Source organism: Brachionichthys hirsutus, chromosome 21 (assembly GCF_040956055.1).
Source record: "Brachionichthys hirsutus isolate HB-005 chromosome 21, CSIRO-AGI_Bhir_v1, whole genome shotgun sequence".
NCBI lineage: Eukaryota > Metazoa > Chordata > Actinopteri > Lophiiformes > Brachionichthyidae > Brachionichthys > Brachionichthys hirsutus.
Genome location: NC_090917.1, coordinates 4,317,358 through 4,461,536, shown reverse-complemented (window position 1 = coordinate 4,461,536; position 144,179 = coordinate 4,317,358). Strand labels below are relative to the sequence as shown.

The 144,179-nt window shown below is 39.9% G+C and overlaps 3 protein-coding genes across 3 annotated transcripts; all 3 read left to right on the top strand.

Annotated features, from left to right (window-relative positions):
- Positions 1-32,020: 32,020 nt before the first annotated feature.
- Positions 32,021-119,309, top strand: LOC137910506 (protocadherin-15-like). Its single transcript, XM_068754942.1, has 39 exons — positions 32,021-32,153; positions 39,567-39,581; positions 39,879-39,944; positions 43,596-43,756; positions 44,270-44,425; positions 47,055-47,174; positions 47,772-47,882; positions 49,495-49,665; positions 54,105-54,213; positions 55,387-55,499; positions 56,304-56,510; positions 58,676-58,810; positions 59,987-60,136; positions 60,233-60,321; positions 61,502-61,603; positions 65,447-65,579; positions 66,952-67,031; positions 69,249-69,342; positions 72,760-72,888; positions 77,716-77,835; positions 77,939-78,124; positions 78,378-78,614; positions 79,797-79,913; positions 80,781-80,921; positions 82,173-82,285; positions 90,718-90,827; positions 91,119-91,259; positions 92,698-92,825; positions 96,674-96,904; positions 97,188-97,276; positions 98,449-98,625; positions 98,822-99,040; positions 99,906-99,914; positions 100,933-101,043; positions 110,005-110,026; positions 110,669-110,707; positions 110,883-110,956; positions 114,766-114,895; positions 118,563-119,309. Exons 1-39 carry the CDS (start codon positions 32,021-32,023, stop codon positions 119,307-119,309), a joined length of 5,415 nt encoding a protein of 1,804 aa, XP_068611043.1.
- LOC137910341 (protein rtoA-like) lies at positions 115,372-116,829 on the top strand. Its single transcript, XM_068754778.1, has one exon. The coding sequence runs from the start codon at positions 115,372-115,374 to the stop codon at positions 116,827-116,829; it is 1,458 nt and encodes a 485-aa protein (XP_068610879.1).
- Positions 119,310-122,372: 3,063 nt separating the features above from the next.
- Positions 122,373-142,833, top strand: ccser2b (coiled-coil serine-rich protein 2b). Its single transcript, XM_068754526.1, has 13 exons — positions 122,373-122,478; positions 127,956-129,298; positions 129,883-130,032; positions 130,224-130,400; positions 130,471-130,544; positions 130,888-131,061; positions 132,581-132,671; positions 133,146-133,230; positions 134,176-134,290; positions 134,966-135,049; positions 135,177-135,263; positions 135,365-135,490; positions 141,374-142,833. The coding sequence occupies exons 2-13, from the start codon at positions 127,999-128,001 to the stop codon at positions 141,806-141,808; spliced, it is 2,898 nt and encodes a 965-aa protein (XP_068610627.1). The 5' UTR covers positions 122,373-122,478; positions 127,956-127,998; the 3' UTR covers positions 141,809-142,833.
- The last annotated feature ends 1,346 nt before the right edge of the window (positions 142,834-144,179 follow it).

The window sequence follows — 144,179 nt, the reverse complement described above, 5'->3', positions numbered from 1 at the left end:
AAATCAAAAAGGTGATGATTCTTGTGGCTAGTTCTGTTGTATTTTGTAACCCTAAAGCACATTACCAGACCCTTTTGAAATGCTGAAAAAGCTGTGAGGAGGGATTCAGAGTTCTGGATGCGAATTAGCAAATATAGGTTTAATAACAGTGTTCCAAGAGTCCCACAGTGATTAATCAGATAATTCTACCATGAAATGCAGAAAAAAAAACTGATTTTCTATCCTGGTTCCAAGAGAAAGGTAACATGAGGATTGATTTGGATAATTTGTATTCTACCCCGAAAATGATTCCATTAAATGTTGAATAAAATTTTCCTTTTTGTGTCTTTGAAGTCACGAAGACTGTGATTACAGCTGGGCCAGTGAGCTGTTATCGCTTCCATCACCTTCATGATCCAAACGTTTATTCAACACCTTTTCATTAAAAAAGCACAACAACCAACTGATAAATAGGTATTTTTTCCACTTTCTGAACAGCAGAATATTTGTTTTAGTCAGTTTTCACCTGATCATGAGGTTGTAAATTCACATGTGATGCTTAATGTCCCAAAGTGATGGAAATATAATTAGTAGGGTTTGCCAAAATTATTTTAATTTCAAAGCCAAAGAGTGTTGGACTGGGGGGTGGAATTTGTCCCCTGACTGATGTCAATGTGAAACATTAAATCCTTGTTGTCTCAATTAAAGCTCAATCAAAAAACAAAACTTAGAATGGACCAAATCCTCTGTGCACAATGCCAACGGGAAAATAACAGTTTCAAGTCAATAATTGTGTTGATTTTGCTGGTAGTACAAAAAAAGACTGAAAATATTAAAAAAAAACGAATGCAAGGGGAGGGGTAAACTCAATAAAGTCAGAGTGAATGTTTATGTTGACGTTTTTCAGAAATGGAGATAACTGGCTCTTTGTCATGTAAACAAACACCAACCTTCTGCTTCCTGCCGGACATGGAAAGAATAGAATACAATTAACTCACAAAATTAGTGTTATTTAATCAAAGATTTGTCACATTTTATTCTAACTTATAGGTATCTAAAACACACAGAAGATCACACAAGTGTGTTTGCATTCAAAGTTTTCCTATGGTAAACACAGTGAGTCCCAAATGCTGTGGTCAGACTCCTGATGAGATCTCAGAGGACACATCGTATTCCTACCATTTTAGCTCAACCTTTAAGCCACCTCTCCTGGTTTAGCGTTTACTTTAAAATGTCATTGATCACATTTAAGAAGCAGTTTGGACTGGCTCCCAGTGAAACATCCCCAGGCAGAACTGTTCTGGTCATTTCAAGTTTCGAGGCTGATGATTAATGTTGTTCTTCAAGTAGAAAAGATGGAACTTTAAAGCAAAATGAGAACGCACGACTTCTGTTTCGTGCCATGACAAACCCAGAGAATTCTGCGAGAGCTGTCTCTAAGGGTGAAAGAGTCCATACGTTTACAGTTCTAAAATAAATGCTTCGCCTCAGTTATTTGTATGCCTCTTAAATGATTCAGTTGCTGTTGGCGGTTTTAGAATATGTGAGCAAAGAAAAGAAAAGCCAAACAACATGAAAGCTGATGCTACCGACTGTTGGCGGAGATATCCAGCAAAACCTTCCGAACTTGTGTGTGTTGAGTAGGTCGGGAAGTATTTTGAGGTTGAATGCCAGCAGTTCGCATGCAATAAATCTGTATGTATATGGGGATTTCAGGAAAAACAGCGCAAACACAAAAGTCAGAAAAAACTTTGTCGATACAGCGTGGAGGGTTTAATTGCTGCGACTGACTGCATTTGCCATCGACACTGATTGCCCAGATAAAAAGTCAGAAGCAGAGTTGAGCATCATACTTAGAATGATTCAGCCTGTACCTTAGTGACTTCCTTGACTCTATCTGTTAAAATATTGCATACACAAACTCAAATTACTTTAGTAGTAGAGTCCCAAACTTTTCTCTACCCATGCCTAAATTTACCCAGTGGCTTCGTGACAGAATCCCAAGAAGGTTCTTGGTGTTCTCTGGAGTGATGAAACAAATCTGTAACTTTCTGTGACCTGTGGATTAAGCTATATGTCAGGAGGAGGAAGAACGGGGTGTGTGCTGAAAAGAAAAGTGCATACAGTGAAGCATGGCAACAGCTTGGTGATGCAATGGAGCGACTTTGTTTCCTCAGGCACTGGGAGCCTGCAGCATGTATAGAGGAAGATGGATTCCACTGAGCGTCAGGAAATCCTAGAAGAAAACATTTCACCAAGTATAGGGAGGGTCAAATTTAGGCATCACCGGGCATTCCAAAAGGACAATTATCGCCCGCAACCATTCCAGTCCACTACTTTTAATCTGTTGCAGGAAAGACGAGAACTGGCAAGAAACCAAACACATAATAATTTAGACTCCAACTAAATGCATATGTCTGCATAATATTATACGAGTGTTTTTATGCCAAAGTGGATCATTCCGATTATGTTGAGGAGTGACTCTGGCTTAAATGTGGGACTTGCACTGGTCTTATCCTGCTCTTGGGTCGGACTTGATTTGATCTTGACTCTTGATCTTACACCGGGTGTGATGCACTCTGGCCTCGTGGTCCTGACTAGAATTAGCTGGTCATCTTTATAGCGCTGCCACTCATTCATGCACTGTGTAGTGAGCGTTAAATTGTGTGCTTTCCTCTATTGGCTGTTGTGTGACAGCTAATTAAAACCCTTCAGTGGCATCCTCTGCTCCTGCACCAGAGACAGACATTAGTCACTCTTATCTTCATACAAATGCTAATTACACACACATGCACACAAAACAAACTGCACACCCAGTGTATGCTTTTCTGTGGTGTGAAACAGCTTCTGTCTGTGCTCAGAATGTATTCTAGCTAAGAATGAAAAGCACGCGCAGAGGCACACATTCATAATATTTTATGTAGACATACGGAGTCCCTCTGTCACTTATTATTCTCAATAACATGTCATTTGCGGTTTGTGTGTGGTAGATAAGCATTAATCATTGTGTTACTGCACATGCATGCATTTCTGCAGGGGTTAATACACATTTGGATGACAGCGTCTACATTCGTGTGCGTGTACGTATGAGAGAGAGAAAGAGAGATCTGCTGATGTCATCTGTTTATTTGATAGGCCATAAAGACAGATATCTTCTCATTACCCTCTTAATCGCTCGACCTTTGTAAAGTCAATCAAAATGTAAATGTATTTTTGGAGCCTTTGAGGTGTTGATAAAAGCTGGAACATTGTTTTGACACTATGTTCTTCAAATCTTTATTTTGTAAATGTAATCTCTTATTTTAATCTAAAATAGCAACAATATATTTTAGCTAAATTGCCTTTGTTTAGACTGTGTGAATATTTTTTTTTTATTTAGCAGTATAAAATGGCTTCATGTATTTTAAACGTTGAATGTCTAACACACAGTTTCCAAAAATGGACTGTCCACTCATTAAAAAAAAAGCAGAAAAAAACCAAATAATTATCCAGATTTTTATTCTTCTCTTTTGCATCTGTTCTCCTCTTAATAAGAATAATACAGTTATAGAGAGTTTGAGTTCTGTTTCTTAAGTAATATGTTTATCCTCATTTGTACGAGCACATCCCACAAAACGGTATTCCACTTATTCTCCTGGGAATGTTAATTTCTATTTAAGGGTCAGTTCTATAAGAACTGCTTTTGGAGAGGAACATTCATCCATGTCTCATTCAAACATAAGATGTTGCCGCTACAGAGCGTATGCTTTACTTTTTTTCTTGTAGGGATGTTCTTGTTTGAAGCTCATGTTTGACTGGCATATCATATTGCTTTCATCTTGAAGCATTCACATCAGTCAGTCTTGACACACTAAATTGCAGAAGGTCTCTTTACAGTGGCTTTAAATGTCAGCATAAGTGTGTTTGTGATCAGATAAATCCTCCGGATTTCTTGGATTCTTCTAAGAGAGTCTAATTCTACTGAATTTAGTGCAGCTTTGCAGAGTCAAACAAATATAATGAGCCATCCTGAACAATGCAGGTGATTTAAAACATCGGAGAAGGCATCAAAGAGGATCAGCATAATTTGTGTCTGTGCTTGGATTTCTTTTGGCAGTATATTTTAATCATAAATAAGTTTTTGCAACAACTCGGCTTAGTTTATTTGGCTCTTAAGTGCCAGAAATCCGTGGGTGAAGATGCTGCCATGTGAAGCATCCCTCTCCAACTATAAGCCACTAGCATTTGAGTAATGCTCACCTCGTCTCCAAAAGACCTCTTTGGTGGTGACCTTGACAAAGGCACTTAACCCCACCTGCTGCCGCTGAGCCGGGGCTGCGCAGAGCAGCTCTCCTGAGTCGCTTTGCACAACTGAATGAGGGCGAAATAGATGGCATTGGGGAAACGTTTACAACAGTGTTTGGTGATAATTTTAAAACGAGTACTCAGCCCAGGTGTCTGCTCATTTCCTTCTACAGTTTGAACACTGTAAGAGTGTGATGCAAAACTAAAATGTATCTGTTAACCACCAAAATACCCGTGTTTCGGTTTCACATGTGCTTTTGCAAAAGCGTGTTGCATGTATTTCTTTTTGTCCTAGTTTTGTATTGTATTGTTTTTAAATTGTGTTTGTTTTGGTGTTATTTCATTGCTATTTCTTGTCTGTACGTTCATGCATGTATGGATAAAAGCAGACATGTTTTTTTTATGTGCTTTTTTTTATTTTGTGTTTTGCAGTTTATGCTCACCTGGAGCACACAAGAACTGAGCAGGTGCGCATGAAAAAAGCTCCAAGAACAATCAGTGCTAATGGAAAAAGATGCTCGCGTAGGAGCATGTTTGCTGTGGGAGTGCTTGCTTGACCCTTCCGCTACGCTTTTGGGCTACACCACGTTCCATCAATACTTTTATTTGATTTGATTTGTTGAATCTGTGCTGATAACACTCTAGTCTCAGGTGGGTGAGCCTTGTTTTTTTTTTCTTTCCACCCGGCTTGGACATCTGGCAAAGAAAATCAATGCATGTATATAAATATTCATGATTTCCCATATTTCCTAGGATGAAAAATGAATATGCCACCTTATGTTGAGAGCATATCCTTATTAATTTGCAGTGCATGGTTAATAAACGTCTCAGGTAAATGCATTCTGTGAGTCAGGAAGAAAACATAAATGTTTGTGGATGTATAGTCTTGGCTTTGAAAGGAATGTTGCTTTGTTTTTTTCATGTAATGATGCGGCTATAATTGCCGTCTACCACCCAGTTTAGCTTTGGATCCTCTCACTTCAACTCAGGACATTCCTGTAGGATACTTTGTGCTTTATGCTCATTTTAATGAAACAGTTTACTTCTCTCCAGCATCCCTAAGAAACTTTAGTGCAAATAATTGGTGTCAGGGGAGACAATGGAGGTTTTCAGATACACACACACACACACACACACACAAAACACTCTATTGCGCTCCTGTACACATACAATATTACATTATTATAATAATGTTATGCAAATTACCTCATTTTGTGTGTATTTACATGACTATGTCATACCTGTTTTATAATTACAGTGTTAACAATGACAGCGTCAAATTTTGTTTGTGACATTTGAAATCCAATGTTTAAACACAATATAGCCACAACTCAAATTGCAATACCGCACAGCATTAGCTTTTACAAACATGTCCTAACTGTACGGGTCAACAAAATAGATGAGCAGCATCAACTGTTGAACTTCTACACTAATGGCCTGAAGCCCTGATTGACTCAGGACGTACACACCTGTATGTCATGCTGATTGACATGAAGGATGCTTCGTCTGATTGGATGAATGGTCGTCTGACAGTGCAGGTAACTGAATGATTAACTGGCTGGCACGCTGACTAAACAAGCAGAGTATGTGATGTCTGGCTGTGAGGGCAGCTGATATAGACTGCCAGCACACAAGGCAAGCAGCCATTTGTGTCCGAGGAGGCTGAGTGACCGGCAGGCCAACCTGTGCTGTACGGCGCTGAATTGAGAGTAGGCGGAGAGGAGACTGACCAGTAGTAACAGTAAAAAGGCTGCACATATACATGACAAAAGAGCGAGCGGGTTTTTGTGCAGACAGAAAATTAGTGAAAAGAAAATCGAGAATTGAGTTTTATCTTCTTTTGTTGACAAGATCCATTGTCGGGATGCAGGATGCTTTGGTAAGAACCTTCACACAACACACACAGACACTCTGCATCCGTTCTCTTCTTTAAGATAACTGCATCCCTGTTTGAATCATTCCCATATGCTATAAAATCGGCACATAAAATGGGAGCTTTATCCAAATTTCAGTCCAGCCAACGAGAACATTCTCATCATACACTGAATATACTGAAATCAAACTACTTCAAAGTCACAGCTGTACTTCACCACTTGACAGGAAGTTTTTTTATTTACTTTATTTATGACTGAAAGCTGCACACTGCACTTAGGATGAATTACACATGGCAGACTGAAGAAAGCAATTCCTTCCACTGCCGGCTACACCTGCGATATTGTTGTTTAGCAGGTGCTTAAAGTCAGCAAGACATCAGCTGACAGAGACCTTATCTTTAACAGCACCAGCTGTACGATCAGTGCGGATCATTGAAATGCCACGGCAATAGATTGCGTTGTTTAGTCACATATTACTTCTTGTCAGTATTCACACATCAGGTATGAAATGAAAGAAACAGCCAGAGATACAACAAAAACTCCGGTTAATCTTAAACAAATATTGGTGAGGGCTTTGGGGTTGAAATTAAATCAAATAGACTCCAAATGTACCACAATGCGATTTATTTTAGACTCTAAAATAAATGCATCTGCGCTTAATGAGTCTAATTTTCTTTAGCCCACAGTGTCTGTACTAACAATATTCCCATCATACTATATTTGTGTTATTTGACCACCCCCACAACAAGTTGGTTTTAATTGGTTTGTTCCTTATTAAACTGTATTAAACACCCCCCCCCCCCCCCCCCCCCCCACACACACACAGATGTCTTGATTTAGTGGAAAACTCTGGCTGACTATTTTAACTCGTCCTCTGTTTGTCCCCTCAGACTCATATTCTGTTGCCTTTTCTGCACTCTTATTGACTTTCAGCCTCAGCCTGCTTGTCCAATTCAGGTGCATTGAAGCCAATCCCAGTCCCCCCCCCCCCACCCTGCCCCAAAAAACGTTGATGGATGCCGGAGAAGTGCGCACGGGCATCAGGTTGTCAGCAGCTTTGAACAAGACGATATCGCTTACGATTCCCAATGAGCCATCACTTCACCACTCCAGTTGGGCTTATAACTCTTTATCTTTACATTTACTACGCATCATGCAACCAGTGTATATGCAGAGCAAAATGCCACACATGGAGATGAGGCAGCTTTTGTTTCAGAAAATCTAGAAACTCTGAAAAGGTCATTCAAATGACGCCGTGCATGTTCCTCGTTTCTGCGCTTCAGTACTCGCAGGTAACCAGATATTTATCTACGGTTGCTGTCACAGCAATGAAGATCTGGCTAAATCCAATATCATTCTAGTGGGGGAAAAGGCTCTGCCCTTGTGTTTCTTTAAATCACAATTTTATCAGGCATGTCCAGGATGCAACGATGACGCATCGGCAATGTAATATTAGGGAGAGCTGGTTCTCTCGTGAAATTTCACCTCCACATATAAAATACAGTTATATAACATGCCAGGTTAAGTTGTTGTACTATATATTTGACATATTTAAGATTGCTTTAAGATATGTAGCTATCAATGAGTTGCATAGCTATATACAATGTACTGTATACCTTTAAACAAGCCAATTTTGGTTTTCTCATCGTTCTTTGCTTTTTTTATTTATTTGTATCTGATTATTGTTGCTATTGTAGCTTTTATAGTACAGCAATTTTAATCTATAAAACAACAGCCCCAATGCCTTGGTCCTTCCAGGACTGTGTTTGCTCGGCCTTGCAGGTAATCGGATGGGTGGAGCTGAGATGACAGCAGGTAATTGGGAACACCTGATGCTACTTAACCCCGCCTACCCAGTCACCAGGTGTCTGCAATCAGAAATTATACTGACAGTTGTTGCAGATAATAATATCTCTCTCATTACCTCCACAAAGGAGGTTCTGTCTTTGCGCGCTTTATAAACTGTGTGTGTTTTGTCTTCATGCAAACACAAGCGGTTGGGAGAGGTGCTGTATCTGCACACCAGCACATGGAAATGTGCCACAGGAGTGGCTACAGGTGGCGACTTTCTTCTCTTGTCACACATTCTGATTTACTGGTAAACATTGAGCTATAAAGTTTTATAATCTACAGCCAGTGGTTCTCGGTCTTAAAATATACAGTATATGTTTTTGGATTTCAGCTGAACATAAAAAAATACAGTTTATGAATAAATAGAACAATCAGTAAGCTTTGTGTTTTAAAAACACAACTTGATCTACAGTAAAAGTAAGGTAAGATGGAATCACTGAAGTTAAGCATGAGTAGCCAAAACCATGTTTTTCACCCAAAGGTCAAGCTTCATTCATTAGATTTTGAGTGCATTTTTATTCTACTTCATTCTGTCATGCGCAAGAAATACCAGGGACGTTTAATTGTTTTTGACAGACAGAAGGATGTTTTCTTGAAGCAACTTTTAATGTCTATATGATTGGGCGTGTACAGAATGTCTATGAAGCTGCTGGATTTGAAGCAGATTTAGTGTCTGGTTTTGTGTGTGCAGGAATTTGTGATTTCTGCCCTGCCTTGGTGGAGGAAAGTGGATTTCATTGGTGCTGACATGAGAGGAGCGAGTCTGCACCACTGCACTGAGCCTGATGAAAACAATAGTCTCCGGCGACAGGAAGCAATTCCAGGAAGAGTATGGATCTTTTTTGGACTCCATGCTTTCGAGCAATCAACTCTGATTGGCTGACTACTTTTGGTGATAAATAATAACATTTTAGACAATTGATTAAACATAACATTTATTAAGTAACTAAAATAGTATTTGTATTTTTGGACCGGAAGTGTTTACCTTTGTATGTATATTTAATATGTTTGTGGTAGTCAGTGAATATATATTATGCTGAATAGGATGACTATGTGACATAAATAGAAGATGGATTTTGGCATCAGCGTAAGGCAATCAGAACCTAATTTCCAGACACTTGCATGCCTGCAAGCACAAGCTCACACTGGCAAGTAGCAGAAATATGATGGCAATACATTCAGATTACATTGTAAACAGCTTTGTGTCTGTGCTATTACCATCTGGTCTTGTTAGAGAAGAAATGCGGATCATAAATCAGCCCTGAGGCTGATTTAAATGGCTGTCCTCCTGGCGCTATTTGGGACAAAATTGTGTTTCATTGTTTAACCCAGCAAAATCTTGATTTGGAGATTAAAATTCCCCCCGAATCAGCATTTTGACACTGTGACAAAACAAAAAAAAAACTTCTGAAATCCTTTCAAATTTCAAATTAAGATATTATGGGACTAAACAATGAAATTGAGTCTCAGATGAAGTAATTATTTTATATCACTTGAACAAACTGCCAGATTAGTTTTTCCTATGTTTTGGCATCAAAGATATACCAATCAATTATTGCTATATACTGATCAGACTGTAAATAACGTTACCATAGGTCCATCACACTGCTGTTGTTAAAAGGATGATATTAAAATCCTGTACTTTTACAACCTGAGTCTATATTTTATATAGGATATTATAATGTTTAAATCACAATGACTTGGTAGGGCGGGGTGATTGATCAATAATTTATCCATAGTCCTTTCCCTTATCTCCAATGTCTCATTTAAAAATAAATAAATAGTGGAACCAATCACAGTCGTGGATGATGCACCAAGAAGGTCACAAGTTCAAATCTGACTTGGGGGCTTTCTGTGAGGAGTTTGCATGTTCTCCTCGTGTCTGCGTGGGTTCTCTCAAGGTTCTCCGGCTTCCTCCCAAAAGAAACATGCAAACATTTGGCGAATTGGTTACACTAAATCCGCTGGTGTGAGTGTGTGGCCCTGCGCTGAACTGGCGGCTTGTCCAGGGTGTACCCCGCCTCTCACCCGTAAGACTGCTGGGATAGCTGCCAGCACAACCCGTGACCCGGCAACGGAAAAAGCAGTTCAGAAGATGAATTAATTAATTAATGTAAGAAGAGAAAGGACAGATTAACTAAAATAAAACTGTATAACTCAAAGCAGCAGATGGAAGAATAATACACCACAAATATTCAGATGAGCGCAGATAACGTGTTCTAATTTGTCATAAATGGTGTTGCATGACAAATTCAGCAACAGAGACCAACTGATGAATATTTTGGGTCGGATATCAGGATGCACCTTCAATATTGAGGCTGGAAACACATTACTTGGAAGTGTGTGGCAGCTGACATAAGCCCCACCAAATCAAGTTACCTGGGTTTATGCTGTTCTCATGACAACACAGTGTGTGGCCTCACAGTGTGTGGCCTGGCAGTATGACAACTTTAAGGCAGAACCCTAAAAAGGACCTGTCATAAAAAAATATAGATTTTTTGCCGGTTGCAAAAATAGCAACATGCAAACTTCCATAAATTACATGAAACACGTGATCCAAGAAGATTCCCTTCCTAACTGTTGTAGGCTTGTGACCATACATGTGGTCAAAGAAAAATGGGCTGTTTCCACTCTTTCCTGGGGCAAATTTCAGAGTCAGAACTGTCCTCCAAGAAAGGACGGAGCAGAACTGAACCGAGCACCATGTAGCTCTGATGTGGTCTCAGCCGACAGGAGACATTCTCAATCCCGGTAATCCTTGACACTAAACCTGAACTGCACTGTGTGATCTTCGCTGACACCCCCCCTGCTGTGCTTCTTCTCCAGTATGTGCAGTTGTTTCCGCTTCTTTCAGGAGATATGACATCGCCACGGGAAACAGACAGTGTTTATTAGGGTATTCTGGTTGTTAAAACCAAAAGCTAAAGCTTCACTTTGTTCAGGTGTTGGAGGGCATCCGGATTGAGGCTCATAAAGGGCAGAGAGTGTTATTTTATGGGAACGGATGTGTTGAATAAATGATTTTTTTCTTTTTTTTCTGAGACCTAATTAAAGACACAGTGCCCTGTGAAGCTATTAACATCTGCTACCAAATGAATTAGGGAGTACTTCAGCACAGGGTGGATTCAAAGCAGACAGAAAACATAATTTTCTTGTTCAGGTCATTCTTGCTTTTTTTTTTCTTTCTCAGACTGTTTGTCCTTTCTACATTGGAAATATTCCTTTATACAGTCAGTGTTTCTGCAGCTTTTTCCTCACTTCGTTTCATTCACAAATGACTTTTTTTTTTACTTCCCCATTATCATACATAATACACATAACACCAATGCTGACACCTCTGCGCATTGCTCTTCTTCTTCTTCTTACATATTATTACAAGAAATATAACTACCAGAAAATATGACAGAACATACTGTCATGTCTTCAGATGATCTTCCAATATAATCAGTGATTTTGTGGCCTCCTGCTTTGAGCAGTGTTTAAATTTTAATTTCATGTTCACATAGGGAGATTCCTTTAACGTGTTGTGACAATCAACCAGCTGACAGTGAACACATCAGTGGATGGACACTCCTTGACTTTTTTATTTATGGTATCTGTTCTGTATCTTTACCTTGTTAAAGTATAATCTCCCTTTGACAAAACAATGTTGGTTTTCTTTTCTTCTGTGTGGTTCACTAAACCAATATGGGTTTATGGCTGCTCCGCCAGAAAGGGATACACTGGCACTGGGCAATGCTTTATAGTAAGTGTTGAATCCAACAGAGCGGTATTCTGCATGAGGAAGGACTTTAAAGACGTTTAAAGATTGGTTGGCTTTGCAAATCAGTGCTTGGTGAACTGCCTCAACCTCTGTTAAAATGCAGGTCACTGCCCTCTTTAGTCGGACCGTTTATCTCAAAACAAACTAAAGAGTATAATAAAGATGATTTGGTGTTACTTTCCCTCTTATCTGGTTTTAGTAAGAAAGCACATACAAACGTTAAATTGAAGATAACAAGCCAAGCAATTGAGAACCATCGATTGAGGTTGAATAAAAAAAGGCGATCATTGAAGTATTTGTGGATAAAAACTCTAAATTATTAAAAGGCAATTATGTTTTTTGTGTGAAACAATTTACCTTTCTCCTTGCCTTCTGTACCCGAATTCTGCATTGCAGTGGCTCCACTCCTTGTGAGGTCAAGCAAGGGAAGCTCATTTCACCTTCGCTGATCAATAATGTTAGAAAATCAACACTTCTCTCAGCCATGTGATGATATGTTGAGCAACCCCCATACTCGGTTTCTGCATCTCGCGCTATCATCTGCTAATTATACCGACTCAGATAAGCATTACTAATGTGTGAAAGATCATCATTCCTTTTGATGCACCGAGTGCTTTGTTGCAAAGACAAACCTCTTTTGTACCGGGTGGTTTGTCTTGATAAGTGAGGGCCGACTGATCTTGGCTGCATCTCCTGAGCTCAATAGGATTTGGTGTAATCCCATAGAGCAAAGCAGAGCAGATGAACCCACTAGTGAGATGACAGTGGTATAGGGATGCATTTGGTCTCACCATTTGCCTACGAATCTTTCATTGGTAGGAATTTCAATACTTTGATTGTGTAATTGGAAATGCCCGGATCAATCTCCTAACATTGTTTCATTTCAAATCCGTTTCCCCGACCCCACCGCGAAGGCTCTTACGGTTATTGCTGCATGGCTAGCGCACTCAGGAACAGTGTTGCCTGTAATCACAGAGCGGATGGACAGAAAGGAAAGTTCACTGACAAACAAGAGTGTGAACTGGTTCCATCTCGCACCATCATATCAGGTTTGCCATCAAATTAAGAAATAAAGAAAGTAATCACAAGATGCCTTGTAATATCCTTGAGCAGGTGGCTCATAGCTATCACTCCTATCAAATCATTTATTGGCAAAAGATAAAATCCAAAACTAGAACACTCATAGTTGGGTCACACTGTAATGACTACTGGGCCTGCTGCAGTGCACTCTGAGATCGTGTATTGAATGTTTGGGGGTGGGAATATTGCATGATAAAAATGAATATAATATATATATATGTTTAGCTGATTTGCAGCGTGACATCTTAATTAAAGAAGTCACATGACATCTGGATGCTGTTTTCTGCAGAGCGTAGTCAGCACCACTTACTGTCAATTTAAAATAGCTACCAGGCTCTCAAATGGAACCTCCGAACACCTAAATAAAGTGAGTCCAAACATTTTACCTACTGGTGATAAAACATTCTGATAACTACTATACATAGTACATTTTGCTACAGAATTATATAACAATTGGTTTAATCTTATGTAAATCATCTATAAGATTTAAAGTATAACTTAAAACTGTACCCTTCAAGGATTGGCCAATTAGAATAGTTTCGTTATTTTCTTTTACAGTAAATAACTAAAAACAAAAACCTCAGTCTCCTTGTAATATTTTCAAAAACTACAAGGTAGAAGCTTTCACAACATCGTTATTGGACCTGACACAGAAATTGAGGACACTTTGGTTTGGAGTTCTGAATACAAGATAAACTTCATCATCTGTGCCGCTTGAAATTGGACCATTATTGGTCAAACAAACAAAGCAAATACAGATTCCAATTTTACGTACAAAACTAAATTTACATTCCACTAAGAAAATGTGAGTCACAGAGCAAATGGTGAAGAGAACATCAACACCACCTGCTCAAGTATAAATATGCTAAAATGCTGCATGATGAGAAGGTGGAATTTGTAAACATAATACTAATATTGTTTTAATCTATTATCTTTCTTGATTAGTCAGAATATTTATTTCACCAATAATCCTATATATATTTAAATGTAACATCATCTATGGATGGAACACTTGCTTAGATCCCTGAAGTGTCGCAGTTGAATGGTCCAACCGGAATCAATCAATGAAAAGTCAAGAGACGGAGAGTGATTGGTGACTTCTCCATGCAGGAGCAGAGGATCCATAAACGATCTGATCTGCAGCTTCAAATGAGCATGAAATCCAAGTATCGGCTGCAGATCTCAAACATTTACGAATAATAAAAAACAAACACACTACAGGACTTTTTTTTTTAAAGTAATGTCCCACTTTAATACGATTTTTCTTTTTTTCATTCAACTTTATGAGAGTATACCGTCGAGTTAAAAATTGATGAGATAGCCGAACAGCGCTGCTGCGCCTCCCTCTCCGCCATGGGGCGGAAAACACTGGAGCAGAGCGGAGGGGAGCAGATCGGAGGGGAGTAGAGCGGAGGGGAGCAGATCGGAGGGGAGTAGATCGGAGGGGAGCAGAGCGGAGGGGAGTAGAGCGGAGGGGAGCAGAGCGGAGGGGAGCAGGACAACTCCCCGCTAATCCGTGCGCCGCTTCTTCTTTCTTTCTTCTTTCTACGTAATTAGATTACGGTGGCGCGGCGTCGATCGCTGCTGACGCTGCCTGCTGCTCCTGCAGTAAATGCGCGTCTACCTTTCAACAAAACCTCCCTTTCTTACTCCGCATCGTCGCTCTCTCTCTCTCTCTCTCTCTCTCCCTCTCAAGGGGGAATGCTAGCGGGGATATTCTGTTTCCCTGCCTCTCTCCTTCGGTGCGCGTAGTAAGAAGTCCCAGTCTGGAGACCAACTAAAAGAGGACGGGAGGAAAGGGGGACTATTTATTTTCCACTGCAAAAGGTCCACGCACACTTCTGTGTGACTTGAAAACTCTTTTTTACCCCATCTCTTTTCGTCTTGAAGGCGTGGACGGTACCATTTCTCCCCTTATACCCCCCCCCAAAAAAAAAAAAAAGTGTGGTCGGTCTTTTACCAAGCAGGCGGATTGGCATTTCTGGATTTAGTCTTCGAGATGTGTCCTTCCTCTGGCCAGAGACGGCAACAGTTTGCAGAAAAGTAGATTTGTCTGTTTGACATATGGCTTCAACGGAGATGTCACGGTGAGTCAACCTCACTGGATCCCTCTGGAGCATGCATTGTTGGATGAGACGTTTTCGATGATTTGGGTGACATAGACGCATATATTTAATTGAATTAATTTGCTATTCTCTCTGGTTACTTATATTCTATTCAGATCTCCTAATTCTTTTTTGAAGACACAAATAAGTTTTCTCGTAGAATGAAACTGTTCCGCATGAGACCGATTTTAAGGAGAGGCTACAGATGCTGACACAGAATCCTCAACAGTAGTTCCAACAGTTCTCCCTCACGCAGCTTAAATTGGAATGTCTCTGTCCTTGGTGCTGAAACTGGTGGATGCGGCTTTATTTTGTGGGTTTAGTAACTAGATGCAGCGCAGTCCAAGGAAACTCACATTTACATGCAGCACAATGCTTTAGCTGATCCAAGACCAACTTGTTGTAAATGATCGTCTGTGATAAAGGCTGATCAATCAAGAGTTTAAGCCCTCTTCCATCAGCACGGCTTTACTCCACGGTGTATCCTCCAGTAAAAAAAAGTTGCATTTTTCCATGGGATGAAATCCATTATTCATGTGGATATAAACAACTTGCCCCTCAAAGTCCAATGATCTAATCTGAAACACCAATATAGATTTCAACAAGTCACTGTTATGGTACGGAAGACAGTCTGTCTCAGGGTTGTCGACCTGTCAAAGGGAGGTTACCTCACGAGCAGCCTGTTTGTCTCGGATTATAAAGAGAGAGAGTCATCCGATTATCTCAAATTGCTGCAAGCTGTCACTGCTTCAACACAGAGCAGACAGAGAGGAGGGAAAGTCAAAGGTTACGACAGGCGGTGGTGGTGGCGCACGTGTGTGTGTGTGTGTGAATATTCCTGCTCCGTGAGTGTGTTTGTTAGGCTTAAGCACAGACTAATGATAATAATTTTTTTAATGTTTTTTTTTTATGTTTATTGCACTTTTGAGGCATAACAACAAAGCGTTTACCAGATTAAACAATTTACAGAACAAACAGTGCAATCAGAAGCTCATGTAACTCCTCTGTGATTTACAAAGTGTGGAATATGATCAAATTAGACGATTTGTAGAGTGTGTGTGTGGGAGAGGAGGATGGATGTCAGACTGACAAAATGTGCTTTGTGAACTTTGAACTATTCACTTCTGATCATGCCAAGTCATGTTTGTCACGCTGCATGAAAAAAGTAACAGGTCTTCCATTTAAATGGCTGCTCATTAGCCAACGCAGACACTCACCAAAAATCACAGTCATAGAAGGGTCCGATATAATTATCATGCAAAATGTCTTCTGGATATGATCCAGAAAACCCCATTTAAAGATTCAAAAATTATTTAAAAATACACATAAACTCTGATTCACCTTTATGTTTCATGGTTGGTGTATAAATATACCAAGAACAATTTTGAACATTTGTATGATGATCCGGATCACCATGGGGATGGTGTAAATGCAATTACGAGAGGACTGAGCTGCTTGGGGGAGGTCTACACTCTCTGAGTGCTTTTCTAGTTGTATGTGTTTTCAACAACTCTCTCACGGTTGCACTATTTAAAAGTGTATTTCGCACATAGTCGAGTTATTTTTTCTGTAAATTACATACTATATTGCACTATATAAATAAAATGTATTATTAATATTATTATTATGTCACTATGAATACGGCTAAACAAATGCATATTTTTTATTGTCTTATATCCGGGCAGCCTATTTCTTAATTAAATCCGCTGTGAGACTGGAGTGAAGTTGTTTCCTCACTGAGGCGAAACAGCAAGGAGAGGTTTACTAACTCCTCTGGTCTCCACAGAGCTCGGCATGACTGGCAGAGCCGCAATCATATTGCATTGCTATAACCTGGAGCTGTTCTGACAACAGTGGAATAACTGTGACGATTACCACAGACTCACTCAAAAAGTATGCTTTTCCACCTTTGGCAGTCTGAAGTTGGTTTAAAGTTAAGGCGAGCTCAAAATCACCCTGTTCCTACACATACAAATTATGGCCTAGAGTTTGACAGCTTGAACTGTCAAATTCAGATTGGAAAATATCTGGTCAGTGATGGTGACAAAGCTTTTTGGTGTGTCCAAATCATGACTTTCAGTGCAGGTGCAGGCGCAGGTAAATATAGATGTATTGCATGCATGCAATCGTCATATTTTCACTACCTGTGTCAGCAATCCATTGTGTAATTTTTTTTTAAATGCTCCATGGCTGATATGTTAGGTTATTCATTCATGTATTTTCTTACAAAAAATATATATTTAACTACCAAAACACCATTTAACACAAATCCATTTCATGGGACTTACTTAGGATTTGCTCTCATTATTTAATACATGGTCAAATGAGAAATGTAAATAACAAAAAAGAAAAGACAAAGATTTAAGTTCTATAAGGGCTTCACCACCGGTCGAAATGTTCATTATAGCATGAACACGTTAGAAAATAAGATAACTCTTTGCATTATGATTGTGGCCGCCACATCAATGAGTGACCCAGAAACCAGATGAAGGTTTCACATTCCAGTAATTGATTATTCTTTCACATTACGGCTGGAGATTGCTCTGCGATGGTTCTAATCTAGCAGCAGAAGCACATCACTGAAGGTGAAGAACAGAGGGCCTCTGCTTTCATTGTTCATTCTCCTGTTGCCAACAGATACTCACTAAGCCAAGTCATTAGAGATCAATTTACATTTGCTTCAGTTTTAATATCTGTACTCGCTCTTTTTGGTCCTGTCTACACTACCTACAGGAAGAAGTCATTAGAATTAACGACATTTATAAGAGCAAGGCTAACTATTCGCAAGAAATTAGATTATATTTTATTCTGCATGCATGGCTTCTATTTATCGATATTTAATCAAGGTGTTAATTTTTCTGTCGAAGAAAAATAAATGTATTTTCTCAGACAAATTTGAAATGCCTTTGACGGCGATGGCGTACCTGTTCTGACAGGTATATATTTGGCTTATTGCTCACAACAAGCTTACTTAGACACGTCTTATTGAGTTAGGCAGAGCTCTGTGAACAGTACGAGCTGCTTTGTAACTAAAAACACATTTTCTGGGTTTTTGCATTTAGTATAAGTGTTCCTGTCAGATGAGAGGACATGTGGTTTTTCAGGTCATACTTTACCCTAAATCCTGAATTGCTTTTAGCAACAACGTTATTTAAAAGGACTTTTGCTCTTTGACGTCTTATCTCTTTCTCTTTGAGATAATATATAAAAAAAAGAGTTGTTTTTTCCTTTGCTCTCCATTTAAAGCGATTTTCATGGAAACAGGGAATGCATTCTGCTAATATTTGTCTCCAGCATCATTAACATGTTGACATATTTGTGCTTTTTAAAGGCATTGAGGATTATAAAATCACCCATTCACATATTTGTGGTCCCCTCATAATGAAGTGTCATAGTTTTGATGATCCTCTAATTCTTCCTCTACGATCAAGTCAGATCTTCCTTTTGCCCTGTATTTTGAACCTTTACAGAACACCATATCAAACTAGAAGAGACACCTAGTTAAATACTAAATATGTATAACGGCTGTATATTTCATTTGATGGCTTGAAAGCAAAGTCCCCTGCGGCACCCTCCATAACTCACGTTAGCACATCATCAGCCCAGAAGAAAATAGAACTTTCCACGAAGGTCAAAACGAAGATAACTGCATCAACATCATCAATCATTAATTAGCTTAGATAAGTCGTTAAAGATAAATGGCCGCTTCTCATTTACTTAAATGGTGTTAGCTGAACTAAAACAGTATGTTGCTGGGTTCAGAACCTGAGTATGAAACTAACAGTATATAAATGACTGAATATTGAAATTGAATTCATCAGGTTGACACAAACAAGACTCCAGCTGAATAATAATGTTGCTCTTTGGTTAGCGGATCTGTGTACTGGTAATTTATTATTGCTACATTCAGGTGGTCGATAAAAACAGAAAAGAAATATTACTGCTGGTTTTAGTGTAAATATATTCGGCCCCCCAAAAAACCTCATTGCAATAATTTTTTAAGTGCTTTGTAAAACTATTAAGTCACACCTGCAAACTACTTATGATGATGAACACTAGTTTTCATTGGTACCCACTCTGTTATTTGACTTTACAGCAAAAACATTAAATTCATTACACCATCTGTGATGCTAAAAAGACAATTTCTAATTAATTTGCTTAATTCTCAGGTTTTCTATTCCTATTTACATGCTGGTGAAAGCTTTGGCTTATTTTGTTTTGATTGTTGCATTCCAACTTTTGTGCAGGAGTGTTGATCCTTATTGACATTTTGTCAGAGTTTGTTGATGGCGGCGCCAGCTGCTGTTTTGCATGGTTCAGTGCAAGGGATTGAGTTTAAATTCAACAATACAACTGAGTTAATTGTTCCTAACAAGATTATCTGCCTCCTGGCCAAAACACTGACTGGAATCTGCATATCTGGCAACCCAGGCAGGGGAAACAAAGAGTCAAATTTGCGAGAGCTGCCTAACTTATTTTCTTTGTGACCGTATTTTGATTCGGTTTATTGCCGTGGAAGAACATTGTTTGCAGGGAATAATCTCTTTATGTATGTCTCTATGGGAAAAAAAATACCTAATGATTTTGAAGACAGAAAAAAAGGTAAGAACATTTTAAAAACTAATTTAAGGTGAATAAAAAAAAACACGACTTGCAACTTTCCTGTTTTCCCTTACCATTGATTTGCTGTTCCTAAAAGTGGTCCAAAATAACTTTTTGTGTAATTGTGGTGGCCCCTTGTTTGAGTCAGACGGTTACACAAATGAACTACATTTTAATCCATGTGTGGTAAAAGTTCTGAGAACCCCCTTCCCCAGTTTAACAAACTAAGTAACTTACTATCTGCGCAGGGGCTCCTAAACCTCAGCCCTGGACCCAATTAAGAAATAATTATTCAATGAGCCATATTATATCATGGTGCTATATTCGCCGTGCAGACTCACAATCTCCACTGTGGATGCTGACTCACAATTTGACATATTGAGGTAATGATACATGGCCAACAACAGTTGGTGTGATGGCGGTCTCGTTAGTGTGGCTGGGGAAGTAAAAAAGTGGGACACAACCAGTGGGCAATGAGGTAATGAAGGAGCATGCTTTCAACCACATTCCGGCCACCTCCGTCTTCTTGTTTTGCGCCAAAACACTGTGGAAACTGTTGGCACAACGGCAGCGGTTGTTCAGGGTCAGGACTGTTATCTTACAAGTAATAACGTTGTGTTAAGCGGTTCACAAATTCATACTTTAATAGCTCAGCAGTAACTTAATGCAACAAAAACTATGTACGTGCAAAGTGTAAGATTGTGCCGGGAGCTACCAAGGATATAAGAATGAATTTATTGCTCCATTAAGTAGGAAAAACACAAACAAATATCTCATGTGCATGCTGTTGATGTGCACACAGGCTGAATCCTATCTGAGAAGAGTGAAATTAGGTTCTCACATGAAGTGAATTGGTGTTTGAATCTGCATCTCTGCCGCAAAACGTCTGCAGAACGGGTATCAGATAATACTTGATTATGTTAACTTCATCTTACTGTATTTGGTTGTGCTTTTCACTATTACTTAACATATCCAGACTTCTACAATCAGGCGGAATGGAATGGCTCAACTTTAAATAATTGTCTTTTAAGAAAGGCAGAGCACTTTCAATAACCCCTTTATGCAAAATAAGGACTTCCAATCACAGGTATAGTCTTAAAATCAACTCATCAATGCTAACTCAGCGAGGTATATCTCAGAGCGCTTTAGCAGTTCAGGGTCGTGCTGAGGTTGCGTAACTCAAAAAACCCAGTATGCATGGGTGCATTATCATAAACAAGGATTACTTGTGTCAAATCGTCCACCTTCAGATAAAGTATGTCACTGAGCGGTTAATGCATTTTGAGACTAAATGGATAATTGTACCAGCACGCCTTATACCTGGAGATTCACGGAGGCTGCAGTGGGATCAGTGTGTACCAGTGTGTGCAGTAGCAATTTTAATGCAACGCACACTCACGCCTAATTGTCAGCAGAGATTTCCATTATAAGAGTGTCAGTGATTTGGTGCACTTGTGTGTGAGAGGAATTATTGTTTTATCTCTCTGTGCAGAAGACAGAGGGATACATGCTATTTTCTGAGTATGTGTGTTATTGACCATATGTGAAGCCACAGAAGGTTGCCAGTGTTAAATCTCGCCTCTGGCTCAGTGTGTGTGTGTGTGTGTGTGTGTGTGTGGGGATGCACTATGTGTGAGAGAGGAGAAAGATTACGGTTACTTCTGCCAACTTCAAAGTGTCTACTGGTGCTCTGCTAGGTCAGCATGTTTACACAGGAGGATTGGTGTTGGGACACACACACTCACTCCTTGGACACGCGCTTGTGTAGACACACCTTATCTCCTGTTCTGGCTCCGGATCATACACAGACACACACACACGCACACACACACACACACACACACAAAACACACACTGCCCACAGCACATTGGTCTTATCAGTTAGGGGAGGCGTTTAATCAGGGTCAACGCACAGCTCTTGGCATCAGACTGATTCCACCATCTCTCTCCTTCTCTCCGAGCATCTCTTCCTGTCTTTCTTTTACTCACCCTCCCTTCTCACTGAGCGGCCTGGTTGGCTAAATATTTCCCAGGAACATAATTTGTTCCAGAAAAGTTAAAACTGGATCACTGGGGGCTTAAAATAGTTTCATACTCATGGAGTTACAAACTTTCTCAACTGCTTATGGGAGAGACTGTACGAGTCTAGCCAGCAAATGCAGGAATTCAACATGTTGGTATTTCCCTTTTGTGGCAGAACAAGCAGTTGTGTGTTTCAGGAAATACTTTCAGCACTTTGGAAAATACACTTGTTCTCTGTCTAGTGGGGATTTAGGACATGGGAAAGATCACAATCACCTCTGCCATAATATCTTGGAGCCAGCAGACGACTAACTTAGCTTTGCATTATTACAAATAAAATTGGACTTTTGGAACAGGTCCAACATCTGTAAAGCTACTTATTTAAGATGTTGTATCTCAACTATAAGGTTGTAACCTTATATTTAGCATGCAATATACTGGTTTAGCTCTTATGCCTACCAATGATGCCAGCAAGTTTACGCTCAAAAAAAAGGAAGAAACACATATTGACAACATGCAGAAAAGGAAAAGCAGTGCGATGGACCTAGATGTGGGTCTGGTTCACATTGGTACATCTATCATATTGCGTCATTATAAAAACTGTAAAAATACAGTTGAGCACAAGATGAAAATGTAGATGTGCATATGCCCAGAGTGGTGTTTTAACTCCTAGTAAACAAGCTAAACTCATTTATTATTAATTGCTCTTTGGTAAAACTTTTGAATTTATAACGCAAGGATACACATGAGGATAGAACTTCGTAGGTGCGGCTCTTTTTTCTTTTTAAAAGCCACATTCCATAATAAAATGGCTCATCAGAGGATCCCACGGTGGATATATTCCTAAAGTAGCAATGCACATTGGTCTGTTGTCCCTGATAGCGTGAAATATGATACATTAAGAGGACAAGAGAATGCAATCTTCTAAGTTCGTTACACCTTTCAAGGCTAAAATCTGATTTTATAACCTGTACTGTGTGTGCAGGTTGATCACGCCACTAGGAAAGCTATAGAGCTTTAGCCTTGCCATTTAATACCAGAGTTGGCGAGCATGTCTTACAGCCCAGATCAAACGTAAGCCTGCCTTTGTAGGATTTTAATTATAGTGTCTTTACAGTAGTTTCATTCAGAATCAGAACTTTCTGTTCTTCAAATAGACGTCAAGTTAAATCTCAATTTGAGCAGGGATTTTTTTTATTAGGCCATGAAGAACTTGTAAGAAAAACAAAATTTCAACGTGTTGGCCAAACGTGTGGCTCCAACATTAATTGGGCAGAGGCTTTAAAAGAAATAGAAAACAAGACCATCTATTTTGTTGTCACCTTTTTTAATCATACTTTCCACATCTTCTGCTGTTGTTCTGTGGTTTTTATTTTCCATCCATATAAAATAAAACCGATGGAAAGTCAACTTAATGACCAATTATTTTGACTCTGTCATCATTTATTCTCCCAGTATCTTCTCTGCCTTCCATTCTTCATTTTCCATGCTGTCATCAATATTTTACAGAGTTGTCAGTTTTGAAGTGTTTGAAGAGGGAAATCTTCTCTGTAGCTATTTTCAATCTCCGTGACCTTGATAAGGGAGGTCAAAATAAGACAGAATCCTGACTTTAAATATTTTTCCAGCTGTGTATTCTTTGTAGATTGCTTGTCTTTCAAGAAGGAAATGTAAAATTGTATATGATATTGTTGAGTTTGGCCTTTCTTTTATTTCTTGCATAATTTGAATCTTTTGTCTGAATCTGTTCTTACACACATTTCACAATAGACCAAACAGTAGCTGGCGTCAAATATGATAACAAAATCTTTCATTTGTGGATTCGTACAGCATACTTGCTTTTTTATACTGGTTTGCCAGATAATCTATTCTTAAAGAGAAGCTTTTTTTTTCATGCATGTGTCAATCACTGCCCTGCAGATCACTGGATCAGCTGATTTGCAGCCAAACTTAGGTGATGATATTTAAGTGGTGTTGGCAGCTGTTCCAGAGCAGTATGTCAGAGAAGGTAAAATGAAGTTCACTAGCATGTCAGTAGCAGGTTTTATAGGTATGTGATAATGTTCTGGGAATGGTCGTGTTGGCTTCCTGGTCAGGAGTCAGCAGTAATGTGTTAAAAACATGGCCTTTATTTAAATACTTACTAGCTAGAAAATGCCCTTGGTATGAATCACAGTTATAGTTTTTCCTGTTGATACCCAAATGAAATGAATACAGCGAAATGTGACGGTTGTCCAAACAGATGCTGGCAACTGTCATCTGTTTGATGTAGACATCAACTGTCGGGCAGTTTTTGTACCCAGAGGGAAATAATATTCAGAGTTTTTGCCACTCAACTTTATGAAACACTAAATGGCCACTGTTCCAGGCATGGTAATAAGGTGCAAAATTAGAAATTAATATTGTGGTACACACTGTGATGCAAGGAAAATTGGTATTTAATTAGAGACATTTTAATAGAGTCTGAAGTTAATTATTTTTCCTTGCTTCTAAATTCTAGTAATTTTCTCTTCCATTATTATGCTCTATCAAGGCTTACCGAATATTTATGTGGGACAGTTGCCTTGTTAAGTAGGTCTAAAAGAAATGAGTGACAGTTCCTTCCCATAGACATCGACATGAATACTTGTTCATCAGTTTGTGATTTTAAAGTCAATGCCAAAAATGTCACCCACGGATACTTCTGTGAAGGTTGCTTTACATTTTGTCTAAATGATTCAATAGTATGTATATGCATTCATTAATACTGATCTGAAGAGATTTATTTTCTCGCACCAGAAATACATCTCCTGAGATGTAATAGTAAGCTTCCAATAAAATTCCTTTTTAAAATTAATGAATTCACATACCAAGTCTTGAAATTTGCTTATTTTTGCATTTATTTCAAAACATTTTATGGTGTGTGAACAGCAACTCAATAAGTTTGAATATATGAATTTGGCTTTAAATGAAGTGCTTGGATTTTCAGACCCTGCAGATGTTGCTATTAAAATTTGGCCTGCTATTTATTTTACCTCAGGTAAAAAAATATATAATAACAAGAAAAAAACCTAAATATTAACTTAATGGTTGACCTTTACAAACGGCTGCATATGTTTCTTTTACAAACAGATCAAATATCTCACTTTGAAAAAAGTGTCCTTCAGCTGGCCATAACTCCCAAAAACCCCAACAGACATTCCAAGTCTGTATCCTGTTGCAATGCCTTTGAGTTTAAATGGTGACAGCTCCAAACTCATTCACTGTTAGCTGGAGATTTTCCAGAAAAGACACATTAAAATTGGAGCTGCCTCGACATTAGAGGTGAAATCATCCGCATGCGGTCCATGCAATTATGTGACTGTGAAATAATTGAGGAGAAAAGGGGTGAGGTCTATCTGACTGATCAACCATGGTCACCAGTGGCAGCGCCATCTGTCATAGTTAACACCTACTTACACCATGCTAACCAGAGAGCGGGGCTCATTATTCACCCCCTCAGATATGAACGCTAACATGTGAATGCACTCTAATTCATGTGCGTGAGGATATGCTCACACGCCAGCTCACAAACACACTTTCTCAGACACATTCGTGCATATAGGCCATGCTGCGTTGTCTGCTGCATTGAACATATTCCTAATGTAGTATTCCTTGCTGGCAGAAGTCAAAGGAGAACAGGAAATGACTCATGAGGGCTTAATAGAAGATGGGAAATAGTCATGGCTTAACTGAGCTCCTGGTCCATTAACTGTAAAGTGGTGAAATAGAATATGTGTTCATGTGCTGGTTTATAAAATGACCTCAGAAAGATCACAGAAAGCATTCCTTTATGACGGAGTATGTTTTTATTTATGCATTTGGCCCTCTGGTGTCAAAAAAAAATAAACATAAATGCAAACAGCACATTCAAGTTTCTGCGCTGCAGCGCGGCATTTGAACATGTTATCCACAAAGAAATTGATGAATTGGATCCTCTTTTGAAGAGTCACACAACGCCCTGATTCCTGTTGCCTGTCAGCATCCAGCCCACTCATCAAACAGCGTTTTCTCCACAACACCAAGATAACATTCAATAGCAATTCTTTTTTGTAGTTGTCTAATATCAATGTATAGCAGCTACCCTGAGGTAAATGGGTCATGTTAAGAACAAAGAAGGCAAAACCTCACCCTATTTTAAGGTAGATGAATTATGTGCATGAAGCGTTCCTTCTCCCATTTTTGATGACTACCTGCTGGGACCTGAAAAGCATTTTTCTGCTTTTTCATAAAATAAAATCAACAGCCAATGCTGGGGGATAAAAAACACAGGTATTCAGTGTCTGCTCTGCACTAAACCGGCATAGGACAAGACATACTGCCAATTGAAGCTGGAAAACGCATGTGATTTTCCATAATCATAAGAACACAAGAAAAGTAAAAAAAAGAAAGAAAAAACTCTGAATATCCAGTACATGTCAGTCAATATTATGTTGAGATACAATATAAAATATAATAAACACCTACTGGAGGGTTATTAGTATCTACGTTGTGGTTGTGTTGTGAAGACACCACTAGATAAAATACTGACTTACATTTGTATTCACAATAAGTTCAATTGTAATTAATATTGCTGCACACCTACTGTGAAATCATGTATCATATTTCGACCAGGAACTTAATTCAGCAAAATTAAAGTCATTTAATTAAATGACTGAAGGAGTACTTCCAGGATTTGTTGAAGCTCACACAGTAGATTGGTGTCAGTTCCAAGTGAAGCAAATGCAGTTAAATTCCTTCTTAACTGTCCTTCCGTTTCTCATTATTGATTTGAATTAATTTACTGGTGCGACTCCAAATACAAAATGACACATAAAAATTGTAAATTTGTAATAAGATAAATACTTTTCTGCAATTTACAATGCATAGTAATGTGCAATTAGTAAGTTATATGGTGCATATTTTCCCCATTTGCTCCTCCAGCTGCCCTACTTTTGTTTTCATTTGGTTCCAATTTTGTTCTTTTATCAGTCTGCTTTTCTTTTCCCAGTTTGCCTCAACTTTCTTCCTCTTTTAATTTTTCTTGGCTCCGTCCATGCTTTGTGGTTTTTGCCAATTTGTTGAGCATTTCCAAAACTTGTTCTGCATAACTCACATCCGTTTTGCTTCTGGGACGGCACAGCAGATCAATACCTATATTTCTACAGACCGATTTTGTTTTATCACGTTTAACTTTGCAATAACAGAGCAATTGCATTTAGGGACTAAACGTCCTTTGAGGCAGATGTGACCAAATGCCAGAGAATACTTTATTTGGTATCCGTGTTGTTGACTTTGAACTGTAGGATGCTGCAATGTTTGCCGTCTCACCTTAATGTTGCATTTATGGGTTTTTGAAAGCAAGTAATCAAATGTAATTCAAACTGCGTCCTCATGAATGACTTGTCAATCAAATAGAAAATGTATTAATAATAATCTTGGGAGTTTATCTGAACATGTTTTCTCCATGTAAACATTGGTTCCTCTGGGTTCTCCTGCTTCCACCTACAGTCCAACAACAAGCAATATTGGTGGATTGATAATACAGGGGGTCGTCGACTTACGACCACAATTAGTCTTCGAGGGTTTGGTCGTGAGTCGGCCCACGTTAAATTACCGTAAGTATATTATGCTGTGTCATGATACTCTAAATGAGGAGTAGAAAGATATTCCTCTTGGTAGACATGAGCATGTGAATATACTATTTGCTCTACCCTTTATGCTTCCTTGACTTCATTTCTACAAGTAACGCCAGGCTGGTCATCGCTTTAAAACACACATAACTGAACAGCTGTCTATGTGTACTCCCCGCGCTCACTCATGCTTTCTGTGTTTCTCAGCCAGCAAGTAAAAAAAAAAATCAAACCTGAAAGAAGCAGAAAATGAATGAAAGACGGTTGATAGAGGTTAAGGGTCACACATGTAAAGAGTGGCATCTATCTGTAGAACTGTAAAAGGACAAGTGAAAAATATGTTCAGAGAATCATTTGAAGTCTGATATTAAGTGAACACAACATGTGCTTTTAATATGGGGCTGCTTATAACATCACAGCCATGGACAGATTAACTGACAGATTGGCCCCTGGATGCAGGCATTTAAGATGCTCTTTAATGTGATGAAAACCTCCTCTCTGAAGTAGATACCAATTAATGACAACCGATATGGCTAAGTGGCTGTTTATGTTTCAGATGTTTTTATTTGTGTGTTCCCCCCCGTATCGCCCGCATTTGACTTTTGTTCAAGAAACTTAGTTTGATACAGGAAGTTCTACTCAAGGTGCCTTGGGCCCGCGCCCAGTTTCCCCAGTCTGATATCCTTCCATGATCCTGACAAGCCTCTGACTTGAGTAGCAAAAGGGGCGGCCCATCAGATTCCAGGGATGGCCTGTGGTCATGAAAATCCCTTTCTGTTCATGCTGTATTCCAGCTTGACGTTATTACAAAGAGTCCAGTACGAGTCCCAGTTTCCCTTTCTTTGTATCCTGACAAAACTCCCTGGAGCAAGACCTTACGCCACACATAGCAAGGCATTAAACATAAGGCTGTTAGCCATCTGTTTGAGATGGAAAAAAAGAAGAAGAAGAAGACGAGGCTTGAGCAGCAGATCAGCAGCGGAATATACCAGACTGATGCTGACAAACAGACTGACAGACAAACTGACACAAACTCAACGTAAACAGGCAGACAGACTGAGCGAAAGGAACTGACATATGTCAGCTGTGACAAGGGGGCATATCTTTATGTGTTGTCTTGTTCTGCACACATACTTACACACTCAGCTTGAGTTACCACAAAACGGTTTAATCTGTCACATGCAATGACAGGCAGCAGACCACAAACCAAGGAACTGAACTTAGAACTGCATATTTAACGTCTCTCACTCACAGAGTCACCATTTTGTATCAATCAAGCATCAATGTTTCTAGAATCTTAACATGTTTGACTTCAAGGTCTCCCTTTTTTATTTTGTTGTCAGAATTGTGTGTTTCTGAAGTTTCTCATTTTTCTCGAGTGTCCTTCTCTTTCATCTCTGTGTTTTCATCAGATTGCTTTTTCTGCCGTGCGTCTCCCATCAACACCCTAACTACAGCCTTATTTTCTTTTCACTCCCGTGGTTGCTAAACATCAAATGGAGCTTGTTGATTCAATGGCGCTGCCGTCTGTTAAAGTGCAGGGCACAATCTTCTGTTTCATTCTTTTCTTTCTTTGTCTGTCTGTCTGTCTGTCCGGCTTCTATAGTCTGGGACAAAGTCTCACTCAAAGTCCACTCTCTTCTTCCTTTCTAGCATGGTTAGAATGTCACACTATTTTTTTTACTTCGCGCACCACCTAAAACTATTCTCTACTCCCTTTCACTTTCCGCTGCATGCCTATGTTTCTCTGATTATCCCCCCTCGTTTCCTTTGTGCAAGCTTTTCTCTCTCTCCTCTCTCAGTTGGGTGAGAGAGAAACATTTCTTCTCTTCTCCGGAGGAATGAAAGTATTTGATGTTCTACCAGAGGAAAAGCGGCTTCAGCCCTAATACATTTTATCCTGGTTACTGGCAATTATAGCGTGTCCTGCTTTTGTGTGCCACTGTGCTTTGTGAACTTTACCAGGGAATCAAACATGAGCAAGCAACTCTGCCCATTGACATTAGGGCCAATTCAAAAAGAATGTGTGAATCGATTCAGATGTCTGACAGTTATATACGATACATGCATCCAAATGCATGAGGTAACATGGTCTGCATTGGTATTCAGGGTTTGCTTTTTTCCTAAAATTATTCAATTCTGCATGTGATTTTTATATGACTTGATAATCTATGATGTATTGCTATCTGAGGCAGCACGGTGGCATAGCGGTAGCACTGCTGCCTCGGAAGAAGGTTGTAGGTTCTAATCCATTCAGGCGTCTGCATGGGTTCTCTCCTGGTTCTCTGTCTTCCAAAAAACATGCAACTTAAGTGAATTGGTTACACTAAATTGTCCGTAGGTGTGAGCGCGTGTGTGGTGGCTTGTCCAGGCTATACCCTACTTCTTGCCAAAAGACTACTGGGATAGGCACGAGTTATGGATTATGCAGTTGAAAAAATGGAATGAATATTGTTATCTGGTTGTATTTTGATGGCAATGCAGATTTTTGTTGGGTCATAATGTTTTACTTCAATACAACTTTTGGTTTAGCAGTGGTTGACCTTGCAGATGAAAATATGCACACAGTAATACATAGCACGCTTCACCAATCCCTAAGAAGATAGCAATTCAGGAAAATAAGGATAGTTTTTAATCACTACACGTCTGACCAAGGAACCAGTTCAGCGCGGCTTACAGAAAGTGCAGTGTGATAGTACAGGATTTTACAGCCACCATAAATCTCATACGCAGGTTTGCCTTGTAACAAAAAAATAATTGACCTTTCTTTGGTTCCTTCATGAACACAGAATGTGATTTGTTCCATAATATCATGCAGTCCTCACCGTAATGCATATACTCCGGTTGGCGAATACCTCCAGCATGAGATCATCCTTAAAGAGGCAGTTCACACACAATTACAGCGAATAATAGATGCAATATCCTGTCATGGACGTGGCAGAGGAGGTCGAGTGGAATTATCAGCATTGTGCCTTTCTGCAGGCAAACAGGTTGATGGTATTCTGAGAACAGAAGTAGAAGTCCCGGCCCTGACTGTGAAAGTGTAACCAATTCAGTTTCTGCAAAATTTCTCACAGTATCTGAATGCTTGTAATTTATTTTTACAGCATTCATGATTGCACAATTCAGTTTGGGTTTTGTGACGCCATGCTGTAATCTTGCAAATATATGACTAATACGGTATGATACATATTTTGAAAACAAGTTCAAATTTGATTGAAAGCATCAGAAGTCCTCCATCCACTCTGTTGCATCTTGATCACAGTCTACCACACCTACACGCTGTTATGGATGGAATGACGCGCCAGAGTTAAATATGTTAAAGTCAATTAAGGGCAGTTGAAGGCAGCACCGTGGTAACGTGAGTCAAAGTGTATCCCTCAAATGAAGCTCTAAAACCCCTGTGACTATTGGATTTTACCTCTGGGGTTTGGTAAAATATCACAATTACATTTTTAATTGTCAGCTAACTCAATCTCCATTCAGGGGGTGAGGCAATAGTGATCTGACTCTGTCAAGGTAATCTCTGGCGTGGGAACTCCGTGAATCAGTTCTAATTAAATCTGCCAGCAGATATTTGCTACAGCGGAAGCAGTGCATGTTGTTCCATACTGAAAAGGAGCAGCTCAGTTAAATTCCAGGTTCATTTAATTTAGGAGAATGTAGATAAAATATAAAAAGGTGAGGAGAATCAGGATGATCACAGGAGAAGGGAGCCTGAAATTCACCAACTTTGTAACCAGACGTTTAGATCCAGACTGGCATGGAACGTTGATGGAGCTGCAGTGTGTGACTACACGCTTCATTCCATCCAACACTCCCATAAAGCCACATCTAGATGAGTGTTATCACTTCGGTGTCTGTGTTGAAGAGCGAGATGAGGCTTTTTGTCCAGGCCATCTAAACTCACTTTAGATGTGTGAGCAAGTAAGTGGACAATATTGAGACTATAGACAGATGTGGGCATCATTGCCGCAAAGCAATCACATTTGTATAGATTCCTACACTCGGGCTCAGACCTTACTCAAAAGCTTCTGAGAACTCCACGTTCTACTCAGCTCCGCATATAAAAATAAAGTCTCTGTCAATCTAAATGATATACAAACAAAGCTTTTCTCGCTTAGTCTCAGCTTAGTGTATTTAATTCTCTCATCAACATGGCAATCTTTCCAAATGTACAATTTTTCCTCAGGTCTGTCAGTTTTCAGTTAGAAAATCTGGGATGTTGTTGATCTGATATTATATTACTGCACAACATATTTCTTATCCCATTGTCAAACACAGGTTTACGTAATTTTGTGTGTTTTTTAGCTTCCATATTTTCCACCAGAGTAGCCATGCCTGTGAAATGATCATTCACTTTAATGCACAAGCACAACGTTTATCGATCAACGTTTTCACATCTGCAACATTGAGCCGTGAAATACAGCTGCAAATTGCAAATTAAATGCTACCTGACTTTTATATTGTCAGAGCATCCCACCTTAGGGAAGTAATTGAGCGTGCTATCAATATGAAAAGTATGTTTTCACTCAAAGCTTAGTTCTGTGGGAGCAGGACGGGGGCGTGCGTGCAGTTCTGCAACATCAAACTGACTCTATAACTTCTGCTTTGCTTCTCATTGGTAGATGCCACCTTGTGAGTATGCTAAACTGCACTACAGAATTTCCACTGAAGTCCAGGTACCACAGCCATCACGGGAAGAAGGCTACCTGAGAATGACTTCGGTGTTGTGCACGGTGCAGTTAAAAATGAGGTGTGTGCGATGGTGACTGACCTGTGTTTGTGTTTTGCTGTTCCTCCTGTCTGCAGTGGGATGCCTTGTGAAGCATGGTGGTGAAGATGGTTAAAACACACTCAATGGGGCCGCTGTCATGGGGCCGGATCAAACGGTCAAGCGTGATGGGAACAGGAGTCCTTTTTCTGCTGCTGCTTTCTATGTGTTTTGGCCAAGACACAGAAGGTAAAGGCTCTAGATGTGTTCCTTTTCTTATCTTTTTGTCTTTGTTTTTATTTTATAATTCAGAGTTCAATCACGTTTTCTCAGCTAGGATTTTAAATCAGACTATTTCACTTCAAGCATAGTGAGCATTTTAGTCTTTTTCTGTGTGAAAAGTACTTTTTTTTTTGTGACTTTAATGTCCATATGGTTCTGCTACAGTTCTCAGAATTCTGACTTGAGACATATATTTCTCATATTATTATCATAATACTTGCTTTATTCTCAGTAAAATGAATAAATAATGCAGAGATGATCAGCTTATTTCCATCACCAGCTTCACTAACGTCACCAAAACTAGCACATCACACCGTATATATATATATATATATATATATATATATATACTCTGAATTTCCATGAGGCAGGGGGTCATTTTGAGATGTGTTCCAACCCCCTTAGGCAGTTGAAGGAGGAAAATTGCGGTAAGAGTTGGCATCAAAATACAAGAGAGGCTTTGTGGACTCTACAATTAGGGGGTAGGAAATTGTTCAAAATGAGATGGAAAGTAGTGACATAGCAGAAACCTGCAAAAATCCAATATCACTGTCATCAATTATTGAATAGACTGCCATCAAATTTGGTACCTGTCATTAGTCATTGATTAGCTATGACTTGACCCCTTTGCATTGCAATGTGGACGGTACTTTTCTGTGCGTTCTTGGTAGTACATTGGTCAAAGGTGAAATCAAGTTAATCAATTCGAACAGGTGAAGTGAAAACTGCAATTGTCTATGCAGTGCAAGCCATGCCATCTTCAACAATTAACTTTTTACCTTGCGCCATCATTACAGTGATAAATGTGTTTGCCTTCTACAGTAGGATTCCATTTGGCAGGGTGTCTGAGACTCTTGCCCAAACCAATTTCTACTTACTAGCACTTCACTATATTGTCACTCTGAATGGACTCACAGCTATGTAGGTCTCTCTGTATTAAGAAGAAGGATATGAATAAACAGGTAACCTGCAAGGCACAATTTCCACCATCTACCATGAGCAGGAAGAATCTGCTACTAGAGAAACTCACCAGGTTTCCATTCCAATGTAAAATGTCAACACATAATTATGTGTTTTATTTACTTCTACCTTTATATGGAATAGTTACATAAAATGACCTTTTTCTCCTTATCTGGGGTCAGAAAATATGTCTAATCACTACATGGTGATAAAACATGATACAAGATCAATTATGTTAGAATATTAATAATAATAATAATAATAATTTGTTGCACATTCTGTGAATTTCTGTAGAAATAGAGTGTTTGAAATTAAAATTGTGAGAAAGAAACTCAAACTGCACAAACTTGAGAGTTGATTGCCACTTGCTGGTTAAAACATCTTGCAGTCAAAACAGCAACCTTTTAAATGTTTGCATTCGGGACAGGGTATTGTGTTATTGTGTACATCCCTTATGCTTCTGTGTTTGTGAGTGACAAATGTGCTACATTGTATATGTGAATTTTGCCCGTGAGATGTCATGGACTGCAGATTGTTCTGTGCCTATGTCAGCATGTGTCATGTGGCTCTGGGTGTAGTTGCAGTTTTCAAGGTGATGAAGTTTACTTTATCCCTCTTAATCCTGTTTTATTTTTGCTTCTGTCTGCCACATTTGATTGGTCCCCGTCATCCCACGCTTTACCGCCATCTCCGAGGCACACTAGTAGTTTATATTGCTATTTCTTTATATAACTTTGTTTCCAATCTCACATTTATTGTGACTTTTGGTCTGCCATCCTTGCTTCCTCTTGAAGCTCAGTGCCCCTCTTTGTGCTCATGATTTATACATTCCAAATGAAGGACCCCAACTTTTCTTTTCTTTTTTTATTGCACTAAGCCAATAAAATATACCAAAACCTTGAGAATACATGAATTTATACTGAAGAGCCTCTGTCATTATTTGTACCAAATGTATGCAGCCAGACTTCCAGTTTGTAAAGTTTTACAAACCTATATACGTATACAGTATATATATATATATATATTGCATTTTGCTTTCCTTGTCTAAACTTAAATGTTGCTGTGAATCTTGGCACATCGGGTATCACCACAATTCACACAAATTGCATGAAACCATCAGCATAAAGGCATCTGTGCATAAATCAGGGACCAATTCTATACACCAAAAACAGTGTTTCTGTATTACGATGACATTCTGATTTAAGTTGGCCGTTGTTCCAATACTAAATAACAAAAAACCAACAACAAATGTTCACAAAGTTTTATGCCAGGAGCTACTGAACTATATTGCCTACCCTGATAACAAAAATAAATAACTAAAAATAAATTCAGGCAACCACCTTATGGCTTACCACAAGTCATCATATTGTCTTTACACAAAATGGAAAGAAGAATTTTGTTTGTACAGTTGTGTGTGTGAATGGCTATAAAATTGTCTTATATTCCAGAGGGTGCCTTTAAACATAAGCGCGTGATCTCATCTCTTTCAAGAAAAAAAGCAAGAAAGCAAATTCATTCACCCAAAAAAGTCAGACTTTTCCTTTTAAATCTTTCCTTTGCTTTTCAAAATCCAAGCTATGCTAAGCAAAAAGAGCTGCAGCGAGTCCTAAATCTGTTACATGGCTGCCATCAGAGCATTTGGGGGTAAACAAAGAGGTGTTTATGTATTCCAAAATGTGTCCTCAGAACAGCTACCATCAGATTACCACTACCTCTGCCAGCTGTGTTCCACCCTGCAAATGGCTGGAACAGACATGACACCCTAGCCTAGACTGAGAAAGCGTCGGGATAATGGATACGCCAGTATAGAGACAAAGTGGTGATCCCTCCAGCTCTGAGCCTGAGTGTGTGTGCCTGTGTGGCTATACAGTCGGTTCTCTCCAGGGATACATCAATCTAAAACAAGGTCGCACAGTCTCTCCTCTCCAAACTCCTCTTTTTGCATCTCTCTGTTTTTTCTTCCACTCTAGCCACTGCCTGTCCTCCCCTTTTTTCTCATCCCTTGTCCCCCTGTGTAGTCTGCTCCACAATGTCCTCCATGGATGAATGGATCAGATGGGAGATGGATGGATAGATGAATGGATGACGGATGAACGACATACTGGTTGGGTAGGGGTGGACAGGCAGAGAGGAATTAGACCCGGGGGAAAGGTGTGGATTGGTGTACATGCTGATGGAAGCTTGAAATGGATGTTAAAAAAAAAATCTAAATCAATCTTTCTGTCTGCTTCTGAATTTCAACCATTTACTACCCTATCTCTGAATCCTCTCATTTGAAATATCCCTCAGATTATTTTTAGAAGTTTAGAATGTGCACCAGCCAGTCAGTCCAGTTGCAGACGTTTGTATTTTGAAGTCCGAATTGCACCCTGACCTGTGTTTTGAGACCAGACGGGAAGCAGCGTAATGTTAAAATTGATGAAAACAATTACTAGAATTAATATATGTTTTCACTCTTTTAATAATGTGATTTGAATTACTAAATTTTCTCAAAGAGGCTCTGCATACATGATATCAAAAAGACACAATTTGTAATTAACCCCTGCAGAATACCATGGAATATCATCATACTTTTTTTTAGACGCTACCATTGATAGTTTTATATGAAATTAATACAATACATATGGAACTTTACTGTTGCTGGATGGATAATTTTGCTACAAATAACCAGAGCCTGAAAAGCCTTTTTCGTCATGTTCTCAGTGTCGATGTTAAGCTAAACTAATTGGCTGCTGTGTCGTACAGTACAAACATGAGAGTGCCATCCATCTTTCCACCCAACTCTTAGCCATGCAGCAAAATACAACAAGTTCTCAAACAATTTATTTAAGCTTGTTTGTTTGACATGGCCAACATCATTTCACCCGTCTCGCCCCCAGGAGAATACAGAACATCCTAATCATAGCAGCAGGACTGCCTGCTAGGCCTGTCTGGAAATTCATCAGATGAAACGAGTCAATATTTTCAGTGGAAGCAGGCCAGTCTGATGGCTCCAATGCCTGTGGTATTCTTCACTGTCGTTTGAGAAGAAAACATCCTCAGCTTTCCAATGCTGGCTGCCAGTCCATGCCTTCTGATTCTCTGCCACGGATAAAACCTCTGCAGACACACTAGTAATTTCTCATTAGATTATGCATTTTGCAGTCATGATAAAAAAAATGTTTCCCGACGTATTTCCATTTCGTTACTTTCTCTCGAATTTTCTACACATTATTTCCCCACTATATCACATTGCTGTGATACTCTTCGAGACTCAAATGCATGTAAATCCTCAGATTTCTTGCAGAGAATATAACAAATTCAGATAAGCATATCTTAGGCTGGCATAAAAACTGAGAAACAACACGCCTTGGTTTGTCTGAACCGTAACTCTAAAGCTCACTGCTTAAAATCTTGTTTCTCTAATCGGTACAAGACTCCAAGTGTAAAAAAACAACAATTTGAACACAAACATGGGCCTGAGGAATCTCAAACTCTTCCCTTAACATTGTGACATTGAACGTTACATGAATAACATCATGTGCTTGTGTTTTTTGTCGGCAATGTGGTAGGATTTTTGTTCTGTGGTGTCACTTGTTCTGCGTATCCAGTGGTTACCAGCAAAAAAGAAACACACACAAAGGCCAGGTGCTCCACTGAGTCAGAGTGTCAGCATGCATATTTTATGGTAACCCTAGCGTGTCTCAATGTGCACCTGCAGTCTGGCGCACAGGTTTGACTGTGGAAAATGTGTAAAGTGGTGTGAAGGTGCATATGGAGCCGTGTCTTAGAGAAACGACTCCTAAGCAGTGTGTGTGTGTGTGTGTGTGTGTCATGGAGACCATTGGTAAGCTGCTTTTCCTGTATCTACTGAACAACAGTTCTTCAACCCTGTTTTGGGTCTCTGGTGAACGCTGCAGGCTTCAGCTGCAGAGACAGTCACTCCTGTCTGAGTCGACTTTGTTCTTCAAGGGGACATTTTTCTGTTGCCGGGCAACCCATACCTGTTTACTCTTCCGGCCATCTATTCGTGGAAAGGATTTAAATAGTAAATAATCAAAATATTGAACCAGATAGTGTACACTCAGATTTAAATGTGGTGACCCTGGGTGGATGGTAAAATGGATTAAGCTTTGCTCATTGATCACCTGTGATATTGTCTGAATGAAGGGGAGTTATATTGTGTTTTAGTTTTCTTTTTCTACACCTTCAATACTCATTCTGCTTATAAAGCTCTCCAGTGAACTTTTTATCACCGTGATAGAAATCCGGCATTAGAAGGATTTATTTACTTGCTCATGCACAAAGTCATTTTGGTGATTATTTCTTTCCAAAAAACTTAGGCTTGGAGTACGTGTGCATACTTAAAGACAAAAAAGTGAAGGTTCACAGGAAGACAAGTGCATACAGATGAGGGAAGAAATGCATTGGCAGTACAGTCTCAAACACCTGGATGAAAGAGAACACATAGTCCCTTTCATTGAATATATCCGACAAAAAAAGTGTACTTGACTGAAGAAATATGGCTGTGACCTGTTTGAAAGAAGAGCAGATAATTTGCATCTCTATGCAATTCAGTTGTCCTCCCTAGCGGGGTCTTCTTTTGCCTGAGTTGTACAGAGGAGGGAAATGATTTCATGCATGAAATTTAGGACTTAGAAATACCTGGCAAATTAATTAATTTGATCTCCGTGCTTCCATGCAAATACATTAAATTTGTTTAAATTAAACAAAACAATTGTATTTGCATACCTGCTTGAGGTGCGCAGATCCCCCCCCCCCCCCCAAAAAAAAAGTTCAGTTAATTTTGGTATATCATCGTGTTCATCCGTCATCACAGATTAAAATGGGGGGGGGGGGGGCGTGTTTACTGTTTCATCCCATTTATTTTTTATCAATTGAGTGGGAAGTTGGGCTGACGGGTGGCGAGAGGCAGGCAGATGAGAGGAGACCAAGGGGGAGAAACAGACAGAGATGCCCCACAGAGAACAAATGGCTGGTTAGTAATAGATGAGGGGCGTCAGCTTTCATTGAGGAATATGAAGGAAGTCATGCAGGGGATATACATCTGTCACATGCTGCTCACACACACACACACACACACAAACACAGTGGTGTGATGTAACTACCGGTAGTAACTATTGTTCCACAGTAAATGTGCATCTTTTTGCATTGCTGATCTGGGATCTGCCTGTATTAGAGAAAATTGCAGAAGGGTAAAAGGGTCACATACTTGCCGCCGTTGAGACATGGAGTGATGGCCGAAAGCAATCAGACTATGAATGTGACTGGGAAGCTAATGATAATCCAAATCCCACTCATTTGATTAACAACTCTTTTTTTGATTGGTAGCAGAACTTGCACAGAGACAGGAACTAAATGTACAATGTGCAACATAAATGGTACAGACATTAAGTTCGGGTTCTTTATTATCAATAATTGTATTTGCAAATTGTTTAGTGCCAACAGTGTTTTGCTTACAATATTTGGCATCGACAAGAATGCACATGATTACCATTTACTCTCTTGTCAGATAGTTCAGCTGAAACCACTCAGAGACAAGCACATCAAACATAACTACATATGAATCAACAGTCTGACACCTTTGGAAAACATGTAAATAAAGAACATGGGAATTCTCTCAAAGCCTTTTCTATTGATTCACAGTATTGCAGCATTGTCAGGTAGCTAGCATGTTAGCACAACCGCCGCAGTCCACAGCGAATGTGGAATTATAACTTGGAAGGGCAATGAAGCTGAAGTTGCAACAAGATTTCAAATTTCAAGAGTGTTTGTGTTGCCGAAATGTCAATTCACCCACTTGGGAAAGTTCAATAAAGTTGCCCATAGCCCATAGAAGTGAAATAAAATATCAATAAACCCTGAGATGGAGTATGATGCCACACCGTTGTAATGCTTAATTGTGGAGGCAGAGAGCGAGAGCGAGAGAGAGAGAGAGACTTCTTTTTTCCCCAACCATCCTCAAAGGCTTTACAATAATGCTGCTTTTTTTTTGGTGAATGGACAGAATGATAAAGGAAAATTCTTTCATTTCATTTATATTTTTTTCATCTGGATCGGTATATTTTTGGTCACGGTGAGTAGAGCTGGAAAATGGTGTAGCGATAAGCTCTATCAACGTTTGTATTCTGTGCACAACACACACAAACACACACCTCACAACACATTTCTTATTTACTCTGCTCACCCCTTTTTCAAAACTTCAAAACCATTTGCAGCACTTCATGTGTGCCTCCTCTCCACGCCCCTCCACCCCCCCTCTACATGTTATATCTTGCCTTGCATTGCTCTGAAGGTCAATTCTAATCTTTCATGAGTTTCCCTGTGCTTTTTTTCGTCTTCCTTCCTTCCTTCTTTCCTCCCTTCGGCTGCTACCTTCATCCTCTGTACCCCTTCCTGGTGGAGTGTCTCAAACCGCAGACTGGCAATATGAGGGTAAGAACCGTGTTCACTGTGCTAGTTTATGAACCGAGCTAATTGCTGCTCCTTTAGCTCACTTCTTTTTCTGCTACATCTAATGAAATTCTCTTTGCTTACTGGAGAACCAACCTTTCTGTTTCCTGACACTTCAGAGACTTTATCCACTCCACCTCACTTTTACGTACCTTTCAGTAACGCTAAATAACACCCACACACTGTACATTTGAATTCAGGTTTTTCTGAAGTTTTTAACAGTGAGAACCTTGAACACAAAGTTAACTCCACTTTTCTGTTTACTTTTCATCCTAATAGAATGTAAACTGTCTCGAACCGGTCCTCCTGCTACAATTGTTGCCATCGAGGAAGAAAGTCCCAATGGTAATGTGTTCAACTTGTTCATTCTCTCCTGGAATGTTGATCATAATTCAGCTCAATGTCCTTTAATGTGTCCTTTAATGCTCCTTTTTAGGAATGTTAAATGCTGTTAAAAGATCTGCACCCTTCAGCAGCTGTTGATTGGCGTGGCATTTAATCTCATTAATATTCTCATGTTGGAGTCTGATCGCTTTCCTACAAGATAAGACATAAGGTCATTCTATTCAAGCTAAATCAAAAATTATATGAGGATCTTGCATTTGACCATTTAGCTAGGTTATTCACATAGATTGGTGATATTGGTAGAAATAGGCAATTTGTTTAGCTGGAGTTATAGAAATCATGCACATATCCTAGAATGTCTTGAGTTATGAAGGTGAATGAATTCATTTTATGAAGTTTAATAAATTATCAATAATATGATGATACTACTGTCATCATATTTAGTCCTTAAGGGGACATGGTTGAACCATTTTCTTCTTTTTTTCCAGGCATGCCACTTGAAAACTAAATAACCTGCAGGAGTGTGAAGCATGCCATTCTAGTTTAATGTTGTATTTGAATATTGCTAAATAATGTTGTCCCTAAACTGGAAAACTGAGATGCTTATGGATTCAACAAGCCCAAATGCATTCAATATAAATCCTCAAAGCCAGTCAGCCATACTGTGACCTACTGTGACTTCTGGAATAATTGCAGCTTGTTTTTTCTCAAGTGGTCGAACATTATTATTTTCACCAGATCTGTGTCATCAAGTATGAGCAACCTATACTATTCTGCAACAAGTTATGACAAATGAGAGTTTGATGAAGAATACTTTTTACTGATGTCTGATGATCATATGATGAAATTTTATGGGAGAAGAAATGTGAAATTGGTGTGTGTGTGTGATTAATTAATTCTCCTGTCGCTAATCTACAGTCAATTTATCAGTGGCAGGAAAACCTGTCAGAAAAAAGCAAGCATAGCAGCACCTTGCAGAAAAGTACAACCACATCTTACATCTTCATAACTGGAATGAATAGCTGTTAATAGACGACTTAATGATTCCTATTAAGCCTTCCACTTCTTATTTCTCTTAGTTTTCACTTTTACTGTCTTCTTCAGATTAATATTTAATTTGGAATGGTTTACTGGATATGAACATCAGCCTGGAGCTGGTGAGCACATGTAGGACTCCTCTCATTCATATTCAGATTCAATTTCTTACATCATCCTTTCAAAAATAATGACACTCTTATTCGCTAATAAAATATTGAAATGTTGTTTGGTTGCTATATTAATTATACACCAACCCTACTTAGAATGACAGTTTTCTGGCAGATGCTTAACGATGCGTGAATATTGTATGTGCATCAGTAAGATGAAAAGTTCCTTCATGGAAATACCAAATAGTTCATGTCAGTTCTGGGCTATTTTTTTGAGGCGAATGCTGGTTGTAAATATTTAATTTAAATCCCGAGAGGTGTTTGGTGCAAGGCCATACCTCTATCTTGCGGCTACATTTTGGGCCATAGTCTTAAGCTATGTCAATTGCATGGTTGGTCTAGGATTGTGGCGATGCGTTCATTGTGTAGGCAACATTCTGTGTATGTGCCTGCCTGTTTGTGCAGTAACCATCCTAACAGGGCTGTTGAAAATTAATTTATTACTGGGATGTTTGTATGCATAATGTCATGTATTGCTCTTTGGCTGTGAAGTAGTGTTACAGATTTAATAGAGAGTCTTGCTTTAGGGTGATTATGTTTGTGTTGGCAGGGACTTGAGGAAAGGAAAAAAGAGTGAGGGAGGGGTGACAGAGGGTAACAAGATACACATGTTTGGGGTTGTTTCCTCAGGGAGATGTCATAAAAGAAGATATATTGGAATGAGGGAATATGATTGTAAGAATTCCAAGTTAAAAAGTGTTTAGAATGAGTGGATGGTTGTGGGAAGGACAAACACACATAATCATGTGCAAAATGGAACAACAACACTACCCTCCACTTCAGTGGGGGTTTTCACAATATTAGAATGCTCACAATAAGCATTACATGTCTTGCGTATCAGATAAAACATGCAATATAAGCAGATCAAATTGCGTGTTGTTATTAAGCATATTTTCCCTTAACACTATTAGAGTTAAAAATGTGCTCAGCTTCACTAGTATAGCTTAACTACCATATAATGTTTTACAGTGCACAAGGACAAACTAGGTCAAACTTTAACAAGCTTAAGTCGTTGTTGAGGTCACTGATGAAAGTGTCTGACCTCTTTCCCGCTCGTTGTCACACCTGCTCCTCATTCCCTTCGTCATCACGCCTTCTTATCCCTCCCCCTGTCTTCGGTCCTCTGCCAGTTTGTTGTACCTTAGTCACGTTCAAGCAATAGCCTTGTTGTCAAGCCTTTGTTTTTCGGAACTCGCCTTGTGCCTGCTGATTTGGATACCTTTGCTAGTTTGGACTGCCTTTCCGTGTACCGAGCCTTTTTCTGTTGCTCCGCTGTCAGTGTGTGCCTCTGCATCTTGACTCCATGCCATCTTCAGCGTTCTTGACAGTAATAGTGTATAATAGTGTTTAACAGCCCTAAACTCACATAGAGCATGTTTGTGACTGAAATATAACAGATCAGATTGTAAAAAAAAAAAAGCATTTTCATTTCCTCACTGGCATCGAAAACGACAGCAAGAAGTGATTTTAGACTTCTCAGTCTGTGATTCGTGCCTCACTGCCACCATTCATATAAAAATCAGTGTCACCAAATGCAGCTAAGCTAATGAGCTGTAAATATTATATTAATGCCCCATGACAATCCTCATTTTCTTTCCTCTTTATGTTGACACACCTCACCTCCGTCTGCTTCTCAGGCTTCTTTCTACATAATCGACTTCGTTTTTCTTTAACCTTTACCTTCCCTCTGATCTTTGTGCTGCTTCACTTGATCACAGCTTCCACTACTTCTGCCTGTGTGCTTTAACGCAAGGGTCAATTTAATCAGGGGCTGCTGATTGCAGTATTCAGTCACACATCTTATAAAGGAAGGTCACTGTGAAAAGAAGACATTTATATTATCTAGAGTATAAATTAGGCAGTTACACTGGGGTTTAATCTCTCTCCATTCATTCATTCATTTATCTTAGGGGACTTTGCATGGCAGGAGCATTAAACCAGATGAGAGATAGCCAAAAGTTGGTGAAGGATGAAGCTCTTCTGAGTCCCCTTTTCTATCCCGTTTTCCAAATGAAAAAGCCAATTTCATTATTTTACATCACCGAATCAAATAATAGGTTGTCATGGTTTCCGTGGTAGCACAGAAGGCCATGGCCCAATTTATTGCTGGCAGATCACACGTGAAACAATCGAGCATATGCGCATTCACATTGTTGTTTTGTGTTTTCCCCAGCATGTGGAGGGTACGGACGTCAGTAAGGAAACACAATCATGCTTGCCTCCTTCATTATTTAATCATCTGTCACTTATTATTAACATTATCGCTCTCTTTCTTTCTCATATTCTAAAATAAACTTCTTTAATTTACAGTACATGTTCTGTGTAATATAATATGCAGAATAGTTTATTTAATTTGCTTCTTCTATGACTTGTTTGAATAATTCTCCATTCTCCACGTCTCTCTTTAACCCATGGGTTAAGGTTTGTGCTTTTATTGTGTCCTCAGGAACGTTACTGGTGGAGAACATGCAGATAAATGGCGTGGCTGAGGGTCCAGATCGTACCATCGCTCTATCTTTAAGAGATAACTACAATCACTGGGTGATCCTTGACCCTTCTAAACAAGCACTTTACCTTAACAGCACCGGACGGGTTCTGGATAGAGACGTAAGGCAACCGTTTTAGTTTACTCTAGTATTTTTTTTTTATATCATAGTTTCTTCCTTCTCTCACACTCTATTTTGATGGTTATGAATTTTCATGGTTTGACTTCTTGACATACAGAGAGAAGAGTCTGGTCTGTCACCGAGCAGACATGCACCACTGATCTTTTCAGATTCATAGCACATTTAATGTGATGTTTTTTCAGCAGATGGAGATAGTAGCTTTTCAACATCTCGACTCGACTTCTAAGGATAAATGTGCAGAAACACATTTTCAGAGCTTTTTAATATTAGTTTTCAATGCCAGCTAAACTGAAATACCACCAGCCAGCTTTCAAGCAACTCAGCAGATGCTCTTGAAAGGCCGATTTGACATGAAAGTGCCAAACAAGATGCTGTAATTGACTGTGCAATAGCTTCATTTTGTTTTAATTTCTTGTTAATTGTTCATCACTGATGTACATTTGTAGCTTTTCTGTTTAACTCTATATCATATCTCTCTCTCTTCCCCCCACAGCCTCCCTCGTATATTCAGTCCATTGTGGTTCAGGTTCAATGTACCAATGAGCTAGTCGGCACTGTGATTTTACATGAAGTCCGCATCGTTGTTCGAGACCGGAATGACAACTCACCACATTTCCAACAGCCGAGATACTATGTTGCCATCAGTGAGGTAAACACATACACAAACACAAACACACACACATATATATAAATGTGCAAAACCTCACATACGACGGTGCAGGTGTCTTTCATGGTGGTAAACCCAGGATGCAGGAGAGGGCCACAGTCCAGTCCAGAATGAGCACAATAGATCAGTTGTTCTGTGCAGATCTTTTCCCATGCTGCTGTGAGGGTCATGCATGGGTCTGGCAATGCAGCGTTCCGGTCATCTGCATTGCAGTGACCTGAGAACCGTACCCCGATATAGGTGCATACTGCAATATTCTTTAAAATAAAATACAAATATCCACCACATAGGACTGTCAAAGATGTTTTGCTGTCAGACAAACGTTAATGGAAATTACTGCAGGCAGATGCAGGTAGATACACTTTTTGGGACGCCAAGAAGGGAACTAAAATCTGTTTTTTAGAGGCTTCCAAAATTGTCTTGAAGATACCTTTGTGTGTCCTCCAGAGTCTGGGGAAGCAGAATGGAAGTAAAAGAGGTTTAGATTTAAACTAAAGGATACAGGCAGCTTGCTGCCAGCACAGACCCAGGCATACCCTGTAGAATATCTCATTATGCAGTCTTCCACAGGCTGTCCAACTAAATCTGCCTTCTCAGCCTCTCTCTTCCTCTCTTGGCCCATCTCTCTCTTCTCTGTCTCTCTCTTCTCTGTGTTTGTAGCCCCTCCCCCATGCCTCCTCATCTCCACTAGCTCTTCATTATGTCACATTTTCTCAACCTCTCCACCTTTCCTGTGCCACACTCTATATATTTCTGGTTGTCTTTCCTTCTCCTCTGTACCCGCCACCTTTTACAGCTCTCCAGATTCTCATTACTCCTGCTGCAATAATTCCCTCCATTCAGCAACCACCACCGCATTTAGGGGATGCACAGGGAAGGAAAAAATAATACAACCGCAAAACATGATTCCTGGGCCAGGTTGAGGTAGATGTCGCTGAAGAAAAAGTTAATTCATCTATTATTATATTGGCAGTGATTACCATTTGAGTGAAAGTCTATCTACTCATTATGCAGAAAGCTACAGATTAATTCACTTCTATTGACCGCAAAACTCGAATCATGTAATAGAGGATTTAATTTTGCAAGCCTGACTCGCATGAGTATGGCGTCATTCGTCTTTATCTGCATTAAGGCCACTTTTAGTTGTCTATTACTAACAATTATTGAGCTCAAGAAACTGAGGCAGACAGATTAAGAGAAGCACAGTGATTATTTATAAGAAAGTCTGGAACGCAATTCATGAGTTCACTGTGCATGTTTGTGGAGACAAGGTGTTCCTTGTGACTCATTTCGCGAGTTGGCACTGGTGCCTGAGTCATGGCGAAGTTGTTTCATTAGGGCCGCATCCAAAAGTGGCCGAATGACAGCACGAGCTGTGCTGAAGCCCATTGTTGGGTAAGTGGGAGGCAGATAACCCTGTTGACAAGTATAATGCATGACAAATCATTGGTGCAGTAGCTAAATTAATCTTGATTTCAAATGATTTCTAGGCTGTCTCGATATTAGACTTCTGCTTTGACGCCGAGTCAAAGACAATACAGCACAGTGATTTATAGTTGGCAAAGTCCCACTTTTCATCTGCACTCATGAATTTTCAGCATACCTAACATATCTAACCGAATATATTTTGGAATAAGTGGCTTCTTTTAGAGAAGGGAATTGCTTAGCTTGTTGCATTTGTGCATGCAAAATGTTTTGTTAGATAAATGTAAATTTAAATCAATGCTTTTTTCACATTAATAACACCATTAATTTACAGTTTATGCAGTGCACATTCTGAGCTACCGGTGACTATACTATAAATCTTGTACATTCGGAATTATATACACATTCCAGACCCTTATAACTATTATCCAGATTCTAGAGGATCAGAATCAGAATCAGAATTAGAAGGTGTTTATTCCCATTGTCAATGAGGATTCACAGACTAGGATTTTTTATCGGTGAAGTCGTACTACATGTAACAGTAATGACTAAGATACAAAAAACATATAAGTACAGACACATCGCAAAACAGCAGCAGCAGGAGTGGATTCACAGATGTATATTATCAGCAGTAAAACTATCATGGATATCATGCTTGCTAAGATTTTTAAGTTTGTCCCCCCCCCACACACACACATCATAGAAACCATTGCCCTACTTTAATTGAACAATTTGTATTCAGTGGAGAAATGAGGTGTAGCGAATATTCACGATGGCGTCTGAGTGAGCGACTGAGGCACAGACCGTAGATGAACTGCAAGATTGACAAACCGCGCTGCTTGTGTTTTCACTTCCAGAGCAAACAAAAGCATTCAAACTGCTAATTATTATGATCTTCTTTCTCTCGCTCCATCTGAGCACCATAAACATAAAACTTGTTTGTTTTGTGGAGACAGCAGGGAATTAGGATCGTTTATAGCCCACATGTGAATTTTTTTTTTTTTTTCATGTGTCCTTCACTAATCTCTGCCACACATGGACAGTAGTAATCTGTGCTATGCTATCAGAAAGATAAAACCCAATAACACAGGTTATGAGCTGCATTACAAGAGTGGTAGAATATGAAAGTGTGTGCAGATTTGACATTGACAGATTCTGGAATTCTTTGTCACTGTTGGGTTTTCAGCTGACACCGGTAGGAACCACCATCTTCTCTGGTTTCTGGGGGAACAACGGGGCAACAGACATTGATGATGGTCCCAATGGACAGATCGAGTACACAATCCAATACAACCCAAAAGACCCGGTAGGTCATCCATCTGTTATGGTATGCAATGTTCTAAAATTATTCAGGAGATCATCCCGCTGGGAGACACTGGTCTATGGAGAGTGATATTTATCACACAGACATTTTTTTCATTTAGAGATTTAGCAGCTGAGAGAATGGAGAAATTCGGAAGCAAACAGTCAGAGAGCGGAGACCGGGTGAAAATATTATCAGAGTGAGATCCTTTTCAGCGATGCAGGGGTTGTTCAGCTGGAGAGCCAGGAAATAACATGCCACGACAGAGCTATGATCTCTGCCAAGAGAAAAGACCCAGACGCCATGCTACTAGAAACTGAGGAGCTGAAGATATGAACTCCCATGGGCCGAGCAGAGAAAAGACTCTATTGGCCCCCCATCAATTTAGAAACTGTTGAAAAAACTTGGATGAAAAGAAAAAAAACATTCAAGCTTAAAAGCTTATTGAATCTGATTTGTTTCTGTTAGACAATCGCCCATCTCAGCGAAGTCCATCAAGCTTCGGCTGTGAAACCTCTCAACTTGAAATCCTATTCTCTCTAGTCTGATAAAGGAACACCAAATGCGCATTCACCCTGTGTGCATCTGTGCCTGTTTCAGATGACGAACAGAACATTTGACATCCCGCTGACGCTGTTTGGTGCTGTTGTTCTCAAAGACAGGCTCAACTATGAGGCGATAACGCGGTACCTGGTCATCATCCAGGCAAACGTGAGACATTTATCTGTTATATGTGAAGGTTTCTCTGGCTGTTTGTCTGTGTAGGTTTGAAAGACCAAATCACCAAGCTGGTGAATTTTTGTGCTATCATCCATCAATCCCATACGTACATGTGATTTATGTCTGTAAGACTTTGGCACCCATCTGCTATTGTATGTATCAATGAAATTAGTTAAATAATTTGTCTTATCAAACTCAGGATACACAATATAAAATAACAAGGGCAGCATGGTAGTGAAGTGGGTAGCACTGTGGCCTCCGAGCAAGAAGGTCCCAGGTATTCTTCCAGGTTCTTCACAACTTGCAGTCTATTATTTAAACTGGAATATAGTGTTTGAAACATTACTTTTTTTAGAAGAGAAAACCATTTCTTCTAAAAAAAAAAAAAGGAATGAAGCACATCCAGATATAAAAACAACCACATACAATGCGCAGTCAATGATCTTGAAATTAATACTGAAAAAAGCAGCAGTGAATGACCATTCATTCAGATGTATAGGCCCATTAAGTGTTTTCTTTGAAATTGCTGAGCGGTTACCGTTTTATATACCGGCAATTGGATTGCCGGTATATGGTACTGGTACTTCACTGAAGGCTGATCTACACAAAGACAGGCGCAAATGGTTTAAAGTGTGTATACAAATGAGAGAGTATCGAAAGTAGTATTAAATTACTAACTTTAAATGTCAGCTTAGGAATCCAGTCAACCAGCCGGTGAAAACGACTAAAATTCAAAAATTTCAATCATATCTACGATCTTTACAAGGTCCTCATCTTTATAGAAAATGTCATTGTTTTTGTAAACATACAGTACATATATTTTGATTCATTTTTTTTTTCCCCTGGCAAAGTTACAGGGCATCAGAGGTACGAATTGTTAAAAAAAAAGTTTATTACTTACTCTGAATAAAGACCTTGGGTCTTTCTGTGTTGAACATATTCTCGACATGTCTGTGTGGGCTCCCTTTGGATGCTTTATGGTTCCACTAAAATCCAAATAGACGACTGTGAATGGTTGAATTTTTCCTTTTTACAGATGGAAAACACAATTAAAAAAACAACAACATAAAATTGCATAGAACGCATAACATTTCACTGAAGAAGAAAATATATAATGTTCAATAATTTTCTTAGCTTTCAAAATATTTAGATTCTGTGGTGTCTGTATTATATTTAAAGTATTATTTATAATAACAATAAAAAGAAATGTTTTGTGCAAGTTGATTTTGTAAATTATTTTTTTACTGTTTTGCAACTGCGGAAATGTTGTTTATATATATATATATATAGTTACTGGAAAGGTGGCAAATATGTGTGTTTTCTTGTTCTTGGATGGATTTCTTTTTTAATGTTGACAAAAAAAAAAAGTTTTCGAAGTGGATAGTAAAGGGAGGAGATTGTAAGTAGACCAGACAACAGATTTTAAAGCTATTGTGAAACTCCTAGAGTTTTGTTGATTTGAAAACTCTCAGATTTACTGAGTTGCACTCACTTTCTACCTAAGATTTAAACATATTATATGCAAATATATGAGTATAAAAATGCAAAGAAGAAAGTGCAATGTCATACAACATCAACATGAAAGTTGTCTTTCCTCCTCAAGGACCGGGCGCCCCACCCAAGTGAGCGTCGTACCGCCACCACCACTTTGACAGTAGATGTACTGGACGGTGATGACTTGGGTCCCATGTTCCTACCTTGTGCGCTCGTGGGAAACACTCGTGACTGTAGTCCCATCACATACAGGGCTAATGTTCTGGAGCTGACAGAGCCGGTGAGTCTGTTCTGTACAGGGAATATTCTTTTGCCAGTGTGTGGTGCAGCGTTTTCCATATTTTGATTGATTAAAAATGTTGGACACGCCTTTGACTTAATCTGAAACACGGAAACCTGAAAGTTTTCCATTCAGCATTTACATCTTGGCACTTAGCTGTTGCTGTTATACAAAGTAACACACATCATACATTTACACTTTGTAAATGACACAAAGTTGCTGTAGAAAAAATAGTCAAGTCAGCAGAGCATTCATCCCTTACCACACACACACATTGTAGATGGTGACAAGTCAACAGTGCATTTGTGCCTTACTACCTCCATATTCACTTATGCACACATGCAGTACACTTATCAGTGTCAGTAGAGCATTCATGCCTAACTGGGCCTAATGTGTCCTCTCAGTGTTTATGGTGAGATCTTTTTCATGCACACGCACACAAAAGCACACATATACCATACATATAAATTATATTTTACTCCAGACACACTTGGGGAAATTTGTCATTGCCTTTAAGCCTTATTTTCTCTACCCTTCCTCACTCACACATACATTTTCATAGACGTGCGATGCACATATTATCCTCCAGCCATGAGAGACAACGTGAGCAATGAATTAATCAACCTTACCGGGATAAAAATAACGTGAGGGTTTTAAATTCTGAGGCGATTCCTAAAACATGTTGCATCAAACAAAAAGGCTGTCAATTTGCTCCCAATGCACAACTGCTTCTGACAGCAGATGCATCAGTGATTTAAACATGTATTATCTTAATATGCATGATAGCACCAGAGAAAAAAGAGACCATCTATTCTGTTTTACTTTTCATTTCTACTGGTGATTTCATTCTGTGAATGGGTCTCAGATTGCTTTTCATTACAGCAGTTAGGACCTTTGCAAATGCCTGCAAAATTAAAGCTTGTCTTTTGGAAGCATGTTGACCTTTGCTCACAGCAGGACAAGCTCAAATGAATTATGCCTGCATCCAGTACAGATTGGGAGGGTTTATGTTTTGTTTGCTTCTGTACTTGCATGACTTCATGGACTGATTTCACCAGGATACATTTTAACGTTTCACAACTGGACAAAAACAGGTGGACAGAACAACAGCAACAACCTAACCAAATTGATGAATTCTGATCATTTTCACATTTCATATCTTTCTATTCTTCAACACTCTAAGTGCTGTAAAATTGTAAACGACTCGACTTTAAAGCCATCCAACATTGGTTGCTCTGATACTTACTGCTTCATGCTACCCAATATAATAAATGCAGTTTACACCCAAGGTTCACATTGTAACCCTCAAGTTCTCATTGAAGTTAAAGGCTGACAGACTAAAACTATGCTTAAAGGTTAGCAAAGCTCATGCTGCTTACTTTTAAGAAAGATTTTCAGGTCAATTGAGGTGAGGAATAAACATTGACAAGAGTCAAGCTCCCATAATAGTTTGAGTCCTAATCAAACTGACAGCATATGACAACCTCAGAGCCCGAGAGCCAAAGCGTGTGTGTGCGTGTGTGTGTCCTTCCTCCTCGTACACAAGATGATTGTCATTGACACGGCGGAGTTGGCTGTCAGGCCACATTCGCACATCAGCCTCAAAAAATACACCACTTTACGACTTCAAGGGAAATAAAGTATAGATTATTAATCAATCAACCTTTCCCATACCTGACCAATCCTCTGGATTGTATCACACTCGCAGCTTGCAGAAACAAGAACAGAGCATTTTATATCTGCTCTTAACTCAGACTATAATTTTACTACACCAAGCTGTGGGAATAGTGTTATTTTTCAAATGTTGTGTCTGGTGCATTATAAAGAATGTAACCTAGTGGCAGTCTCACCTTACTATTAAAAGTTGTTTCCCTTCTTTCTTGATCTCCCCACTACCCTTGAGATCAGCCACCTGCCGACAGAGCTGCTTGCCATTCACTCATTTATTCCCCAGTATCAAGAAAAAGCAGATTTCTCACACACATTTGCCAGTTGGTGCTACCTAGATAGTAGTAGTAGCTGAGTTATTCGCGTTGGTTTGATGCTTATTACTCATGTCCATCCTGCTGATTCTGCAGGGTTTTGGTTGCTGGGTTTCCTCCTACATGTTTCTGTCAGCCTCGAAATCCAAGTGAGCAAAGAGTCTTTTGAAATCGACTGCACAGCTTGTTGTGTATGCCTTTCAGGCCACATTTCGAGCCTGTGGAATTAAACAAGTTCAGTTTCGTCAGGGTGGAAATCACCAACCTCGGGGTTGATAGACCTTGCTAATGGTCTCTTTTCAAGCCCACCGGCAGCAGCCTTTGACAGCCCACGTTTTCGCCATCCTTTAAGACGAGGCACCCTCCCCTAGTGTTGTTTTGATGGACCTTTTTCCGGCAATGAGCCCCTGAGAACAACATAGCGGACAGCTGCCACAAATGTGGCCCCTTTCCTGTGATGACACTGACTTGGAAGGCAAAGCAAGTTGTTATTGCATGGCCCATTCCATTGAGGCAACTGAAAGTGCTTTACGTTCAATAAAAATAGCATCAAAACAATCTAAAAGACAGATATACCTTCCTTTGTCTTACCAAAGACTAGAGACCCAGCATTTACACCATTATAACAGTCATGTCGATTGAAAACATGAACAATGTTTCCTAAATCCTGCATAAAGCCCTTGATTAATTTTTAATTCAAAACTCAGCTGTCATTGAGATGCAGATGTGTGTCAATGACTTTACCCAATTCCTTATGGGCTTGTAGGTGCTTTCTAGAATGCTACAAAAGCAATTCTCCTCTTTATGGGTCATCTCCATCCACTTTTACTACAAACCTTATAGTCACCCCTCATGTCTGTCATCTGGTAAAACAGATACTATTCAAAGACACTGCTTTTCACGATGCACAAGTGTAAAATAAAAGTGGTGGGAAGGAGGGGATCAAACTCTTTGTAGAGTGGATGATCAGGGAATTCAAGGATGAAATGAGCCTTTTGGAGGACAGAGGAGATCACTTTGGTTTGGTTTTCTGTCTGCAGGATTACACAAAAAAAGTACTTGCTTGATTTTCAACTTGCTGATGGGAAGGTTACGCTTGGGGCACAACATATTTATATTTATTTATCTGGGTTCCAGATACTTTTTTTTTTTTGTTGTGAATTAATTTTCTTAACCGCTGTGTCCGTAATCGGGTACACCCTGGACAAGCCGCCAGTTCATTGCAGGGCAACACATAGGCAGTCATTCACACACACACACACACACACACACACTATGGAGCATTTTTTGTAACCAATTCACCTAAGTGTCATGTTTTTTGGAGGCGGGAGGGAGTCGGAGAACCCAGAGCGAACCCACACAGACACTGGGAGAACATGCAAACTCCTCACAGAAAGGCTGCAAGCTGGATTTGAACCTGCAAACTTCTTGCTGTGAGGCAACAGCACCTACCTCTGCGTGTCGCATTGTTCTATTTTATTCTGCATTTTAAGATTGTGAAAAGGACTTTCATTTTTTTCCATCTGTTATGTAATAACGACCTGGCAAAGTTCTGTGGCTGGAAGAGCTGCTTTTGTCGCATAGATGGAACTTTTGGACGAAATCTGGATAGAGGGCTGGAAAAACGATTTCACATTGCTGGAATCCTGAGGGCTGTCCTTTCAGTCGATGCTGGGCTCTAATGACTGTCTTTCTGGTTCTATATTGATGCCAGGGCTTTTCTTTACTCAGTTTTCTCAGCGACCTTATTGTCTGTGCCTTACTCCCCTTTCTTCTTAGCTGACTTTACATCTCTCTCTATTCTCTGTTTACGCTCACCTCCTGGCAGATTCATCTCCTTCACATATATTTACACCCCCTTTTACTCCACTTCATTACTCACCGTAACTTCTTTTCAGTCTGTGTGGCCCTCCTTTCCTCTCTCTCTATACAGATAGAGAGGATATATAGTTATATGATTGCGAGTAGATTTTAAGTGCTGCATGGCAGGTGCACTGATAAACTATTGTATCATAGCGGTTGTACAATGCATGTGTGTAGCTGCTTGCTAATGTTTCTCTACACATTTGGGAATATGTGCAGTCTTGTTGGTGGGCTTGGATTGACAGTTTACAGGATTAGGATTCATCCAATACCTTGTATTTTCTTTTCATTTGGGGGTCTTTGTGTTCCTCATACTTCAAAAAATAACAATATTATAAATCTATATTTTGCCCTGACCAACATTTACGTTTTGCTTATTCCAGCAATTGACGTTCCAATTATGCTTCGTTGTTTTTAACTTTTGGATTTGTTTTTCCAATTTCCAATCATTATTCATTGGAGCAACTGTGGCATCAATGACATCATAAGAAGTTAATTCAAGTCATTTTCAGATACAGTACACTCAATGTTTTAACTCAGTTCCACAAATGGCTGTGGCTTTCAATTCGAATGCTCTCTTGATTGTGTTTCCAGAATAAGGTGAATCCCCTGAATGTGACTCCTCCAATTCAGGCTGTGGACCAAGACAGAAACATACAGCCTCCATCTGACAGGCCAGGGATTCTATACACCATCCTAATTGGTAGGTTTCCATGCTGGGGGTTTGTTAGGTTGGTGCTAGAGCTAAAAAATAAATGCAATTGATTTATCCAAAAATGCACCCCAACACACACACACAAATATATATAATATCATGACTGCTTTTACATAAACAACCTCTATTAAAAATTGCATAAACAAACAAGAAAGAGAGAAACAAGAGGCATAATCCCAACATTTGTCCTCCTGAATCAACCACAATTGGCCACAGAAAAAAAAGAAAACAAATTAATGGTCCATTTAACTACAAAAACAAAAATAACTCTAACACCAACACATTCGTTTGATGCAACATGTTTTATGAATTGTCTCTTTAAAACCCTCACGTTTTTTATTTTTATTCCAGATGAAGGTATTGTTAATTGTTAATTGTTAATTGTTAATTGTTGTAGTCAGTTAACAAATGTGTTTTGAAAGTTACACAGATGGAAATGTTTACAGATCTAGCCTTGAGGTGGAATTATTTTCCATTTGCTGGCATTATGAATGCAAGTCATCGTGATAACTGTAAAATGCAGAGATAAAAAAATACAAATAAATATTGACCTTTGTTTAATTAGGATATACACTCAATGCCTTGGACCCAACACACACACACAGTGACATTACCAAGTAGTCTGTTGCAATCCTAATCTGGAACAGGCCTCGAATAAAAGAAAAGTTAAAATGCAGTCAGCATGGGTTGTTTTAGTCCGTGTAGAATTCATCAAACAATATCCGAATGTTGGGATGCAATTTCTCTGCAACATTGATGTATGTTTTCACTGGGCCATATATTCTCAGACACAAGGACACATAGAGATCGGCACAAGCACAAACATCTGTAACCACGATACAGGGGAATCATGCGCCTTCGTTGCCACTCCCATTGCCTGATTTCCCTGCTGAGCAATATTGAATTAAATAGCACCATACAGGAATGTGTGTGTGCTTGTGCATCCCCACCTGTGGTGAGCTGAAATGAGACGATTGGGAGCCTCAGCCATGCCTGTCTCCCCTTCAAGTCGCTTTGATAGTCCCTTTAGACATAAACTACTGTAGAGAAGCATATTTATTCTTCAACCAATTAACTGAAATCTCACATTCACACAAACACACACACTGCCTTATTTTTGCTGCATTCTGACTCATTGCCTGCTCCGTCTCTCTCTCGCAGGCAAACCGGAGTCCTATGCAGAGCACTTTAGCTTGAACAGAACCACAGCGGACCTCTTGCTACTGAAGCCCATTGATAGGGAGCTCCACAGCAGATTTGAGCTAGTAATCAAGGTGAGGAACACGCGAGTGGCACAGAGCGGAGCTTTAACTCGGTTTTCGTGAGTTTGCTCTGTAACAGCATCCTTCCTGCTAAATGTGCATTCGTTTTTAAATCCCAGATGATCCATCACCCTATTGATCATTGCATTTGTATGTTTAATTTAAAACTAAATGTTTCTCCTTGATGCTTTCATTTGGTACTTCCTGGTTGCTGTCATTAAATTTGGTCTACCCCCTGAATGGATTAAAAGCCTGTAATTATAAAGCATTTGGACTTTTAGATGCCATGTGAAAGTGTTTTTTTGTCTCGATTAGTCTGATAATGAATTAACACAACCAAGCATACATCAGGTTCTGCTCTACTGAAATTGAAAATTGACTTTTCCGCCGCAGGATGGTTTCACATTTGTTAAAGGCATGTTTGGATCTCTGAGTACACAGATCCGTAAAATAAGTGCATTTGGTGGACTTACAATTTGGTTAAGCCCTCCCACAATCTAATGAATGAATAGAGAAGGAGGTGCAAAACATGGATGACTGTGACGTATGCACACACATGCACAGGGTATACATGTTTTGTTTGGTTCAATCTGAGAAATAAATTTACCCTAAATTGATCTCTAATAGTACCTGTTTTGTTTTTTGTTTTTTAAATAAATACCAACTTTGCATTCAATCTGTTTGATATTGATCATCAATATCTTTATTATAGGTTTAATATGTTAAGTGTTTTTACTCAAGGCCACTTCTGCAGCAGGGATAGCAGAGGCAGAAGCATCACAGCCAAAATTATTCACTGCTTTATTTCTCGTTCAGGCTGAGCAGGACAATGGCCATCCACTGCCAGCTTTTGCCAACCTCCGAATTGAAGTTCTGGATGAAAATAATCAGGCACCCTACTTCCTGGAGACCCGCTACCATGGCTACGTCAGTGAGGCATCACCAGTGGGAACCACTATATCAACGACCGCCAGCCTGTCTGCCCCGCTGGCCATTGTAGCCCTGGATAACGATGTGGAGGAGGTGATCATTAAAACATGCAGAGCTGTAACTTACTTAGGACATAAGCTGATTAATACTAATGTTCTGTCAACTTAAATTTACAGAGAACAATGTACTTTTTTAAAATAATTATTTCTATTGATTTTAATATATTTCTTAATATTCATATATTTTATTTTTGTTATGTCATAGTCGCAGACTTCTGAGGATTCATGTGATTTATTGCATCTATTTTCTTTATAGCTGACAGCCAATGAGATCCTTGTAGGTATTAGTGGAGATTGCTGCTTACACTATTTTCCCCTCCTTCTTTTTGAAGCTTCAAATGGTGAAATGCCAGTGCTGAAATCTTCAGTTCATTCAAGTTTACAGTGATAATGCTGGCAGATTTAATGCTAATTAATGGCAGTGTTTTCTATAAATTCTTAATTTTGAAATGTGGCAAACAAAAACTGTTTTTGTTTGTTTTTTAGATGAAATTGTTGACTTTGCCAAACATAATAACAGATGCAGCAGATTTCTTTCTCTGTTTTTTGTTTTTGTTCCTAGGAAATTAATTAAGCCGACATTAGCTTCTTGAGTTTGTTCAATGAAATATTAATTTCATCTGACGTTGTAATATTTCCAGATGACTTAGTAAAACAGACCACCATGAAATGGGTATTAAAAACACAGCAGGTAATTTATTTTCATGGATCCATGCAATCAAAACAATGAAAGCAGAAGCTGCAGTTTTTAATTACGTAGTGAAGGAGCAAGGGGTCCGAGGAGTCGCCTTCTCCGTCGGAAAATAACCTCTTAAACCTTCGATGGAATGAAACGTTATCGATAAAGTTCCAAATATCTCCGGGTTGAAAAATTACATACAGTAATTTTAAATTAAAACGAAAATATTTTATAAAGGTGGTTCCTTCCTAATAAATTTAAGGATGATTAATTTTGGAAATACTGAATATAAAGTCTTTAACTACTAACACTTAGATACAAGTTAGCCATGCATGCAACTGTTTGCATCTGTTTATTTCATCCCATACATATACTTGTATTCTGACTATAGAAAACAAACAATTGGGGACTTTCCTGACCCAGTATAAAATAATATAAAACCAACTTCCTAAGTGTTTAAAGGAAATCAGCTGCTGCGGAGGCATCATGCAGAAGTGAGGGATCGATTTGTTGACGCTTGTGTTCTGTCCCTCTTTTCGTTCGGCTGAATCTCTACTATGTGGCTTGCTTGCTTTGTGTGAAGTGCCCTATTTTCCTGTGAATGTGGTTCGTAAAACCATTTCACTCTTAAATTTCCTCTCAGTGATAATACTGTTATCGCCGATGAGTTCCCAGGAGCTTTGTTTGTTTAAGATGTAGCGTAGGGATTTTGACAAAAACAAGCTTTGCTTTCTGTAAGACCCCCCACAGCTGAGCTTAGTGGGGATAGTGTGTGTGTGTGTGTGTGTGAGGCCATTGATCTATGTGTAGTTATTTTAAATATTGCAAACCTGCGTCTTTCCTGCAGCAATAAGTACCAACAATGATAATCAGTCCTAATTGCTTTTACGTGCTGTCCGTCATTTTTCTTTATGCCTGTGCATGCAACTGAGTGTGTATCATCAGCTATGTGTGTGTGTGTGTGTTTATTTATGACTCAATATCCACGCTGGCTACATCGACAATATTATCAGACCCGCACCCTGCTGAGCCAGCCATATCTGGAATGAGAGCTCACACACTCGTATACAGCATGCACACACACACACCGAGGAGGTGACTGTGTGGGTGATGTCAAGGGAGGACTTGGGTGAGGATTGCTTCTCTATCATGGAGCGTGCGACCAACACACACCCTCACAAAGAGCCCTCTAAGGATCATTTTTATGTCAAGAAAATCCTTGGAGGAGATTGCTTTCCATTCACCCCCTCCTGTCGAAGCACTTCTTATTCTTTTCTGTTTTGCATATGAAAGCATTTTTTATTTGTTATGTTGTTACCTTTATTAACTGCTCTTAATTTTATTATTGCTTCTGTGTACATTAGCTATCCAGCATTTTCCTTTAAATGAACACTCTGGGATGCCACCATTGCACCGTTGCGGTTGTAATGGGCAAACCCCAGGTGTAAATGTATACCGGCTAACCTTCTATTGGTGTAATGTGTGCTGTTCCTCTAAATATTGTTCTCTCTCTTCAACAGACCAGGGATCCTCAGCTCCTCTTATCATTAGACAACTATTCTCATGTTTTCTCTGTGAGTGTGACTGGAATTACAAGATACCTCACCCTGGTGCAGCCGTTGGACAGAGAAATCCGGGACTCCTACGCTTTCACGGTGATCTACAGTCTTGATTTCTTGTGTGCAATACATGTGTGTGACGGAGAGAAAACAAGTCTGAATGCATTTGAATAGCTTAGCATCGAATCGAAACTATGTTAAGTCTGTAGCGGCTAAAGAGGAGGTGAAAGCAGGAACTAGAAGATGGATGTAATGAGTAACTAGAGGCCTAGGAACAAAACAAAATGCATCAGTATTTTAAGACTTACTTATTCATTTTTACATATCAGAATGGAGATGCAAGAAAAAAGGTGAAGGTAAAGAAAAGGCGACGAACGGCTGGATAGGAGTGAGAGGAAATAGAGAGAGAATTAAAGGCGCAGGTGGTTTCAGAGTAAATTAATACTTTCCCACAAAGTAATCTTGTTGAGCACCCTTTTTATTCGTCAGAGTATCCTTGAGTGGTGCCGTGTGCATCCTGGTTGCACTGGCTGTGTGTGTTTGTGTGCATTGAGTTCACGTATTGCATTTGCACAGCTACTTGAAAGTTGAAGATGGACTGTCTCGTGTACTGACTGAAAAGCAGAGGTGTGCGGTAATCCGAGAGAGAGAGAGAGAGAGAGGTGTTTCATTTGATGGAGCGTTATAATCAGTCCCTCGGCCGATGAGGCCGTTATCAGTGAGGACGCTTCTGTTGCTTGTATTGAAATGCAATTTGATGCACATCGTGCATTTCTAAAGAAAGTAAAATGTGTGAAACCTTTTCGTTATATTTGGTAGTACAGCCTAGGTTTAAGGGAGAGAAGAAGACAGCGGACACAAGTGTCAGTTAACTAATGTATTGAGTTATATATTGCCTGGAAGCCATTAAAGCTGGTATTGTGCATCGGCTTCATAACTAATTAAACACAAATGGTTATTTACTTTTATGTTGACGGAAACAAGGGATAGAGTGGTGACGGTGGGTAGGTGAATTAAACATGGAGGAGACGGCTGGGAGAGCTTGGGTCAAATCGTTTTGAAAGTTTTTAGCTGCAAACAAAATCACATAAATAAACCCAGGACAGGGATTTAGACGGGAGAATTGACTCTATCAAGATGAGAAGGAGATAAAATCCAGATTACCAACTGCAGGATTCTCAAAACGTATCTTTTTGTAGATGAGCTTGAACATATTCTACAATGAAAAAAAATCCATTATGTTTCAGACTCTGTGTGTTTCTGTGTTTCCAGCTTTCAGCATCCGATGGCGTCCAGAGGAGCATTCCTGCCGCCGTGACCATAACAGTGTTGGATGCTAACGACAACACTCCAACCTTTGCTAATGTCTCATACGATGTTGACCTGTTTACTGATATGGAACCTGGAGGAACTGTGTTGCAGGTACACAATGGTGCAGCAAGCACCACTTTAATGGAGTTAGGGAGTGTGCGACTGCTTTGACAAATAGCTCTTGTGTGTTTGTCTGTCCCTCCTCAGCTCTCAGCAGTTGACTCAGATGCAGGTCTCAATGGTCAGGTGACCTATCGCATCCTAGCTGGTGGCCAAGGACATTTTCTGATTGACAGGTAAATGCAACACTTGAAATGAAATTCATATTGGTTACAGTAGAATTTGATTTTAATGTTGAAGGTAGCAATTGACATTCTGAGGTAATATACTTACCACTGTCATGCCTGCACGTTAAATATGATGCTATGGCTGGCAGCCCAGTTAGCTCATCCTAACAGCTAGCCTGGCTCCGGGCAGTTAATACTAATAGAATAAAACTCCTACCAGCACTGTCAAAGGTCTGACATCTGCCAGAAAAAAAGTCTGCCAGATGTTGCATTTTGCTGAGGTTGCAGTTTGGACTTTTGCTTTACATGCACATCCCACACACAAAGAGTGCAAAATGTGGATTAAGATACAAAGCTGACTCTCTCTCATGGGTTAAGATTAAAATAAGATTATTGCACCAAACTCAGATCAAACTATGAGACAGTACAAATTAAATCTAATATCTTCGTGCAATATTTAGCTACCTTATAAACTCATTCTGTGCGGATCGACACACAGGGCTGTGTCTGCTGCTATATGTATTGTTAGTACTCTGGCTCAAAAGAAGCGAGACCAGAAAAAAGGCAAAGGTTAACAATGTTTATTGAAGAAAAATAACGTGAATATGCAGGTCAGCGTGATTGCAAGGCGTTGTGGTCCATGTAGTTGTGAGGAAATATAGACGAATGCAAAACAAACCAATGGAGTCAGCAATCAGGCCCTTTTAAGGAGCCACAGCTGGACCTGATCCTGCCCAGATTCCTGGAGGGGGGAGAGAGACAGAAGTAGTCCCGCCTCCAAATCAAAGGCCACGCCTTGACCGTCACAATATGGTGTCAGCACAGGTCCATGGCAAGAGAGAGAGATAATAAGTCCTGTTACCAGCTTTTCCTTAAATTACCTCAGGAGTCCTTCAATGTTAAGAAGGTCAGTTTGTCAGGTAATAATTTTGTTTCGTTTGTTTGATAGCACAGAGCCACTTGTAGACTGAGGTTTAATATGAAGTATTGATAACTGTTTTGTTATCATTATTAATGATAGTGTCAAATGTGATTTGTATATTTATGAGCACTAATATAATTGCATTAAAAATAACAAGTACTTGTAGTGACTTCTAGGTTTTCTATGCATGAGTTTGTTTTTGTTTTTTTCCATATAAGCATGCTGCTCTTACCCAGCAGTGTTACTTTCAATGGACTGTCTTCACAGCACCGGGATAATCTCTGTGGCACCAGATGTTGCGCTGACTGTTGGCCGGAGCTACGCTTTGACCATAGAAGCCACAGACAATGGGCCTGCACCTCATCGACGGTAATGGGCTGTCTGTCTGCTTCATCAGTCTTTTCTTCTTGCCTGTCTGGATCTGAAGTTTGAAAGGTTATCATATTTCCAAGGAGCTTTCACACTCATTCCTGGGCACTCTACAGTGGTTGTCGCTGATCCCTCTGTGTTCTGCTGCCATTCTCTCATTTTTATTTTTTGTTACTCACGTCAGGTGTGCATTTTTCATTTTTAGGAATATCTGAAATTCCTTTTTTATAAGAAAATGGTACAAAATAATTCTGACAGCAGAAAAATGATAATAAAAAGAGTGAAACAGGTCATGAAAGGGTACGTCACTACTTGTTTCCCTCTTGGCGACAGTGGGTGAGAAGAAATGTGGGCACATTACGTACTGATGGTAAAAAAATATTATAGGTGACAATCTGCATACAGGTCTCCTGTATTCTGAAGGACAAGGAGTGACTTTATAAGGCTCTATCTTCTGCATTTTGTTTGTTTATTTTTGATTAAAGCATGAAAGAGCCACAGCATTTACAAGCCACGAACTCACGCTATTCTCCAATGCGCATTTAGACATTTATTTATTTTATTTTTATTTATTTATTTATTTCGACCACGTAAACAACCAAAAATGATAAAACAATGCCAAATACATGTGCACACATATACATAAACATAAATACAAATATATACTGTACACACATATGTAAAGACATATTCACACACACACGCAGCACATGTAATATTAATTAACAATAACTCCAACAATAAATAATAACCATAATGCACTAACTATGCAATTTACGTGAGCGAAAGGATAAAATATTGAGTAGTTTGACAGTAAACTAGCGTAATCACGCAGTGCAAATGGAACAGTGCAAGTTGTCAGTTCCCCAACACGAGTCCTTCATGGATGAAGCAGCAGCTCGCAACATTTACAAACTCTGCATGCATTGATTAGTCTGACAGACAGCAGCTCAGTTGTGAAATTTTTGTTTGGACACTTGCTGTGCAATATCTGAGAAGAGAAGAGAAGCATACTCAACAATCGAACTGTTGACTCACTATGAAATATAAGCAATCAGCATAGCTCCACAATTGACAAAATTTGTCAGGCTGAACCGCCAGTCTGCTGAGCTTTGACTGACTGCATTCACCACATTTCAGATGGCTCGATCGACCAGTTACTCATAAAAGTGGACGAACCCCCCATGGTGCAAAAAAGATTGCCTTTCCACTGCTATGATGCGCCGCTACCGCTCGTGCTTAAACATAAAATTCAGAAAAGGTTTCACAATATTTAAATACCGGTATGTTTTTTTAGGGCATACTTACAATCCCACACATACCGTAAGTGTGATTCTGTCTCCTGCGATGGTTGACAGCCAGATTTCTTGTCTCATTCTTGGCTCCAGCTGCCAAATGCAGAATGTGAACCATTTTAGATTCAGAATTTTCTAGAGATTGGCTCAGACTTTATCCCCATATTTCACAGACCCACACAACCCATATAAGTCTATATCTGTACAACTCGATTTACGAAATCCGTGACGACCTCTTACTGGTGGGCACCAACAAAACAGGGGTGATTGCACGGGATCTCATCTCCTGAGATTAGAAGAGCTTTCATGTGGCCCAGATAGATACACCCAGTAATTGTGTCAAAGGTATCTTTAAACAACTGCAAATAGGTAAAAGGAAATCAGCTTTTGATTTGAAAAAGAAGCCTACAGATTGGAGAGAAAATATAGCATTTTACTGTAGGCATTCAGAAACTATAATAATAATAATAATACTAATAAACAATTTGTGTGCATGAATGATTGTCTTTGTGTTGCCCTGTGATGAACTGGCGGCTTGTCCAGGGTGTACCCCGCCTCTCGCCCCTGTTGACTGCTGGGATAGGCTCCAGCATGACCCGGTAACAGACAGGGTGGTTCAGAAGATGAATGAATGAATGAATGAATGAATAATAATAATAATAATTTGTTATGAATGTAATTGGAGTCCATCTGAGGCTCCATCTACTTACTTACTGAATGCCTTTATTTTTCTACTAATTTATCCTCATTCATTTTACGCTACTCTTTTCTTGTATTTCTACCTGGAAAGCAAACACCCAGCAAATGAATCTCCCATGAAATCAGCAGCAGAAACGCAAAGCTGTTTATTTCTTCTGCCTGAATGAGAGGAAGTCATGTGGGTTTTTTTGTTCGTGTTTGTCAGCAAGATATATCTAAATGCTGTCAAGACATATTGCATGTGGTTCTTGGGCCAAATAATTTAATAACCATATCATTTGATTGTTCAGGAGACAGATTCATTGGTGGAGATTTAGTACTGTTTGAGTCAGCTCAAGTTAACTGAGAAATAATAGTTGTTAGCATGATTACACAGGGAGTGTTTTAAGGTGAAACAAAGGTCAAATGGTGCCCCAAAGTCATGTTTCCTGCCAGTAGAGCATTTTGTTTTGAAGTTATTAGTGAGCGTCCTGCCTCTCGTGCATCACTCTCTATTGGGAGGGAGTTGCTTAAGATCTAAATTTTAGACTTAATTATCTAAAATAATCGCTATAGCAGATGTTTTCATCTGGGTCTTCATTTAATTTGCTCTTACATATATTTTTTTATCTCACATTTACGTGCAGCAGCAGCCAATTTGCCAGTGGGCAAAACTGTATCTTCTCTAACCACGACAACTATGCCCCAGTTAATCAAATATCCTCAGATAGAAACCTGTCAGAATAATGCGAGTTGCTCAGATAGCAGCGAAGAAGCAGCCTTGTCAATTGTGGGTTATTAAACTGACATGCGGTTCTGGAATAAGTGCTATGTTGATTGGAAATGCCAGTGAATATGGCTTTTTGAAGAGCCGAGGCTGTTCATCAGAGGAGAAGTAAACATGGTGTAATTAAGATTTCATTTTATATACTGAAACAATTTATTCTCAGTTTGTACTCTTAAGTCCATGTTTGACTGGCATCATCTGCTTATAAAGAAGAAAGTAAAAAAAAATCCCCTTTTCTTTCTATTAATTTCCTTATAAGCCTATTACTTCTAATCCTAGCGAATCCCTTACATCTGCTATTCCTCTCTTGAACCATTTGAATCAGGTTTCCTTAGCTGCTCAGACACTTCTGAATGCCCTTACCAGTTGGTTTAATTAGCCTGGAGTTCATTTAATAACTCCTAACTAAAACGCAGCCCTCGACATGTCTACAATCCCCCTAATAACTATCATAATATAAAAGGTTAGGTGTTTTAGTGCAGGGCTCTTTTATTAAGTAACAGCTACGATTCAGAAGGTCTTCAATTATTACACGCTGAAAAATCTGGTTCATAACACTGCTTAATCGGGAGTGTCGTAAATGATGATGTAATGCTGGCCTAAGAAGAAGGAGCCACACTATGCATACATATAGTGCTAACATTAAAGAGTAAAGTAAATATTTCATTGTTAAATACAATAGTCTATAAATGAATGAATCAAGTTGACAGGAAGCTGAAACCTTGCAAAGGAGGAAGCAGAGTGTTTACCGGACCCTTCGTCGCTCGCGCTTTTGTTTACTCCACATTTTTATTGATTATTTAAACACAGCATGGAGTGCAAAGAATGAATCAATGGTCAAACACTCTTAGGTTAGATAATGGACAATTCATCTTCCAGGACACATCTTCTTTTTTATTTAACCACCATCTTTTGGCTTCCCGCCAGCTCTTTTCTCTCCAGCTAATGTCTCCACCCTTTATGTCTCGACCTCCATCCCTCCGGAACGTGCTTCTTGTTTTCCAAGTTGTTTTCCCCGACTGTTGTACTCTCTGCATTTGCTGTATCTGGTTCAACCTATTCCGTTCTTTTTCCTCTCTTTAGCACCTCAATTACTACGGTTTATATTGAAGTTTTGCCTCCAAACAACCAGAGCCCGCCCCGCTTCCACCGGCAGCAACACAACCTGGAGATCAGCGAAGCCATGATGACCGGAGCTACGCTGCTCAGGCTGCAGGTACACACAAACATAAAGTACAACTGTGTAAACTCATTGTTCTCAAGCTTTTCACCAAAAGACACAACCCATTACAGGTTTGATCTACTTCAAAAAAATCCTTCTGTTTTGTTATCGCTCACTTAATTTTAGCATTTCATTGTCGTTTCTTAAACTTACAACCTTCATTGTTTCGGTTGGTTAAGTTGAGGCATAAGGAGTGTGATTGGTTGGGTTTTGGCTAAGTATATCAACATAGCCAACAAGAAACAATGATGGGTTGGCCATGCTTACCACTTAATTTAACGACTTCGGTTTTCAACATGTGCTAGTGCAGGGGTGTCAAACTCATTTTCTCCGAGGGCCACATCAGCATTATGGTTGCCCTCAAAGGGCCAGTTGTAAATGTAACATCGTGTAAATGTAACTAAATGCAATGTAATGTAAATAAAATGTAACTACTCCTTAACATGCTGCTAAATAACTGTTTACTACTACCTACTTAATTAAATTATAAATATTACATATGCAATTGCATAGTTCTAAAAATATATCAATACCTTACTGCTGTAAAAATATCCGCCGAGGTTATGTCATCGCCGGCGTCTGTTTGTAATTTGTTCTTCAATATCTCCATTGATTATTGACCGATATTTAGGGAATTTAACACAGTCATGTAGGGTGGGGGCCTCAATCTCACCACTGAATATCATCTGGGTCGGATCCAGAATGGAGTCAGCAACAAATATTTAATTTTAACATTAAAACCCCATTTACAGATTAGAAATCAGTTACAAATACACATCAACTCTGATTCACTTTTACTTTTCAGCATTTTACAGAAACAAATGTCTGCACAAAGCTCTTGCGGGCCACAAAAAATGACGTGGCGGGCCACATTGGCCCCCGGGCCTTGAGTTTGACACATATGTACTAGTGTATCAATTGTGCTTAAATCGGGATTTTATTTGTTTTTGTATTACTATGATTGCAGTCGATTTTTCTCATATCTAATTAAATATAGTGTTGGAATTAAAAATGTATTGTATGTCTCTTTTCTAAATGTTCATATAATCTAAAATGAAGATGTTATTGGTTTAACCTGTTTTGTTTTACTGTTTTGAGTGGATTTACACAGTGCGGGTCAAAATGACCCTAACATAAACAACGTAATTATTTTTCAACATAATACAAGGGTTAAAATGTTAATTTTAATCGAGCTTTCCAATCAACTTGACTGTCTCTGTATGTAACCCCTGCAATCTCAAGAAGCACTTGCTGGTGGTAAAGCACCCCGGCACATCCTTGAAACTGCTGGATTATGAAAGAGTAGAATTTTCTGATGGAAATTATATGTGTGCCAATTTGTGTTTGTTTCTGTTTGCTGCTTAAGGCAGTGGATCGGGAGAGGGACCCCATTAACTACAAAATCTACAGCGGAGACCTCCATGGACATTTTGCACTCCAGCAGAAGTAAGTGAACACACCAACACGCTCACACAAAATTCTAATTTATTTGATCATGCGTGTGCAGCTTGCTCAAGCAGTAGCCTTTTCTTTTCTTTTGCCTGAAATTGCCTAAGAACTTGCCAGCTGTGTAACCATGGCGATATTGAATTATGTAGTTAGTCTCCATGCCGTGTAAATGTGTGCATGTTGGATGCAGCCTAAACGCTGTCATTTCAGGGTTTGGCTCCATAGTCATACTCTCCTAAATGCACAGGCTCACTATGGAAACTCCAAGGGCTTTCGCTGTATTCATATCTCATTAAATATGTATTTCTTATGCTGGAGGAAGATCCTATCTGCATCTCTTGAGGGAGGAGATCGGGAAACAAAGGAAGGTATGGCAAAATACTGCTAGAGAAGGAGCAGAACTGTAAGGATAGAGAGGAGAGGCAGAAAGGGAGTAAAGGGTTGGAAAGAGAGATAAGAGAGCAGAGCTGTCGGGGAAAAGTGAGGGGCAAATGTTGGAGAAAACTGTAGAAGGAAACAAGAGCAAAGGACCAGCGAGGAAGGAAGAAATGAAAAGGACACATTTTCCAAAATAGACAAACATTTTACACTTGTGTTTGTCTTTTCTAGGAATATTTACTCTCTGTTACAGTGAAATCTTTCAATGTTCCTTTTGCACAAATGCAACGTGCTGTGTGGCTCATATTGGCACAGGGTGGGGTGTATTTTCATTATCTACGTGATGAATTTGTCCCAGTCAGATACCTCAGAGGAGCATTGGTAAAGCACTGAATGGATTTGGTATAGGGGCACAGTTTTCAAGGTGACTGACTGCGATGGAACTCATACTAATGGCCAAAGCATTCAATGCAAAAATGAAAGACTGCATCAGTGTAGGATCCAAGAGATGAGATTAATCACTGGAAGCGTTTGTATTTGAATTATGTTGTGAGCCTCAAATTAATATATTACACATCTACTCGTCTCTTGAAGTTTGTTTTTTGAATGAATGTGCCTCCACCAACTGACCACCAACGACCTCATTTAATGAATGATGCATAAAGAGGCTTTCCCGTGAACATCCCTCGCTCTTCAGACCACGTAATATGCAAACATTTACATATGCATCGACACACTCTGATGTAATCATTGTCATTATATTATATTGGGACAATATGTGCCTTTCAGATTGCCACTCATTTGTGAAAGTAGCTAAAATTAAAATTTCTACAATAATTATGTAAATTTGCACTTGGAAGACAAACAGTTGTAATAAATTAGAGCCACAGTCAAATATTTCTGATGTGTGTCCCCCCCTCCCCCGTCAGTCGGTTCAGACAAGCTGCTCTCAAGCTGTTGATCTTCCACAGCTCTTGAATGATTCTCTAATCGTCTGCCTTTTTAATATGTCACTCATCTTTTTTGCCTCTTTTTGACCGTTTTATCTTGAATTACTAATTTATTCTTGATCTGAAAATATATGAGTACCGGTAGTGGCTAATAATCTGTACCCTAAATACAACTATTCAGTGATTTACTTCTTGGTGTCCCATCTTGTGTCATTCTTGTAATGACTGTTAGTGGCTCATGCTATCCACCAAATCACACGGAAATTGATGTTGGCGGAGTTTTATTTTTTCCCCAAAGGTTAATGAAATGCAATAAAGTCAAACAGCATTCAGATTCAGATAGGCTCTTAGGTGTTTTGTATATATTTGTGTATTTTCATGGGGAAATGCTGATACCTACGAACAGCGTTTTTTGGTTTATATATAAGGCATCCGCTGTTCAAGCGATTAAAGCAACAGCATCCATCAGGGAATTCCTTAATGTCATTGTGGGTGAGATGATGGCTGTGATGCATCATCTGCATCACCAAAGCGCCCATAATCACTCTAGAAATACACTTCTGGGTGTTATGCAGTGGCTATCAGTGCTTGCCAGCTGTCTGAAAACTTGTCTCTGTAGTAGCTTTAGCAAAAAAGGAAAGAAAAAAAACATTTAAAGGGAACAAGACAGGTTTCCTGAGTTTTCCCTCATTTACTCGAATATAAATATCTTACAGTGGGAGGGTGATCAGCATGGCTTGATTTATGAACTGAATCTTCACATAAAATAATGTTTATTAAAACCAATGCATCCCTGTTATTGTCTTGCTGTGTTTTGTCCTTTTTGTGCTCTATTTCTCATCAGTCCTACCTATTTTCAGGACTTTTAACAGTATTCTTTCTACAGTTCAGGATATTTGGTTCTGGAGAAACCTCTGGACAGGGAGTTTCTGGATCATTATACACTGGTGGTCACAGCATCAGATGGACATCCAGCTGGGGTAAGAACATTAGATTTTACCCATTCCAAGTGGAATTCAACTACTTGCCTACAGAGAGCAAAAATAAAAAATGTTCACAGTAAAATGTTCCAAACTACAGCTGAGGCAAGCATACAACAAATTGTTCCTCGGTGCACTTGAGGCTCGCCTAGCTCTGTGCAAATATTTAACTGCCAGATGATGGAGACTTTGCAGCATGGCATTGTATGCAACAAAAGGCAATATCTTTAATAAAATATCTGCAAAGTAGCAGACTCAATGGGAAAAGCCATGTTAGCCTGTGGTTAGCCGCAGTGCCTCTAGCTGGCATCAAACCCCCCCCCCCCCCCCAAAAAAAAAGAAGCTCCATGATGTCAAAGAGGAAACGTTCAATAATGACATGTTAAAGTTTTCTTGCAGGATTAGAAACAGAACTTTGTGAAAGCAATGTAGGCCTGTTAAGGACTGGTCACAGGCTGTGAAGAAGTTACTCTCAAGTTACTCTTAAATGACAAAACTGGTATTTTGTATCTGTCAGAATGTACGAGCCATCCCCCCCATGAGGATGGGATCTTTGTAGTGAGTGTTATTTTTCAACCGAAAGAGGCGAGAAGACAATACTCAAATGTTTCTCCCAATCGTTTTGGCATTTCAGTGCAAATGGAGCCCTTGAACGACCTCAGAACTTGCTACAGTGAATGCATTTCATTTCACGCAGAAACTGTATCTACAGATGTAACTGGCTTAAAATGAATCAATTTAGACATAAATCTATAGAAAAAACATAGCAAATGATGTGTTTCATTCTGCCAGCTGCAAGATACAGGAATGTAGGCCTATACCCTTCCTGTCTATCTATCGGTCTCTGCCTTCCGTCGCATTCTGCTCTTTTGTCCTCTTTTAAAAAACAAATTCAAAGAAAACTACTGGAGCCCCCGTCTCGCTCTCTCCTTCCTCTCGTCATCAGGTGTCCCTTTCTTTCCTGTCTTTTCTTAACCTTTATCATCATCCATCTAATAGCGTTACATCAATAGGTTTGTCTCCTCCCCCTCCTTGTCACTGACCCCTCCCTCCCAAGTCAATTAAAACAAAAGGTGAGGTTTAAGGTCCCTTTGAGGAGAGAAAATGCTGATCTGACCTTTTCTCACACATACCCTCACGCACAGTGTGATGGGAGAAAACGCGTGGGAGGAAGTGAGACTGTGAGAAAGGACGAGAGATTTAAGAGGCATTCAGGGAACTCTTATTACCTTAACAGTCCTGTGTGATCAAACGCAATTGCACAAATGAGTGTTGACACACACACTGACATATAGAAATATGCTTAGTCACCTCCTCTCCAGACCTTGACAATCCTGCTATTATTTTGTGTCCCAAAAGGCCTCTAAGCCAAAAGATGGCTAAAAGTTTGGACATTTTTCTACCTGACACGCCATTACATCTTGAAGGAGTGAAAAAGGAGTAAGAGAAGTTGATTTTTTTCTAATAGAGAGCGTGTGAAAGTGTGTGAGAGAGGAATGTTAGGAGTTGCACAGGACGAAAAAAAGAAATAGAAAACAGACAAGAGAAGACTTGGGGTGTTGTTGCTGCTACAGGCCCATTAATCTGCGTCACTGGAAAGGCCTTGGGTTGTCTTCATAGGCGTCCACACATACATGTGTGCGTCGGCGTCCCCTATTATTAAATATCCCGTAGTGAGACTGTCAGACTACAAAGTGCCTAATTGGCTATTTTGCCGGTTAATCCATCATACTGCCAGAGATTGAGGACCCTACAAGTTGGTGCAGGAAACCATGTCCACTGTCGGCAACATAGGGTGGAACTTTCCTTCAAATGTGCTGCACGGTGTTCAGAGCATTGTTTCTGAAATCAATTAATTTGTCTGTCCTTGAGAGTGTTAATTAACAGCTTGAATTTGTGCTGCTAAAGTTAAAATAATGAGGGTCAAATTATTTGGTGGGTAACTTTAAGCATTATCCTGTTACTACTAATCATAATTATTACATTTGTATCTAGCTTTTCCTTAATTTTATTATGAGAAAGTATGAAAAAGGACTGCCAGGTATACAGGAAACGGACTTGAGCTACCAAAATAAAAATAAAGGCACGTCTTGTTCTTCACTGATATAACAATATGTACTGAAGTAAGACCTGGGTGTGTTTGTAATATTTGCTTCAGGGTCAAGCTGATCACATTTAAAACGTCACCCAGAGAGATCCAGAACGATTGATTGTTTTACTACGTTTTACTTTCTGCCTTTCAGCTGCGGAATCTTTGTCTGAAGCGAGTTCAAGCACATGTTCTGAAAAGAATATGAGCAGACAGATGGTGAAATTATTTGTCATATTTTAGTTTTTCTTACTTTCTTAAAGAAAGTCATACAAATTATGCGCTCAGCGTTCCCTGAGTTCACACCGTGTTTGCCAGCGTTACTCACAGACACCCTTTTCATTATTATCAGAGTTCATCCTGCTTCACACGTACTGGCATTCAAATACACTGTTTTGTCAAATATGAGCTCTTAAACTCAAATAACTTGCGTCAGAGTCTGCCATGCCAACCACAATAGCCTGTTGTCACCTCTGTGATTGTCGCTCCCCCACACCAACTCACACATGCTGCTTTTTCTCTTTTCATCTCAGCAATGTGAATCGGTTAGCTCCCTGTATATTTCTTTTTTCATTTTACCTCCTCCTGGTTTTATTCTGTAAAAGTCACATTTTTACTCGCTCTCTCTGTTTCTCTCTCTTTTCTGCACTCATGAAAGTCAAATAAAAAGACCACTAACCTCCTACCTGCTTCTCTATTTTGTTTCCTAATCGTCTGCCCGTGGCAACATTTTGTGCTTTTGTTGTCGGTGAATCCATGAAAAAGTCTGAAGTGTGCTGTAAGAAAGATTGTGACCAAGTCCAGAGATCCTTAACCGTACTTTACAGCTTTAAGTGAGAAGTTCAGTTTCCCTTATTCGGATTACTCGAACCCTTTGCGCTTACATTGTCATACATTTGATATTATTTATTTTGCCTATATTTGCGGTTTCCCCAGAGTCCTCTTTCCCCATCTGTCATCTGATGAACAAAGCAAACATTAGCGCTGCTTCCATTCAAATGTTTGGGAGACAGTCTCCTAACAGGCAGGGTGGGATTCACTATTTGGTGCTTTACTAAGCTCAATTTTCACGTTTTTTGAATACATGAATACAACATTACTGTTATTTGTTTTAAGAGAGGAGGAAAAAGACAAAATGGTGATGCACAAATAATGATTTCCTTGTTCAAAATTGATCATTTAAAGATGGATAATCATTAATCAATCAAAAAATAATAATGAAAACATTTTAATAGTTGTAAAACGTGTTTAATGGAATACAACTGTTCATACAAGACACCTGTAACAACTTTGTATGTGTGTGTGTGTGTGTGTGTGTGTGTGCATAGACCTCCACTGCGACAGTGAACATTGTGGTGACAGACGTTAATGACAATGACCCACAATTCGACTTGTCACTGCCGTTGAACCTAACCGTCATCGAGGAGCACGATCGTGCCTATGTTGGACAGGTGAAGGTAGGAACACACACACACACATACACACACCTACTCTGGCCTTTTACACTTGTCCTTGATCTTCTCAGCGTGTTTGAAACTAGTCACACAAGTCTTATGTAAATGTGGCTCATGTCACGATGTTGTTTCTTTGATTCTAACATTAAGAGTCTACCCTAGCGCGAGCGCATTCAGGTGCTTTAAGGAAAAATATCATATTATTTCCAAGATACAGGAAGGCTCTTAAAATTAAAATCCCACAGAATCAGGTTTGAAGATAACGAGCATAATTTGGTAATATTTGAATACTTTGACTGTCTGACGTGAATACAGTTTTAGGTAGAGAGGATGCATGCGTTTGAGAAATTGATATTTCTTTATTTCTTATTTCTTTATTTATTACACTACCTTATTACTAAGAAAATAAAATTCCCCAGTCCGGCATAAAATGCAGATTAATAAACATAATTTTAAATTGTGTTTATTTTATAATCTTATAATCCTAGTAGGGCGGTACGCTGGCGTAGTGAATAGCGATGTCACCTCACAGTAAGAAGGCACCGGGTTAGAGTCCTCCATGTGTGGAGTTTGTATGTTCTCACGCTGTCTGTTTTTGTTTGCCCTTTGTGTGGCAACACTTCTGGGGTGTACCCCGCTTTTCACTTATAGAAAAGCTGGGATAGGCTCCAGAGACACCCGTGACCTGCGAGGTGGATAAAGCAGACATGGGCAGGAATTAATGAATAATCCTAGTAAAAATAATTTATCTTTTTCAATAGGCAGCTCCTGCTAAAAATGCTGTTCGACAAAACAATTGTCAACAGTCATCAAATTCTTGTACCATTGATTTTTTATTTATTTAACCATTGGCAGCATTTTTCAAACAAGTCAAGGAAACTACCACAGCTTGAAAGTTCATCCACTTATAGTGGCATTAGCATGACATTTCAAGGTTGGACTGTTTGCTGCAATAATTGCGTAGGGTTCTTGAGGATTGGCATGTTTTTTTTTTCCAGGAGCGCAAAGATAGAGCTGGATTTTACAAGAAATCCCACTTTTTAATCTTGTTGTTTGCAGAAATAATGATAAATTCAAATGGACAATCCTAAAAAATCTCAAATAAAAATGTAAGAAAAGGCAGATCATAAAAAAAAAGCCCACCCTAATCTTTAGACAAGGCACTTGAAAGTATTCCAATTCTGAACTTTCTGCCTTTCAAGGACCCTTGGATATTTGCCAAAAACCAAAACAGACGGTAAGATCCCTGAGCAGGCTGTGCAAAAGTGTGACTCTGGGCCTAGCTCCAAATAAGGGTCCCCTGTACGTATTAACACTATTTTAGAAGATGGAAAGGTAAGGAGTGAAACATGGATAGGAGCAATAGGAGAAAGGCACTGGGGGGGACGTAAGAGGGGCAAGGATGGAGAACCTATGGGATAATAGCTAAGGAAGTATTACTGAAGAAGATTGATAAGGTTGCTTTTAGAGCATATATTCTTTAAAGAAAAGACGAGACAGATGTATCACCAACCATAGATTGTCTGGATATGACTTGCTTTAAGATGTGAAATGTGGTGTGATACCAGGTATAATTGTTCCAAAAGTTGAAATGCAGACCCGTGAGGTGATACATCCTTCACACTGTATGGTGGCAAAAACTAAATGCACAAATATTTTTGTTATTTTTTCTTCTTTCTTTCTTTTTTAAATCCCAGTTCCAAACTTGTGGAACCAGGGAAGTCTTCATCAAAGGAGCTGTGATTTGGCTCCAAAATCAATTTATTTTAATCGAGCTAGCTGTCTCCCAAAATGCATCTTCATCAGTTTGCACGCAGCTTTTCCTCCAGGGCTTTGAAGGATGACGCAACACCAGATGATTTTTCTGATTTCCACACTGTCAACCCCAGAGTGGGGGAATGAATCAGTGATATAAACCTAGGACCCACCTGAATAAATTCCTCTGATTTAGTGGCCCGTACCCTCATGAACATTTCTGCGTTTGCAGAGTCATGCGATTCTGTCAGCTTTTAAATTATGGGAATCCTGCGACTGATTTCTTTATTTTGCATTCAATTCAAGTACGGGTGCATCAAACTCGAATGATGAAAAGGATTTATCATAGTAATTTTAAACATCTCCATGTGCAGTGCTGATCTTCCATCATGCACTGCACCAAATATCACTGGTCATTTAAGAAACTCTTAGGGAACAAAATTAACCTTCACCTCAGGATTAATCAAGATTATAAAAAAGGAAGCTACTTTACTCCAAAGAGTTTGGCTGCATGTTCAGAGATTTTATCGATCAAGTGAAGATCGCTGTGTCTCGTACATGAATGAGCACAGTACTTATTTTAATGAGGAGTCACGCTTAACATTTCTGCTGCAGGATGATCGCTGCAGGAAATGTAGATGTATTATTATACCCACCTGCATGTCTTCCACCATGATTAAGTATTCAACCCACCTAATTTAGGACGGAAGAGGACACAGCTATAATTTCTGCATCACTTAAATCTGTGTAAAGTGTGTCAGTTCCAAACAATAAAGCCAGCTGGGCTAATGCAAATGATTACTCTTCCATATTATATTACACTTAAAAAAAATTGAAAGATTAATTTTGCTGCTCTGCAGAAGAATTCTGTCTGGTCAGCAAGCTAATGCATTTTAACTAATTTAAATTAGGATTTAGTCAGTGGTCTAAATAGGGTAATTCAGAATATATTAGTATATGCTAGTCATCAATAGTCAGTCAATGAGTGCAGTTAAATGGCATGTTTCTCACCCATTGAGACATCAAACAGGTTGTGATTGACAGCCAAGCATGCAGCAGGAAACCATCAGCAACCACAATAACATGATCTGGCACTATAAAATATACAATATTTAAATGCCTGTTTGTAGGGTCTTTATAAAAAAAAAATACAAAATATAAGGGAGCAAAAACATAAATTCAGTCTGACTAATTGAATAATGAGGATGTATTTTCTCCATTTGTGTCATTGCTTAGATGTCTATGACTGACTATGGGTTTAATGGTGCAGCGGAAGAAAGTCGGATGAAGAGGGGCTCATTAATTTGGTTTCAGTTGCAGATACTTATCTGACTGAGTATAGGAATGAAATTAGAGGTTCAAGTTAGAAAGTGATGAAATGAAAAAAAAAGAAAGTGGATAATTGGAAGAAAAGAGGTATGAGCACCCAAACAAGAAAAAAAGTGCTGGAAGTTGACAAGATGGTGAATATTTCAGGCTTTAAGATGATCTTTTTTCTTTTTTCTTTTTTTTGTCGTGGTGTTGAAAGGCATCAGAAGTAATGCAGCTGAGACATTAATCCTATTGTGTTTCTGGCTTTTAACTGTCTAACATTGTAATTATGGTAAGATAAATTAATTAAAAAAAACAGTTAGGGATGGAAAAAACATCGAAGAGAGAATAGTAGATTAGTAGATGAAGGATGGAGCTAAAATACATCAGGAATTATCTCAACTTTCAGATCCCAATCATTTTTCCTAGCTGTTTTATTTTTTATTTTTTAGAATACAAAGTATTCATTCATTCATTTTCTATGGCTTTTCCACTTCTGGAGTCTATCCCAGCTTGTTATGGACGCGTACACCCCGAATGCATCGCCAGCTCATCGTGGAGTCACACATCATAATGTCTAATTTTTAAAGCGGCTAACATCAGCCAATTAGGGGCGGCAGTGGCGCAGGTGGTTGAGCTGGTCGTCCTATGATCGAGAGGTTCGATCGAGAGGTGGTTTGATTCCCGGCTCTGGCACATGTGTCCACTGTCGTTGTGTCCTTGGGCAAGACACTTCACCCGCATTGCCTGTGTGAATGTTGTGAGGGAGTGAGTGATCGGTGGTGGTCAGGAGGGCCGATGGCGCAAATTGGCAGCCTCGCTCCTGTCAGTCTGCCCCAGGGCAGCTGTGGCTAGTAGCTTACCACCACCAAGTATGGTGTGAATGAATAATGCACAATGTGAAGCGTCTTTGGGTGCCTAGAAAAGCGCTATATAAAATCAAACATTATTATTATTATTAATTAAATCAAAGCTGTGAAAGGATTTTACTGCAGAAACACACACACACACACATTATGTCCACATTTCCTCCTGCTCTCTTTGCTCTTTCCTGTTCTCCTTTTGTCCATGTTCCTGATTCTGAGTCACTCCTTTCACCAAAGCAACCACAGATGCATTCATAATAGTTTTGCACCTTGTTATCACTAAATCTATGAAAACAATGTGCAAAAACAGAACCGAATATATATTCATCCTAGTAGTGTGAGAGATGAGATGAAACTTTCATGATGGCAACTGGGGGAATGTGGAAAATAGGTCACTGCAACAGCAAGAAGTCACAGTATGCCAAATAAAATGGAATATGGATATAAACTGAGTAATTTGGTTTAGATAAATGAATTAAAGTCACAGTTTTGACAAATGGTGTAAAAAGTACAGCGCATATAATATATTATGTACACACCGTGAGTCAGAATGCATTAGTTTGGGAATACATTCTTAACAAAAAGCTCCACTTCTCTTATTTTTCATTCAAATGCATTTCATGAGTGAACTTCCATGCTTGACAAAATGCATTAGTTTAAAATCATATGCAGTTTTGTTCCTTCATCATTTCAGTGATCCAATGGTGGAAATAATTTATTCCAGTGTTTCAAGTATTTCATTCACATTCAGCTCGATTTGAGAGGAAATGCTTTACAATTTGCCTCGGAGGCCGTCGGCAAAATCGCACGCATTTCATCATGGATGCTTTGAGCCTTTAATCATCTTTTCTTAATGATTTGTGTGCCAATGTGTCAGTTCATCTGTGTCTATGCTTAGGCTACAGACCGAGACTTGGGGGAGAGTGGACAGGTCTATTATCGGCTCGTCAACCACCAGAAGTTGTTTTCCATCAATGCCACTGGAGCAATCAGAACTGCAGCGCCACTTGACAGAGAGGTCAGAGTTTGTGATGAATATGTTCAGATTTCAGGAACTTCATAGTTTTAGAATGCAGCGCAATAAGAATATCGTTTGACAGTGATTCTCTGCATTCTCAAAGGTGAAAGGACACTATGTGCTGATTGTTGAAGCCTGGGATGGTGCAGTCAACCCTCGGAGATCCAGATTAACATTGTCTGTCACGGTTGAGGATATAGATGACAACAAACCCATATTTACCCAACAAATGTACAATGTCAGCTTACCGGAGAACAGCCCTAAATACACGGTCATTTTACAGTTAAAGGTGAGCAAGTGCATTTGATGGCTTAGTCCATTTTCAGCCAATGTAGTATCACACTCTACTGTATAGGATTTCTGGAATAATACCTCAATAACTAAATATTTGATATATTTTCAGTACAGAGTACTGCATTATAACATTTACCACAAGTCTTCTTAGATTCATGGTGAAAATACTCCCAGCATCTTTATCTTGATGTGCCTGAATAGAACAAATACCGTAGTACAGTTAATCTCATCTTTCTCTTCCTCTATAGGCAAAGGATGCTGACCTTGGCTCCAACCTCACATACCATATCAGAACTGAAGGCTTGGACCCGGAGATCATTCAGCTATTCCGCGTAGATGCAATAACGGGAGAACTGTCAGTTCTTAAAATTCTGGACTATGAGGCTTTGGCTGACTCTGATCCCACATACACATTCACTGTCGAGGCGGCGGACGCAGAGGGAACCATGATGCCTGGACTGGCCTCTGTTACTGTCAGAATCAAGGTGGGTGTGTGCTTAATGAGTTGTTTTGTATAACTAAGCACAAGGACAGATGGATAAGTTAGGTTAATGTCTCTTTCCTTAATTTAATTTAAGTCTAAGGGAGGGTACTGTAATGGGAAAGTTGTGTTATAAAGCATTAGAGTGAAGGCAGTGATGGAATTCCTGTTTTGTATGTCCTCAACCTTAAAGATTATACAGGCTGGAATAAAAGGCTGCTTGGCATAAATTCACTATTTTGTTTTTAGAAGTCAGAGGCTAGCAGTATTTGTTAAGGACTGAGTTTCCTCTCTGGCATGCCAGCAGCAATTTTCTGTTTGATTTCACTGTAAAGTAGCAAAGAAACCAATATATGCTTTATTATCAGTGTCAGAATTTATTTATATAATTTAAATGCCGGAATTGTAAGTTACCACGTAACAATACTGAATAAGAGCTGTTGTACTTGTATCACATATCCCACTTCCCATTATCTAATCCACGGAGCTGTTTATTAATTTATTAATCTTATTCAGTTCAAAGTTCAAAGTTTCCTTTATTGTCAATACATGTACACGAAAATACAGAGGATTCCGTTTTTCTCAGACCCTCGGTGCAACAATGAGCATTCAGAACTAATAAACATTAGAAAAACTAGATGATTCAAAAAATAATGTATAGATGTGTGTATTTGTCTTCTGTGAATTTCTGTTGCAATCAAAATTGCCCCTGGGAACCCCAAAAAATATCTTTCTGAACCTGATGTTGGTTTTGCTACATTTATTTTATTTCATCTGTTTTTCCCTACCCTGATGCTGTTCTAGCCAGTAGACTGACACCCAGGTCCTAGCTTTCTTCTTAAATTAACACATTCATAATGCCGCAGTCAGTCCTTGTCTAAGTACTCTGACATCCAGCACTTAATGTTATTATAGCAATTAGCAAACCATATCTGTCCTTTTTGCACCACTTCGGTTTAATTAATGTTTTTCTTCCACAACTCCCTTTGACATCTCTTCAACAAGTTTTAAAATCTACCATTCAGATGAGCAATTTAAAGACAAGAACATGCAGGTTTTCCACACTATGATCATCTCATTTAGTCCACTCAAGACTCCTGCATTTATCTTTTCATATAGATATGATATTTATTTATTTATTTTATTTTGTATTTTCTTGTAAATTCATCTGTATGTCTCTCTCCAGGACATGAATGACTTTTCTCCAGCTTTCAGCCAATCACTGTACCGAGGCATGGTTGCGCCCGATGCTGTCAAGGGAACCATCGTAGCCACAGTTACGGCCAATGACTCTGACCCCGCGGTGAGCATTTCCAGCTGATGCGATTCAATCAAAGTGTTTTTTGCATCCTGCTCCTCAATTTACATATGGGAATGATGCAAGATAATGATGCTTGTCTGCACTCTGTGTGCTTTGAATATGTTTGAACTTTGGTCTGCTCTTTCGGGTATTTTTTTTAAGCAGCATTTTGTGATATCTCCATTTCACTCTTTGCAATACAAGCTTGTTTATTCCTCTTGCTCTAAAACAAAGGGTAGCTTATGTTACCACTATGAGCTGTTAAGAGGTCCCATGTGGTAAACCCAGGTTCTAAAAGTTATAAAAATGTCATGCTGGTACTGTATATGTATCCAATAAGAGCAGTGTGATTCTAGCTTGTGATAAACAATTGTTTATCTTATATACCATTGAAACCAATCTATATTGTTTTTGCCCCTGAATGATTTTGGGGTGTTTCTCATACTTGTATCACGGAACCAGTTGCTGAATCTTTTTGTTGTGCTGCTCAAAAGTCTTATGTAGTCTTGACTTAATATGACCGATGGTACATTCCTTTTAAGTGGCGATCTGTAAATGTCTCATGAACATGAGATCCCAGTTGGCCTTGATTACCTGTAGGTGGTGCTGCCTAATGTAAAATGATGCAGCGTTATGTGTTCCAAGACATTTCAAATCAAATTAATCCCACTAAATGATAACACAAGTGTCCAAGCTAATTGCTTTGAATATTTACTATCATATCATTCATTACTTTGTAATTGTTACAGTATGCTTTCAATCTTTATTCTATTAATCTGAAAAAAGTGTCTGCATTGCAAAAGGCATATTCAATCCCAATGCCACATTAATCCAAATCAGTCATTCTCTGAGCACCTGTTATCTTTGCAGGGTACCCCAGCAGGTCTAGTGCACTACAAAGTGGACCTGGAGGCTTACCCATACTCTGCCAGCATATTTGGTGTTGAAGAAAAGACAGGAAATGTTGTAACCAGAGTAAACCTCAACGAGGAGCCCAACCTCAAATTTAATGTAAGTGTCAGTTCAACATCAGATTTTCTTTGTTCATCAAGATTACTGGCAAATCACCAGCTTGTTGTGAAACATTTTGGACATGTGTTGCACAAACAAAGTAAGAATCCCAAAGGGAGCGCATCAATTATTTTCCACTCTAGTTAAGTTGGATGGGGTTGCAAGTGTTCCCTCCTCCCAAGCTCGACGGCTTGTGTTATTGTTTTATTTTCTCACACACTCACACCTCTTATACAAGATACATATTTTTAAGAGCAGATGACGCTGAGATGATTTCTATCCCGATGGCTGATCCCTGTCTGCAAGACATCCAACCAGCCAGCCTGATCAGCAAGGGCAAACACTGCAGCAGGTGGTCTGACCAGCTGGCCCAAGAGGATGTGGAAGAGAGCTCCTTCTGGCTGATATCCAGTCACAGGAAAATGAAATTGACAAACTGGGACTCAGCAGTGGGGAATCAGAGACTGTGTCCACTGTAACAAATGCAAATATGTTGTGGTTTTTGGTGTTAAAAGGTTACGCCGTCAGATAAACTGAGTCGTTATTATTGTATTTAACACTGACTAGAATATTTGGATTACGACTGAAATAAATACTGTGCAAGTTAAAATATTTACACAGACTTATTGACAGTGCACCTAATAATATATTGTGACGGCACTACGGCTTTAGAAAGCTTTTCCATAGTGCTTCAGCATGCATAAGCAGGTGTACAAGGTCAAAGACGCGCTTGGAATCAAGGAGTTCTGAGTGCTTAAAGTTTCCATGCATTCAGAGACTTCCTGTTATTGTATGAATATAAAGAAAGCCATTGCGGTATCTATGCCAATTTCATGGCTGAATAAGAGGGAGGAAGCATAATATATTAACATCTTGATATTTAGTTAGTCCTTCATTATTTAGTTAGTCCTTCATGCCCCCCCCCCCCCCCCCCCCGCCCCTACCCCTACTCAATGAGGAGGGAACGCTTAACAGGAACAAAAAATAACCACACCGGTGGGATACACATTCATCCTCCTCATGAGCTTTTTCAACGCAGGCAACAAATACAGACATTTATTTTTGGTTTATTATAGGCCTTTCATACATTAGCTGCATCCTTTCATTTTGCTGCCCCCACTGTCAGCAGTTTGCAGGCACAGAGATAAGTGTTGGCACTTGTCTTGCGTGTTGCAAGCCAACCATGTAGGAATTGTCTGAAGTTCTTCTGAATCTATTGAGCTGAACTCCCTCTGTGTGTTTGACTGACAGCTGGTGGTGGTTGCCTATGATGAAGGTGAGCCTGCAAAGGAGAGCACAGCTCTCGTCGAGATCACAGTGCTGCAGCCTTCTGTCATTCCTGTCTTCACTCGGGAAGAATACAGGTATGCACACAAACACATGCACAAGCGCTTGCTATTATGATCCTGAAAATATCAGTTTGGGTGGATGAGAAAACACCTGCTGCCTTTTTGTGATAAAGTAAAGAAGTCATTTCTATGCGAACACCAGAAGGCTGTTTTCAACGGCATGTAGATATGTTGCAACTGAAAAATGTAACCAAGATGTGCATTTTGCATTTATATCTTCATACATTACTGCCGTTATATTTGTACTGTCGAATATGTTTAAGAGCCCTGGAATGGCGTGTGTAAATGTTTGCAAATTACATGCAATGCACGTATAGAGGAAGCTTAGAGCCAGCATTTATCTCAAATTTAAACTCAAGCCAGTGTTATTTTTGATTACTGTATACCAAGATTATGCCATTTCTTACACATACAAATACACACAGGCATTTACACTCATAGTCTTAATTTAAAAAAAGGTGTTTTTTTAATGCAAACCAAACTAACATTAAAATAAATATGTTACCTTGAAAGTTTTCTCCTGACTAAAACCTATTATTGGCTTTTCATCAGGAAAATTAATAAACGGCATCAGTAAAGGTGGAATTAAAATACGGTGGGGAATGTTTTGCATGCAAAGAAGAATATCTACTATAATTAACCTTTTCTCTGATAGATTAAAGCAAGAAGCACTTAATGCGGCATCACACTTTACTCTGAAATATATTCCAAAATATATGAACACACACACATATTTTCTCAACTCTGCACTTTTTTGTGTGCCCGTCTAAAACTTTGACAGAAACATATAAACAGCCTCTAGAAGCCTGTTTTAGTAGAGGAAGGAAATATCCTCATTCCAAAGGTTAAAAAACACACACACACACACAATATTTTTTGTCTGCAGAAAATAATTACAATCCTGTTATGTATCAATATTTGTTGATACATAACATAATATTTGATCATCCAATCAATGAATTGTAATTCTGTTTCAGATACTTTCCATGCTTTAGTGTATTTGGGTTTAGATAAACTTGGTGGGCTTGTCTATGAAACAGCTTATAAAGAAAATAAATATGAATATTTTTTCTAGCCTTAAAAATGTATCTTTCTTCTTAAGTCGCCAACAACCCCAATCCTCAAACTTTACCCACTCAGTCAACATTGATGAACAGTACTCTTACCTCATGAGTGTCATTGATATGACTATTCCAGTCGGAGCCTGCTATATGAGGTTACGGAGTCATCTCGGGTTTTTCCTTTGTGATTGGCTGGACTAAATGTACGGTAGTCAGATGTGAAACCAGCCAATAGTATACAGCTGTCATCGCTCTCTATCTCCATCTTGATATATTCTTCTAGTGATTTCATATGTCTAATAGAAGAGGTTTTCTTCTGTATTTGTATTGTTCTCTGTCCTGTCACTGTCACCCTCTATCTTTACCAGAGTCTACCAGAGTCGTAGCTTTTAAAACGTTTATTTTTAATAGCCTTTCTGTCAGTTTGTCCCCTGCAGGAAGTGAATTGGTCTCTTTCCACTTGCCTGCTTGTTTTGTTGTCTGTCAGGTAGGATGTTGGAGACTCGGAGGAAGATTTTAGAAGATGATGCTGATAAACATTTTTTTTTTCCTGTTTTGAACCGAAAGCTTGTCAAACCTTGAGACAATCAAAGCGAGCTTTGTCGCAGGGACTGTATTAGTTTTGTCACATTTATTCTCTCACAGACTTCTTTTTCTTGTTTTTTTTGTGCCTTCCACCTTCATTGCTCACCAACGCTTCCCACAGATTTCTGTGCAGAGCATCTGTTTAGGCACTTTGTCATGCCACCGATTTTGCACAGTGTAAACGTGACATATCTTACATCATGCAGTCAGCTGCCTCTGCACTAACTCAGTATCAATTTTCAGTTTAACACAAATCATATCTTTGATGCTCTTTTAACGAAGACATGTATCGTCTTTTATATTTCAGCTGCTTTCAGCATCTGAGCGTCACAAGCTCAAGCTAATGACCATGTTTGGAACTAATTTGAGACATCAGTCACAACATTTTACAGCTATTACAAAATTTCAAGATGTCAAGCTTTGTATTTTGCACAAAACAGACTAAATCTCTCGTCTATTTTAGGGAAAAGCCCAGAGCCAAGATGGAAACATGTCAGACAACCATATAATGCTGCGTTTATGAATATGTAACATAGCTTCCAGAAAAAGGTGTTTGTGACTGTTTATGTGAGCGTTGATTAGAGTCTGTCTTTATTCTATTTGTCAATCAATATACAGTTCACATCACTTTGTACAATGCCATACATAAGCTGTTAATGTGTTCTAAGCCAATTGTGCATAACATTTTAGTCTCTCATGCATGTATGTGTGTGTGTGTTATTTGTACAATTATGTTCCATTCACACAGAGTAAAGTGCGTCTACTTTTAAATAAATTAGCTTTATTGAATTACATTTTGCCATTGTAGCAGTGTGCTTTTAAGAGCTTACTAATGCAGCTTAATGATTTTGTATGGTTTCAACATTAAAAGCCTCTAGCCATTAAGAAGGTTGGGTTTGTCACAATTATTCATATAACGAGTGGAATCTGTTGCCACCATGACATTAAAATTTATATTTCACATATTTTATTTAGATCTGTGGAAAGCTATTTTTTACTTTGTGTGTCATTACTTTATAAAGGCTGTGTTTGGTTAAAACAGCAATACACGTAGCTACATGCAGATTCTTTAAACAATATTTGGTGGAACCCCAACAGAGAAAACATTCATTATTCTTGAACAAACAATTATTGAGCACTTTTTAAAATATACTCATGACCTTTAGCTTCACCTGTTGAGCTGTTTGTGTTCCCATTGGGTAAGAAGTGTAGCACCTATAGCACCCGATTTATTCCCTTTTATTTATATGTACAAAACTTTAATTAATTGAATGATGATAGGTAAATGCCAGGACTTTAATTAAACATTACATTTTAATTTTGACATCCAATATGCTACGCAGTACAAAAGTGCCTTGATTAATCATTGCACACTGGGATTTTGTGTGCAACGCTGCAAGCTGCTGTTCCGTAAAGCAGCTTCTTATCTTGCGTTCATTTTAAAAATGAAAGATTTACATACACAACAGAAAACGAGGCAGCGGGGTGATTTTATAGTTATTAAAAATGTCGATTTCTGATATGTTCTTCATGTTTGTCAGGATGAAACAAGATCTGCGTGCTCGCCATGCATTAAACCTGAATAGAGAAAGAGAAAAAGAAATGCACAGGTGCATGTGCACGCACACACACACAGACTTGCTAACAGCACACTGATGTGTCTGAATGGCAGCAAAATATAGCTTTGGCACTGTAACCTGCTGTTTGTGCATTTTCACACTGTGGGTTTCTAATCTTGTAAAATAGTTAATAAGCTTAGGAGAAGTTTTTTTAAATGATCGTAGCAACTGTGTGCAGTAGAGAATTACTCTCCTTTTCTCCCTCTCCTTCCATCTTTTCCTCACTGTAGGACCATCCTTGCACCTGCAGAATTAGTATGCAGTTACTATCACAAGCACATGAATAGGTATCAGCTCCCAGTGGCAATGATCAGCATGTGGTTAAGTGAACAAAACGAAAATATTGCATTTTGTAAGACGATTGAGAGCTGCAAACCTCTCCAATCACCTACCCTTGCGAGTGTGTGCTTTTGTTTTGTGTGTTTGTGAGCAAGTCATCGCGTATGAATGCAGCCATAGAGTCTCCCCATGCTGTCAGAATGCCCCTTAGCCTGTTACTTTGTTAATTTGTCTAATTAGAATGTGATTACATTGTAGGGCGTATTAGGAGGAAAAATGACTCTAAACCTCAAAGCTTTGTTTTAGATCTTGAAAATGTCTAATCAAAGATTGCAATATGTTGCTTTGTCTTGCATCATTACAAAGACAGACATAAAATCCTAGATCATGGTGAGAGATTTAGATAAACCGGGCCGTATCTAACAACAGCGCACTCTGTTTAAGAATCACAGGCAGCCTGGCAGGAGGTTACAGTTTTTATCGCTATCTGCCAGCTGGATATCACAATCCCAGAGCTGCCAATTCTCCTCTTGAAAGACAATGATGCCGGTTGTTTACCAGCAAGTTAGCAGAAATAACAACAACATTTATTTTTAATCAGGTTTTACGAAGTGATACAGACTTAAACTCAAGAAATCCATTTATGGCAGACTGAGCCAGTGCCCAAATATATTCTTGAACTTTGCACAGGTATAGTTTAATTTGCCTCTATGTAACACATAGAGGCATAAAAGATGCAGATGTGAAATAAACAGAGCCAGACCTTTCATAATTTTAGGTTTATAGACAGCATAATCTCCATTTAATCAGATACAATGTAATTATACTGCAAATGTTTGACATATTCTTATTGATGACAATCATTTAAAATCTTAAATAAAGGTCATTCAATTTAGTCTTGTTTTTCTGACTAGAAAATGCAACATTTCAGTTTACTTCCTGTACAGGAAAGGCATTTGATACATTATGACTTGTTTTGTTGATGCACACACTGGACATTGCTTCTGGTAATTTTACGATTGTGGCAATGCGTGGCAAGCAGCAATAGTTTTGTTATTTTTAAGATTTGTTTTTGCAACTCAGAGACAGTCTGCGGTAAGAATGGAGTACAGCATGAAGAGAGAGAGAGAGGTAATGAGGAGATAGCAACTGGTAGAGATAATTTTGGGCAATCTGGGGGAGGACAGATGAAGGAAGTTGGTGAAGGAGAATAGTGGAGTGAAAAGTGCACTGTGAGGAAATAATGCAGCCTCATGGGTAGCATGGGCGGCACAGTTTGCAGGAGCTAGCGTAGCACAGCCAGCGTCTCCCTTGAGCCGGTCCAAAGCTCGGATAAATGCAGAGGGTTGCGGCAGGAATGGCATCCGGCATAAAACTATGCCAGAATCATGCAATCAACCTTAAATATGAAAGAAACTGGATCGGTCGAGGCCCGGGTTTACAACGACCGCCATCAGCCCTGTTAACTCACAGGAAATTGGATGACTGTGAGTTGAAGACAGAGACGATAAAATGGAAAACCTTCCATTTACAGCAAAAAATAGTAATGTGTAAATGAGATCTTAATTTATGCAGGTGTGGACCCAAGCCAGGAAGTTAAGTGTGATTAGCCATGCCGACAACAGAAACAACATAGCAAAAATTCCTCAAAGCGCTGAGCTCCAGACGTGCTGTGACATAAGTGATGCAACTGTTTCTGAAGGTTTGCATGACAACCAATACCAGACAGGGACATGAGAATCTCCTCAGACGGATTATCCGTACTTGTTTTCTACCTTTCAGGCATGTTTATATGCTGTTCTGCTGGATGCCCGCTGTCTCTTGTAGCTCTACTGGAGAGACAGTTTTTTCTTGGCTTTAACACACAGTTAACCAAACCAGAAGGTCAAATCAAAAGGCTTCAATGGAAAATCCCCCGCTGCTAGTGTTGAAGGCAAAATGTAAAGTATGTTATTGTGTGCTGCAACTTTGTATGTGCTTCCTGAAATAAGTGGATCTAAACACAGGGAAGAAAAAACATACAATTTTAAATGTTTTCAGAAGAAGCACCACGCAGAGCCAAAATATAGTCATTACTTTCTAGATCCAACCATGAGGTATGCTGTTTTGTACCATGATTAGAGTGTAGCACCACAAATGCCGATCCATTCATTTTCTTCTACTTTACAATTTAATTACGATGAAGCCTGTAAAGGTTTTTGATAGCAATTCAACTTTCTAGTCGATGTATTGATTAATTCTGGCAAAGTGTTATGCCGGATTCCATTTCTGCAGCGACCTTCTGCATTTATCCGGGCTTGGGACCGGCCTAAGGTTGACACTACTCTTGCTACCTATGAGGCTGCATTGGGAGAAAGGGCAGTGCCTGATACCTATGTAATTCCAAATTCATGGGGTAGGCTTTCATGGAGCCATCCTATCAAGGGACAATTCTTTGTAGGTGTAATGGAATAATAGGGAAATTCAGTTGATCTGCTGTCACCGATTGTGGTGCAGGTTATGTTTGTTTATGCTTTTGCTTTTTTATTCCAGAATGAATTCTCAGTGTTCTTCAGTAGATGTGGTGTCAAGCGTCTAATAAGAAAGGTAAAGAATCATGAATAGAGTGAGCACGATTGATGATGTGCTTTCAAAGCACAGACAGATGGTAATCACAATACTTTTGTTTTGATTAATGATGATACGCTAAATCATTATTATCTCCTGATGCCTCTCACAAACACACACATGCACACAAACACACATTTCACCTTGTTTAACCTGTTCTTTGCATGATGTAAAATGCAAACATTCACCATACATGTTTTTCCCTGATAAACATTCTTCCCTGAGTAGTTGTTGTGGTCGTCAAATCGAGTCAGAAAGAATATCCATATTAGGTTAGTTTTGGAAGACGACTTGTTTTTTTGGCTTTGGAGAGCGGATGATCAAAGCGCCTGAAGGCCAGCCTATTTATTTAAAACACCAGAATTATAAAATTTTCCCCGAGTCCATGTCGCAGAAAAGCACCACCTTCAAATTCAGCACTGGGCAGCTCCTTCTGGGGGCGGAAAAGGCGCCACCTTTGAGTTCAGCACTGGACAGCTCCTCCTGGGGGCGGAATAGCTTCCACCTTAAGTTCAGTTCTGATCAGCTCCTTCTGGGGGCGGAAAAGCCACCACCTTCAACTTCAGCATTGGACAGCTCCTTCTGGTGGGGGAAAAGCCGCCACCTTCAAATTCAGCACTGGACAGCTCCGTCTGGGCGGCACACACAGAACTCCCGCCGCCTGCCGGCACAGCAACTGAATAGTCCCGCCCTTCTACCTCTTAACAGAGCAAGACACACTGCAACGCCTGGAAACACAACCCGGGACCTCTAGCATCTTCAAAAATAGATTTCATCTTAAATAATAATAACCAGACGGGCTATACTAATATGATTCTCCTGACTTGAGCTACTGTTGCAGCACAGAGTACATCATACAAATATCAAAGTTGCCTGTCATGGAAGGAGGCATTGCCAGACAGAACCAAAGCACTGCTCAGTACCCAGACTTAAAAGACTTAAAAAACAAAACCATAATGATGCAAATGAATGACAGTAGTTATGAGGGAACGGCCCATATAGACGAGGGTATCACTGCCAGCATCTGTCACTATCCTCATAAGTCTGTCTCTTCCCTCATACTGATGATTGAACACTCTCACAGCTGTTAAAATGTTTATGCATTCCCTACATCTGAATATGCGCTTCTTGTGTCTGTGTGTTTATGCTGTTGACAAAAAAATTGTATTGACAGCAGGTTAATATTTCACTTTTATCCTAATACCTCTCAATTTATTGTATAATGAAGATCAGAACTATGTGAACGTTACTGATCCTGCAGGGAATTAATGCAAGACAATGGAATGTTAATTTAGATTTTAACCTGAGGTTTATGACATATTTTCTTGGAGCATTTGGACAGAGCAGGTGGTTAGCCGAATGCATCTATTCATCTATCTGTTACTGCCTGTCTGTTTCAGTACATTAGTTGAATAAGAGCACGATACAAATATAGTTTAAAACAACAGTAAACCCTCTACAGTGGCAAATAAAATATGTGATAGATATACAATGGCATCAAAACAAGAGTGAGTATATGCATTGCTCTTCGAATACAACTCTTGGACAGTAAAGTTTGTTGTTAAAGTTGGAAGAAGCTTAGCAGCATGGCTAGATTTGAAGCATTTAAAAGAAAAAAAAAGCTTGTTGTCTTATCTTAATCAGAATCTAAAGGAAGAACTGTGCATGTCCTTGTTTCTAATGATATGAATGCACACTAGAAGTTCCACAGGTGTGAGGTCCATGCATGAAAAGAAATTTAACTCTTTAGGAATTGTATATATTTAAATGATTTGTATTTGAAGACATTCAACAGTAGGGGGTTGATCTTGAAACTTAATTTGTGTGCAACTTCGGCACCATCATTTTGTGTGTGTGTGTGTGTGTGTACTTTTTCGTTAACAGATATTTAGCATTGCAAAATTGTCAATTAGTTAAAAAAAAACAATAAATAGAAATAAAAAAATATGTTGCGACAAAGTCAATTAGTTAATTCCCTTATTTAAAAGCAGAAAACTCTTTATTTGACTTTGTCTTTAAATAAAGTTTTCAGGAAAAACTTCCTACCTTAATGCCGTTCCGTCGACCTTGCTGAGTGAACGTTGCTCACGCGTGCTTCATCTTTGGTTTAAGTCAAGGAACAGAAAGCTGTCTAAATGCATGAGGAAATATTTATTGGACACAGTTGACAGATAAAACTCTCGGTTGTATTTAACTTGCCAGACATGTGAACCCTTGAGAAGGAGTGGGCTCATAGTGTACATATGCATATTACATTTCTTATCAGTTTGATATTGATTGACTGATCCATTCCCAGATTTTCACCAGTGAGTGAGGGTGCTGCTGTCGGAACGCCAGTGGGAGTCATCCTGGCAGCCGCTGTCAATCAAACTATCATTTACTCCATCATTGAAGGCAACGAGGGAGGTGAGTTTACTCTGGGGGATTTTTACTTTTTTTAAAAAAGCAGAGTAGCACCTGGTGAATGTTTGAAACACTGAACTGGCTGATGTAAATAAAGAAAATAAAATGCATGTTGTATGAGACTGAATAAACTGCTTAGCTTTGCAAGTTATTTTAACATTGCCTTTCTGGAGTAAGTATTAGTAGTATTATTTAGCAATTGCATGCAAGAAATAGATAAATGCATTCTTAAATAAATAATCAAAATCTCTGTGCTCTGTTTCTCCCTCTCCCTCTCTTCTCCACTTTTTCTAGGTGTGTTCGTGTTAAATGAAACAACGGGACTGATTTCCACAGCCAAGCCCCTGGACTACGAGGCCAACTCCAGTTTTGTTCTGAAGGTAGAAGCAGACTCCATGGGAGTGGTGTCCTCACACCTCCGGGCTCCCTCAAAGAGTAAGTGTGCTGTTGGGTTCATGAACCCTGCACCTCTGGGATTGCAGGACGTGCTTCGGCATATCTCCAAATATTTCAAAGATTATCTTCTCTGTAATTATAAACACAATGCGAAACGGAAAAATGCAGCAATGTGAAGATAATTACACAGTCTGCATCTTTCCTTTGTGGGACTGGTCTATGTCTCTCTTACTCTGTCTCAGGAGAGTTCTCTCTTCTTTAACTTATCTTCAGCTCTTTTTTTTAAGTACATTCACTGTCTTGGAAAACATGTTTTACTGACCTTAGCTGTTGTTCTTAAGCCTTTTTCCTGAACCCCTGTCAAACCTTTAATACTATACCAGCTTGTTTTCTTCGTTGCTGTTGTTTTTTTATGAAGTTTTCATTTCTTCCTCCTCCTTGATTTGGGTCTCAAATATTTTCTTACAAGCAATCATGCAGCTGTCCAAAATGAATTGTTAAATATCAAACATATCTGCGGTGATCAAAGCGGTCAAGCTGGTATGGGGTTTAGAGATGGAAGATTTTATCTGTAATGCTGTAACCTTGATGACAGAATGCATTATGCAGGTCACATCAAAGTTTAAACTGAACTTGTAAGATTAGTTTTTTTTAATCATTAAAGTGTTTAATTTTGTTTATTTTTGTACTTTTGTACGAGCTCTGAAAGTGAAGCTAACAATCATTGAGCCATGACTCACTCGACTGTCCTATCCTTTGATCCCATTAGAAACCTCTAAGGAACAGAGAGCTAGTTCTGAATTCCAGCTTTTCACCATCATTAAGGTAGTTGTAGAGAAACAGATGGGCCCTTTTAAACAATGTATAGGGCATGGTTTCAAAGTCCATAATGCGTATTTAGTGCATGAGCAACTCCTTGTTGCTAATTAAAAATGTGTAAGGTGTTTCTTCATTAATCAATAATCAGATGAGTTGTGGGAGAACAGAGATTAAACCAAGCACACTCAAGTCATCTCAGTAAATGCATTGAAAGCCAGATGCATCTCCAGCACTCAGTGTTCAGCCTCAACTGGTGGACCGTTTGCAGATATTCCCAGTCCTCTGTTCTATAAATAACTACATTACATGCCAGCAAGTCTAAAGATATTTAACTATAGGAGGTGTGTTGCGTCGTGTCGCTATGTAATGTCTGGATGGTTGTCATCTCATATTTAAATGTTTTTTCCATACATATATTGATAAACGAACGTCCTGACAATTAGTTTCTTCATTTTTTTAGTGTTTGTTTTTCATCCCTGCAGCTTGTTCCTCAAGCATAGAACACACATTGTGTGTCTCAGGAGACATCTGTATTTGAAATTGTATGCAGTTCCTCAAGCAGCATTTACACAGCTGTTGCCAACAAATAAAATGCCACTGTTTGTAAAGTCAATATAAGTGTATTATAACTTGTAAAAAAAATATTTGTGTGCCCCAGCTAACACAGCGAAGGTGGTAATTGACATCCAGGATGAGAACGACCACCCACCAGTTTTCAGCAGGTCTCTTTATATTGGAGGGGTTGCAGAAGATGCTAAAACGTTCACCTCAGTCTTACAAGTACAGGTAAGAACAAAAATGCACGTATAAATATGCAGTTGACCTGTAGGTTGGGGAGATACATAATTGGAACACATGACAATACAATGCAACTGTGAATACGCTTTCAATTACTGCATCCTTCATTGTAACATATATCAAACACATTATTTTAATGAGGTGGACGTTCACCATCACTGCTGAGTTTACTTTTTTGAGCTGCTTTCCTGCTGCTAACCCTGAAAGCAATGCTGTTGCTACAGCCTGTTAATGTTACAGAAGCCCCAGCAACCACCCATCTAAATCCACTCACCCCAAAGGAGCGAGTTAGTATCACCAGTTTTCACTACTCACCTTCCAGCTTCTGTTCTTTGTGAGAAAGCTAACTCAAACGCTATTGTGAATTCAGCTGTATTCAGAAATCGAGATGCTTAGTTTGTAACGATGCATGATTTCCCTTTTGTGTTGCCAATTCTTGATAAAACTTTTAAGTGCGCACCCAAATTCTCTTTAGTCCCTTCATTTCCTGCATAATTAAAAAATGTATCTGAGGACTACGCAGGAGGATGACCTCTGTGAATTTATGTCGCTGTGGTTTTTTGACACATAATTTAGGGAGACAGCAACCCCAGTGACTTCAGAGTGTCTTAATGTGACAGACTGACTGTTGTCACTGTTGCGAGGTCAACCAGGTGGTAGTCAGAGTTAGCCCACTATGAGCGGCTGCTGTCAGGCACTTCATGTCCACGGTGGAAACACAGCCAGGCCTCTAGAGCTAAGACGAGCTGAAACACATTCACGGCTCTTTGTTGCTACCTTTTTGTATGGGACATGTGTTGTAGCTCAGCCAGGTGCATAGAAAACGTGTGTGTGTGTGTGTGTGTGTGTGACATTCAGAGTGTCAGTACATTGCTGTAGTCCTGATGTTTTTCATTGGATCATCATCACTGGAACAAATGCAGTCATGCTTCACTTCTACAGCTGTCTTAAAGCATAAGTCTGAATCTTTGTGCCAAAATGTAAAAAATGCTATGAAATGGTTTGTCGAGGTGTAAATTATTCGGTTGGCAGAATTCTCCCGATTCTTCTTCGTACCTTTTTGTGGAAGCCAGAGTTAAGTTCTGCATCACTATCCTGATTTATAGTCTGACGTGTGTTTGTGTATCGAAAATGCAGAGATGCTCACACAGGCACTCCAGGCAGCACTGGTTTGATGTGCATATGTTTCTGTATTTCTGGAAAAAATACGTTTTACTTCATTTTGGTATTAGAAAATTACTGTGTGTTGTAAGTGATAGTTCTAAACAGATGATGGAAAGTTGGTGCAGTGGGTAGCACTGTCACCACCACCACCAAAGATTATGCAGTAAAGGTGAACTGGTGACTCTAAATTGCCAGCAAGTATGAACACAATCGTGTACCTTACATGGTGTAACTTAAATGGCACATCCTAATGAATGCTCTGAATATTAAAGTACCGGAGCCATAGCAGCATTCTAAATCAATTAAATTTAGCTCAGTGTAGAAATATTTCCAATTTCTAAAAGCAGTGTTTAACTCTGTAGATTAACAGAACTATTCTCTGTCTGGTTGTCTCTCCCTCGATATCTGCCTCTGTCTCCATGTTAATTGTGTTTCTTGTTCATTTTATGTCACTTGGGAAATGTTAATATTTCTGTAAACAACTGGGGTGGCTCTCGCATTATAAGAATGCCTTTCAGGGCCCAAAATTGGTCACAGAGTGCATCTATTTCACCTTCTATCCAAGAAGAAGCAATATATTTTAATAAGCACAGATGCCACGGGAGACTCGAGGCAGGGACTCCGGCAGAAGAGCATCAGCGTTAATATTTTATCTCACTTTATAAAATCATTCTTCTTCATAAGAGCATATACAGTGAGAGTGTTGGGGAAACAAGAAAGAATGCATTCAGCAACGAGTCGCATTCAGAATCAGCGATTCACAAGTGTAGAAAATGTTCTTGTCTCAGGCACGCGAACCTGATAGCTGAACTTATTATTCCTTTGCTCCAAACATCTGAGGTGTGAGTTCTGCATACAGATTTGTGTGGGAATAGGTTTAAAGGAACCTTCTCTGTGATCATCTGACCTATCTTTAAATACCTGAGAGGACTGATAGGAGGAGCTACCAACATGCTAGATGGCCTGATCAAGTGGAGTCACAATCAATCTGAAGGGTGGCAGGAAGAGAGAGACTCGGTGGTTAAATAAAGACAACTGGAATCCTGCTGGGAGAGAAGAAAGCTTGATGTGGTTCATGCTGGGGTAGAGCGTACCGTAGAGCGTACCGTAAAGATAGAGGGCGCATGCTCGCCTTGCGTTTCGGAGCAGAGCTGCCATACCTCTAGAATACATGTTCAAGTGCATATGCAGGTGTCTGTTATATCAGAAGACAGATTCAATTTGATTGCAATTGGGTTTCAAATTAGCAAACACAATTTAGATTATTTTTTTCTTATTCAATTTAAATCATCCCAAGATTCTTCCATCATGTGGCAACATAAACAATGCAAATCCAGGAGAGTGGGGTTTGCATTTATTTCTGTCTCAAGCCTGTATCGCCACTTGTAATCCTACAGACTTTCACCACAGTGGCGATTGAGCCTATAGCCTATATCACTGATTAAAGCCCCTTACGTTTGCAGAAGTATGAGCCGAGTGCCTGTGGTGACAGCAAAACAAATCAAAAGCAACACACTGTTCGTGAAGCGTTTTTCATCTCACAGCGGGATGTTTATCTACCAGAGAGATAGGTGGAGCTAACTCCGGTGTCTCGTGGCATACCTTATTTCTTTTTTTAAGACTGCTAGCATTGTAGTCTGAAAATAAGAGAGGTAAGCAACCAGCTTAACACCAAAATATGTCCCTTCATTTTTGTGGTTGTAAAATGTGTGTCATTGCAGTTTTAGGGCTACAAACATAAAAGCTCACTGTTTCAGTTTCCCATCTCTTTCTGCAAGTCACTTATATTCTCCCCTGCACCTTGTCATTTTCTCTCTCCACACATTCAACCAAGTTCACAGGAAAAAGTACATATTTTAATAAAGTGAACTTCAAAACACGCAAATTCATATATTCATCCCTTTTGGTTACCAAATAAGTATATTATATTTATCGCTGATATTGCTGAAGGTGTTTATCTATTACTTAAAAGTTATTCTATATTAAATCTGTATAATTGCCTCCCTCGGTCCTCATTGATTCTCTCCTGTTTCTTTATGCCTTCTGTTTTCCTTTCTTTTTCCTGCTTCCATTTTCCTTCTCCCTGGCCATGAGAAAAATCATTTTATTTGTTTCATGCTATTATATTGTTTCCTCTGATGCGGTTGGTGTCTCAGAGTTGAATGCATAGCCTCTACTCCCAGCCCCGCTTGCAAAGACCCAGTAATAAATCAATGCCTCTCTGAGTGTGTGTCTGGGTATGAATGTGGGGCTTGAATAAATGTGTGAATGAGGGACTTGACAGAACCGATTAATACACCTGGATACAGCTCAAAGCACCACTTTACACCGAGCACCAGCCTGCTGTCGATTCAGAGCACTAAATCAAATAACACAAGTTTTAAAAGTCTTGCAGGAAGTTTCCACAGCAGACAGCCGGGTTATCATCAATGACCTAATCAGTATAGATGGCAGCGCTGCATATTTATTAGGTGCTCAATTGAGGTGGTGGGATTCTTATTTGTATCATGATGAGAATCATCAGAGATCAAAATATCAATAATTACAAGAATGGCAACAATGGCTTGATCAGTGTTGTTTGTGCAGCTGATGATGATGATGATGACAGTTCTTTATAATAATGATTGCAATTACGGCACCGTGGAGTGATTCTTCTTTTCCTTGTTTTGCAGGCCTTCGACCAAGACACCGGTAACTACAGTTCTGTGGTGTACCGGCTCATCATCCCCCCTCCGGCTGGTGAAGGCACTAGAAACAACAAAGACGGCTTTGTTATCGAACCGTACAGTGGCATCGTGAAGACGGCAATCATGTACCACAACATGAGAAGATCATATTTCAAGTTTGAGGTGGTTGCTACAGACAACTATGGCCAAGGACACAGCAGCAAGGCGGACATGGTGGTGTGTGTGAATCTTTAGATTTAATTGAGAAATTAATGGTCCTATGAGGTTCATTTAATTTCATGTTCTACATGTCTCTTAAAAAAATGTGAAGTGTGTTGAGATGAGATTTATTTTACACTAAAAATGCAAAGTAGATACAAATATTAAACCAAATTATTGTAAGTTTAATGCATAGTTGGATCAGAAATGCCTTGCAATGTCTATTTTTTTCCATCCAACAAAGTTTAGTCTAATTTTCATAGATAGTGTACTTTTAATTCCATCTTTTCTTGCGCTGTAGGTTTCCGTTGTGAACCAGCTGGACATGCAGGTGGTTGTATCAAATGTCCCTCCCACTTATGTGGAGAAAAACAAGGATAAATTGCTCAGGTGAGGCACTTCATAATGTACTATGTGTCCATCATTTTACCACCCACACTATAAGGACACACAAGTCTGTCCTTATAATATGAGTCTAGAAAGGATGGATGTTATAGGTTACTATAATGTTACTCATATGTACAATACAACTGCTGCTCTGAGTCAGTCGTAGTTCCTAATCCAAACTCTTGAGTAAAAGCAGGTTTGCAGTACAGTACACATATAATATGGAGTTAAGAGTATTGATTCGATGCCCTGTTAGATTGCGCAGTTAAACCAATGAGCCTATATTGATTTGTTAAGTGTGTGTCTTTGTAGGAGGGAGTGAAATAATAATTGAAACAAAACTTGATCAACGGTCTTGTGTTTAAATATAGATTTTATTCTTTCTTAATGGAAATGCCCATTCAGAATGCATTTTGCTGAGCTAGAACCCACACTGAGACTCGATGGATGGATGATCAATGAAATTCAATGGATCGGTCGATTGATTTCATCTGGTGCTGGTGTTATAAACATCAGATTACTAAATGAGAGTTTGTGTTTTGGGGGAATTTGCTTTAATCAAATAATAATGTCTCCCTCCACGGTCTATACAATATTTTCTAATTCGTTTGTAGAAAATCAACGCGTCTATTCTGAGCAGAAAGTGCAGATTTACTGCACAATTAGTCTTTTGCATTTCTGCCGTGTTCACTCTCACCAGTGACTATTTCCTACACCTACAGAATAATACTGCTGTTCATCCAGGTTGCTGCGCTCCTTGTCCTCAAACTCATAACTTGATAATGATGTTTTGAAGCACTTACCATCTATCCTCCCTGCCTCCACTTACTCTTTCTTTTGAAAACACGCACGCACGCACACCTTAGTGGGATCCTTTCTCTTGTGAGCAGGTGTATAGAAATCAATATTGAACAGCATGGGTTGGCCTTTCTGGTGTAGTGAATAAAGTGTGTTGTGTGGTTGTGTGCATGACGGGTGTGTGCAGTGTGACCTGAGCCTTAGGGCTTTGTATGTTTCAAAGTACATGCTACTGTACAGTTTACGACAGTTTTTGTTTGTGTTTATTTTTAAAATATATTTTTTTTCACTATGTGTTCGAATTCTGAAAGAGTTGGACTTTTTTGATCTCATCAGTTACAATCAATAATGCTTTATTATTATTATTTTTTTGTCAGCATTTTGGAGCGATACGTCCAAGAACAAATACAGGGAGCAGAGGTTGTTCTGGAAACTATCGGGCCCCATCGTGATGGTGATGGACTGGAGCAGGAAGATTATACCAAGTCGGACCTTATGATTTATGCTATTGACCCTCTGACCAACCGAGCTGTATCCAGACAGGAACTCCACAAGTAAGAGCTCACACATCATGACAAGTACAAGGCACTTCTGCAAAAGCTTTATGTCATGAGATAAAACTTGTCCTGAAGTTAACTTAAGATCTTCTACAAAGCAGAACAAAAATGTTATAATAATGAAAAAAGCAGAAGTTTTAATCTAGCATTTATCAACAAATGTCTCATTTCTCTTGTCTGCATGATTCCCAAGGTTTCTTGATGGCAAACTCTTGGACATCAATAAGGAGTTCCAGCCTTTCTTCCCCCCGGGTGGACGAATTCTGGAGATCCGAACACCTGAAGTAGTGGCGAGCGGAAAGAAATCTATGCAGACGGTGGGCTACACAGAGGGAGCACTACTGGCCCTTGCGGTTATCATCATTATCTGCTGTGTACCTGCCATACTGATCGTCATCATCACATACAGACAGTGAGTATGAGCTTCGTCTCTTCAACAGGAGCAAATCAACTGACTGATGACTTGAGCGGTTGACTAAGACATGCATGTCTTTATTCCCAGCAACAAATCAGGACATAGGATGTCAGAACATTGCGTAAAGTCCCAAAGGTCGTTATTATACATCCACGCATTGTTTGCCAACGTAACAGCCCATAATTGTACAGAATCTTTTGAAACTGTTACGCTTGTACTTTTTGTGGAATTTATGATTTAGGAAATATTTTAACCTTAGGATACACAAGGAGCAAAATATGTAGGTCTTGAATTGGACTGTTTGACTAAAAGTGGGAAGGATAAAAATGATGTTAAAATGTGTGAGACAATGCATGCATTTCTTTATAGAACATAGCTGGCAGTCTCTCCCTCAGGATGTCCTTTTGCCCGAGTCATCATTTTATCACCTGGGCCAGTCATTCCCCCGGATGATTCCGCATGGCGGCCTGTCCCATGGTGCCAATTCTAATAGTTTGTTTAGCTAACCAGCGTGAAAGACTATTACCGGTACTTTCATCCATCTCCCTGAATACACACCAACAGGTGGAATAACACATTCACATTTGCAGTGGTCCAGTGCATTTTGGAGAGAGCTACTTATCCTGAGACAAATATTCAACGGAGGAGAGCAGTTTGGAAGAAAGAAAAACTGTAGTACTAATCATCAGTATAATTATCACTAATCCCTGTTGCTATATGACTGTAATGAAGAGCAATCGTAAGCCGTTCTTGCAAATTACAACAAGTGAGACAAGAGGTACTCTCTGATTTATGATTTCAAACAATGAAAATCTTTCTCTGTCTTTCCCTGTTGCTCAACTGCTGTGTCTCCTGCTACCAGATTCAAAGAGTGAGTACTGCTTTCATATCCCCCCCCCCCCCCCACACACACACACATACACACACACACCGTTTAAAATATTCATGTCAGTGCTTTCTTAAACACCTCTCAATGTGATTAATCTGTTCACCTTCATTGATTTATTGTGCAATATAACGGATGCGATCAGGAAGGGCAGTGAGATAGCGATGACAGCAGGCAATCAAACAAATGAATCCCGAAGAAAATCAGTCAATGTCCAAACCCATTGCTTTTATGAGAGTAGTATGCGTGGTCATAAAGGAGTCCAGGTAAGCTGGAAAGAACTACAATAATCTTTCTGTAGTAGACAGAAAACCCAAATTACTGTGTGTTTGAATGCAACCCTAGGTTATTTTATCAAGTGTGGAGTTGTGCTGCTTTATTCTTTCACTTTATTCTTCAATAAAAATTTGACTAAAATAAATGTAATCACATATTTTCATAAGTTATAACCTTTCATTCATTCATCTTCCCGCTTTGTCCATTACCGGGTCGTGCTGGAGCCTATCCCAGCAGTCAACGGACAAGAGGCGGGGTACACCCTGGATAAGATGCCAATTAGGGCCAGACACATGCAGATAATCATTCACACACTCTCACACTGCAATTTAGTGCAACCAATTCACCTAATTTGAATGTTTTTGGTGGTGGGAGGAACCCGGCGAGAACCCACGCAGACACGGGGAGAACATGCAAACTCCACACAGAAAGATTTGAAAAAATTTGAACCTGTGACCTTCTTGCTGTGAGGCAACAGCACATCCACTGCCCCACCATGCTGCCCACTAAGGGCGAACCTGTTATATAATTATTCTACTCTCGCTGTTTTAAGACATTATAATTAGGAAACTCATATATATTACCGTCAATCTCTTGGACCTTTGAATTTGGTCGTGGCTCGTCTGAAATGCCAGCATGTATCAAACGACATACCAACACACAGACAAACATGGGTGTGTCTTTAACTTTAGATAACCAGCTGTATTTTCTCTCCTGCTGTGTCCAGACGCCAGGCAGAGTGTGCCAAAACAGCCCGGATCCAGATGTCATTGCCGACGGGCAAAACTGGCGGAGGCCCCGCCAACAACCTCTATGAGGAGCTTGGTGATAACGCCATGTAAGTCATGCGTGAAAGTCGTAGTCGCATTGATGACAGAAAGCAGAGGCATTAGCTTTATATTTAACACATCACATCACATGTCTTTGATTCACAAATAACCAGAGGTGTTATTCACAAGAGGAGTTCGAGCACAAGTCCCTTCTTTTCTTTATATGAATCATACATTTAGAAATGGACAAATTGGACTAAATCTACAACCCTTCAATTCAAAATTCTAACATGAGGATAAATGTATTTCAGATACTTAAACACGTAAACTGACGTGTGTCATGACAGACTAGCTCCACAACCAAACTTCAAGGCAACTGTCCAAAATCTTGACCTATTTTTCAATCAAACTGCTCAATCATGAGACAACTGCACTCGAACAAAAATGGCAGTGTGCTTTAGCCTGTGAGAACTGCTCTTTAGCATCTTCTTATGATTGTGTTGCTCCAAATATTTATTTGAAAATTTGATTTGAATTATATATAACTATCTTTGGAGTCGAGAGTTCTTTCTCAGCATGTGGCAACAACTCAAACAAACCGCCTCACTGCGATGCAACTTGTTGTTTTGCCACTCGAGTTGCTTTTGGTTTGTTTTGTATCCTGCCAAAATGTGAGCACTTCACTTACAAGGATTTATCAACGGAGTTGTCCCTTGAAAGTCTGATGTGAATGCATTATTGATTTCCTTTTTACTGCTCCTTTTGGTGTGGTAGGAAAAGCTGGCATTACGCAGAGACCACCACTATTATTGTATAAATCATGCACGCCTTGTTACTCTGCATGAAACTAACGTCAGACTGGTTTTGACTGCGTTGACAGTCATAGATAAACCCTGTAATTTTATCTTCAGAGTTCAACTGGATTCGGCGCTTGCATTGTCAGTCATCCGTTGTAACGCAGACCAATGTCCCCACTAAACAAAAGAGAAAAAGGAGGACAGCAATCTACCCGCAGAACAACAGACGAAGTAGCAATCTCGTACAATTACAATTTTTTTTTTAAATAGCTTCTCTACACTTGAGCCAAAAGTGTTTTTTTAATGGATTGAATGACTTTAAGTCAAGCTGAATCGGGGGAAAAAAATGCAAATTATCCTCTAAGAATATATTTTGATTGAGCTGTCATCTTATCAGATGGCAATAAGTAACTTTTTTATTAAGTTATAATCATATGGTCATGGGCCATGAGCAGCAAACTGAAGCAGTGGAAATTACTTTTTTGATGATTTTGAAATTGCTGCTTCCATTATTACTTTAGTGCCCACATTTCCGTACATCCAGGAAACTTGTTAAAATCTATTTTCTCGTCATTGTCCACTGTCTTAATACTTGTTGGTTTGGTCAAACAAGAATCTAATAGTAGATGCATGTCAATACATAGTTTGAACTTTTATTGGAAAGTTTTAACATCTTCTCACACACACACACAGACACACAGATACTCAATCACTCAAGGCAGTACATGGAGAGTCCATTTATAAATTGTTACTGGAGCGTTAAGAAGAAGTTGAGAGGGAGTCTTATCAGTATTACATGGATCACCGGTTTCCTGCCCGTCCTTGACATGTCTCCTCATTTCCATTAACATGAGAACAATTCAATGCAATGATTGTCAAAACTATCTCCAAGTGTGTGTGTGTGTGTGTGTGTGTGTGAGAGAGAGAGTCCAAATAATACCCTGAAAATGTTTTGCAGAAATGAGCTTTAATATGAGATAATTGAAATAAATGTGCTCTGTAATTTTGGAAGACCACCCTGGGCAATAATTAATTGTATTGATAAGCTACAGATGGTGTTTAATTTTGGTCGCAACAATCTTTTTTTCTTTTTTTTTATCACTGCACACATGCTCAGAAAAACACAAAGCTGTATTAAGCAGCCACATTTTCCAATTAAAGTTTCTTAAATATGTATATTTCTTTACAAAATGTGTAAAAAAAACAACAACAATATACAAAGAAGATATACAGCCAAATGTACAAGATATGAGACAAACTAAAAAGTGCTTCATCTTCTCAGTCTCAAAGCATGATGACAAACAGGAAGGACATTCGAATTATTGCTATGTTTCTAGTTCTATTTTCGATGAAAATATTATTCTGACAGACAATGATTTGTCTCTTTGACAGTATCAACTTATTTCTACCTGACATGTCACAATATTAAACCAGATAAATGCTTTAGCTTTTGCCCCCCTAACTTTCATCATTTAACCTCATTCTTTGCTAGGATTTCATCACCCTACTTCCTGTTCTGATGTTTAATAATAACATCTCTTATTCTCACCGTCCACCTTTGCTTACATCTGACAGACAAAAGTGAGTAGGACTCTGAGAAATGTTTTATCCACGATCGGTTTTTACACTTTGCTGTCGCCAAGTTGTTGCATTAGATTTGTGTTGGAATCCACACTTGTGTTTCCCTTGTTTTATGTGCTTCGCAAATTGTTACCGAGTTGCTTTAGATTGGTTGTGAGTGGGTCAGACTAAGTAACCTATAGGCATGGAATTCGGCAGCCATGTGCCATGGAGTACTGACAGCATGTCTGCAGAGGTTCAGCCAAATCTCACACCACACCAGAGATTTCAGTCTCTTCAACTGGAGACGAGGATATAATAGTCTCTTCGTCAGAGGGAAATCTGCATACTTTCAGAACTCCATGTCACACAAGTTGTCTCTCCCAGCTCCAACAGATCTAACATTGTTTATAGTCGTGATGCAGTAGTGTCTTTGTAGTGTACCACTTTTAGCATACATGAAATCTATTTGCATTCTCTTCCTTTCCTTTTTCAAGACATTTGTTTTAGTTCTCATTGTCTTGCCCTTCTGGTAAAAACAGCATAAAAAAAACAGCGTTGCACCTTTTAAGTTTCATCCTCAATTTCCTCTCATTCCCTTACTCAATCTCTTAATTTGAAGTTTATTTGTATTTCATATATCAAACAACAGCACAAGTGTTCTTTATCCATTCTTCTGGTGTCAAGCTTCTAAACGATTTAAGCAAACCATTCTCTGCATTATTATTCTTTAATTAATGTCATTTATTCCCTACTCCATTCTCCATTTCATTTGATTTTGTTATACAGAACTTCACTCCACCATATTTGATCTGCTATTGTATTATTTCTCCCTTCATTCCATCTGTTTTTTCTTCATCTTTGTCTCAATCCATGTACCAGCCGGTCAAACCACAGTCGTGGGAGTGGCAGCACTCAGGATGAAACCGACCGCCAACGTCTGATTTCAGACTTCGCAACCCGCGCGATTGCTGCTCACAAGCAGTGCATCGCTAACGGAGGTGTGCTCAACAATCTACCAAAGTCTGAGTCCAGTATCACCTTTTTCTCTGATGAAAATCCTCTGACTATCAAAAATCCTATCTACCATGAGGACGGGGCATTGAGTAGTCCAGAGACTCTTGGAAGAAGCCAGAGGAGAAGAAACCTTCTCGGATATTTTTCCCCTTCGAGAAAATACATCAGAGAGGCCTGGCTGAGGCTCAGCTCCAATGGTGGAGATGTTGGATTTGGTGGGAACATTGGCAAAGATAGCAGATGGGGAGCTGGACTTGGACTCAGCTGGACTCTCCCATCAAGATTGCATCGACGGGAGATGTATGACGCTTTGCGACGCCAAGTGGTTATGGACCCTGTGCAGTGGGAGCTTGAACTTCTAAAAGCTGAATTCAAGGAGAGTAAAGATGCTGGTTTGGATTCAGGATTTGACCGGGAGTTGGATTCAGACTTAACGGGAAGTTCAAGTCTGGAACCCAAACTGACAGTCAAAGAACAAGCAAGACAGTTTGAGCAACAGGCGCTCCAGGAAATGAGGCAAAGGCAGAACAGAGATTCACGAGGATCTTTGTCACCCGATATCTTACTTTCAGTTTTCCCTGAGTCTCCCCAGCATCACAAGCATACCCCCACCCATAGTCTCTCAACTGTTCAGGTTAAAGATGCCCCCCCAAGTATAATTGTTACCCAAAGTGATGGAGGGACCCCTCCACCTAGTCACAAACCGACTCCGCCTGTTCTACGACGTTTCGGGGCAAATTTAACAGGTAATCAGGGCGCAGAGGAAATACTTCAGATCCACTTAGAGGTTATTCCTGATCCTCCATCAACTCCACCTCCACCACCTCCATCCTTACCACCCCCATCATTTCCGCCGCCACCTCTCACATCTGCTCCTCCCCCTCCTTCATCTCCTCCTCCACATAAACCCGCCTCTCCTCCTCCTCCTCCCTCTCTTGATTCGTATCATTCCAACCATACAGAAAAGCAGGCGCCTCCTCCTCCACCACCTCCCCCTCCTCCCCCACCTCCTCCTCTGTCACCCTCACTCCTGTGTCCATCCGCCTTTGTCCTCCCATCACTTTCAGAGGCACAGGCACTGCGGCCGGTTTCCTTACGGCCACCACCGCCACCCCAGCCGTTGGAGCCAGAACCTCCCCGGAAGGAACTGAAAGGAATTTTAAAGAGCATCCAAAACATTGCGGACATTGAGAAGTCTGTTGCCAATATGTTCAGCCAGATAGATCAGAAACGGATCCCATTCAAAAAGGTCATGAAAAGCAGAGCCTCCATGGATTCTCTCGATTCACTTGACTCCTTAGATGCTCTAGCGGGAGGAGAAGTGCGAGTGGGGGGAGGTGAGGGAGGTAAAGATGAAATTGTGGGAGAAGAAGAGGAGTCACCTGATCTACCTCCTCTGCAGATTCAGGACAACCCAAACATGAACTCTATCGTGGAAGAACTTGGAAAACGATTCCCCTCTACAATTCTCTAGCCTTTACTTTGAATACATGAAAAGCAAACAGTGGGGAATTTCTGAACATTGTAGCATCGTTGCAGCGAAGCTGTCGAGGGACTGATGCTGAAAATAGTTCCGTCAGATGCTGAGATGATTTGGTGACCGTGCTGCGGTTGTGTTCCTCCTACATGCGTTCCTGTTTTCCGCATTAAAACAAAAAATTGGCCTAATATAAATGCTGTGGTAGCAGGAAAAAAAGATTTCTTCCTACGAGTGATGATGTTTGTTGCAAACAGTAAACTTGAAGTAGACAATGTGAAACAGTAAGAAAGTTCACCTCTTGTGTAGCCCAAACACAAAAAGTGGCCACGCATAGCTGGATTTAGCTTCCATGCTCACTTTATTCTATACTTTTACTCTTTCATTATTACTAAGGAGGTTTCATATATTTTTATCTCTTTTCTGCCCCATGTCATTGATCCTCAACTACTGGCAGGACTTCAAAGGTCTACTAATCTTACTAACTGCCCCTGCCATTAATTTCCTAACCAAACATCACTTGTAAGGATATTTTTTCTAAAATTAAATGAGGAAAATTAACGTAAATAGCTGTACAAGTCACAAAATGTGTCCTTGCTAATTTCCAGTATTCCAACTATCATTAACATTTTGCATCCATGCCAAGTAATATAACAATAATAAGGTAATATTTTTGGCAATTACAAATTATAATAGGTGCAAGAGATATGATGATATGATATCTGATGACTTACAGATATTTATACTTTTGTATTGTTTTAACACACATTGCACGCCTCAATACTAAACTAGCATTTTAATTAAGAGAAAACTCAAACGCAAAGGTACCGTGTTAAACTTGTCAGCTTGGATTTAACTTTTCTGGAGATTGATTATTTTCATTTTCTTAGCATGGCTGCATGAAATACTTTGAAAGACCGACTGCCAGTGACAGAATGAGTGTGTTTACTCTCCATTGGATCAATATTAACTTCAAATGCTGCTACACTTAGATTTATTTCAGTTCACACTTACATATTCTGTCTGTTTCTGTCTGATGATTCGTAGAAACTTTCAAACTTAGCAATTTGAGTCAGTTTTCCTAAATTCTGTCTCCTAGAACTGATCTTTGGTTTCAGTTTATAGTTATTTTTAACATGTATCTCTAGTTTTGCATGCTGATTCTTAGAGCTTAAAGGTTTGCACACAGTCCATGTTTTCTCAGCCTGTCTTCTATACATCTCGATTTCATTTGGACCAACTGTGCATCCTGAATTATCCATTCATTGTCTTTCAGTTTCCCACAAAGGTATATGAATATTTATTATTGCAAGGAGGCAACTGTCAGTGTGCAGGCATGTAGGTACATACTGTATAATGTTATAACACAACTTAAATGTCTATGCTTTCTATAACTTATATTCTATAACTGGTCTATAGCATGCTATTTTCAAAGATGTGTTGTTGTTGTTCTAGACCATTTTGTTGTTTTCTTTATAAAGGGTGTCCTTAAAATTCTTATGTTGGGTACTTTGGGAAAGTATTAATAATGGAAAACATAAAAATAACATGCACTTGGGATGTTTTTATCAATAAAATATGTGACGGACGATCTGATAAAGGCTGAATTTACAATAAAATTACAGATTTTTTTTTGCTTTTGTCCCGCTTTAATGGAAAAAAACACACACACACGTTATTTTCATTGTCTTCCAGATGATACTGCTTCCAAGCTTTACTTTTTATTGTGTGTTTTTGCTAGAGTCTCCTCTTAAAGTCACAATTTGTTGCTCTATCATACATCTTCATTTGACCAGCCCTTTACCTTGATCTCATGCGACAACATGGAAATACATCCTGCTGGCAACATAGTCAGGACACATGGACAGAGAGATATGTTTGAAGTGGTATGTGGGGCATTTTGTTCTAGTTTGTCATTTATTTATTTTCATATTTTCAGACAGTTTTTTTTTCTCCCCCATTTTTTAATCTCATTGTTGTTTTTTCTTCTTTTATAAGTTTTGTCCTCTCATGCTTTCATTTCTAATTTCTCTCAGCCTTTAGCTACTTTCACACTACAGGGAAAAGAAAAGTGACCCCAACGACACAAAGTGAACAGAAATCACAAATCGTATTATCACAGTAGCCTACTATTAAAACTGTAAAGCTTTATTTCATCATGCATTCATGATGCATGAAGGCAGTCTAACAGGGAGAGAGAGAGATGCATTTTCCTCCAAAATCTATAAATGCCAGGATTATCATTGGATAGCTCAGATCAGTGAGTGGTCGCTGCTGATTTCTGCTTTTTCCTTGCACACAAGTTAGACAAACAGCTCCACACTGCAGACATGACAATTAGGATTGACGAGGGGAAAGTTACCCGGGACAGTGCTTGCAAAGTAACTGTAAGCAGAAGTGAAGTGATTTGCGTCGAAATGCTTAGAAGGTTAATGGATTATGGCCTAGTTCATGTACAGTAGTTACGCGGAGCTGCACTGCTCTACACACGTTACATGCCTCATTTTCCTCAGTCATTACTGAACACTCCCTCCCAATTAAGACAGTCCATTTAACCCCCCCCCCCATCTCTGACTGTTCGAGCCTCTGCTGCCCTACATGTGGGTTCCTTCCTGCCCATTCAGCCTGACCACCACTGAATCCATCTGCAATTGCTGGTCAGCAGGTTTAGGGATTAATAGTCATCACTTCAATCCCCAAATCTATTGCCGTACTGCAACAGTGCCAGGCGTCATAATAGCAGACACAGGCCTCCTACAGACACACCTGACAAATATATCCTTAGATAAGTGCTTGACTGCATCTGTGCTCCACATGTTTGAGCGTATTCTTTTATTTGATGTCAAACTACACCTGGGTTAGTTATTGGCCAGGTTGGACATTAGGGGAACAGAAGCGGATGTTCTCTGAGTCCCTTCCGAGATCTGCGACACTCTTAGCGAAGTCTCCATCTCATAGGAGGCAGATAAATACAGTTATACCTCGACATACAAGCGCTTTGACATGCGAGACACGAGCAAGCCTGCTCGTAATATTTTGCTTTGAGATGCGCGCACACTTCCAGATGCTGCCGCTAAATGGCCGACATTCAGTTCATAAGAATAATCGGCACAACTGAAATGAATAGGAACACAATTTCAGAGATGCTGATAAATGTTCTGATAAAGATTTTATTACCACATCTTTGCCTGTGGAGTCCTCCTCCCAATTTTGCTACCAGTAGTAATGATAATGTTATCAGATCCCAAAACATTGATCCGTCAAGCTAATCAGGAGAGAAATTTTCATTATCCGGGCTGTAAGACAGTTCTAGCCCCTTAAAACATGTTTAGACTCACTCAAAGTGACACTATTTGTATTTTATTTCCTAGCATGTGTGCATATTTATAGTAATTATTTAATTTTATATGTCTTCCTTCCTTCCTGGTGCAAAGATTATATCTTTTCTTATGCTCCTGATACCAAAATGTCTGTTTCCAGACCTAAACTAAGGGATATCCAGGGGATTTAATGGACGGTGGACTATTATTAGTCCCCCACCTTCACAAAATAAGACAGGACAAGTGATAATTACAATCAGCAGGGTGGCTAGAGTTTATTTGAAGTGCTAATAGAACTAATCGGTTAACTGTTAATATCTAATCCATGCTGACTTTGCATAATACATGGCTGGCTTGTGTGTTTATTTCCACATGGTGAGAATAAATAACCTCCCAGTCATGAATAATGCATCTCACCTATTTGACTGGACACAAATTGTAGAATAATTGAGACATGGTTTATTTTTACTGTTTCGAATAACAATGGAATAAATTCACTCGAGTTGCAATTGGGATGTGATGTTTGCATATTTACAAAGCTTCACTCTGAACAAGACAGCATCAATGAACAACAAATCATGACACATGACAGTACGGGAAACTGCCGTTTCTACGCGTTCTCATTTTGTATCTAGCTTTATTCTTTGGAACTGTGTTAAATGCCACAAAATGCGATAGACTTCTAGCAGCCTGTTCCATTCGGGGCTTAAGTTAAACATCCAATTTCCTCTGCCGTATGGAAAGTACACAGCAAAGTGTTGACATACAGACACATCCACCAGAGGATTCTGTCTAATGATAGTTTTTTTTTCTGTCACTTTAATAGTACTCTCTCTGCTTCTGTGTCTTATCTTTCAGTCGTGGATATGGGCAGCATGAGGTAGGTGTCTGCCTGTCTGCATGCTGGGTAGCTGCATGTGTGTTACTCACATTTTCTTCTTTCCCTCTGACATTTATGGCGCCTCTTTTTTTTCCTGCTGTTTCTTTTTCTCTTTGATTCAATCCAGACAGAGAAGCCCGCAATTAGTGTGCTGTACTTGGCTGCTTTTTTAATTTTCCAGCCATACATTTTCTTGTAGATGAGAGTATCATCTCATCTACAAGAATAAAGTATTCAAGACTGGGTTTTTTCTCCCCTGCTTTAGACATATAAAGTATTCAAGACATGATACACACATGGTGGCAAGTACATGTTTCCAGATACTGCTTATTTGCAAGTCTTCTTGTTTTAGTTGATGAATATCTGTCATCTCAACATACTTTTTTTTCTAGCTATCATTTTGACCTCAGGTACAGTTTAAAAACTTGTAAAAAATTGTTTTGAGATTAAATTCATTTGTTTTAGTAATTCATTTTATTTACTAGAAAAAAAAAACTGCTACTATAAGATTGAAAGCAAACCCAGGCTCGGTATCATTTGCATTCTATCAATATCAAACAAGGAGCGTCCGATCACTAAACTAGATGTCTTTCATTTTAAATTCAGCCATTTGTGTTGTCGCTCTGATTTTCTCTCTGGCAGATGCAACAACTTCTCCGACCTTCTCTGCTCAGACCAGAGGTACTCTCTCTCCCTTCTGCTCGCTCGCTCTCGCTCTCACGATCTCTCTATCTCGCTCTTTCTTTCTTCTCTGAATACATCTTTATTCGGCATGTCTTTATATTTGACCATAATCAAAGGTTAAAGGAGCATGTACCGGTGGAACGGCTCAAATTAAATTGTATTAATTTAACAGGAATTATCGATGGAATCTGGCATTGACCCCGGCCAGGACTACTACACTCAAGATTACTACAACTATGATCATGGGTTAGTATTTCCATCTGGATAGTTTTCTCACATTATCTAAATTTAGGATATGTGTCACTTTTTTTTTTTTATCTGTTATTTACTTACTCCCATTTCATGCCAGTTCATGTCAGGGAACAAAACAAACTGTCCTGGAGCTTTCTAGGGCATCTGGAGGTTTTTTTTCTGCCTACTTCAAGGACAGCACACCTTGAAGAGTACGTGCTCCAATGCATCATCCTTCATTATACCCTCTGCTTAAACAGGAAAACTGTGTTCTAATCCAGCGTCCAGATTCATTATCATTTATCTACTTGGCACATACTCGTACTGTGTTTATGATCATATGATGCTATTGTTTAAAGTTTCTAATACAAAATGAATAAATCAGGAACATAAACATGACTTATTCACTGCGCTTTGCTTTCGGTCATACATTTTATTTAACATTCCATAAATTAGAATGTATTACAGTTAAAGTAAGTTATTTTGCACGATAACATTGGATTGGGTATTGATTTAAAACATTTCACATATAACTATCACAAATAATGCTTCTTCTGCTTCATATATTCACAACATTCAAAAGGAAAAAAAAATGAAAAATGAAAAAATATATTATGTCTGTGATTTTGCTCAAAGAGCGGGTTTGTGTGTGAATCCACAAAACACATGGTATTCCTTCTCCTTGGCAATGCATCGAACACATGTAAATACACTTGTCTCAGATCAAAGCATTCTTAAATAAGAACCGTGCACCCATCCATCTTTAATTGTGTGTGTGTGCGTGCTACTCTGCGCCCAGCTTGCCTTCTGTGATGCATTGTGTAATGTGATTTTACATGCCCACCCACACTTACACATGCCTGCACATTAGCAGGCACACACAAACACACGCACTCACACACACACACACAAAGAGCTAATTCTTCCTGACTAGCATTACAATGCTGTTGCAGCTAATCAAGAAGCCAGCCGTAGAGGCAGACAATAGGCCAGATGTTGTTGGCTAAGAGCGACATCCACAAACTCGTGTTTAACTCTGCATAGGAGCTGGAAATCAGACTTTGTGACCTGATGAGATTGAGGTGACATCACTTGATTTATTAAAGTTGTAAATGAAACATGCAGAATATTATTTAAAAACAGTAATACAAAATGTTGAAATGAGACAAAAACATCACTTGTATAGTTTCAGTTCTTTCTTCTACACCTTAAGTTATATTTCGAGAGCATTAGGAGGGTTGGTTGAAACCCTTTTGACCTCTCCTTTGATCTGTCTTCAAAAGATGAAATCAAAATGCGATTTACTCCGAATATGGGAATGAAGCCATCTGCCAACGGCATGATTCTGATTGGATTTATACAGCAGCAGAAAATAACTTGAACCATTTGTTGCACAGGACTGATGTTTTGATGCATGTCTATACATAAAAGAAAAACACGCCAAACCAAATCTGTGTTGCCCTCTAGTCAAGAGAAAAATATTTGTACCCAACATTGAGCAATATGGGATTAAATCTTTCTTTTCCAAAATCCTATTGGCATGGGCATGAAAGAGTGTGACTGTTGTGATGCTGATAGGAGCTGAATCAGGGCACCAACATGAAATCTAAACAAGAAAGAGAAATCTGGCTAACTTGTTTTAGATGGGATTCAAGGCTTCTTAAGTCATTGGGAAAATGTGAAAGCAGTCATTTAACATTTTGATAATATGCTTATTTACTGTCTTGCCAAAACAGAATATTGATGCCACTCTCTGGTACATTTAGTATGACGCTGCATCTGCTTACAGTAGCTTTGCTCAGCAAAAGACTAGAAGTGGGTATAACAGCTCGCCTGGGTCTTTCCTAAAGTAACAGCATCTCACACCTGTGCAGCTCAGTATTAAAATCTTTATATCTTCTGTGAAAGACTGAGAAGCTGTGGTTTTACTGGGGGTCATGTGGCTGTCCGAGGAATGAGCTGTCTTTTAGCTAAAAAATGCCCTAAATATAAACATGCTGGCCTTGCAGACTTTTACTCTAAAGATGCAAAGTAGCATCTTTATTGAGAGCTGATAATGAGTTTTTGTTACTTGATAAGTAAGTAAAAATCATTCTACCGGCTTGATTTAACATCCAAAAGAATGAAACATCCGTCCTGAAAAGATCAGCATCAATGTATTTTGTCACTAAAGGCTTATTGTTCTTTGGTAATGAGGTTAATTTTGTATATTGTGCTAGACATGGAAGGACAGGTTGCGCTTGTTTCATTTTGTTGTATTCAAGATGAGAATCGTGAAATGAAGCAAAACATCTTTTTTAATTTTTTGGTTTGGGCATCATTGCGATTTCATCCGGTGACTTTTAAAGACTGCATCAAGAGTTCCCTTAGTCACACGTAGACCGTTGTGGGGAGGTGAGAACACATTGCTTACAAGCGATTAAACAGTCATTTACCATTTGGAGACTTGCCTAAAAATGGGTCTGTGACCCAGTTTGGTACATATTGATGCAGAATCATCTACAAAAAAAGAGACAATCGTGTTTTAGGAGTAATTATGTCAACTTTAAACCGCTTGACCTTATTCATGGGCTGTGATTGCCCCCTAGTGGCAAACAGAAGGCTAGAGACTCCTCAGAGAGAAAGGATGAATGAACAGATAGAAAAGGCAACTAAAATTAAACAAGAATAGCTTTACTGTGTGAGTAATTTGACTTAACGTTTGATGCGTGCAATGAAATAAGCAGGATTTAATAAAGATTGAGGGTCAGACTCAGAAATATATTTATTATAATCATTATACTTTAATCTTTTAGGGAGGGTGACTGCTCCACCAGGCAAGGCGAACTCTGCAGAGCTCGGTAACAGAACCAGGCCAGAGCAGATTTGTTGCTTTAATCACAGCGGGACCCGTTGTTTCCTGCACAGCATTTGAAAAGAGGTGTATTTAACCTGCTGGCTCCAAAAGCTGCTTGCTGCAGGGCTCAAAACCTGAACCAGTGACGCACGATGCATTTTGTTGTGGGGTTTTTTGTTTGCTTTTTCTTTTCTTTTTTTGAGGGGGAGAGTGGGGGGTGTTCTGGTCAGTGGAATCATACAGCTTTCCTGGCCAACGGCAACAAAGAGACAAAAGGGAGCAAAATCGATTCCAGAGTTTTCTGCAAAAAGAATCTCGACTGGGTACAAAATGCAGAGGCACTGATGTGAACCTCACTGTTGTCCTATGTTTTATGGCTTTACATGGCTGTGGGCTAACATGGGCCACACATTTGTCTGCTTGTACAACAGAGTTCACTCTTTTCCTCATTACTGATTGGCTGGCACTTAAGATAATAAACTTCCATTTATTTATTAGCATGTCATTAGAAACTACCGGGGCTCTCAGACCACATACATCCATCCATTCAGTAGTTCCCATTTTTGGCACGTGCCCCACTTTTCTATCAAAATTAATCAAAGGCTGGTAAGTAGCGTATGTGCAAGTGATACAAATGCTGGAAAAAAAACTTATTTTAATGGCTTTGAGCAATATCCAAAATGTGATGATACATTCCAGGGCAAACATTATTTATGTAAAAAAAAAAGGAGAGGGAATCCTGGATCCATCCCTTCACATTGGGTTCTTTCTTATATCATATCATCAAGGCACACAATTGTTTTTTTGTTTTTTTTGTATATTCCAGCAAACAAACAAAACGGCAAGCAAACAGATGTCGGTGAAAATGAAAATGAAATGTAATAATGCATTACTTATTCGAGAAATTACTTTAAAATAGTAGTGGTGCAAATGTGAGTTTATTTTTTCTGCGCTGAACAGTTGTTGATTGGTTAACACTTCTGTCCAGGTATGACCTTCCTCAATACGGCAGCCGCAGGAAGCTGATCTCGCCATCCGGCCTCTACGATGAATATGGAGAGGTTGTCGTTGATGATGATGGAAGCTACTACTATAGTCCACATGAGTCTGATGGAGAGGTAAACGGAACAGAACCCTTTTTTTCACTAACATCGATTAGCATTAGCCTAATTGCCATCTAGAGACAATAAATTGTTAATTGTTCATTAATCTGCATCTGTGACATGATCATTTATTTTAGTAAGTGAGACTCCTACTAAACTGTACAATGGAGTGTTCCTGCAATGCCTTTTTCAGCGATGTGTTCTCTTTAAATGATGACCATATTTATTTGTTCCTTTCCTAAATATTCTCATTTGGTTTTGACTAATATCATCCTGGCAAACAGACAAGGAGACATGTTCAAGGAAGTAGATTAGCCCAGCATTCTGCCTTCCACCAGACCTTTCCTCCACCTTCTCATGGGGCCTCAAGGAAGACCCCTGGGATCCCATCAACTGAGGGCAGCAAAAAACATCCGTCAGACAGTGGTACAAGCACCAATATAAATGGAAAGAGCTCAAGTGCAGCTGCCAGCTTGAAGGCCTTTACAAGAATGAGTGCGCTGCTGTCCTTTGGGACTAAAACATCTGGACAACCTCATGCCATCCACCCGCCTTGGAAAAAAGCTAGAGTTGTGCCTCTGGAAGAGAGGGAAGGAAGCACAGACAGAGGCGAGAAGAGAAAGGCAGAGGTTAAGGGAAGGGGGTTAGAAAGAGGGGAAGCAGCCAAAAGAGAAATCAAAAGGGGAGAAGAAGATGAAGGAAAAGAAAGAAGGAGGGAAAATGGAGGAGGAGGAGAAATAGAAACATGGCGAGGAAGCAACAGAAGTAGCACGATGAAAAATGGGATGAGAAATGTGGTAGATGGTCAGGAAGCCAGCAGGTCAGCGCATAGGGGGGGGCTTCCTGGCTTGTTGTCTGCTGGTCACTTTGCCAGCTTGGATGGAGGCATCAACGGGAGTTATTTCCAGACGTCTGTTGAAGCCAGCAAACCCCCGCCAGTGAAACAAAAGGCCCTCAGTCTTATCTCCCTCACCAGAAGGCTCCAGGGACCCTCCAGGGTGGGAGATGAACAGTGGGGCAATGGGAAAAGCTGGCAAAGAGGAGGGGAGAGCGGCGTTAAGATGAATGACTCCATAGCAGATATGAGTGTTTCTGCTTCAGTGTCTGAAGGAGCCATGGGAGGGGAGCAGAGGAGGTGGGAGAGGCCATTAGCAGTGGATAATAGCTTCTCAGACCAGTGGTGGAGTAGAGAACAAAGATTTCATGACAGTGATTCAGAAACAGCAAGTGGTAGCAAAGAATCTCCGTCAGAATTTAATGCCTCCGCTGCAAGTAGCGCCTCATCATCGCTTGCAGCGGAGCGCGACAAGAACAGTTCTGATACAGAGGCAGAAAACAGTGCGTCAGACTCGAGGACCGAAAGGGAAGGGACAACTCCCGAGTCAGACAGTGGAAGGCAGGGGGAATCCGGTGCAGAGAGTGAGGAGGAGTGGAAAGACTCCAGCAGGAAACGCTCAAAAGGTAATGCTAGAAATAGTTCTGTGAGTATGAACAGTATTGGTGATAGTATGAGCAGAAGGCGTAGTGCCAAAGTACAGAGGGGAAAGACCAATCGCATGTCAAGCAGGAGGAGGATAGCGAGAAGCAACAAGCACCCAAGACATACTGATTCTACTGCATCTAGTTCTCGGCCACAATCATCTAGACGCTCTGGTTCGACACATAAAAAAGTTGAGGAAGAGAGCGAGGAAGAAGAGGAATCCGAAGAGGGTGAGGAGGAGGAGGAGGACCAGCAGTCGCGAAGAGCTAGTTCGAGAAATTTGAGCAAACAAGAGCAAAGCCGCGTCCAATCAGACATCGGCTCAGGTGGGATCGACGTCACAGAGGACTTGTCGCCCATCCTTGAGGACACTGAGGAGGAGGAGGAGGAGGAGAGAAGCAGCAGCTGCACTGGGGAAGAAAATGAGGAGAAAGAAGAAGGGGATTTGGAAAATGAGTTGGCTCATTGAAATGCAGATGAATCCTTAGCCCTTCCAAAGATTAAAGTCTCTCCCAATACGTAAGATCTTGCTGGAAATGTGTGGATTGGGTGTGCAGTCATGACCTGTGTGGATTTTAATACTATAATCTCCCTCTTTTTTCCGCTGTTTGCTGTGATTCACATCCAAAGGAGTCGTCCTCTGTTACCGTGTCATCCTGTGGTTCTTTTGCTTCTGTCTTGATTGCCTTTTTCCCAATCGTCTTATCTCATCTTCCTCCTCGTCCTCTTGCAGCCGATACTCTTGAAGTGCTCGACTGGTTAACCATGATTTACTTTTTCTCTTTCTTCTGATATCTGTCACTTTTCTTTTTTTGGAAGCCTCTTGGAATGTGTGCAGATCAGTGTTTGCTCCAATCGAACAAATAGGTCTTGCTTAGTTATTCTCTACAACAAATTACAACAACTATAAATGTTCACAAGATTAACAACAGCCCAGACGAAACCCTGCTGTCCTGACCTGCCTCTAATGTGCTGTGTATTTGCAGTGAGACTACTTGCTACTTTTCTTCTTTTTATTACAAGATTACACTTGTAGATAAAACAGATACTTTTCAATGGCATTTACAGAAACCGAGCATGAGTTGGAAATGCAGTTTCTTCTGACCTCTACTGGTCACAATTCTTCCTGCAGTAAAAAAAAGAAAATGCACCAAGGACCTCCATCATAGCAGATTTATTCCATCCATCCACGTCTGCTTTTCCACTTTGCGGGTCACAGAGGTTGCTGGAGCCTGTCCCAGCTTGCTATGGGTGAGAGGCGGGGTACACCCGGAATGCGTCGCCAGCGCATCACGGGCCCACACAGAGGCAGACAACAATTCACATACACACTCATACACTACGGACAATTTTGGAATAATCGATACACCTTAATTGCAAGTTTTTGGAGGCTACTGGAACCCAGAGAACTCGGAGAAACCCCACGCGAACACGGGGAGAACATTCAAACTCTGCAGAGATAGGATAGTTACACAACTTTTAGAGTATTGGCTAATGGGACATGTTTTTGGGTTGTGTAAAACCCACAAATTGAAATCTATCTATGTGACTGCAGAAATGATGAAAATATGAGTGAGGTCAAATTTATTTCATTTGAAGAAATCCCCTCTTCACTCTCTAACTTTCTCATGGCAGTTTTATTCAGGGACCAAATTAAACACAGTTATGTGAAACAAAACTTCAGATTTGTTGGTTTAACAAAAACATTTGTTGTTTTTGGACATTTTATGACAAAACAGTGTCAACAAACCGCTGCAAGTCACATCGTTTGATCGATCGGTTGGAACAGGAAACAAACCACAAGTGTTACATGTGGAGTTAAAAAGCGAGGCGATCAGACAACTGTGACTGCTCCTCATCTTCGCCTGAGGCTAACAGCTTGAAGCTACATTAGAGGAGAACTCACCAGAAGCTCCTGCTGATTTGTCTCTGGCTGTGTATTGATGGAGAGGAAGAAGGCACAGAACAACGGAAACTATTTACAGTCTATTGTAGGAGTTTAAATCTTATTTCCTGTGGTGCTCTTTCAGATTTACCTAAACTTCATAATGCTTGCTTTGACTAAGGTATTAAGATTGTCTTGTCTCACACAGGAGCTTCTTTTTCATTCTTTTTTTTTTTTTTAGCGGAAAGATTATGCAAAGAATAGCTGAAGATCATTTATTGTTCCACTATATACTTTGCTTTTCCTATGTTTTCCAGCCTGGCAGCAGAAGACGGATTAAGCTGGTGGTGGATCGTGAATATGAGACCAGCTCCACCGGTGAGGACGGCCTGCCAGACGGCCAACGCAGCCGTTTACCCCCCACCGTCAACAGCCACGCCAACGTTAATGGCAGCATATACGTGGCCCATAACGGCTCTATTATCCGAACAAGACGTTCAGGAACTGGTCCCACACACACAAACACAAACAACAATCTCAAATTCCCATCCCCTGTCTTCAGCTCCCGGCTGGCCAAGCACTTTAAAAAACTAGACAAAATGTCTGCCACGCTGGAGGAAAGAGCGCCTCTGAACAGCCCCAGAACAAACGCTGGGTGCAACACCTTGCATACCTTCCACAGTTCTGGAATAGCCGCCCCTGTGACTGCCACTTCCTCTTTCGCCAACACTGACAACAGTAAAACATTGAACGGGGTTAAAACTCAACAGCCGGGTGCTTCTCTTGGATCGATCGGCACCAGGAACATCGGCATTGATTGTGCGGGATCCAAATCGAACCTGCTCAAAGCATCGCAGGGCGAGCCGCCTCAGAGCGCGGAGGCGCAAGATGACTTGGAAGAAGGCGAGGCAGAGTCAAAGGTAGACAGCAGTAAGACTGGAGACGGCGATGGACTGGTCATGAGGGTGCCGTTGGAGTGCCCGAGCGATAGGACGCAGTCAGATGAGGAGGAACTTTGGATGGGCCCCTGGAACAGTCTCCACATACCCATGACCAAACTCTGACTGGCTGTCACTCCACTGTGCTTGATCCTTACTGCCAAGATCATTCAAACAGTCACGCGTAATTTCATTGTGGAACTAATGGAGACATTTCAATCCGATAAAAAAAAAAAGTCATGCAGATTGCTACTCAAATAAATGGTACATTATCATACATGAAACCAAGATGAGAAGACTTGATATATTTCTACTTTGCTAAGAGATAATGAAAAGAACCCTTTTATGAACTGGATCTCTGTATGGAACTGCACTTGATTGATTCAGAATTTAGGCCGTCAGCGCGACTCATCTTGAGAATGCCTGCCACTTTGCATTGACACATGAAGTCTTGTAATTAATCAAACTTGCCTTTCTATCCTTGCCATGTTGCTTGGCAAACTTTACCCAAATAAAAGACTATCTATCTCCTCCATTGAATCAGGGAGTTGGGCTTTCCTGTTACTCCGTCGATGTCGCCCTTATCAAACCCTTATAGGACCTTCTGCTCTAAATAATGTTTGAGTATTGCACAAAGTGTACTGTGGCGTTTATGTACAGTAGGTACAAATTCATTTCAATTTTGTAAATTTTCATTGGGATAAATTAACTGACCTTGATTTGATGCTTATTTTCCTCTTTTAAAATTTTGTTGGATGAGATAAAATATTTGAAAAAATGCTGAGAGATGGATTTGAACTTGATTGGAAAGATTTAAAAGTTCAGCCGGTGAAGTTCAGAAGTGATTTTCGTGCCAGTGTGGCTAAGGTAACTTTATAGATAGAGTTCAAACTAAAGCGCTTGTTTGAAACTCCCCTAATCCCACCAAATCCCTTGGAGATCCAATTAAAAAGCACAAGGATACTCCTTCCTCACCAAATTCATCCCGATGAAGGTGTAACAAGCTTGTTTGAACTACATTACATTGAGACCTAATAGAAGCTGCACCATTACTCTGCAGAATTGCCAAACTTTAAACTTCTCATAGTTAATTTGATGACAACATGATTTTCCATTACAGCAGATCCCAATGTAGGGCAGTGATATTTGAAATGGGCTGCACCCCGCTGCCCATTATTGGTGGAGTATACCAGAGAGTAATATTTGAAACTGTTTCTGGAAGGAGGGGCACACCTGAGACACTCTTATTGGTTCAATCAAATTAACTATGTCACTGATTACTGTGTCGACTGCAAATTATCGGACAAGGCAGACTTTTTCAGCTCATTAATCCAAAACCGAGGCAAAAAAGATTTGATTAGCGGCTCATTTTTTCCATGCACCAGATGAAGAAATGAGAAAAGCGAATTAATCTGCTATTCGCCACTCGTGGTGCATTTACCAGTCTATTAGCAGGTATTTCATTCAGCACAATACAATAACACTCATCATATATGAGCACATATGATGGCTCACTTGCATTTAAGTTTCCCAGTGAGCCATGGTAGAATGAAAGGACCAGAATCTATGGGGACACATAGATCTAGTCACCAGCACACAAACCGATAAACAATATGTTAATTTGATCTTCATTGTTCTGTTGTAAAAAAGCTGTTCTCCAAATAAATTAGGGGAAATGCCTCCTTCATTGTACCCTGAATCACTTTTATCATCCCGATAAAGACAAACAAGACAGATTGCATTTCCTTAAATAGAAAGAACGTAGCTGTCAGTATTTTGAACACAAAGCGTTGAGCTGCACAGCCTGCACTTACCATTTATCACCACAAGGTGGTGGCGTTTATCAGATTAAATGACCTACATTTGGACTCCAGTCCAAAATGTCCTGCAAGGGGGTGTTGGACATTTTGCTTATACGTTATTTAATGTGTGGTTTGAGACGAGAAAGTAGAAATGACCCTCCATGTTGGCAAGGATATTAATAAGAGGCGTATCGGGACTCGAACCAGCATGACGGCTAGGAACCTGCCACCATCTTAATGAATGAATGCATTTTTTCAAATAGTAATCATTATTTATTTATAATGTTTATTTTAACAGGTGAAATGTTTTTGTTTTTGATCGCATTAAAAAAAGCCAATTGTCTTTTATAACTGCCCCGGGAAATAATGTTACTATTAATGAATCATTCTATTTAAACATGAGATTCATCCTCATTTAAAATAATTCCAGATAACCTAAGTTTAACAAGTTATCATCAAAACAGTATACTGATAATTCCATATAGATAAAGGTATGGAGACAGGATATATGCCTGTTCGATAAAATGCAGAAAGCTAACAGGAAACAAAAATCTTAAATATTATTGCTGTCTGTCCTGGAGTTTAGATCAAGCGACAGATGGTATTTCACAGGGTTTCAGCGGAAACTTTCAACGGAAACAAGACCGCAAGGGCTTTTATGAAATGCTTCTCTTAGACAGGATGTTTGACTGTATTTGTACTGAAATACATGCTACTGTGTGACTGTACTTGTACCCTAACATTCTATCCAGTAAACATATATTCATATTATTCACATATTCAACTATTGTGCTGTAACAATGCATCATTTGGACCCCAAAAGCACCAATCCAGTCAGAGGGGACTAGGACAGGGAGTCAGAGACAGGAAGAGTCAATACCAGGAAGGCAGTCCGAAATGCTGGAAAGTCAAACATAAATCACAATAAACAATCTGGCAAAGACCGCATGGATGAGATCTGCAACAGCTGAGCGGAGTTTGGGCTGATGAGCAGCGAGTCGCCGCATGGCGAACGGGTGAGGAAAGGGTTATGTTTACAGCGGGCTGGTGACGTCAGAGTCAGCTGTGCCACGCGCGAGCGAGCGAGCGAGCCTGCGCTTCAATGATTCAGCAGCTGGCGCGGCAGCGGTCGATGACAGCGGCGCGACGGGGACGACTCTCAGGCCCGAGCGGAGCAAACGAACGGCGTTCATTGTTGTTCCGTATTTAGCCACACCGTGCGAGGCGATACGCGCTCGTCGGAGGCCCCGAGGGTTCCGGTTATCTCATCGAGCAGGCCGAAGTGCAGCAGCGAGGCCGCCGCTGGGAGGGCTCCCTGCTTCGTGCTCCTCGCCTCTCCGTGAGGGACTCCTCCGTGTTTTACCGGCCTCCGTCGTCTCTCCGGTCGCATTGAGAGGCAAACACGCACTGCCTGGCGTCCGGCCGGTTACATTCAACCATCCCAGCGTCGACGTTTCCGCATCTTGACGCCCGATGCTCTGCCTCCCCAGCAGGTGAGTGTTAGTTTACCACGCGCAAGCAAACGAGGCGAACATTTCCACGCGACGTGACGCTGATAAACGCGCTGAACAGTAAATCCGTGTTGTACCACCAGCTTTTATTTATAAAACAAGTGATTTAAGGGTAAAAGGGCCGCTCGTATTCCAGGTCATCGTCTCCTCTGTAAATACGCTGACAACAATATTAATAATCAATTATTGCGTTAATGTTTAGTGACGCTGTTTCATAGAATCTGCTGTCAGTCAGCCATAAGACATTTACCTAAAACATAACATGCCGTTGCTGTTTAAATGCCTTCAGTTCTAAGTAGTGTTATTAATAATTATAATTAATAATGAGGAGTCTTTAATACTCAAAATAAAAGCAAAGTCAGACGAGGCCACCTCGGTGGTCTGCCCTTCATCGGGGTTGCTTTTTAGGCTGTCTGGCGTCTCTGCCTCTTATTTTTGTCGTACGACGCCTTTCCTTCAGTTATTCTGCATGGATTATGGATTATTAACATCCACTTTGCAAGATGTTTGCTTAGAAGGACGGAACAGGCTGATCTCTTGTCAGTCGACGTGGAGCCTGGTGAAACTGACCAATCTGTGCTGGTGTCCATTCAGGCGTTCCGTCGTATACAGTATGTATTTTACTGCTTTACATGCTTACTCCGTTGATACCCTGTTGAAATGAAATCCAACTTAACTTGAACAGCACCATCCTTCTCTGGTAACACAATGACAGAGAGGACCACAGTTAATGAACGTAATTTTCCCGGACTCTTGTGAAAGAACAGCCCACGCAGTTAATAATTTATCCGTAAAACTGCTCCTCTAACGCCACGTTCGATTTAGGAATTTCATTTTGATTAACTGACTTTAATCGCTGACGAATTACGAATTTAACCTGTTTCCGATTCTCAAAGTTCTGGGTTTCCTCTAACAGCTGGTGTTGGTCTTCCAGTAGCAACAATCAGATCTTTCTATGCGTTGTAGCCCACCCTGACAAACAATGGGCAGCTGTCCAGACACTGGGGAGCCATTGAAGGACGCTTTATAATGTAGGCCACAAGGGGTTGGGAAATTAACCCTCGACATCATGCAGCAACGTTCGCTAAGTGATGACATAAGTAAGAAGGTCAGAGTTACTGCAGGTAAATCACTTTACTCCTAATGGTGACACAAGGAAAACTGAATCTTGCTAATTAAGGGCTAACATTGTTTTAAACTTCTGAGACACTTCACTGAATTCAGGACATATTAAAGCATCTAAATCAGGATGATTATGTGGATTAAAACGGAATGACTAAACCAAACATTTTCAGAATGGCTGAAAATGTTTGGTGACTGTCTCAATCTCTCTTATGCATCCACTCCTATTTTCTCTGTCTGTTTTGCTTCCTCCTCTGATTTAAATCTGGACCATTTAGTGATGGAAAGGTTTCCAAAAAGCACATTTGGATGGCGGTGCAGTATATCCTCTCATCCTAGTGGCTTCTTCTGTTCAGAACTGAGAGTTTATTCTTTATTTATTGTTTATCTTTGTGATTTACTAATGAAAACAACACATGTAATTATTTAATCATTTTTCACCCCTAAAATAGTCCAAAAAATGTAATGTGTTAAATGCAGTGGTGTGTTTCCTGACCTAGTGGGATGAAGTGTTGTGAAGTTTACTTGTCAGGAGTTGAGCACATGGCTGTTCTGAGAGAAAGGGGTTCTTTGTGGTGGATTAATGACTATGGTCGTGGGGGTGCATTGGTGTGAATGGAGGTCCACAGCTCCCAGCACAACAGGGATGTTATCCATGCCGGGTTGCTCAGAAACCAGAAGGTAGAAGGGGAGGGTGCCATAGCCCGTGAGCTCCGGAGGTCTCCCGGGCAACACATGCCCCCCCGTAAGGCATCACTGAATTGCTGACGCTCCTTTAAATTTTCAGAACTTACAGATGAAGAAGCTGTTCAGAAACCAGAAGGTTTGTGTTTTTGCAACCTCATCCTCATCCTCAGCATAAGGAACACAAATATGAAGGTGTCGAGTTTTAAATGCAGAAGGAGCCGAGTTCTGACCATCTGTTGTGTCTCTGGTCCATCTGTGAGTTCTGCTCTGGTAGCTTTTGGCCGTTACCCAGTCTGACATGGAATCTCATCTGAGAGACACTCACTTGGAGCCTGATGATAATGATGATGATAACAATATTGACTAGGAAAGCACTCAGAGCGCAGACCTCCACCGAGCAGCTCATTGGATTTACACCATCCACATGGTGATCTGGATCATCATCAAAAGGTTCTACTTTGATCTTGATTTTTTGAAAATATAAATTGTGCAAATCCGGATTGTGACGGCATCCACAATACTGTACATAACATTTTGAGTCATATTGCCAACAGACAAACAAACCAACACCTGTAAAAAATATAACTTCATTTGTGGCGGTAATGACACAAGCAAAACATTTAATATATATGTACATCCAGAGGAAGCCACTCAGTCTCAGGACACAGAATGTGGGGAGAGTCCTGTACAGAGTTTGCACATTAATCATATTTCATATGCAAACATTTCGATAAACACAAATCAATTGTGAAAAGTGAGATGCGCGTACCGGTGGATGGATGTACAGTCGTTGACCTTTTCTGGCTGGCGGGTCTCGTTTCCTCTCAGCTCAGCGAGCAGAGAACTAGAGCATGAGGACATGGATAACTCTGTGTAAAACTAGTGTACAGAGGAGGATGTGGGGGAAAATATGTAGTAATAATGGGCTAATGAAAGGGAGTGGAAAAAGGAGGAAGAAGATTAGCTCGTCGATGACGGATAATAAAGGCCACTTGGCGAGGATTAGATATTTGGTTTGAATCTCAGCCAAATAGTCCAGGTTTAAACAGAGTGACATTTGTTAGTAAGTCAAGTTTCTTGCTTTGTTTGTATTTTTTGTATGTATTTTTTTCTTTTCCAATGTTGTCCTACACTTGTTATCGCAAAATATATTTGTCTTTCAGTACAGCATTTCTAACCGTATGCCTTAAATTTCAATGTAGACAGAATGAAAAGAAATATCAGCAAACTCAACCATTCTATTACACAACAGGTCCTCCACGTAGCATTGTTACAGCTGCCAAAGTGTCATTACACAACATTCTTCAGATAATCAAAGGCTCAAGATAAATTGCTTGTAAAGAAATAAATCCCTGTAGCAGGTGCAAGTCAAAAAGTCAACGGCTAACTCCTGAAATCACCTTAATTTGAGTATATCGTGGAGGATTTACTGTTCCAGTCAAATGTAATATTAATTAATGCAGAATACATATAAAAATATCAGCCAGTTCTTTTGAGAAGAAACATGTTATTTTGTTTGCAGCTTCTCAAATATGAAGATATTCTATATTTCTGTTTTATTTCATTTTATGATTGCATCATTTTAACCATGCTAGTTCATTTGTATTTTTATTTGAATGTTCTATTTAGTTTATTTGTTATATACCGAGTAGGAAAGTTTGGTTCAGTCTTTGCTTTGTCGGACTAAGTGGACGTGAATAGAACTTTCTCTGTCACTCATCCCGTGCAGATATTTTCAGCCCGTTGCCCATGTTTTCCAACTCACAACTTCACTGCTGACGATAAATTATATTCCATTTCTCAATAATGACAGAGGCCTGTTAGTATTTCAGCGTCAGGAGGAGGCCTCTGCATATAATTTACATCTCTGGCTGCATTTTCTGTTTCTCCTGTTTGCCTGGTTGTTGGTGTTTACCCTCAAAGTGTAGACAAGCATACAAATTAATATGTGTATGTAAACGCAAAGAGGAGGTCAGACTGCAGCTCAGTTCACAAAGGAACAGGTGAGGTAATCCACAGGGAGAGAACGAGAGAACGAGCTTGACGGAGAGCGAGAGAGGGGGAGAATCTCATTATCATTCTGTCATGATCTCATTCATCAGTGTTCATTCTTCCTGGGCATCCTTGGTATCCCAGTGTGTCTGGTCTGGGAGACAGTTTTGAAGAATGACTTCCCACATGCTCTTTATAATAATGGTTGTAGTGACATGTCTGATGGCACACTTTACTGATTCCGTGTAGCATTTCAGCATAAATGTGGTCTGTGAACCCTCATTGGCAATGGCAACAAACTGATTCTGATGAAAATGACTTTTTTATATATATTGTTGAGTTGTGTGTTTACATTATCCCTAATTTTCCTTAAAAGTGTCTGACCCTGGGGAAAAAAAAAGTAATTATGAGAATTTCTTTTATTTTGATTCTTGTGACACCAGCAGACATTTTATGACTCATGTTCATGCAGCTTGTTTTATGGAAAACACTTGAGTATTTATTAATTTATAATCATGATCTTTGTTTCTGGGGGTTTTATGTCTCGTATGCGATTCCTGCAGCCGTTCAGGACATGCGGGAGATTATTTTTAGTACCCAAGAATTGTGTTTTTTTCCTTTCTGTTTTCCTCACAGTGTGTGTGAGATTTCCCCCCCCCCCCCCCCCCCCACACACACACACACACACACACATGTGGAGGGTGAGGGTTTATAATCTTCAAATGAATCCTGTTGAATTAGTGAATATTAGTATAATCCCAGAAGACCTTTTGTTCTTGAACTGTAGATCCTTTGTTGTTCTGTGTTGATTGGCCCACCCACTCACATAGCAGAGGTTGTTTTATTCATACATTTATAATGAAATGGAAATTAACGATGGACAAAGACGCTGGTGGTTTAGTCGCTTCGCCTGTCAATGACTAACATAATGAATTTCTTTAGTGACAATAGAGGGCACTGCAAATCTGCAACCATTGTGCAAATATTCCAACAGGAAGGTCAGAATATGCAGAATTAAAAGTATTATTCAAGTATTAAACTAATTGCATCAAATTAGACTGAGTTCAGCTGGTAAAAAATGAAGTTTTGCTAAACTAGATCAAACGCTAACACCCTGTAGAACCTGGACCCGGAACTGGCCTGTCGTGTTTCTTGTTCCTGCCTCAGGCTTGTATCCTACCCGTCTACTCGCCTGTGTGCGTCATGTTACAGTAGGTTTCAGTTGAGCTACGCAGACAGGATGTGATGGGTGTGTCTTTGAAAACATGATTTGTGTGACTATCAGGTGTCATTTTCCGTTTGGTGAAGAATAGACAGCCGGCTCTTTCTTATTCGGAGGCGTGGTGGGTTCCAGTTTGATTAGGAGAGACAGACATAGTTAATGATTTTATTTTTACACCAGCCGTGCTGACAGGCACATACCTGAACTCGATCAGTCCAGGTGCCACGCGTCGCAAATGCTAATAACAATCTGGGTGATCTAAATGTGTAGGAAGTCTCTCAACCACAAGGTAGCTGCCAATGGCTTTCCTGATGCTGTGTTAGATGTGTGACATTTGTTTTAAAATAAATTTGGCGTTTTATTTATTTATTTTTTACCCTGTATTCTAATATGTCCAAAAAAAGATTCTCATCAGTCTCTTTTCTTCTCTATTCAGCTCCTCCCACTCGGTGTCTCCATGGTGAAGTGGTCAGACTCTGATGTCAGCCTTTTCTCTCGACAACACTCCCGCCATGCCTGCCATGGTTTCTCGGCTTCCCAAGTTTGGCTTGCGGCCCAAATCTGTGTCAACGACATCCAACGGTGGTCCTGCAGGGGGTGCTGCCATCGCGGGCACATGCCCCAGCAGCAGCAGCACCTCTCCCAGGACACGCCTCACCAATGGGTTTTACCACCACCCCTCCCAGGCAGGCGTAAACAGAAGTTTATCTGCAGCCCCTTCTTCTGTTAAGCAGAATGGAATTATCAGGATACCAAATTCATACTCCATGAAATTGGCGAAAGGAAATGAGACATTGGGGGATGGAGGGTTGAACGAAGAGAAGGATCTAAGAAGTGGAAGCGACTTGAATGTTGGACAGAAACCTTCTGTTAATAACAGCCATCAGTATTACGCCCAGCAGCGACAAAGATCGTCAGCGGCAACGCAGCAGGCTTCCAGGAAACCAGATGTATCTTCTGCAGCCAAGGGACATGGTTTTGACCATCCTGTGACATCATCAACATGGCCGCAGTCTAACCCGAGAATGCTTTCTGGCTTTAAAAGTGGATCTCACTGCTCCAAACCCAGACAAACTGCACTTGGGCTAAGTAGTAGCACAAAACAACCCAATGGATATCTGAGGCAGCCTCAAAGCTATGCTCATTCAAGTAGTTCTAAGCCAGGTTCTGGTCCTGGTTCTCCATCTTGTCCCCCTATTAAGAAGAAGACGCAAGCTAGCCGTTCTCAGTCCAGTGACAGCATTGGATCTGCTCCATCCAACCAACTGGCTGAAAGCGACCGTGTTCGGTCACGTAGCCTCATCCAGGTCCGACAGCCCTCCCCTCCCCTCACTACTTCTTCTATCTCCTCCTCTCGCTCTGGCGCCCGTGCTGTCACCCAGTCTGACTCAATCAACATGGTGGCCGGACAAGGACCCAAGCAGCCTATGGCTTCCTCCTCTCAGGCTCCACCCAGAGGCAACTTCACAAAATCCTCTGTTACTAGCAAGATTCCTGAGATAGGAGGCAGAGGGATCAAAGTTCAAAGTTCTGTTGTTCCAAAGCAATCGGGGGCCAGCATCCCCTCCACCTTAAGGAAGCCTCTCCTACCCAACCTTTGCACTGCCTCTAATCACAGTGGCATCAGCTATAAACTGTCTCGCCCACCGCTCAACAGGCTGTGCCGGCCGCTGAGAGTGACCCCAGCCAATTTGTCAGAAGGCGTCCTGGGAGTGAAACGAGGGCAGATGGCGAGGAGTAACTCAGCAGAGACGCTGGCTGCGACAGAAAACAGCCCAGGTTTGAGATTCACATCAAAGCCCTGATCTGAGTTTATACAGAAAAAAACATGCACACTGTCCGGTGTCATTCTGTTTACTCGCTCATCACCACGCTGTGATTTGATCTCACATGTCACATCACATTTCTTCCAGTCCCTTGTCATCTCTCTCATTACCACTATCTCTTCTCATGTCTTCCTTTTCTCATTGGATATTATTCAGTCTTGTTGAATGAAGTTACTTCTAACTTGTATTAATTTAATCACATTTTTATCATCTGTCAGCTGAAAGGATCTTTCATTTTGTTTGAAATATTTGACATCTCTAGTCATTAGTTTTTGCTTTTGTCTTTCATGACATTTATTTCAGTATACACGTGTCTCTTGCATTTTATCATCTGTTTGTCTAACTTCATAACTGTTAAATCATATCCCATTCATCTTTTTAACATTTTATTTTTAGATGTCACGCTGTAGTTACCATTTATGTTGTGGCATCCAGTGTTTTGTATCTTGCATCTCATTCCTATATCTTCTAATTCAGTTTTCAAACAATATGATTCCGTTTTGTTTCATGTCTTTTCTATCCTCCCTCCACTCTCAGAAATGACTCCAGAGAGGATGGCAGAGGCGGTATCACAGGGCGAGGCCTCGGTCGTGGGAGAGACGCTGGATGACATGTCGCTGTCCTCTAACTCGTCCCTGGATAAAAATGGCACCAGTCAGGAGTACATGGATGATTTTGATAACCTCGGTAAGAAAGGACATTAAAACATACAACACTTAAAGGTAGATATGTTGACTACATACGATGTTTATGGAAGGTCAGCACTTTGCGTTGCGCATTGTTAGGAGTTAATACTGTGAATACAGTAGGTTATTTTCCATAATGGTGTTTCCATTAAATGACAACACTTAATCAGCAGCAGCATCTTGTGTTTGTAGGAAACGGAGGCGTAGACATTCTGCTTTTCTCCTCTAAAAATGATGAGGATGACTCGGGGCTCGACCAATCATGTGCCAGATTTGATGATGAAAAGATGGTTATCACTGGTTTTACCGAGGCAGCAAGTCTCTGTTTCCTGGAAGACGGTATTGACTGGTCTGGCATGGGACTTGTTGGTAAGTTTAATGAAATGTACTGTTCTTAAACATTCTATGAACACATTTTGAAAATATTTGGTCTCTCCAGGTGAGCGAGGGGAGCCCCGGCTGACCAACCTCCCCCATAGGAGGAGGCCCGGTCACCCAGACTACAATGACCAGGTACTGTAGGAGGCAGATCAAGAAACGACTGATTAAGAGGCACTTTCTGCTTATTCCATAAATCACCAGCTGTAATGCTTGAGCTACATAATGCGTAGATCAACTGAAGGTCTTGGCTCTCAATACTAATGGTACAATTAAATGTTACCTCCAGTGTGGTGAGGTAAATTACAGAAATAGATTTGCTCTCTAGAAATGTAAAATCTAAAATAATTGTGGCGTGGAGGCGACTTTCCAACATCATCAGTTCATTTCCCACTCTTGTGTTTATCATCTCATCTCTATAAAGAAATCAATAATTAATAACCAAAAAAATAAATTTAATTGAAAATGTGTTTTGCAGGGTGGCTCTTCCCTGGACCTGTCTCCATCAGACAGTTGTGGGTCTGGTGGAACCTATATGTGGGACGAGGAGGGCCTGGAGCCACTGGGGGGCGCTGCAGCAACTGCCTCCATCGACACCAGCAGCAACACCGCCCATCACATCGGAAGCTTTGCCTCTGATGTCAGCAGCATAGTAAGGCTGAAACCCGACTGGGAATTGACTGAACTCATATCGTAGCTCATTGATCTAATCCATCCTTACTCGTGTCTCGCAGCTTTTCATCATTTGTACCTCAAGAAATGTTGCTTTCTAGTTTTAGTTTTATTAAATATGTCATTATAAAATATTTTCCTACGGCGCCATCGTGTGTCTGTAATATGAACTACACTAAAAAAACAATTTGCCTTTAGATGGATGGCGATAGAGAGAACTTTATTAATCTGTTGAGAATGTTCCCTCCAGGAAATTAATGTTCCAGCAGCATCATTGAACAGAGAGTCAGGAGCACACAGTGTCGAACGAGATAATAGAAAATATAAATCAACATAAGAATAAGCAAATACATGGAATCTTAGCAATACATGAATATCTATGTGACTATTACAGGTGTGTTGTATGTAATTATATACACTACTGGTTATTAACTATTGGCTACTGCTCCTTCCCATCCTCTGTCTTCCCCTCCCCCCGAGTGATGAGTTGTACAGAATGACGGCATGAGGGACAAATGAGTTTTTCAGTCTTAGTCTTTTCAGCGCTCGGGAAGGAGCAGTCTCTGACCGAACCGGCTCCTCTGGTTGCTGATGACGGTGTGCAGAGGTCTTCTCTGCCGCCGTCACCAGAGAGTCCAGCGTCATGCCAACCACAGATCCACTTTATGATCCTCCTCCACTTTTATACTTGGCCTATACGAATCTCAAGTGTCTTTTTAAGAAAATAATGACACTTTGGCAAGGACAGGTGGGAAGAGGAGAGGAGAGCGCAAGGAGGTGGGCAGTGAGATATAGGAATAGAGGAGGTAAAGAATTAGAGAATGAATGAAATAAATGTAGAAGAGAGGATGGAGAATTGGTGGAAAAGGCCAGGAAGAAAGACTGAAGTGAGAGAATATGAAAGATGGGAAAAGAGAGGAGGAGGAGGATAGCTGAAAGTGGAGATTATGAGGTAATGTATTTATGGATGACTAGTCTCAGCCACCAGGGACAGACAGACAACAGAGTTTCTGCAGGTGTGTGCGTGTCTGCGTGCACATGCATGCGCGCGCACGTCCAATTGTTGCAGTTATTCATGTTGAACATTTGGTTTCCTCTAGTTACTGTGCTGTGACTAAGCTTCTCTCGGCAGAAAACAAACTGTGAAGTCAAAATGTTCTTGTTTGTTTTTCAGTCGATTTTCTCTCTTATGAGTCTGTTTTTGATTGAACTTTTAAAGTTTTGTTTTTTTGAGGAAAATTTCTGCAAACACAAAACAACATTCTCAGAATTCTGCCGAAACTCGGTCCGATATAATGTGGAGTGTACCGTAAATGGAGACCATCCACCCTTCATACTGTAGAATAAATGTCCTGCTTTTTTGACGGTCTTTTGTGGAAAAAGGTTTGGAATCAACAAATCGCACGTGTACAGACATTTACCTCCGTCATACGCATGGCAACGATGGAAACTAGAGTGCAGCACATTAAAGAGCATTGCTCTCTGTGTGCTTCATTCAGGATATATTAAACAACCTGGAGTCAGGTGATCTGGATGATGATGACCTCATGCTGGATGCAGATGCTACAGAAGATGTCTCGCTGCACAGCGGTATGCTTGTTCCTATCTGTGTATCTGCTCGTAAAATTGGCTGGAATGAGTTTCATCCATACAGTGGATGAACCTAGCCTCAGGGTGCATTGGTCAGTTATTTAAATTACGCACACACACACACTTACTGGCCTCGGAATGCTCCAGGAAACAGAAAGCATTGTTGAGGAGAGAAATGTCCAGACTCCTTTGCTGAGCCAGCTGCCACTTCTTTGGATAAGAAGAATTAAATGAATGGATGAATGATTAAACTTTTTCTCAAAAGCACCAAATCTAGTTGACCTCGTCTATGGGTGATATTTCTCAGCTTATCTTTCTCTGTTTATCAGGACATAGAGATTTAGTCCTCAATTCTGTGAAGTTTATGGAGACTGACATTTTTAGTCTCTGTGAGTTTCTAATACTTAAAAAAAAAAACTCTATGTACTTCTTGTATTTTTCCATTCCGTCTTGCTGCCGATCTGAACACTGCAGATGGAAGTGGGATTTCCCACTTTGCTCAGTGGAGGAAAATGCAGCTTTGCTGGGGAACGCAGGATGTCCACAATGACGGTGAAAGGTGAGAGGTAGAACTTTTCATCTGCACTTAACTTGATAAACTTCTACACAAAAAGAGTTAAAAAATCAGTGAATCATAAAGACCCAATAAGGATGGGGTGTAAAATTGCAAATATTACAGTTTTACTGAATATCAAACATTGCAATGCAGATACCATATATGAAAAAGTAATTCATATTTAGACTCTTTTTTTTTTTAAAGACTTTGGGGAAAAAAAAAGAAGCTTTTAAGCCTGACTTTAATAACATTCTGTAAAATGTGTCTCAAAAAATATGTGGGAGGAGGAGAATATTTGGATCAGGTAGCTGAATTGTAGCAGCAGTAAAGTGAGGGGAAATAAAAATAACTGTTGTTCACCCCAATCAGCCAGTAGTTGTAGGGTCTGGCTATTATGCATCACTTTCACACGCGCTTCCTCTGCCCCCTCAGTGATGTTCCGTGCTACAAATTAACTGAGGATCCTGGGAATGCAAGGACTGAACGGGGCAGGAACAGTGACCTCATTCTGACGCTCTGTCCACCAAGGTGACTCATAACATCCCCAAAACCATTCTGCATTCAAATCGGACCTCAAGATCACAAGATTGGCCCTGAAGCAAACTAACACAGTGGAATATTCCTGTTGCAAAACAAAATGTTGTTCTTTGTAATTTCTTGAAGGTTGTTTGACACTGAACAATATTTTGTAGCCAGAGCACTGTTACCTTGACCAACTTCTTTTAAAGAGTTGATCCAGTGGAGTTTTGAGTGGGTTTCTATTCATCTTCGACCAAGCAGAAAAGTTTGACCTTGGGAGCTTCCAGAAACATATTAAGACTTTTCATTTTTGCCATTATTTCAGGAGTCATAGCGGAAGCTATTAGGACGCAGAGCATTTCATGTTCGTCCCTGAATGCAGCCGAGGTCGGATTTCTTAATGTGAAAATATTTGGTGCCTCACTTCAGATCTCCTTGCCTATCTCCTGCTACCCCTGGTTTGGGTCTCGATGTGGAGGAACTGGCTGAAGACTGTTTGGTTGTCAGATCACAGCTGGAGTTCTTGCAGAGGTTATTGATTCAGGTGAGAGATGAGGAGGATTAAATCTCATTTTGAGAATTGATGAGCTTCCTGGATTCTGCTGAATGTTTGTCAAGAATTAACAGAACTATTAAATGGCTGTGGATACATTCAGATCTGTGTAAATACATTGATTTTGGAATTAGTAATTTAAATATGACGGCTTCACGAAGGGATCATGTTTCATTTATTCTAAATTTAGTTTTTATTGTTAACGCAGATTTTCCCTGCAGACCAAAATCAGGACATATTTGTCATAACGCACTTTCTGTTCTTTTACACTGAACAAAACAATGGGGATGTGATCAGTGCCTTGGTCGTAAATAGTAAGCCGGTATTCAGTGCCTGTAATAAACTAGCATCAGCGTCTAGTGAGACATTTGACAAATGGGTGCAGCGGCACTTTGTGCAACAAAATAATGGCAAAAACAATAACTATCCAGGGGCTAAGAAAACCGAGCAACCATACATTATCACAATACCATCTACGGGCAACTGGTTCATCTATATTGCATGTTTTAGACTGGGAGGAAGCCAGGGCACCCAGAGGGACCCCAAGTTTCGTAAAATTGTGGCTGCATTAAATATTCAGTGAACAGGAAGACGTTTTTAAAGGGCATTAGTCTCCATACGGAGAACAAAGCCACTGATATGTAATAAATGTTGTATGCTGTTTAGGAGGAAAGTGTGGACAATAATGCTCCGACCACAGAAGCTCTGAGTCCTGAAGCCACGGACTCTGCCCACGGCTCTGACAAACAGGTTGGCATTGTTCATACATTATTTAAATGTAGCTGCAGCTCTCTTTCAACCAGTCCCACCCGCTGTTCCTCATGATAATAAACCCTGACGTTTGTCAGAATGTAAAGCCCAAACTCTGCGTTTTCAGATGCAGGCTCTCCTGCAGGAGGTGCAGCAGCTCAGAGAGGAGCTGAGCAGCCGAGACAAAACCATTGCACAACTCTCAATGCAGCTGGTTCGTGGCCATCCTCCCGTTTATCATATTTTCATCACAACTGACTGAAGTCATAAACTAACAGGAGTTGATGACACGCATCCATGTTTCCTTCACGGCAGACCGCTCCCTCGGTGACCACCAGGTGTTGTTGCCAAGAGACGACGGGAAGGGTCGATCGATGCACGCAGATGAGTGTTGCAGAGGGAGAAAGTGTGGCCTCTCAGACCCCCTGGAGAGAAAACACAGTGAGAACACGCACGTCACAGAAGCAGCATAATTCTTAATTATATTTTCAACAGTAATATAAAAAATCTGTCGAATTCTGAAACATTGAGCCAAAGACCGAATGAAGTGAGTGTACCTGAATGAAAGTGAAAGTTCTCTGCTGGGACGTTCAGTGTTCTGCAAAGTCTCATGCAGCCAGATGAGTGCATATTTAAGCAAAAACATCTTACTGAAGTCCTCATAATTAACATTGGCAGTATATAAACTTAATTTTACCTGAGAAAATGTGTAGAGATTAAATCTGATTCTATAATTACACACTATAACATTGTCACTGTGAAGCAGACAGACACGTTTCTGCATCTATTAGTTTGTATTTCAGCACTGAGAATCTTCAGTCTTCTGTTTTTCCTTCTTGATGAAAATGGTCAGAATCAAACAACTTTCCTCCTTTCCTCTTCCTGTCTTCTTTCCTACCTCCCTTAATGTGATGATTCTCTCCTTCTCTGTGTGTGTCTTTCCTTCTGTTTCTCCTCAGGCTTTACCTTCTGTTCCTTTCCTCTCTCCACCCTGGCAGTATCAGCGCTCCAGGCCTTTCAGGGGGAGGCCGAAACCCGGCATCCCCTCTCATCTGGCTAGAAAAAGTGAGCTTCACCTTGAAAAACCAATTACACAATTCATACGACTGACTGCTTCATCCCATTCTCATCTTTCTCTTCAATGTGATAAGCAAGGCTGAGTATCCCAGTTTATCAAATTGAGATATAAAGCTGCCCAATCATTTTTGCGCTCATTTTGCTAAAACGTCTGATACATTTTTTTAACATATATTCCAAGTATAAATAAATGGCTAAAATGGTAAATCAGTAATTCACAGAATGAAGGAAAATAAACCGATTTTAGTCTGCGTGCTAGAAGCAACTTCACACACACAGCTTGGAATTGAGCTGGATAGTGCTCTGATTGGCCAGCATCATCCAACATGTAACTGAAGAAATGAAAATTAACAAGATAAGATAATTTTGAGATGATGCCATGCATTGATTATCCTTTATAGATGTCAACAGGTAGTGAGTCACAGATCAGTTCAGATCTATTTAATGGAGATTTGGTTTTTCTCTCTGAGACTAGACCATGAATGAAACAATCTGAATTAAAAGCTTCACTGTGATGTTGAAGGTTACTTTAATTTATTCACGAATGAACAGAACCGCACTTTACTCCAATTTAGACTTTAATGCCCCCACAAAAGAGGGGCGTAGGGTTACCCATGTATAATTTAATGAAATTGCACACATGCCTTGCAGGATCCCTGAAGGTATTCACCTCATGTATTTATTTAGTTTAATTCATATATATATATACGTGTATTACATGCTATATTTTTAGAAATGGCTGAACTTTTCATGTAATTTTCACATCAGTTTGCACACAGTCATTTGAGAGGTTTACGGTTGATCCACATCAGCACAAACTGAGTTTTACAGTATTTAGGAAATTATTTGTTGTTTTTTTATTTTGAGTTTTTGTTGCACATCCTTGCATTTCACCTCAACATTTGTTTTGGCATCCTGTCTCCCCATTTGTGGGAATATATCCTCTGTCTTCCATTTACTCTTTTCTCCATCACTCTGCAGCCACCCTGTTGGTCTGACGCTGACTACGAACAGATTGTGGCTGCGTGTCTGAAGTCATGTGTGCTTAATATCTTTGAGAACATTATTTTGTCTTCCGGTGTATTAACTCCTCTAACTGTCCTCTGTGCGTCCTCTGTGTGTCCTTTTCCTCTCCTCTCTGCCCTCGCCCAGGAGTGGAAAAACTAGTGTTTTACATCAGTGACACAGCATGGTATGGTGCCAACTTTTAATATTCCCCCTCCTTTTTGCCACCTTTTCCTGACTTCCACCTTTCTTCCACAAAATAGATTTTATAGTGCTCGTGTGCCCGGCATTTTGTTAAACCTACCAGTTGTGTTAATTCCTTTTTTGGGACACAAGAATGTGAATCCATGTCAAGAAAATACACATTTTGTACTTTGGAAGCTTGGAATCGCCATAAGTACAGATTGTGTGTAAGTATGTCATTGAGCATTTTTGGATTTTATGTTTTCATATACCGGTAATTAATAGGGATATAATTAATAGGGATGTATTATTAGATCTGAAATTCAGAATTATTATTGTCAAGTTGGTGGCAGAAAAAAAAAATATATTCGGATGTCTCTTTCTCTCTCGACAATGCTCATAGTTTTCATTGCAAATGTTCTTTTTAAGTACTAGTAGTCAGTCTGTATAGTTCATTTCCTACAAATGAGTTCAAACATTTTAACTGAAAGCTGTTGCCTGTGTGCTGGTTAAGTTTAAATGATTAAATCAGAGGGGTAAAATTCACAGATGCAAAGAATCAAAAAATGATGTTTTTACATCAAATGAGTACCACCCTACAACTCTTTAGGCAGTTTTACCCATGATTCAGTGTTCTCTGGGGAGCAGGTCTCACCATCTCCACCACACTGAAATAAGCCCAGTAAAGCGGAGTCCAGAGGCTTGTGAAGAGGGAGCACGGAGCTAAAATTATCTTTCTAAATGGCTCTTAAATTTCATAATGGATGAGCTGGACTTCACGCCAGCTTGTTCAATCACTTGCAGCAGTTAAACCACTGGAGATAAGATTGCTTAGGATGCCCTTCATTTCCTCAGAATGATGAAGTGAAGCTGCTGCAACTCGGGGGAAATCATGTCATGTTGGAACTGCACTGATTATTGGTTAACATGCTGATGATGTTGAACTTGAAATTATACATTATTTTAGATCCCCAGGCTCCACATGAGCCAAAAAAAACAAAACACTTGGAACATATGGGATCTCCATGTGCGACGTTTACATCATTAAACTGGGCTATTTTGTAGTTCCACAGTATTTGTCTGACTGACTATGCAAGAGGTAAACGGCCCCAAACAAAAGCGTTATTTTAAAACCACTTTAGAAAACACCCAATGGAACCACATGTGTTCCGATGAGATGCAGAAAGATCATGCTCCCTGTCAAACTAGTAAGTTTCTCTGCCAATTAGAGTTTAAATCAGCAGCCTGTTTTCCTCCAACAGTTGTTCTAAATCATATTAATGAAATACTTTCATCTTGGCAAAGAGAGGGAGAGGGGTTGTTTGGATGCATCACCATTTAACAGCTCCTGCTCTCGTATTGTTTCTTTCTCCCCTTCACTACCCTTCTATCTCTCTTTAATCCATCCTTCCACACAATATGTATGAGGGGTAATGCACTGAGTCACCGGAAGACGAAACCCAAAAGCATCAATATCACCCCCAATCACTAGATGTCAGTGTTTCCCTATGAATAGTCTGTGCTGTATTTGTAAGATTTTAACATCATCATAAATAGAACCTCCAAATATCTTTGACAGACATTCGATTTACAAACTTAGTGTTGTCGTTTGAGTTTAATTCTGCTCCTGTTGTATAAAAAAATAGCTCTATTACTTTGAAGGAAATGTTTTTAATATGTTTATTTTGAATTTATAGCCCCAAACCAGTAGCAAATGCATCTACTAACAAGTATTCTGTGTCCACCCATAGCCTGATATAGCCTTTTCTTCTATACTATTGAGCTCCACTGTTGTATCAGTGGATTTGTTGGCTTGCCTGTTGGACTGGGTGAGCTGTTCCTTCAGTCACAAGGACATGCACAGCCCCATATGCACTGTGGACTCAGTCCCCTTTTCCTGCTCCCACAGATAGTAAACCACTGAATGAGTGATCTACTGCTGCAGATAATGGGAATAACATATGGTGACATTCTTTACTTGTATTTCATAGTGGAAATCAATGCTGTAGCCACAACTATAAAATGTTGATAATTATGTTCTAATGACAAATATGAGTATGGACTCCTCTAAAATATTAGGACACATTGATGCTATCAGCCATAGCAATATAACCACAGACTGGTGAAATGAGTAACATTGGTGTGTTAGCTCGGGGATTGGGGGCAAGTGGACATTTTGTTCCTGACGTTAATGTGTTCTTTATCTTGGAAAAGGATGTCACTAGGATTCACAGCGGGAAGAAGGCAAGTCATTCTGGGTCCTGTCATTTGTGTGGATGTTACTTTGACACCGCCGTCCGAAACCTTTTTTTTTACCCACCTCTTCATGGAAATGGTGTTGCCCAATGGCGGTGGCCTACGTCTGCAGGATAAGGCACCCTGACACGCTTAGACATGTTTCAGAATATTTTGAGGAACTCAGGAACACGTTTGAAGTGTTGACTTGGCCTGCAAATGTCCCAGATCTCAATCTGGTTGAGCATCTGTGGGATGCTGTGAGCCAACAAAGTGTGATCCATTAAGGCAACGCCTCACAATTTACAGGACTCAACGGATCTGCTGTTAATGTGTTTGTACCAGAAACCAGAGCCGACTTTCAGAGTTTGAATGTGGCTGATTGGTTGTATAAAGATACTAAGATGAATCCAACTGTCTGAAGATACGATTTTGTCTTCAATGGCAGTCAGCATCAGTTTTTTGGGGGGGGTTTTGGTCTTTATCATATAATATGCTCTTGACTGGGAGCTGTGCCTTTGTGTTTCATATCGCGTGACTGTGAGCTAACACAATTAGCACAACAAACACAACAACAGCAGTCTGTCACAGAGAGGAGCAGAGCGTATGATCATGTGACGGAAGCTGCCAGACTCCAGCACACGATGGATCTCACTAAACTGTTTTTGCCGAGACCATCCAGTTTGCTCATTTCAAACCGCTTTCCAATCCAAACCTGGCGTGTAGCTGCTGCTTGAACACGCAGCTCAAATATTTTATTCTCCAGTTTGTTTTTGTGTCAATTCTGAGCCTTTTATCAGCTGAGTGTTACAGTATTGTATATACTACAGTAGTAACGGCGACTGTGGAGACTTGTTTCTCTCTCTCTCTGGAGATCCAGGCTGTTTGGAAGATGGCAACTTCCGTCACTGTACGCTTTTATACCTTAGAGTTAATTTGAAATGAAGAGAAGCCTGCAGTGTTTCCATTACTCCAATGCTGGACTTTAACCTCTAAATTATAAATGAGAAATATATTAATGATGACTCTAGAGTAAATTAATTTGTCAATTAAATAAATAAGGAACTTGCGTGCTCAAAGTCGCAACACAGAAGATTAGTTATTAGTTGACAGAGCTTGCCCGGATCAATAAAATGAGATTGTAACACATGATGGATTTCACTGCTTTTTTCACTTTCCCTCTGATTCTCTGAATCGGATTATCATTGTGCAGGCGAGACTAGGCTGCAGGATTAATGTGTGGAAAGTAACAAGCAGCTTAACGGCTCTGTATCAGTCACACTCTGTTACTTTTTGCTGAATAATCTAATGTTGTCCTCCAACTTTGTGAGGAACATTTTAATTCTTAGACCAGGAGAGGGAAGGTGTTTCTGGGGGGGAAAAAATGACAGTGAGGATGCTGTTGGAAAAGTGTTTTAATTCATTGATTTATTCATTCTCTGAAGGAAGTGAAACTGAAAAGTAAAAAAAAAAAGAAATCCTGATATTTTTTGAAATGTTTGTTTAATTCAGTCATTTCCAGTATAATGAACACGTATTTTGATATTTCTAGACTCATGCATTCGCAATGTTTTTTTCCATCTTCCAGCTGTCTGTGCGTACCGGTTCATTTCATCACTTTGATCAGGCGGTTGCTTCTCTCAACAAAGCTGCTGCGTCTTTGCACATAAAATCTGACAATATATAATTTAGGGATTAATCAGTTTGTAAAATTATTCCTACCATATAAATAATAATTCTGAGGAGCAACTCATTCATGATCAGATATATTCATCAATAAAATCTGAATCCTGTTTGCTGATCTGTCATATTTGCTTGTTTCAGTCACAGATACTTCACTCCTCCAGCCAGGATCCGCTGACTGGCCGATGCCCGGCTCCACCCCCATCCCACCGTCTGCCTCTAGCTAACCCCGCCTCCACCCGACCTGACATCCTGGCTATAAGCACCTCCGGCTGTATTGATGCTGTAGCTGAAGAAGGAAAGCATTATGTCAAAAGATTAGGGAAAAACAAGCAGAAAGAGACGAAAGTGAGGGGTGGAACATATACCAGATCTCTGCAGCCCCCCCTGCCTTCCAAACTCCGGCTGTTCCAGTCCCAGTCGTCCGGTTCCGGCTCTACCTCAGCTGCAGCTGCACCGCCAAGGACGAGGTCGGCCATGCAGCTGCCTCGTAGCTCACAGACCAACGGCACTTCCGGGTCTAAGGTCAAAATGGCTTCCGGCTTCTCCCGCCTCCCTCAGCCAAAGAGCTACTGAAGTGTTGGTCTTTTAAAGCACCTTCTTAACACCCAGCGATATGGGCTGACAACCTGCAGACTACAGTGTTTGGTCGCCGTGGCTGCTGCTTTGAAAATGATGAAACCTCCTGCCTTCCTAAATTCTTATTGCAGTAGTCGGGGTACCATAAGATAGCAAAAACTATCATTAAATTATATAGTTAACTTATTTATTGTCAATATTTTGAGCACTGTGATTGATAATAAAGATTTAAAAGCTACTGACATTATTTTTCAGGTCTCATACTCGCAATGAATTTTCAAGCATAACTTATTGTTACCATTTGCCCATCTTGCACTATGAGACCCACATTCCTTATCCATTCCACAGTTATTAGACATATGTGAATATATTATGTTTATAATGGATTATCTTTAATTTTTATTTTATGGATTGCACTAAAATGGCTCTGAAATATTATCTACATTTTGTTTAGAATATCTAATTTCTACAAGACATGCTGTCAGTCTCATAAGAGATGGCCTAAACCTTTATATGTTATGCTATGCAAATACTTCAATTCTTATATTCATTTGTATACTCGGTGGCTGGAGAGAGAGATCTGAGGGAGGCAGATGGATAGAGTCAACAGGCCAGAACAGCAGGATTACACTTGAGACATTAGTGGCTGGCATGGTTGAGGCAGACTGAGGCCACCTGAAGTCATTTAGAAACAAATGCCTTTAGTGTTAACCATGAAGAAAGGGAAAGCAACTTTACAGAGGCTAAAACATGCTTTGTGGAGCATTGCTTTGAGAAGTACATGCGTTTAAATCAAGTTTTAGACCGTTGCCAGCAGTATCCAGAGACCCGCTTTGTGTCATTTAGGTCATACACAGATTGGTTAAAACCTGAAACATATTTAACAGTAATCTGTCAGGATTTAGACGACTCTGCAGTAATACTTGTTCACCATTGTTTACTTGGATATTAGTATTATATCCAATAAAATATGCAACTCATACTTTTGGTTTTGCTTCGTTCCGTCACGAACGCCTTCAGTGCAAAAATAAAAGGCTTAGTTTTAGGTGTCACACAGTTTTGGTTGTGAAATTTTGGTCTAAACATGAGATTCGTCTGGGAGCTCTTCTTGGGCGATTCTGCGGCTGATTTTGACGGCATGTTTTCAGATTTATACCACAGAGGCCGAGCACAGATGTTTGCAGGTCTTTGTGGCGCCCCAGAGTGCCGGTATTCAAATCACGTTCGCTAAGCATGAGAGGAGGGTGAAATGATGGTACATCACGACCTGCATGAATTTACTTTTATAGTTTCTGATTCAAATTCACGTCACAATCCAGACACGCATCATACAGTCTTTCTCTCCCATCGTTGGTATTCTGCGTGCCTGGCCCGGTTCTCTCCATCCCGTCTGAACCTTCACACTCTCTCCTCTCTTGTCCCTTAATTTGACTTGTGTTTTTTCGACCAGCTCATTCCATCACCTTGAAATGTTTCCCCTTAAATGTGATAGCCTGTTATTGTATTGTTTCTTTATCTGCCTGTTGCCGACCTCTTTCTTTTCTTCTCTTTGCCCATCGGTCATATTTGAGTGAATACACAGCAGAAAAGAAAGATAACGAGGCTGACGGGGAGATAGGTGAAGAGAGCAGGCTGTCTGCTCTAATTGCTCTTGGTATAATTTATTTGACGAGCTTTGTTCTGCTCTATTCTGCCTCTATTATCATACAACGGTTTCCCCCTTTTTCCTCTTTGCTTTCCTCTTTTCCTAACAAATGTTTTCTTTCCCTACACTAAACTTTTTCTGCATCCCCCTTTCCTTTCTCAAATGATATTCCTTAATGGCTATATTATTCTGTTACATAAATGTGCGCACACACACACACACAGAGAGCAACAACAAGTACCACTCAGGTATTGTAGATAAACCTGGTTGCCATGACGACACAGCCCGGCAGACATCACAGGGGTGTAGTTGGGACTTTGCAAACCCCTCTGCTTCTCCTAATTTTTTTTATTTTCCTCTCACTCTCTCTATCTCTCTCTCTCCCCTTAGACTTCCAGACTTGTATGTGTATCCTTATACATCTTACAAAGATACATTCGGGGTTTTCCAAGTATTCCCTTCTCCTTTTCTACATCCATTTTTCTCACCAGTTCCCCTTTCTTTAACCCCTTCCTTCACACTCTATCACCTTGTTTCCTTTCCGCCATCACTGTAATGCTCACTGTTCCTCCCTTTCAAGTCTCATTGTTGTCTCATCCCCATAAGTCTTTGCCTTCTTCATCCTCTCTCTTGTTTTCTGTTATTCATTTTCTTCTTCTGTCTGTCCTTACATGATCATTACCTTTCTTCCCTTTTCTTTTCATCCCCACTTCCTAATATGGT

Coding starts and splice junctions, on each gene's coding strand:
- ccser2b (XM_068754526.1), top strand. CDS start 127,999: ATGTCAGCCTTTTCTCTCGACAACACTCCCGCCATGCCTGCCATGGTT. Junction 130,033..130,223: donor GGATGATTTTGATAACCTCG/GTAAGAAAGGAC, acceptor TTGTGTTTGTAG/GAAACGGAGGCGTAGACATT. Junction 130,401..130,470: donor GTCTGGCATGGGACTTGTTG/GTAAGTTTAATG, acceptor TGGTCTCTCCAG/GTGAGCGAGGGGAGCCCCGG.
- LOC137910341 (XM_068754778.1), top strand. CDS start 115,372: ATGAGTGCGCTGCTGTCCTTTGGGACTAAAACATCTGGACAACCTCAT.
- LOC137910506 (XM_068754942.1), top strand. CDS start 32,021: ATGGTGGTGAAGATGGTTAAAACACACTCAATGGGGCCGCTGTCATGG. Junction 101,044..110,004: donor GAGCTTGGTGATAACGCCAT/GTAAGTCATGCG, acceptor CTTATCTTTCAG/TCGTGGATATGGGCAGCATG. Junction 110,027..110,668: donor GTGGATATGGGCAGCATGAG/GTAGGTGTCTGC, acceptor TCTCTCTGGCAG/ATGCAACAACTTCTCCGACC.